This window comes from Euleptes europaea, chromosome 1 (genome assembly GCF_029931775.1).
Source record: "Euleptes europaea isolate rEulEur1 chromosome 1, rEulEur1.hap1, whole genome shotgun sequence".
NCBI lineage: Eukaryota > Metazoa > Chordata > Lepidosauria > Squamata > Sphaerodactylidae > Euleptes > Euleptes europaea.
In genome coordinates, this window is record NC_079312.1 from 27,308,059 (window position 1) to 27,422,950 (window position 114,892).

Genomic DNA, 114,892 nt, shown 5'->3' on the forward strand with positions numbered 1-114,892 from the left:
ATGGACATTAAAATGGCAAATAAGATTCAGTGTGAGCAATTGTAAAATGATGCATATTGTGGGGGAAAAAACCACTTCACATGTACACTGATGGGATCTGTGCTGGCAGCGACAAACCAAGAGAGGGATCTTGGGGTGGTGGGGAATTGCTTGATGAAGATGTCAACCGATTGTGCGATGGCTGTAAAAAAGGCAAATTCCATGCTGGCCATAATTAGAAGAGGAATAGAGAAGAAAACTGCTGCTATCATACTGCCCTTGTACAAATCTATGGTGAGACCACACTTGGAATACTGTGTACAGTTCTGGTCACCACACCTAAAAAAGGATATTACAGAGCTTGAGAAGGTGCAGAAAAGAGCAACCAAAATGATTAGGGGACTAGAGCAAGTGCCTTATGAGGAGCCTGGTATGGAGAGAGTGGACATGGAGAAGGTTGTCTCCCACTATCATAATACTAGAATGTGGGGTCATCTGCTGAAGCTGGAGGGTGAGAGACTCAAAACAAATAAAAAGAAGTATTTCTTCACACAACGCATGCTGAAATTGTGAAACTCCCTGCCCCAGGATGTGGTGATGGCTGCCAACTTGATGATGGCTGCCAATGTGGTGATGGCTGCCAAGCTTTAAGAGGGGAGTGGACATATTCAGGGAGGAGAGGGCTTTCAATGGCTACTAGTCAAAATGAATACTAGCCATGATGCATACTTATTCTCTCCAGCAGATGAGCATGCCTATTATATTAGATGCCATGGAACACAGGCAGGATAATGCTGCTGCAGTCATCTTGTTTGGGGGCTTCCTAGAGGCACCTGGTTGGCCGCTGTGTGAGCAGACTGCTGGACTTGGTAGGCCTTGGTCTGATCCAGCATAGATTTTCCTATGTTCTTCCCTTCTTCTTCAATTCTCCTCATCCCTCTGTCTCTCTCCTTCTCTCTCTTCCAGTCTATATATCTTTTCCCATCTGTGTGCTTCTCTTGACTGGATGCCTGCTTTCTGCCTCTTCCCTCTTTCTAGGGAGTGTCTCTCTTCATCGACCTCATCTTCTTCCCGCCACAGTAACACTCAAATCTTCACAGGTCAGATCTTCCCTCATCACAAGCAGCAGAATAGGCACTGCATCCTTGGACCCTCTCTGTGACTCTTCCTGGCATGGATGGATCCGAGCTGCCCTTCACCAGCCAATTAAGAGGAGACCTGGAGGAAGAAAAACGGCCCGCTTCTAAGAAAACCAGAGGTGAGGTTGGGGAGTGAAGCAACCAGAGAAAAGCAAAAGGCCTTGAACTCTAGAACAAATATAAGTGAAACGATGAGGACAGCAGCAATCTAGAATTTGACAGGCATTTTTCAAACAGTGTGAAGGAGCATTTGCATCGCTTCAGAAGTGTTTCCCCCACCCCCTTCGGTATTTTCCAGATTAAAGAGGAGTCCAGTAGCCCATTATAGATTAGCAAAATTTATTCCAGTGTTTAAGGTTTAGTGAACCAGAGTCCACTTCTCCAGATGTATGAGACCTCTCATAATTTTGAAATATTTGTTTAGAATCCAGAATATGGGGAAAGGGTTACTAATCCTCCTTCCACTGCTTCTACGCTCCCTTCTGAACCCCCCCCCCCCTTTAAAACACAAGCAAATAAAACCCCTCACCCTTAAACTTCTCACATTGGGAATGCTTTTACCTATGTTAGTGAATAACTTGTAGTTAGGTACTCAATTATCTGTGTTTCTAAATTTAAAATGCTCAGCCTTTTTAGACTTCCTTTGAAGGAAAGATGCTCCAGCCTCTCAAACATTTTATTTCTAGGCATCACCTTCTGTTGTTCTCTCAGATCTGCATCCTTCTTCAGATCTGGCATTCAGAATGCTACACAGTGTTCAAAATATGAGTGATCCACTGGCATAAGATACTTACCTCATTATTTTCAGTTCCCTCTTGCTAATTTATCGTTTATTTTTCAGTGCATCTTACTTCCAGATAGACTGTACTTACTTCCAGATGGACTGTACTTACTTACTTATTACTTACAGTCCATCTTTCTCACTGAGACCCAAAGTGGATTACACAATGTAAATCAATGCAATCCTACATCAAATCAGTATACCACCTGGTCTGTTCCGTTGGCACCAAACTACTCTGAATGCCTGCCGAACAGCTTTGCATTTTTTTATAAACAAAAACTGTGCATGTTGAAAGCCTGCCAGTGCAAACAGGTTTTTAGCCATTACCAAAGTTGTGAACACAAAAGGTTAGGATTTTTTTTAAAAGCACAATATTCATTATGACTGATTTAAATAATTGGGACTTTTAAAATTATCTAAGGCTGCCTCTACAGTGAGTCCTGGTTTTCCCCTGCATGATCCACCTGCCATGCCACCTGCAGGAGGTTTGATTGTTTTTTAACCATTAAGTACCATTTCACTATTGTGCACTAATGCACTGAAGCAACCCGATGACAAGCCATCAGCGGTAGATGAACAACATTGAAAAATCATCTCTGGTTTTCCACTGGCAAACAGGAAGTCAGCCCAGCCAGGAGGTCTTAGAGTATCCCTAATTAAAATGTAGAAAAAATCTATAAATACAGTTTTCGATAGGCTGCGCACTAGGTAGAGCATGGACCTGGATTTTACAGGCCTAGACTCAAATGACAATTCAGAATGAGAGTTACTGGCTGATCATAGAAAGTTCACTGTCTCTCATCCCCCATAGTATTGTTGCACCAGCTCCCTTTCCCTATTCATTCTGTCCCCTATTCCATTCCCTAGTAATTGTTCCTGACTTTTACAGGTGATGAACAGTAATGCATCATGGAAACGCTTAACCAAAGCTACCCAGGAGAATTTATCTTATTAGGAGTGGCTGACCGCCCTCTCTTGGAGATGTTGCTCTCTGCAGTCATCCTGATCTGCTACGTAATGACCTTGCTTGGAAACACAACCATCATTGCAGTGTCCCGGCTGGATCCCCGTCTCCACACCCCCATGTATTTCTTCCTCAATAACCTCCCCTTTTTTGACCTCTGTTGCACAACCAGTCTTGGTCCCTAGATGCTGGCGAATTTCTGGAAAAACGAAAGACCATCAACTATGTTGCCTGCGCAGTTCAGTTGTTCGTTTCTCTTAGTCTGGGCTCCACAGAGTGTGTTCTGTTGGCATCCATGGCTTATGACCGCTATGCAGCCGTCTGCCAACCTCTGCGCTACACTGCCATCATGAGCCATTCCGTATGTGTCAAGATGGCTGCTGTCTCCTGGGTGAGCGGCTTCAGCTACTCACTAGTGCAGACGGCAATGACTCTGAGGCTCCCGTTCTGTGGACACAACAGGGTAGACCATTTTTTCTGTGAAGTCCCAGCTCTGCTCAAGCTGTCATGTGTGGACACTTTAGTCAATGAGGCTGTTCTCTTGGTTTCTAGTGTGGCCATCCTCATTCTCCCTCTGAGCCTGATCATAGTATCTTATTGCTACATCACAAGAGCCGTACTGAGGATCCGCTCGGTCGAAGGGAGGCGCAAGGCTTTCAACACCTGTGCCTCTCACTTCACTGTGGTGTTTCTCTTCTTTGGCTCAGGCATTTTTAGTTATCTCCAGCCTCCTTCTAACTACTCCCGTGACCAAGGCAAGTTGATGTCCCTGTTCTATACCGTGGTTGCTCCAGTGTTTAACCCATTAATCTATACACTGAGGAACAAAGAGGTCCACCGAGCTTTAAAAAGAGTAATGGGCAGGGAATCAGCAGCTTAGTCAAGTGATTCCAAAATTCATTTCTAGATGATCAGTAGTATCTCTTAATAAATAATGCATAATAAATAAATTACAGTGATTATTTATAACTCACTCTCCCAAATTAACTGCTCAAAGCAGTTTTCATCAAACTAAATAACTTATGATTTACCTATGCCTTTATTAGTGTGGGGCTATCTGACATATAAACGAGCCCCGTGGCGCAGAGTGGTAAGCTGCAGTACTGCAGTCAAGGTTCTGCTCATGACCTGAGTTCGATCCTGACAGAAGTTGGGTTCAGGTAGCCGGCTCAAGGTTGACTCAGCCTTCCATCCTTCTGAGGTTGGTAAAATGAGTACCCAGCTTGGTGGGGGTAAAGGGAAGAGTACTGGGGTAGGCACTGGCAAACCAACCCGTAAACAAAGTCTGCCTAGAAAACGTCGGGCTGTGACGTCACCCCATGGGTCAGGAATGCTTGCACAGGAGTGCTTGCACAGGGGACCTTTTCCTTTACCTTTTTATCTGACATATAATGAAATTTTGACTTATTTTGCTGATTACTGAGTTTATATGAGGTCTTTCAAATAAATTCAGTAATCAGCAAAATAAGTCAAAATATCATTATATAAGTCAGATAGCCCCACACTAATAAAGGCTTAGGTAAATCATAACCATGGTAAAGAACCAGAACTAAAGGAACTTACCAGGAACAGCACAACCAGAAGAAGAAGAATTAAATATAAATATTAGGTTCTCCTAGTTCCTAAACACCAGAGCTCATGGTGCCAGGTAGAACTCTCAGGAAAGAGTGATTTGGTCATATGGTATCACCACAGGAAAGAGCATGAGACTAATAAAAGCACAGATGAATCATAGCCATAGCAAGGAACCCAAGTAAGCAAAACATGCTGGGACAAACTCAACCAGATGAAGAATGAAATAAAAAGTGCTTCTCAGTGACCTGAGGTGCTACCACTCCAGACACCTGGGGTGAAAACGCATGGTCGCTTTAGCCTCCTTTATTCCCTGTTTCAGCCAGGATTCAGCCAGGATTGAACGCACGTTCGGCAAACATGCATGCGTTCAATCCTGGCTGAAGCAGGGAATAAAGGAGGATAAAGCAACCACGCGTTTTCGCCCCTGCTCTTCTGTTTACCTTGCCTCCATTTGGGGGGGGGGGGGAGTAACCAGAGAATGGCCTCTGAAGTGTGTCGTAATCTTACTTTTGATACGACTTATTTGGCTACTAAAAGCATTCCCATTGCGTTGGATGGGTGAGCAGGTATTTGTACTTTGTTCTTCTGTCATCAGATCAGATGTGGTGGTCAGATATGCTCTTTCTTGTTGCACCAACTTGTAGAGCTCATTGGCTGATGTAATGCTTACGACAGTGGCGCTTACAATGCAATCTATTGGTCATTTTCCCATTGGGTGTGACTCTGGAGGCTGGGAGTGGGCTGGTGGTAAATCTGGAGCCAGAGTAAACCCTGGATACACACCCCTGATGGGGACATTGAAGGAGGGGAGGCATTTTTAATTTCCTCCTGTGTCCTTTTCCCAGCCTCAAACGACTCCTCAGAGTCACTATTTGCCCTGTTGGCAACAAACCAACCTGTATATTTCACAGAGGAAGGACTGTTTGTGGTTGGCAAATTGGCAAGAGTAGAAGTCATTGTTATCTATGCAGCTTAGCATATGCACTCGCTCAAATCCTATGGGATGGGACTTTTGAGCCTATTTGTACACATGCACAAACAGACTAATGTCAGTGGTTCTTGTAGGTTATCCGGGCTGTGTAACCGTGGTCTTGGAATTTTCTTTCCTGACGTTTCGCCAGCAACTGTGGCAGGCATCTTCAGAGGATTAACACTGAAGGACAGTGTCTCTCAGTGTCAAGGGTGTAGGAAGAGTAATATATAGTCAGAAAGGGGTTGGGTTTGAGCTGAGTATTGTCCTGCAAAAGTATTGTCCTGTAAGTATCAAGATAATGTGCTAATGAGGGTATGGTATGTTAATATGGAACCATTGTATCCTGAAGTGATCTGTTAATGTGTGTAATCCAAAGCTAATCTGTATGGCTATTGTTGAATGTTGTCTTTGTCTGGAGGTTTTTCAGGGCAGGAAGCCAAGCCTTATTCATTCTTAAACTCTCCTCTTTTCTGTTAAAGTTGTGCTGATGTTTATGAATTTATGTCAGATTGCACAGAGAAGCCATTGAAATTCATAAACATCAGCACAACTTTAACAGAAAAGAGGAGAGTTTAAGAATGAATAAGGCTTGGCTTCCTGCCCTGAAACACCTCCAGACAAAGACAACATTCAACAATAGCCATACAGATTAGTTTTGGATTACACACATTAACAGATCACTTCAGGATACAATGGTTCCATATTAACATACCATACCCTCATTAGCACATTATCTTGATACTTACAGGACAATACTTTTGCAGGACAATACTCAGCTCAAACCCAACCCCTTTCTGACTATATATTACTCTTTCTACACCCTTGACACTGAGAGACACTGTCCTTCAGTGTTACTACTCTGAAGATGCCTGCCACAGTTGCTGGCGAAACGTCAGGAAAGAAAATTCCAAGACCACGGTTACACAGCCCGGATAACCTACAAGAACCAATGAACTCTGACCGTGAAAGCCTTCGACAAGACTAATGTCAGGTTTGAATCATGAAGAAGACAGAAGGAGACAGTAATTGAGTTTTAACCTTTACTGAACATGTAAAATAAGGGAGAAAACGTCAGGAAGGGTAAGAAGGCTAAAAGGCAATGCAGCACACTTGATTTGGGGAATAGATTGTGCTCAAAATAACTAGCTAAATGTGGATAGTTTCAGAGGGCAGCAGTGAATAGCTAGATTCGAGCCCAGTAGCACTTTAGAGGCTGACAAGATTTTCTGGATATAAGCTTTCAAGAGTCAAAGCTTCCTTCATCAGATACAAGATCTCTGAGTCGTTTTATCCTAGGCACAAAACATTTGGGGAATAAAGCAATCAATAAACAAAGCAAATAATTCCTTGCGGAAGCTGTTCCTTTCCCCCCACAGTTAATTCTACCTCTTTTGTGTTTGCATGGGTGTATATTGTCCTGAGAGAGGGGGAAAGGGGGGGGGGCACAGGTTGTGAGAAAGAATGGGGTACAGAATTGAGGTTTTCTCTGAGTAAGACTTACCTGAAGCTAAGAGCGAGGAAGTTTGGGAAAAGAAGGAGCAGAGAAAAGAATTAAGGTAGAAAATTGCATGAACACACACAAACACACGAAGCTGCCTTATACTGAATCTATCAAAGCCAGTATTGTGTACTCAGACCGGCAGTGGCTCTTCAGGACCTCAGGCAGAGGTTTTCCACATCACCTGCTTGCCTAGTCCCTTTAACTAGAGATGCCAGGGACTGAACCTGGGATCTTCTGCATGCCAAGCAGATGCTCTACCACTGAACCACGACCCCTCCCATACATCATCTGATCCTGAAACTTAAATGTAGAGTTCCAGCACAACAAGGGGAGAACTCAGGTGGGAATTTCCTTATCCTGGCAAAGTGCTGGAGGAGCAATCCTGGGGTAGGACTGAGCCTTATACCACCAAGCCCTGTCTCATAGACTGAAGTGGTGGAGGACCAGTGTGGAGCTGAAACTGAACCTAACTTGCTAGCAAAAACAGGTGCTTGCATGGTTTTTACCTGGGTATTTGCTTTGGGAACCAAATATTATTGGCTGCAGTGTTGGTTCCATCTGCTGTGGGGCCAAACCTTAGGATCTGGGCTGTCATTGGGGAGTCTGGGGCTGCTTTGTGGTTGGAAGGGGAGAAGGAGAAGAAGACACATAGCCTAATCTTAAACTTCCTGACATGACCCTTTCCTGACACATAGACATCTTGGGGTATGAGAAGTTAGTGAAGTCAAAAATCAAGCTTCCAAACTTGGGGGGGGGGGGGTTTACTATGTGATATCATTACTCTTCTCACAGGTTCAACCCAAACTAGGGATGCCATCCTCCAGGTGGAGCCTGGGGATCCCTTGGAATTACAGCTCATCTCCAGACTACACAGATCAATTCCCTTGGAGAAAGTGGATGCTTTGGAGGGTGGACTCTATGGTATTGTACCTAGGGTTGCCAGCTCTGAATTGGGAAATACCTGGAGATTTTGGGGGTGGAGCCTGAAGAGAGTGGGGTTTGGGGAGGGGAGAGACTTCAATGGGGTATAATGCCATAGAGTTCACCTTTCAAAGCGGCCATTTTCTCCAGGTGAACTGATCTGCCTCCTGGGGATCAGTTGTAATAGCAGGAGATCTCCAGCCACCACCTAGAGGCCGACAACCATAACTGTACCTCATTGTGGTCCCTGTCTTCCCCAGGCTCCAGCCCCAAATCTCCAGTAGTTTCCCAAGCTGGATCTGGCAACCCTACCCCAATCCCCTACCAGTGGCCAGGGGGAGGTCCTTCTATGACTGCTATTTTGAAACGTTTTACAAATCTGGCTTGACCCTCTGTCTCAGCAACGTGGATTTATTCTGTCCTGCAATAACTTCTGGAATATGTGCTTAAAAGTCTGAATCATTCTTTTTGCCAGTCATTAGACTGCAGAATAGCCAGGACTTGATCGGGGTGGTACCCTATTATCTACTCCTTCTTCACTTGGCTGGTAAAGTGCATAGAATTGCTTACCAGTTCCTTGGGAGTGTCACAGCTTGCAAACACAAACCTTCAGCTTTGCAACTACAACACTGACATCCTTGTCAGTACGATTTCTTATGCATGGGAGTTTTACCTGAGGTTCGTTGCTCGATGGACCCATGCTTTCTTCTTGCGAAGCTATGCACCAGCAGTCTCCAAGATCAAAACAAGAAGCTTTTGAGTCCTCACCCTTTGAAATGCTGCTTTGTAATTGACTGTGAGAGAAAAGTCCCGCGGAAACCCAAGCGCCGAGTCAAAAAGCATTTTAAAAAACAAAGTTGAGGCCCCCAAAATGAATGGGGAAAAAAAGAAACCCAAAAAAGAAACCTAAATGCCTTTCTTCTGCAAAAAGAACTCCAAGGAAGCAGAAAGCATTTGAATCCCCACCTCTTGACAAGCTGTTTTGTAATTGGCTGTAGGGTTTTCTGTGTTCCGTGCTTTGCCTTATGCATGGTTATTTCACTCAGGCTGGTCTCAGGAGAGATTGAAGAATCAGATTAATAGAGGAGTGGTAAATCCTGGGATTTTTGAGGGCTGGCTGTGAGGTCATCTCTAATGGATGGAAAACTCATGCGTAACTCCAAGAAACAACCGAGACAGACCGGGGGTGAACATGAGTGAAAGTACCCATGCATAACTGCCCTAAGTAATTTGGAATAGTCTACAATAAATAAATGGGATGATGATGATGATGATGAAGAAGAGTTGGTTTTAATATGCCAGCTTTCTCTACAACTTAAGGAAGAATCAAACCGGTTTACAATCACCTTCCCTCCCCTCCCCATAACAGACACCCTGTGAGGTAGATGGGGCTGTGAGAGCTCAAAGACAGCTGTGACTAGCCCAAGGTCACCCAGCTGGCTTCATGTGTAGGAGTGGGGAAACCAACCTGGTTCACCAGATTAGAGTCCGCTGCTCATGCGGAGGAGTGGGGAATCAAACCCGGTTCTCCAGACCATAATCCACCACTCTAAATCATCAGTCTTAACCACTACACCACACTGGCTCTCTTGGAAGGAAGACCCAGTGTGGTGTAGTGGTTAGAGTGTCAGACTAAGAATTGGGAGACCCAGGTTTGAATCCCCACTGTACCGTGGAAATTTGCTGGGTGACCTGGGGGTACTCTCATGCTGTACTCTCACAGGGCATTTGTGATGATAAAATGGAGCAGAGAAGAGAATGTGGGGAAGAAAGTGGGTACTCATTGAGGTAAATGAAGTAAGAATAGTTTTTTTAAAAAAAATGTGTCTGTAACAGCTAGATTTGAGCCTAGTAACACCTTAGAGACCAACTAGATTGTTAGGATATAAGCTTTTGAGGGTCAATGTTTTCTTCGTCAGATACCTAATGACATCTGATGAAGGGAGCATTGAGTCTCAAAAACCTGAAACTCGAAAACTCATACCCTGAAAATCTTGTTGGTGTCTAAGAGACTATTAGACTCAAATCTAGGTGCTCTAGTGCCTCCGAAACTATGTCTGTGACATCTATTTGCACAAGTAGTTCTAGGATCTCTTATGGAATTCTGGGTTTCCTTTGGTTACTAGTAGGGATGTTGTGAATTTCATAGCAAACATGTTCAGCATTGTTTGACACTCACAATCGAACAGCTGCCAAACAAGTTTGCAGCTGCCTGTTGATCAGAAGCTGACACATCTGATGGAGGAAACAGCTAGAAGCTGGGTTCTGATCCACTTCCCTCCTCCTTCAGCAAAACAACTACACAGTGAAGTTGCAAAAGGGAAAGAAGAAAAAGCTAATTTCTCTGCTTTTCTCTGCAGCGCAAGTCAACAACTATATCTATATATATCTATATCTATATCTATATTTCTTGGACTTCCTTGTCTTACTACATACTTCATGTACACTTTGTGGACCTTCTGGCTGCCATTCTACAAGCATGGTTACCTGTCCCTCTAGTTACAGCCATAATGGGAACAAATAGGCTGTAACCAGAGGGACATGTAACCATGCTATTTAGCTCCATGGTATGAAAAGCATATTTCTGCATATTAAACCTCTACTAAAGGGAAATTATCTTTTTTGTTGTTTATTTCCTGGCCAGTTGCCAACCTAAATTGTAACTCTTATTGAAGGCTGTATGCTGAAAAGTGAGATGCAAACAAACAAACAAACAAATGGTTTTAGCAATCAGGATTGGGTAAGAATGGATGTAGCACAGGGTTGCCAATCTCCAGGTACCTATATAAACAAATTACAGTCACTGGCACTTTAAATCACAATATCCGCATGAAATGAATGCAAACTAGCAAGGTTGAATCTTCTATGTGCATTTGTATTAATTATTCAAAGAACCAAAATATTTTTCTTGCATGTCATTAATTACATTGATTCTGAAAAATTTCAGTAAGCGATTCAAAGTATAATGATTACAGCTCAAAATACATAACATAAAGTATAAAGTCTTTCATAAGAGTCTCCCGTTAGTCTTGTCCGGGTTCAATAGTAAATTTACCTTGTTACCTATTCCAGGTTCATGTGCTCTATGCTTTACACTTCATACTGAACTCTTACATTAGAGTTGCCAACCTCCAGGTACCAGCTGGAGATCTCCTGCTATTACAGCTGATCTCCAGCCGACAGAGTTCAGTTCCCCTGGAGAAAATGGCTGCTTTGGCAATTGGACTCTATGGCATTGAGATGACGCAGATTCGCCATCCACCTGACAAGTGAGCTAAGAGCTTGTTCAGCCAGAACATACGTTCTGTGGATAATGTTATAGTGGACTGCCAATGATGAAAAAGCGGTTTTGCGAAATAGGACTTTTACCGGAAACCTATTTTGGCATTCACCTACACAGCTGCAAGGACTCCTTTACAAGCTGCAAGGACCTTAAATTATACTGGCTGTTGAACTTTCTTCTTTGGAATTGATTTGTGTATAACACTGTTTTGCATTTTGTGTTTGTATGCACAATATAGTGATTGACTAATCAGCATATTTCTGTCTGTTTTGCCATAAGTGCTTGAGTATTCCAGTAGTAACCTCCAGGTACCAGCTGGAGATCTCCTGTTATTACAGCTGATCTCCAGCCGATAGAGTTCAGTTCCCCTGGAGAAAATGGCTGCTTTGGCAATTGGACTCTATGGCATTGAAGTCCCTCCTCTCCCCAAACCCCGCCCTCCCCAGGCTCTGACCCAAAAACCTCCCACCAGTGGCGAAGAGGGACCGGGCAACCCTATTATAGCACTAGCCCAGGGAGTGGAATTTTGAGTTTTTGAAGGAACACAAGCTTTGATTTGTCCTTGGACATCTTTGTCTGTAGAGGAGTTGGGAGTCTGAAGAGTCTAGAGCCCCACTGAAAGACATTGTTACATCCTATAATTCATTAATTGTTGCTCTGTGGCACACTGGGTCTTGTTAGAAATTTCCCAGCTGGGGAACTCTTTTAAAGAGAGCTTTGTGTCTTATTAAAGCTGCTGTTCTTTGCCACAGTTGAGCTATCAAAATTTCCTGAGACTTTCTAAGTATGAAAGTCCTTGATGAGTCCCAAAGAGAGATGCAGGGAACTTTTCTTCACGGTCATGGTGGCACGGCATGTTTGGGAAGTTTTAATGAGTCACGGGAGACCCAGGGGAGTCCCGAGGATTACTTCTTATTCCCCCCCTCTCCCAGAGGATTATTGTACCTTTAACAACTGCAGCACAGGGAAAAACTGAACTGAGAAGAAAGATACACTGAAAGCAGAGTCGCCAACAGGCCTGGAGAATAGAGGCATAATGTATATACATGGGCAGGTGACGTTCTCATGGCCTGAAGGCAAATGACATCACTTGGTGACATCCCATTAAGCATCTATTAAAGAGAGAGGAGCCCCGTGGAGCAGAGTGGTAAGCTGCAGTACTGCAGTCCAAGCTCTGCTCACGACCTGAGTTTGAAGTCGGTTTCAGGTAGTCGGATCAAGGTTGACTCAGCCTTCCATCCTTCCGAGGTTGGTCAAATGAGTACATAAGAACATAAGAAAGGCCCTGCTGGATCAGACCAAGGCCCATCAAGTCCAGCAGTCTGCTCACACAGTGGCCAACCAGGTGCCTCTAGGAAGCCCCCAAACAAGACGACTGGAGCAGCACCATCCTGCCTGTGTTCCACCGCACCCAAAATAATAGGCATGCTCCTCTGATACTAGAGAGAATAGGTATGCAGCATGACTAGTATCCATTCTAACTAATAGCCATGAATACCCCTCTCCTCCATGAATATGTCCACTCCCCTCTTAAAGCCGTCCAAGCTGGCAGCCATCACCACAATTTAACTATGCTTTGTGTGAAAAAATACTTCCTTTTATCTGTTTTGAATCTCTCACCCTCCAGCTTTAGCAGATGACCCCGTTTTCTAGAATTATGGGAGAGGGAGAAAAACGTCTCCCTGTCCACTCTCTCCAAACCATGCATAATTTTATAGACCTCTATCATGTCTCCCCTCAGCCGCCTTCTTTCCAAGCTAAACAGCCCTAAGCGTCTTAACCGCTCCCCATAGGACAGTAGCTCTAGTCCCCTAATCATTTTGGTTGCTCTTTTCTGCACCTGCTCAAGCTCTGTAATATCCTTTTTTAGGTATGGTGACCAGAACTGTACACAGTATTCCAAGTGTGTTCTCACCATAGATTTGTACAAGGGCAGTATGATATCAGCAGTTTTGTTCTCTGTTCCTCATCTAATTATGGCCAGCATGGCATTTGCCTTTTTTACAGCAGCCGCACACTGGGTTGACATCTTCATTGAGCTATCCACTACCACTCCAAGATCCCTTTCTTGGTCTGTTGCTGCCAGCACAGATCCCATCAGTGTATATGTGAAGTTGGGATTTTTTGCCCCAATATGCATCACTTTACACTTACATTGATTCTCATTTGCCATTTTTATGCCCATTCTTCCAGTATGCAGAGATCCTTCTGGAGCTCTTCACAGTCCGATTTTGTTTTAACCACCCTAAATAATTTGGTATCATCTGCAAACTTGGCTACTTCACTGTTTAACCTCAACTCCAGGTCATTGATGAACAGGCTGAAAAGCACCGGTCCCAACACAGATCCCTGAGGCACCCCACTGCTCACATCCCGCCATTGTGAGAACTGACCATTGATTCCTACTCTCTGCTTCCCATTTTTCAGCCAGCTCTCAATCCATAAGAGGAGGACTTGTCCTCTTATCGCATGACTATGAAGTTTGCTTAGCAGTCTTTGGTGGGGGAGTTTGTCAAAAGCTTTTTGGAAATCCAAATACACAATATCCACAGGCTCATTCCTGTCCACATTCTTATTGACGCTTTCAAAAACTCTAACAGGTTAGTGAGACAGGACCTACCCTTACAGAAGCCATGTTGGGTTTTGCCCAGCAGACCTTGCCCTTCTATATGCTTGACAATTCTATCTTTAATAATGCTTTCCATTAACAAACGTTAAGCTAACTGGCCTGTAATTTCCTGGGTCCCCCCTGGAACCTTTTTTTATAAATGGGTGTTACATTGGCCATTCTCCAGTCCTCTGGTACAGAGGCTGATCGAAGGGACATATTACATATCTTTGTTAGAAGTTCAGCAATTTCCCATTTGAGTTCTTGAAGAACTCTAGGATGAATACCGTCTGGTCCCTGTGACTTGTTAGTTTGCAGTTTGTCTAGACGTTCTAGGACTTCCTGCCTTGTTACCACTATGTGCCTCAGTTCCTCATTTTCCCCTCTCCAAAATCTCTGTTCAGGAGTACCCAGCTTGCTGGGGGTAAAGGGAAGATGACTGGGGAAGGCACTGGCAAACCACCCCGTAAACAAAGTCTGCCTAGGAAACGTCGGGATGTGACGTCCCCCCATGGGTCAGGAATGACCCGGTGCTTGCACAGGGGACCTTTACCTTTACTTTTTTAAAGAGAGAGGACATATTTCTCCAGGCCAGTTGGCAATCCTGAATGAAAGGGAAAGCTTAATTTGATGAAATGATGCCAGTCGTGTATATTTATTATTTTTTTTACAACATTTATTAGCCACTTTTCTCTCTTGCGGAACTCAAGAACAATAGAAATAAAACATTATAAAAACAAAATAAAACCATCCATCATAACCCCCCTCCTAAAAGTCACAATTTCAAAACTCCGATTAGGCATGCCAATAACAAAAGCTAAAGCAATTAAATGCAGTCCTAAATAAAATGGTCTTCAGTTGCCTTCTAAAGATCAACAATGAGGGCCCAGCCGTAACTCCCTGGGTATTCTTGACAGTGGATTTGTAGCTGACAGGTATTGTTGACACCGGATTTGTAGCTGTTCTGGGCTGGTCCATCAATCTGCAGAGAGCTGAAGCATGCTTTTTTTTGTTTCTGCTTTGCCCTGGATTATAATTTCCCCTCAGGGCTATGCTTTAATACTCCTGAACCACCCTCTGAGCACATACACCCATACAAGACTGTGTCAGTCTTGAAGGGAAGCTTCTTCCTGCCTGAAGGAACCACCTGAAAAAGGAAGAGGTGACCCCAACAGAAGGTAAAAAAAAAACAAAAACCTGACCTACTGTCTATCCCAGAGAACTAAGAAGGGGCTATTGTTCTTTAAAAGGGGTATTCACAGCCTGGGACCTCTGAAGCCGTGACTGCATACTGCACTGAAGAAGCAGAGGTTCTGAAATAGGGTTACCAGGGGATGAGGTGGGGTGGGGTAGGGTTACCATATCCAGGTTGGGAAACTCCTGGAGATTTGGGGATGGAGCCTGGGGAGGATATGGGCCTCATCGGGGTGCAGTGCCACAGAATCCACCCTCCAAGACATCAATTTTCTCCAGGGGAACTGATCTCTGTAGTCTGGAGATGAGCTGTAATTCTGGGGGATTTACTGAATGATGTCAGTGCCGCTGAGGAGAGGAGCCTTTGCAGGAGAAGCCCAGCAGCAGCTAATGGTAGGGGAATCGTGACTCTGCCTCTGCCAACTGCTTTCCCTCCACAATCCCCCTCTCCTGGCCAGTTCTTTTCCAGCAATTTATTTCTGAGACCAGAAACATGCCTGTATAAAGGTAGGGGAAAGAATGTCCTGAGGAAAGGGCTGCAGTAGAAAAGGAACGGGACACAGGAAGCATAAGCATTTCCTGATTCTCGGCACAGCTAGTGGGGATAAAAGGGAGGGCTCTTAACCATGTCTATTCAGAAGTAAATCTTAAACAGACAAGACAAAGTTTATATTTTTAGTTCAGTTCATAAGATGCAAATATCAGGCTTGTGCCACCTCAATTTGCCCCAGGTCTGTGAAGCAAAAGAAGTTTTAATTTTTCAATCTGTCTGATTTTTCTATTCAAAAGCTGGCTCCCTGATTTGATATTAGCTAAGGTTTTATGAGTCTGCAGTCTTCAACTTTATGGATAGAGTTGATCTTCCTTCGAAATCAAACCTCTGGAGTGGCAGCTTATAAATTTTAAATGTGGACACATCTCATATATTTTTGAGCCCTAATTATGTATACTTTTAAGATAGCTGCCAGATGGAGGATTACCGCCTCTAAATGTGGAGGTTCCTTTTAGTCACCATGGCTAGTAGCCACTGATACACCTCTCCTCCATGAATCTGTCTAATCCCCCTTATAAAGCCATCTATACTTGTGGCCATCACTACATGCAGTGGTGGCAATACATTCCTCATTTTAATCACTAGTCGGATAAAGAAGTATTTCCTTTTGTCCACCCTGAATCTATTGTTCTTTAAATTCATTGTGTGCTTCCAGCATGGTTAAGAGTGGTGGTTTGGAGCGGTGGACTCTAATCTGGAGAACCGGGTTTGATTCCCCGCTCCTACACATGAGCGGCGGAGGCTAATCTGGTGAATCGGATTGGTTTCCCCACTCCTCCACATGAAACCAGCTTGGGGACCTTGGGCTGGTCACAGCTCTCTTAGAGCTCCCTCAGTCCCACCTACCTCACAGGGTGTCTGTTGTGGGGAGGCAAAGGGAAGGTGATTATAAGCCAGTTTGATTCTTCCTTAAGTGGTAGAGAAAGCTGACCTATAAAAACCAACTCTTCTTCTTCTTATATTGTGCAAGATGGAGAGAAAAAAACTCTCTCCCCTCCACTTGCATACCTTTATAAACCTCTATCACATCCCCCCTTAGTCATCTCTTTTAGAAACTTAAAAGTCCCAGACACTTCAGCCTTTCCTCATAGGTGAGGTGCTCAAGCCCCTAATCATCTTGGTTGCCCTGTAGTTTTTCCAGCTCTACAATGCCTTTTTTGAGATATGGTGACTAGAATTGCACACAGTGTTCCAAATGAGGCTGGACCATAGATCTATACAGGGGTGTTATAATATTGGCTTTTTTGTTTAGCTAGCAGTCCCCAGGATGGAGTGTGCCTTTTTCACCATTGCCACACAACAGACCAGCTTTTTCATTGAGCTATCCACTTTGACTCCAAGGTCTCTTTGGGCGAAAACGCATGGTAGCTTTAGCCTCCTTTATTCCCTGTTTCAGCCAGGGTTCAGCCAGGATCGAACGCACGTTCGGCGAAAGGCATGCGTTCGATCCTGGCTGAATCCTGGCTGAAACAGGGAATAAAGGAGGCTAAAGTGACCATGTGTTTTCTCCCTTTCTCTATCAGTCCCAGTAAGTTCAGATCCCATTATCATATACTCAAAGCTGGGATTTTTGTTGTTGTTGTTCTGATGTGTATCACAATACACTTACCTACATTGAATTTCATTCATGTATTTATTTTAATTTATTTATGCTATGTGTAGTCCTCTTTTCTCATTGGGGCTCAAGGTGGATTACACAGAATAAGTCAACACAGTCAACGGAATGGGACATCCAATAAACAATGCAAGAGGATTTGGATTGTAGAAATCTGGAACCAACCAGAAATCTAAAACAGAACTGAAGCAAAACATAAGTATTAACACGATATGTTAAACGATGCAAAATTTACAATGTAGGATTCTACTTACATCTACAGACAGTACAAATAATATACAGTAGTATAGACCACAGCCCCTAAACCTTTACCCAAGTATCTTTTTGAACTGTTTTGTTACTGTACAGCCCTATAATCTATTCCCACATTGTTGTCCACTCACCCAATTTGTGGAGATCTTCCTGGTGCTCTTCACAGTCAGCCTTGGTTTTCACCTTCCTGAATAATTTTGTGTCACCTGCAAACCTGGTCAGCACGCTGTTCATCCCCAGGCCCAGATCATTTATGAACAAATCAAATACCACCATCCTCATAACCTATCTGTGTGGGACCCCACTGTTTACTTCCCTCCATTGAGAGAACTGTCCACTGATTTCTGCTCTCTGCTTCCTGTCATGTAACTAAGTGTTAATCTATAACAATGATGGCGAACCTTTTACAAACCAAGTGCCCAAACTGCAACCCAAAACCCACTTATTTATTGCAAAGTGCCAACACTTTGTGCAGGGAAGGGGGCGGGAGCTTTGAACTGCTCAGCGCAGCAGCGCGGCGCAGTTCAAAGCCCCAGCCGCCCAGCTGGGCGGCGGGGAGTGCAGCAAAGGGGGCGGGAGCTTTGAACCACTCCGCGCAGCAGCACAGTGCAGTTCGGCGCTGTTCAAAGTCCCAGCTGGGCGGCGGAGAGTGCAGCGAAGGGGGAGGGAGCTTTGAACCGCTCCACGCAGCAGCGCAGTGCAGTTCAGCGTGGGTCAAAGCCCCAGCCGCCCAGCTGGGTGGCGGGGAGTACAGGGAAGGGGGCGGGAGCTGCGTGTGCCAGCAGAGAGGGCTACGTGTGCCGGAGTCGGCACACGTGCCATAGGTTCGCCAACACTGATCTATGAGAAGACCTGTCCTCTTATTTTCTGAGTCCTCATGGCTCAACTCCACATAATGTTTTATGGTGAGTAGGGTCGGGGTCCCTCAGACCTGATATGCTTTCGCAGCAATCACACAGCAGCTTCAGGGAAAGGCATTTTTAAAGTCCCCAGAAGCCCGATTCTGCTCAGAACTCCAGTGTCAAGGAAGGAGAAGTTCCTCCCTCCCCCCCCGGGTAGTTTTCTGGGACAAAAGGTCCCCAAAAGGAAAATATTTGCATAATTTTGGAGCTGCAAATGGAGTATTCTGAGCATTGTTTAGGCTCTGGAAAGCACCCTGGAGGGGAAGGCAGGAGTCTCCCAGGCTCCTGCGATCTTTAAAAAATACCTTTCCTCGCAGTTGTCTAACTGCAGGGAAAGTGTTTCAGGTCTGGGGAACCCCAATCCAATTTGTCAAAAATAAATAAAAATGAAGCATGTAGTTTAGCCCTAAGTTTACTCAGGCGTTCTTGGTGAGGTAACTTATCAAAAGCCTTTTGACAGTCCAAGTATACAATGTCTACTGTCTACTGTGGACAACGTATACAATGTCTACGGACTCACCATTATCTGCTTGTGTACTTCCTCAAAGAACTCCAAAAGGTTGGTGAGGCAGGACTTCCCTTTGCAGAAGCCATGCTGATTTCCCCTCAGCAGGCTTTTTCTTTCTTTAGATCCATCTTTGATTCTGTCTTTGATTACAGCTTCTACTAATTTGCCTGGGACAGACATTAGGCTAACTGGTCCGTAATTTCCTGGTTCCCCTCTGGTCCCCTTTTAAAAACTGGTGTAACGTTTACCACTGTCCTGTCCTTTGGCAAAGAGGCTGATTTTAGTGACAACTTACAAATACTGGTTGGTCAACAATTTCACATTTAATTGCCTTAAGAACCCTGGGGTCATCTAACCTGGAGGCTTGTTGGTTTTAAATTTGCCCAACAGTCCTAGGACTTCAGCAATGCTGATTCTGCGACCTTAGGCAGATGATGAGAGGGAGGGCATCTTGGCCATCTTCTGGTCACTGGGGGTGGGGGTTGGAAGGTATATGTGAATTTCCTGTATTGTGCAGGGGGTTGGACTAGATGACCCTGGTGGTCCCTTCCAACTCTATGATTCTGTCTCTTATCACCTCAGTTTGACTTAGTTCTTTGGACCACCTTCCTGAAAAGAGTGACTCTGGTGTGGGTATTTCCACATTGCACACAGATGCAATGTATGTATTGTTGTATTACTTTTAAAGTGCAAAAGGCTCTGGAGACGATGCATTGGAACCCTTTCTGCCCTTGCCTTTCTCCATGTACAGCTGCCAGCAAGCCTTGAAAAAAATGTCTTGTCCCTTTAACAATAACTAAGTGCCATCAAGTCATAGATGACTCATGGCAACCCGTCATGGGGTTTTCAAGACAAGAGATGAACAGAAGTGGTTTGCCATTGCCTTCCTCTGCATAACAATACCAGACTTCCTTGGGGGTCTCTCATCCAAGTATTAACCATAGCCAACCCTACTTAGCTTCTGAGCTCGAACAAGTTTGGGCTAGTTTTGGCTATTCAGGCTGCTCTTGTCCCTTTAATAGAGGCTTAATTTGTGGGAATGGGTGGCTGAAGCTTTTCATGGTATGGAGATAAGTAACATCACCTGGTTGAAGGAGCTGGGTATGTTTAGCCTGGAGAGGAGAAGGCTGAGAGGGGATATGATAACCATCTTCAAGTACTTGAAGGGCTGTCATGTATAGGAGGGTGCAGAGTTGTTTTCTGTTTCCCCTGAAGGTCGGACCAGAACCAATGGGTTGAAATTAAATCAAAAGAATTTCCATCTAGACATTAGGAAGAATTATCTAACAGTTAGAGCGGTTCCTCAGTGGAACAGGCTTCCACGGCAGGTGGTGAGCGCTCCTTCTCTGGAGGTTTTTAAGCAGAGGCTAGATGGCCATCTGTTAGCAATGCTGATTCTATGACCTTAGGCAGTTCATGAGAGGGAGGGCATCTTGGCCATCTTCTGGGCATGGAATGGGGGTCACTGGGGGTGTGGGGGGTAAGTAGTTGTGAGTTTCCTGAGTTGTACACAAGGTTGGACTAGATGACTCTGGTGGTCCCTTCCAACTTTGTGGTTCTGTGATCCCATTTAAAGGGACAGGGCTTTTTTTTTTCTCCAGGCAGTTGGCAAGCGTATCTCCAAACCATGCGTGCAGGTAAAGCTCCCCATAGCCTGGGGGAGCTTGGAGAAAAGACTCTTCCCTTCATCTGATTTTTTTTTTTGCCTTTTCTGCCAACTGCACACTTAAAGGCTTAGCTCTTCTTCATGACAGAACAATACATGGGCAAAGAGACATTGCAGGGATGGGCACATAGTATGTTTAATCTGGCTTTCACTCAAGGGATAAGGGAAACCCCTTCCTTAACCACTGTTTGCGAAGGGTGGTGGTGTGCCACAGATCTAAACATAAAGCATTAATCCCCCCTCACCCATGTTCCTGATGCAAAGTTCCCTGGTACTGTTAGCAGAGTTGCCAACTCCAGGCTGAGAAATTCCTGGGGATTTGGGGATGGAGCCTGGGGTATCACTGTGATAATATGTAATGATGACTACTACTTCAGATGGCTTTAAGGATTAGACTAATGAACAGAAGATAGGTCTGTCAATGGGTATTAGGATGCTGGAATAGATGGACATTCGTTCGATTCAGCATGGTCTTTATCCGCACACACACTCACCCCGCTTCCAAGCATTTACAAAAATTAGGACCAGAGCATCAAGCATAATAAAGTTTTGTTGGTATGAATTATAATATTCATAGGAATTAAAATGACACATATTTCCCAGAATTCATAAACTGCAATTTCCCAAGCAATCTGTGAAGGCGGTTAGATGATTTTCATGCTCATCTGGTAAATGCTCCCATCCCGTGGTGGTAGACAGAACTGCAACTTCTTTAGAACATAAGAAAGGCCCTGCTGGATCAGACCAAGGCCCATCATGTCCAGCTGTTGTATCCAGTTGTATTAGGGATGCCAGGTCCCTCTTCCCAACCAGCGGGAGATTTTGGGGGCGGAGCCTGAAGAGGGCGGGGTTTGGGGAGGGGAGGGACTTCAATGCCATAGAGCCCAATTGCCAAAGCAGCCATTTTTCTCCAGGTGTATCTGATCTCTATCGGCTGGAGATCAGTTGAATTAGCAGGAGATCTCCTGCTACTGTTGGCAACCCTAAGTTGTATCCAGAAGTCACAATATGTTTCAACCACAGTTTGTTGCATAAACCCTGGCTAGTCTAGCAGATGTACAAAAAGGACCAGATTTTCTTCTCCACATTGTTGGCAAACCTATTCAGGACTGACAAAGGCAGTGCTTCTTTATTCAACAGGGTAATTATATTGTAGAATTTGCTGCCAGTGAATGTAGCAATGACCTCTAGCACAAGTGGCTTTCAAAGTGAATTTGACCAATTAATAGAGGAGAGGTCCGTTAATGGCCACTAGCAGTGCTGACTACACATCGTAGACATAAGAACATAAGAAAGGCCCTGCTGGATCAGACCAAGGCCCATCAGGTCCAGCAGTCTGTTCACACAGTGGCCAACCAGGTGCCTCTAGGAAGCCCACAAACAAGACGACTGCAGCAGCACCATCCTACCTGTGTTCCACAGCACCTAATATATTCGGCATGCTCCTCTGATCCTGGACAGAATAGGTATGCATCATGACTAGTATCCATTTGTACTAGTAGCCATGAATACCCCTTTCCTCCATGAACATGTCCACTCCCCTCTTAAAGCCTTCCAAGTTGGCAGCCATCACCACACCCTGGGGCAGGGAGTTCCACAATTTAACTATACGTTGGGTGAAGAAATGCTTCCTTTTATCTGTTTTGAATCTCACCCTCCAGCTTCAGCAGATGACCCCACATTCTAGTATTATGAGAGAGGGAGAAAAGCTTCTCCCGGTCCACTCTCTCCATACCATGCATAATTTTATAGATATATGATATCAGCAGTTTTATTCTCTATTCCTCGTCTAATTATGGCCAGCATGAAATTTGCCTTTTTTACAGCAGCGGCACACTGGGTTGACATCTTCATCGAAAACAATCCACTACCACCCCAAGATCCCTTTCTTGGTCTGTCACTGCCAGCACAGATCCCATCAGTGTATATGTGAAGTAGGGATTTTTTGCCCCATTATGCATCACTTTTCACTTGCTCACATTGAATCTCATTTGCCATTTTAATGCCCACTCCTCCAATTTGTAGAGATCTTTTTGGAGCTCTTCACAGTCCATTTTTGTTTTTACTACCCTGAATAATTTGGTGTCATCTGCAAACTTTGCCACTTCGCTGTTCAAACCCAACTCCAGGTCACTGATGAACTGGTCTCTATCGGCTGTAGATCAGTTGTAATAGAGGGAGGTCTCCAGCCACCACCTGGAGACCAATTGCAGACCCCTTTTGGCTCTGACAAGGACAACATATCATTTTTTCTGGTTGCTCTCTACTGCAAGGCAGTATATGTTCAATCCTACTTCAATGGAGAGGCTGGTTTAAGGGTAATTTTTCATTAACCCCATAATTTGTTCTTCCAGTACCCTGAGACTGCTGTTGCAAGGGTTTCTCTCCAAGTTGCACCGACAGGCTATACACTTCCCAAAGAATTTTTACTCCTAAGCATGCATCTATATCCTGATAAACCTTTCCAAATCTTCCAGTTATAAAAACCCTCTCTGTACCCACCCCTGCCCATTTCCTGACCTACATTTTCAAGATGTACGCCACCTTGAGTTCTCAGAGAAAGGCAGGGTACAGATGCTTTTTAATACATAAAACATAAATACTTAAATGCACACTGGTGACTTTAAACGAACTGAGCAAAATGTTACACTTCATTTAAGGGAGGGACTGTGATACAGTGACAGAGCCCCTGCTAGGCATGCGGTAGGCCCCAGGTTCAATTCCAGACATCTCTTGTTAAAAAGAATTAGATACAAGGGTCTCTACCTGTGACTCTGGAAAGGCACTGCCAGTCAGAACAGACAGTACGTACTGTGACTGATAAATGGCCTGGCTAAGTATAAATAAGGCAGCTTTGTGAGTTTTCAAAGTGTATTCTGCTTCTGAAACATCTTAAAAACTTTTCCTCCCTGTTTTTCAATTTCTTTCATTAGGGGATTGCCTTGAACTAAAAGGGCAAGACTTTGCAGACACAACAGTCTCCTCCCCTGTCTTGCAGCGTCTGCTTTCCTCCACTCCCATCTTCTCCTTTGAGATTACTGAGCTCGCTGGTCCTACAGAGTGTGAACTCACTGCCCAGCTTCTATCAGCGCTTCTTTTAACTGACACCCGACGTGACGGGACTGTCTGGTGAGCTCTCAGTGCTGACATCTTTACTCTGCACCAGTGGCTCCAAAAAAACCCGCAAGGCTTCATTCTGTCAGGCTGGCGAAATGTTCTTTTTCCTTCTGCGGCTGCTTTCAACGTCAACATCACGCTTCCCTTCCCCCAAGCAGCCGAACTCCTGCCGTCAGTTCCTGCCAAGTCTCAGCTGGGCCTTGTGCCTATTCGTAAAAACTCCCATGGCAAGTGACCCAATAAGCAATAAAGTCGGTAAACTACTTACAGAGGTTTTTCACAGGGCTTTTTCTGAAGGGATTCCCCAAGGTGACCACCAGTTCTGGAGGGATCCCTGTTTCTAGGGTTGCCAACCTCCAGGTGGTTGAGGTACATACCAGAACTCAGCTCCGAATTCAAACAAGTTTATATATAGACCAAACAATAAACAATGTGAACATGGTGAATACACAAAATCAACAGTGCAAAAGGATGTGCAAAAATACATACAAAATGTACAATGATATCTATGCATCAAATATAGGAAAAGTCCATCAACTTCATAGTCACAAAGACTTTCCTGAATGTAGCCACAAGTCCATAGGAAGCTGTGAGTCCACAATCGTCACACACAGAGCTCGAATCAGGGCGGAACAAGTGTTCCTGTATCAGAGGCGAGCAGATGAACACAGAAAACAGGAACGTCTTCCGGATTAATGACGTTTTCACCACTAGGTGGCTTCTTCAGCAGAACATGCCTCCATTTTCCTTGAATTGACACTCAGCATCACATGCCTCCTTGAAGCTGCTCAGTCCCCTGTACAGCATAGATGATTTTTTCTGTTAGAACCTCCAGGTGGTGGCTGAAGATCTCCCACTATTACAACTGATTTCCAGATGACAGAGATCAGTTCACCTGGAGAAAATGGCCCCTTTGGAAGGTGTATTCTATGGCATTATACCCCACTGAAGTCCTGCCCCTCCCCAAACTGCGCCCTCCTCAGGCTCCACCCTAAAATCTTCGGGTATATCCCAACCTGGACCTGGCAACCCTACCTGTTCCTGACTTCTCCCGTTGCTCTTGCATATATACCTGCGAATTGTGTTTACTTCCAAGAGATCCCAGCAGAATGCAACTCCCAATTGTCAGGAAAAGCCCCTTAGCCTTGCTTCCACATGGGACAACTCCCTATTTTACTCCTATGAACATAAGAAAGACCATGCTGTATCAGACCAAGGTCCATCAAGTCCAGCAGTTTGTTCACACAATAGCCTCTAGGAAGCCCACAAGCAAGACAACTGCAGCAGCATTATCCTGCCTGTGTTCCACAGCACCTAATATAATGGGCATGCTCCCCTGATCCTGGAGACAATAGGTATACATCATGACTAGTAGCCATTTTGACTAGTAGCCATGAATACCCCTCTTCTCCATGAACATGTCCATTCCCCTCTTAAAGCCTTCCAAGTTGGCTGCCATCACCACATCCTGGGGCAGGGAGTTCCACAATTTAACTATATGTTGTATGAAGAAATAGTTCCTCTTTATCTGTTTTGAATCTCTCACCCTCCAGCTTCAGCAGATGACCCCGCATTCTAGTATTATGAGAGAGGGAGAAAAGCTTATCCCGATCCACTCTCCATACCATGCATAATTTTATAGACCTCTGTCATATCTCCCCTTAACTGCCTTCTTTCCAAGCTCCAGTTGCTGCACAGGGTTCCCCCTCCCCCCATTCTCCCTTCGAACTGCGTTCGATCCTAGCTGAATCCTGGCTGAAACAGGGAATAAAGGAGGTTAAAGCAACCATGCGTTTTCGTCTTTTTGTCATTTCGCCATTTCGTCTTTTTGTCATAGTAGGTATATCATGCTATTGTTTAATAAAAGGCAGCTCCCCCCACTGGTGGCACAGGGTGGGGGTGGCAGGTGCGGGGGGTGAGTGGGAATGGGGTGGAAATCAACACCTTCCTTTCTACAAAAATCCACGGTTGGTGACGATCTTCCTGGAAAGGTTGTACCAAAGCAGCTTTTGGCAATTACATGGCAAAGCTGGAGAAACCCCGGGTGATGAATGGCCAACACAGCCTTTAGCTCAATGAGGTCTGTTCTCACTTGAGTCTCAGCTGAAAAAAGAGCTTCCCCAGTATTTCCTACCAGACATGCTAGAGTTGCCAAGTACTGAACCTGGGAACTTCTACATGCAAAACGTGTGTTTTATCACAATGCTATAGAACACTGGTTCCCAACCAGGAGTCAGTGGACCGCCAGGGGTCCGCGAGAACTAAATTAAGGTCGTGAAACAAAGTTATAAACCCATACTAAATTAATATTTTCAATTAAAAGTTCTCTATTATAAAAATATATATTCAAATATTATTCTAAGTTTAATGTTTAACTAACAGTTATGATTAAAGTTTATTTTCAAATTCTCTGAATTTTTATTTTGAACCTTGGGATCCCTGCACCGAACAAAAAAGTCCTAGTGGTCCCTGGTCAAAAAAAGTTTGGGAACCACTATAGAAGAACATGTCCATAGTATCCTACATGTCTAACCATACCCAGAGGAATGGTGCTGCTGCAGTGGTCTTGTTTGTGGGCTTCCTAGAGGCACCTGGTTGGCCACTGTGTGAACAGACCTATGGGATAAGGGCTGTAATAATGAGGAGAATTGAGTGGGGGAAAATCCCGGCTGGATCCAGCCCAACAGTAGCTCTGAACAGAACCGCACTGCCATGACTCAGCGGCAGAGCCTCTGCTTGGCATGCAGAAGGTCCCAGGTTCAATCCCCGGCATCTCCAGTTAAAGGGACAAGGCAAGTAGGTGATGTGAAAGACCTCTGCCTGAGACCCTGGAGAGCTGCGGCTGGTCTGAGTAGACAATACTGACTTTGATGGACCGAGGGTCTGATTCAGTATAGGGCAGCTTCATGTGTTCATGTGACTGCTGGACTTGATGGTCCTTGGTCCGATCCAGCAGGGCCTTTCTTATGTTCTTATGAACGTGTTTCTGATTCTTGTTCTGTCTCCTGTAGGCTCCTCTTCAGCCTAGAAAGATGCTTATTAGAGTCAACACTTGCCACATTCTCATCGCCTCAGCGTTTGTCCTGCTCTTCATATTCTCGTCTTGGAGAAGACATGAGTGGCACCAGGGAGCCTGTGCCTCCAACAGGACTCACGTGCTGATTCTCTCTACCTGGCGCTCTGGATCCACTCTGGCAGGCCAACTTTTCAGCCAAAACCCAGAGGTCTTCTACTTGATGGAGCCTGCAAAGCACGTGTGGGTCAGCATGCCTTGGGGCAGCCCTGAGCTCCTTCAGGGGCCGCTGCGGGACTTGCTGCGCTCCGTATTCCTGTGCGACATGACAGCCCTGTGCTCTTACATCAAGCAGCCCAGCAAGGTCTACCAGGTCTTCATGTGGTTCATGAGCCGGGCCTTGTGTTCTCCTCCAGCCTGTGAAGCCTTCAGCCGCTCTGACATCATAGATATGGCGGACTGCAAAGCTCGTTGTGGTCACTCCCCTATAGAGATGGTTTCAGAGGTCTGCACCACTTACAGCCACGTTGTGGTCAAGACTGTACGCTTTTTCCAACTGGAAGCACTTTATCCGCTCCTGACAGATCCTTCCCTCAATCTCCACGTTATACACTTGGTCAGGGACCCCCGGGCTGTGTACGCTTCCCGTCAGATCGTCTCCCTTTACTTTGACGATCTGCTCATCAACAATGCTGTCAATGCCACCCCCAGCACCCCTGTGGTCATGCGCAAGATCTGCCACAGCCAGGCCGGGATGTACCTCACGGCCTTGAACCAACTGCCTCCAGCTCTGAGGAGGCGGTATCTCCTAACACGGTATGAAGATCTAGTGAGGGACCCCGTCAGGCAGTTGGTAGAGTGGTACCGTTTCACTGGCTTGACTTCCTCCCGTAAGCTTGAGGCTTGGGTGTACAACATAACACACCGGCCTGCCATCAATGCCGACCAAGCCAAAATCGATCCCCTGGGGATACAGAAAAATGCCCACATGGTATCACAGGCTTGGAGGAAGCGCCTCAACTTCCAGGAAGTGAAAGAAGTGCAAAACAGCTGCCAACTAGCGATGAAAGTCTTTGGCTATAGACAGGTGGAGTCAGAGCAGGAGCAGAGAGATTTGATGTTGGACCTTGTCCTTCCCAAAAAGAAGCCTTAAATCCCAGGCAACAGAACTGTCGCTACCATGAGAGGGAGAGTGGAGCGGGTGAACAAGCCTTGTCCACCCCGCCATACTCCCTACAGAGGTGTTGTGCTGTACAAAAGGGTGACTGTTGGGTGTCAATTTCCTGGTTTTGTCCAGACAATCTCTAGACCAGCCTCATTATGTCCCTTTTCTTTTTTGGATAAGGACTTGTCCCTGGATTTCTAAGGAATATATATATGTCTGTGTACACTCTTTGTGCTATCTTCAGGATCGGTCCACACATATGTAGGTGTCATAGCGTTTCCAGGTCCCTCTTCACCACCGGCGGGAGGTTTTTGGGCTGGAGCCTGAGGAAGGCAGGGTTTGGGGAGGGGAGGGACTTCAATGCTGTAGAGACTAATTGCCAAAGCGCCCATAATCTCCTGCTGATAGAGATCAGTTCACCTGGAGAAAATGGCCGCCTTTGGCAATTGGAATCTATGGCATTGAGGTCCCTCCCCTCCCCAAACCCGGCCTTCCTCAAGCTCCACCCCCAAAACCTCCCACTGGTAGTGAAGAGGGACCTGGCAACCCTATTGTGGAACTCCCTGCCCCAGGATGTGGCGATGGCTGCCAACTTGGAAGGCTTTAAGAGGGGAGCAGACATGTTCATGGAGGAAAGGGCTATCCATGGCTTGACTGAGCATGTACGGGTATGTATTGATGGACCATGAAAATAAAAAGCATTTGCTGCTCTGCACTGGACAGGAGCAGCCTTTTGCTCTGGAGGAACTGGAGTTGAAATTCTGGGAGCTCTCCAGGCCCCACCTGGAGGCTAAGGCAACTCTGAGGCTGCGCATGAATGATTCCTACATATGTAGACTCCATGCTCACAAGTAGGGTTGCCAGCCTCCAGGTACTAGTTGGAGATCTCCTGCTATTACAACTGATCTCCAGCTGACAGCGATCATTTCACCTTTGGCAATGGGACTCTATGGCATTGAAGTCCCTCCCCTCCCCAAACCTCGCCCTCCTCAGGCTCCACCCCAAAAACCTTCCACCTGTGGCAAAGAGGGACCTGGCAACCTTACAAGTCAGCAATCACAAGCACATAGTACAAAAGTACATAGTTGACAACTGCCTGGAGAAAACAATATGCTGTGACCAACTTCTGTCGAAGGGTAGGAGACTACAGGACTCAAATGCAGAGGAGCTCCAAAGGCAGTGCTTGCAGAGCATAGAGTAAACATCCTCTTCCTTTGTTTTGGAACTGTTGTGACTGAGTAATCACGTTCAGACATACACGCAAGCCACGCGAAGAAACTGCTGAGAAATAGAACTCACAGAGGCCGCTGCCCAGTGCCCCCCCTTCTCTCTAGCACCAAGCAGGCACACTCACATTTCAATGTGTGATAAGACGCTCCAACAGTCTCCCTCCCACCTATTCCTCCCCTTCAGTAAGTTTCGGTTCCCCCTGAAAGGGAGCAATAGAGTCCCATTGTCTATTGTAGCAATGCTCCCACCCGCGCTGCAGAAAATATGACGTTGCAGTGACAAGCTACATCGGATGTTGATTGGAATGTCAATTGTCTATATAACCTCTTGCATTGCCCCCCCTTGGGTGTGGCCGGAGTGCAGAGCGATTCGTCTGTCATTCTGGCTCACACGGCTCTTATTGATCAATAAATCAGCTGTAAGCTCAATCAACTTCCTTCCTTTATTGCCTTATTGAATATTAAGGTAATTAGGGAGTCCAAAAACCTTCCACCTGTGGCAAAGAGGGACCTGGCAACCTTACAAGTCAGCAATCACAAGCGCATAGTGTTGACAACTGCCTGGAGAAAACAATATGCTGTGACCAACTTCTGTCGAAGGGTAGGAGACTACAGGACTCAAATGCAGAGGAGCTTCCAGTGGGAATTAGACCTCCAAAGTATACTTCAGGCAGTGCTTGCAGAGCATAGAGTAAACATCCTCTTCCTTTGTTTTGCAACTCACCCCATTCTGATGTGACTGAAGCAACAGGATTTTCTGGAAACCAAATAACGTCCTGCTGGCTATAAGATGTTGGGGCCAGATAGTGTAGAAAACCTGGCATTTTTAGAACCTTTTCTGCTTTTAACCTTACCAGTATCACATAAAATCTGATTTCTTTCACAATAAATTTAGTTTTAATTATTTATTGCAGTTCTGTGCCTGGAACCATTTGGATTGTACCTACTAAGCTTTACACTGTTATGTTCAGGCTTTAGGGTTGCCAAACTCCAGGTACTAGCGGGAGATCTCCTGCTATTACAACGGATCTCCAGCCGATTCCCCGGGAGAAAATGGCCGTTTTGGCAATTGGACTCTATGGCATTGAAGTCCCTCCCCTCCCCAAACCCCGTTCTCCTCAAGCTCCACCCCAAAAACCGCTCACTGGTGGCAAAGAGGGACCTGGCAATCCTATCAGGCTTAAACCTTATCAGGCTTAAATATAGGGTAGAGTTTCTTTTTTTTTTTTTAGTAAGGCATGTTTGAGTCTTCTCCAGGGCTATTCACGACCATCTGAAGTGGTGGCATGTCTAATAACGTGTAAGAGGTTTTAGTGCTTTGCGGGGGTGGGGGGGTCGATGAGATGTAATTGGTGTTACGTATGCAGTGGAAAGCAGCATCTATTCACAGCTTGGAGTTTCTCCAGGCTCCTGAGCTGCGTATTCGTATTGGCTGGAAGACTGTATCTGTCCAATCACAGACTCGAGGGCTTGTGTGTTCTCATAGGCTACAACGGCTGTAGCCGCCCAATGGGATACTGGGGGTGGGGTGGCCTGCGAGTTTGAATGAGCATATAAGCTCGGTGCACACTGAGTTAGCTAGCTGTAGTCACAATAAAGCAATGTTGTATTATCTCCGCTTCCTGCCTCATGTATCGCCCACGCTACATAATAATGGGTATTGGGAAAGTTGACAGAAATAATTGCAGAACCACCAGCAGGGCTGCTTTGCTTATGCGGGGAGGAGGGAGGCTCTCAGGATAATATTCCAGAGACCCAGATCAGCCAGGAGAGCTGGGTAAGGTGCTGCTGAGGAATAGTAGTCCTATTCCTGTTCTAATTAAGCATCTTTGTGCATGTTTTTCTGAATCTGGTGGGCTTTTCCCGTCAGACCGGGCTGGGGAGGAAGGGGTGGTAGATTTGCATCAGAAGAATGGTTTTGGGAGGAAAGGGTTAACTCCTCTTCCCCAGCATGGTGTCCGCAATCCAAGTTGCCCTCCCCCTTGGCTGCTTTTAGCCCTTAAAAAGGCCGGAGATCCTAATCAGGAGTCTCCCGGGTCACATCTCCTGTGGGTACAATTAATGGATACCTTTTCTTCTTTGGAAAGTAGCCACCATTCCTTTTCCAGCACAGATGGCCCATTTGGCTGGCTGCTGAATCCAAGGCAGTTCAAAGAAGTTGTAACCAGGCCTGCCCCATTGGGAGAAGTTAACAATATCAACCTGGCCAGACCCCAGACTAGAAGGAGCCAGAACACAAGCTGGAAGCTGATATATTTGGAGACAAAGAGAGAGAAAAAGGCAAAATTCCCAAATGATTAAGTGTGACTAAGGACAATTTCATTATCTGGCAGGAACCGAATTAACCAAGCCTTTTCATATGGACAAGTTGTGACTTTGTATTACAATTATGCTTGACAGCACTATGTACTAGGAACCCTGCATATTATACAAGCTTGACTGTTCCAATTGTGTCTCTCGCTTTATACTTTAATTAAGTGGTAGTGCTCAGACTACTCTGGCTCAGGCTAGCCCAATCTCGTCAGATCTCAGCTAGTCTAGGGTTGCTACAGAGTGGCAGGCAATTGCAAACCACCTCTGTTTGCCCCTTGCCTTGAAAATCCTACGGAGTTGCCGGCGTGGTGTAGCAGTTAAGAGCAATGGTTTGGAGTGGAGGCCTCTAATCTGGAGAACCGGGTTTGATTCCCCATTCCTCCACAGGAGTGGCGAATGCTAATCTGGTGAACTGGGTTGGTTTCCCCACTCCTCCGCATGAAGCCAGCTGGGAGACCTTGGGCTAGTCACAGCTCTCTTCGAGCTCTGTTGTGGGGAGGGGAAGGGAAGCTGATTGCAAGCCGGTTTGATTCTTACTTAAGTGGTAGAGAAATCGGCATATAAAAACCAACTCTTCTTCTTCTTGCCATAAATTGGCTGCAATTTGATGGCACTTTCCACCAGATCTCAAACTATGGTTTGGACCCCCAAAGCAGGTCATGACTCTCTAATAGGTGTAGTGTAAAGGCCAGAAAGGAGAAGGTGGGACAGGGTAAGCTGGATGGGAGAGGGTTAGGAGGGCTTGAAGGCAAGTTTGCTCTGCACAATGCGCAAAATGGTCATGAAATATAGCCTATTGCTCAAGAGTGCTGTATATTCGTAAATACTAAAAACGAAAAATAAAATTCACTCATTGTCAACCTGACATAACTTTCTTGCATTTTATGTTGCATGGAGTTTTTTTCTTTTCTTTTCCTGGAAGGCAACAGAGAGGACCTGTGGTACTTGCAGCCACATGGTGCTGAAGATGATTGATTTCTTTCGCTGTCTCTCCACACTCTCTCGACAACTGCCCCATCCCTCAACCTTGTTTAGTACTAGGGTTACCAGCTCCAGATTGGGAAATACCTGGAGATTTTGGGGGTGGAGCCTGAAGAGGAGAGGGGAAGGACTTCAATGCCATAGAGTCCAACTGCTAAAGCGGCCATTTTCTCCAAGGGAACTGATCTCTGTCACCTGGAGATCAGTTGTAATAGTGGGAGATCTCCAGCCACCACCTGGAGGTTGGCAACCCTATATAGTACTTATGGACCGGGTTGCCAGTCTCCATGTGGTGGCTGGCGATCTCCCACTATTACAACTGGTCTCCAGCCGATAGAGATCAGTTCACCTGGAGAAAATGGCCGCTTTGGCAATTGGACTCTATGGCATTGAAGTCCCTCTCCAAACCCCGCCCTCCTCAGGCTCCAACCCCCAAAATCTCCAGGTATTTCCAAACCCGGAGGTGGCCACCCTACTCATGGACCATTGATGCCTCCTACCCAATTGTTTCCCTGGTGATGGAGGACTCGATTGTCAGACAGACTGAAAGCTTGCTGCCTGGCGATGTCCGGGTCATTCATTTGATTTGCAGTCATCAGGCTGGTGTCCTCCAGGCTTCTCAGCATCACTCCATTCTAAGTGGGTGCAGTTTTTTTGTTTATATTCTACCATCCTTCTACCTTACATGGGGCTCCTAGGAGACCTAATGATCCTGGTACTGACCAGACCCAGGCTGGCTGAGCTTCGGAAGGGTGCCCTGGTATACCCTGGTGTAATGACTAGAGTGGCAAACTGGGAAGACCTGGATTCAAATCCCTACACACCTATAAAAGCTTATTGAACTAATCTCTCTCTCTCAGCCTAACTACCTCACAGGGTGGTCCTGAGCACCTTGAAGGAAGGGCGGTATAAAAATGTGATAGAGCGCTTTTCTTACGATTGACCCAAAAGGAAACAGCAGACCCTTGTGAATTCTGCCAGCGTGGTGTAATGGTTAAGAGCAGTGGACTCTGGTCTGGAGAACAGGGTTTGATTCCCCACTCCTACACATGAGCTGCGGACTAGCGTTTGTTTCCCCACTCCTACACACGAAGCCAGCTGGGTGACCTTGGGCTATTCACACTTTCTCAGCCCCACCTACCTCACAGGGTGTCTGTTGTGGGGAGGGGAAGGTGATGGTAAACTGGTTTGATTCTTCCTTAAGTGGTAGAGAAAGTCAACATATAAAAACCAACTCTTCCTCTTCTTCTAATATGTGCATGACGATTTGAGTTTCCGTAGGTCAAAAGCTTGCTTTGCTCAGATGCAATTTACATAGAAAAGTCTGAGCTCCTGAGTACGGTATTGGCCCCTTGTCATAGGTACTTTCTCTGTTTGTTTGAATAACCCGAAGGCTGGAAAAGAATTTGAAAGCCTGCCAGGGAAAGCGCTCAGTCATCACTGGCTGCTCACTTCACAGTGAATTGTTTACAAAGCTCTCAGGGCTGAAGCTGAAGGGCTCTCAGAGATGTTGATAGGCTTTATTCAAACAGAGTGGCTGGAGAACAAAAGCAGCAGTTAGGGTGCCTTCTGGAAAAGCCTCACCCATGGGCTCCCTTTGCAGTAACAACGGAGCCGGAAGTCCCAGTGAAGTTCTGGCAGCACAGAGTTACCATCTCCTTTCTGTTTCACTCCTGTAGAAATGAAGCAGGCAAAGCTTTTCCCGGCCTGGCGATGCGAGGGAAGATTTCCCCTGCTAAACGTCTGTGCGTCTGGCTACTGTGAAAGGTACAGTTGAGAGGCCTGTCAAAATGTCTCAAGCCCGCCACAGCAGCCTGATTGCCTGTTTCCATAGCTTTAACCTGCACTGCTCAGATAACTTTGGGATGACCGACAGCATACTCCTATGCCCATTCACTCAATAGTTCAGCCTCATTGTGCTCAACAGTATTTACTCATAGAAACATAGAGCTGGAGGTGACCTCAAGGGTCATCTAGTCCAACCCCCCTGCATAAGGTTGACAGCCTCCAGGTGGTGGCTGGAGATCTCCCTCTATTACAACTGATCTCCAGGTGATAGAGATCAGTTCCCCTGGGGAAAATGGCCGCTGTGGCAATTGGAATCTATGGCATTGAAGTCCCTCCCCTCTCCAAACCCCACCCTTCTCAGGCTCCACCCCCAAAAATCTCCAGGTATTTTCCAACCCGGAGCTGGCAACCCTACCCCTGCATAATGCAGGAAATGCTGCTGCTACTAATTGAATGTGGTTTAGGTTGTGCATGCCATCACCAGATGTGCTGTGGTGAACCATTGTATTGTTTGTTCATTGCCAGAATTTTTGTGCAGTGTTTTTGTTTGTTTTTATTTTTACTAAATTTAAAATCACGCGAGCTACCCAAGCATTTCAACCTAACACTACTCATGCATTAGCTTCGACGCTATACGGAGGCGAGGAAGGAGAAAAAGCAAACGCTGGAAGGAAGATCTCCCTTTGCCAGGCTTCAGTTTGGTTTCTTCCCTCTTCTTCCTTCCCAGGCATGGTGTGACCCACTTCCTAAGGTTGCCAACCTCCAGGTTGTAGCTGGAGATCTCCTGCTATTACAACTGGTCTCCAGCCGATCCAGACCCGTCCCCCTGGAGAAAATGGACACTTTGGCAACTGGACTCCATGGCATTGAAGTCCCTCCCCAAACCCCGCCCTCCTCAGGCTCCGCCCCTAAAATCTCCAGGTATTTCCCAACCCAGAGCTGGCAACCCTACCACTTCCTAATATAAGGAAAGTCGGGGGGGGGGGGGAATAAACTTAATTCTTCCTCATCTTGCCAAGACTGAGATGCAAAACATAATAAAACAAACATCTGAAGCGCGTGGTTGGGCGATGTGCTAGTCAATTTCATCTTTCTGCAAGTTAATTTCACCTTTCCGCTGTGAGAGAACTATCTCCCCGTTTAAAATATTGTCGAAGGCTTTCACGGTCAGAGTTCATTGGTTCTTGTAGGTTATCCGGGCTGTGTAACCGTGGTCTTGGACCACGGTTACACAGCCCGGATAACCTACAAGAACCAATATCTCCCCGTTTATCCGCGAATTCTAAATGCCCTTAGGTAAGCGATTCGATTTTATTTCATGCACAGAGGGAGCTGGCCATGTAATTAAGTCATACACAAAGGAGCCAATTTATAGGTTCTCCCTGTTAACTGAATAGCTCGTACATTGGTAATTATAATTACAAACGGACATTCTGAGCCATTAGGGGGCGTGAGAGGCACGTGGGCGAGTGAAAGTTCGAGCCCCGCCGTGATTGACACGAGTCGGGGCAGCGTGGGCGTGGCCTAGGCTAACTGCGGGCGGGGACTACAAGGCGGCATGACACGTTCGGGCCACGTTCTGCGGCGTCTGCGTCGCCTCGGAGCGTGCACGCGCAAGGAGAGGCGAGAGCTGACCGATCCCGAGGAGGCGGTGCTTTTGACGCGTCAGGCCTGGGATAGGGAGAGGCGTTGGATATAGTCTCCACCTGGTTGAGATGGGCTCCCTTCATTAGAGGAAGTAAGGGGCGTGGCTCCTATTGAGATGAGCAGCTGCCATGGAAACCCCTCAGAAGCTGCGTCTGTGGCTCTATTTATAGGAGGCGGGGAGGTGGGCGTGGCCTAATGGGAAGCTGAGAGCCCGGTGGGTGGGACAGCTGGTTGCCATGGGTTCGCTTCCGGCGCTGCGAGGCGGAAGTCGCTGGAATTCTGGTGCTGGCAGGCGTTTGCCGCCGTTGCTCTTGGTCAGTGTGAGGAGGGGGAAAGGGGAGCATAAGAGGGGAGAGACGGGGGAGGCAGGCGGAGGGCAACGGAGGCGCGCGAGGGACACGGGGCCGGGGAAAGCGCAATTCTCTGTCCGTGTGATCTGACATACTTTATTTAACACGGTTTGCGGGAGAGAAGGGGGAAGGTGAGTGCGAGGAGGATTTGAGGCAGGGAAGGGTTAAGGAAAAGCCCTGGAACGGGTCTCAAAAACGACCCTGTGAGAAGAGCATCGGTGTACGTGTGTGGCTATCTATATCGCGTAATATGTTATAAACTGGTTCTGCCTATGTGTCCACCTAGCCACTGGCTGTCAATTTTGGCTGTTTCCCCATCTATACGTTCAGTGTGTTTATGTATAAAGTGATATAGGTAACTGCATGGGTCCAAAGCAAAATCTAAAGGCCTGTAATGCCTTTTGTCATTTTGGTTGCTTTTAATAAAAGGTGTTACGTGCCTTTTGTTTACATGTATATATAGGAAAGCCGAAGAGTGTCAAGAAGCCTATTCAGGCAACGATTACATTTTTAAAAAGAGAAACTTGATTGCTTCGGTTTTACAAGCGGACGCTCATGTAGTAGGGAAAATCGAACGTTTTACAGGCAGGTGGAGGGGAAAGTTTTGATGCAGCGTTAGGACTCATTATAGGTATGGCAGATGATTTTTTTAGTTGAGCAGAGGGAGTGTGAAGCAGTAGATCTGGGTCTAGAGAAAGTTCTCAGGCTAGGTCATAATCCAGGTTGTATTAGCAGCAGCAGTCAACTGCACATGGGTCTGGAGATCAGAAGGTGTTTTCTAATCCAGATTTATCTGCTACGCAGGAGCACGGCGGCTGAGGTTGATGCGACAGGAAGTGCTGTGTTGGGCCTCCTTCTGGGAGATCACGCTTGGACAGCTTAAATCCAGCAGGCACTGCTTTCTTGAGACTGCGTTTGGGGAAAAAACCTGCTATACTGAAATATCATACAGAACTCCGTGTGAGAACACTGGCTGTGCAGAGCAAGTGGATAATGATGGCGAAGAGGTATTGGGGCATTATTAATGATCATTGGTAAAACAGGACACCCACTCTGCGCAATGGGCAATTCTGCAAGAGCTGTACATTATTTTGGCATCAGAAGACCAGACAGCCACTTCTTGGGTCAGTAGCGGGAACTACAAAAACAACTATCTTTTTTCTTCAGTCGAACATAGGGAAGTTACATAATCATTTGAAGAAGCAACAAGACCTCTTCTGACATCCTCCTGCACTGATTCTTCAAGGTGGCGTTTTTGAAGGGGGAGGGGGGTGCCAAGAGACCCCCCCTCCCCCAGGAGAGAAGAACTTTAGGGTGGCTACCCTGCATCTGTGTGAAGATGCCACCTGCCAGGTGAGAATCATGATCTTGGAGGGCTAGCTACAGTGCATGGATACCTTCCATTTGTTATACACTGGAGCCGAATCTCTCCTAGCTTGCTTGTTACTTATATTTAGGCATTATGCACTTTTTTTCAGGATAGTGCTCAAGCATGAAATAAATGGATTAAGCTCTAAGCTCCCAACCCTCACATTAGAGTCTGCTGTGAGGGTGGCTGGGTAGAACCTGTGAGTGGGATTTAAGCTTCTCTTCATGGTTTCTAGTACTCTTTCCCTTTCTTTCTACTAGTGTCACACTTCTGCCCTAGTAAATTAAATGAATTAAGTAGATTCGTGCAAATATTTCTTTTCGTGGATATGTTCTAGGCTTAGAATTGCCATTGACTTGGTGCAGAGTAATGCAGTCTTGCTCTAAATATATTAGTCCTTTTGCAGAGAAAAGAATGAGAGAGATTTCTGAACGATCTCTCACTGTATTGGTGTACTTCTCTGTACCAACTGAGTACAATTATTTGGAAGTTGGTACTTATATTTTTCATGTGGAGGATGAGCATGTGGAAGATGTGTTAGGCATGCTGATTTCTTTGCTTCCTTCCTAGATCAGTATAAGGTGTTTCCAGTTTGGTCCCTTGTAAGAATGTGGGTTGGTTATTTATAAAAAGTGAAAGTTCTTAAAAACAGCAAGATAACAAACACTCACAATTAGAAGCTGTATAAAATAGAATAAACTAGAGGCATTTGGTTCGTAGCATATTAGCAGCAGTGTAGAATCAATTCAAATCCAATTAGATCAGCAGTATAGAATCGATTTGAAGCAGTTCAAAAGATCTCCCGTCAACCCCATCCCACAGGAACTGTTAAATATCAAAGGCCTTTCAGAAAAGAGGTGTTTAAAAGATGTCACTGGATTGCCAGCAAAGAGCAGTCAGTGTGGTGTAGTGGTTAGAGTGTCGGACTAGAATTTGGGACACTCGGGTTTGAATCCCCACTTTGCCATGAAAGCTTGTTGGGTGACCTTGAGTATTTAGCTTAACCTACCTTAGAGGGTTGTTGTGAGGATAAAATGGAGGAGAGAATGATGTAAGCCGCTTTGGGTCCCCGTTGGGGGAAATAAATGAAAGGGGACAGCCATGCCTTGATGAGGAAAAGGTTCCACAGGTTGGTAGCTGTAGAAGCCTGCTTAGTGCTGGCTCCTGCAACAGGGTATCCCTGAATGAACTTGGCACCAGTCAGACTGATATCAGCAAAAATGCTCTTTCTGGGGCTAGATCTTTTAGAGAATATAAAGGTCTCATGCTTCCTTCCTCATACCACTTACTGTTGCTGTCTGCAGTGTTTGATACCGGTGTAGCTGGAGCAGGATGGGAGAGATAACAGCGGATATTTTGATGATTCAGGAGAGCTGACGTTAAGGGACTTAAAAATAGTAGTGGGATCTGACAGGGAACAGCAAGGGCTAGTCATGGGGCCAGAATTGTAAAGAGTAATAGGGCACAAAGGGAGGAGATGGGGGAGGGATATAGGATAAAGTATTGTGGTGCCTTCATTGTAAAGGCTAAGATCCTGAAATCAGTGCACAGCCCAGGGCTTAACAAATTGCAGGTTCCCTGGCACCTAGGAATTTCATTGTGGATAGTATTTTCAGTAGTCATTTACTGTAAGTGCCTCTTGGGGAGGGGCTCAGCGGCAGAGCATCTGCTTGGCATGCAGAAGATCTCAGTTTCAATCCCTGGCATCTCCAGTTAAACAATCTGGCAGTAGGTGATATGAAAGACCTCTGCCTGAGACCCTGGAGAGCCGCTGCCAGTCTGAGTAGATGATACAGACTCTGATGGACCAATGGTCTGATTCAGTATAAGGAAGCTTCATGTGTCCGTGTGGTTCTCAGTCGAAGTACAAAGCATATTTAGGTGAGGAAGAGAAGTTAACTTTTTGTTAACCAGTTACCCTGTATTTATTGGTATGGTACAACCCTTTTGTTATAGCTAAAAAATCTTGATAAATTTTTTTTAAAAATCATAAGAACATGTGAGCAGTTTAAGATTAGATTTTGTGGTAGCGATAATTAGAAAAGTATGGTTGAAAAATAAGTCTGGCCAGGGGGCTTGAAAACCCGAAGAAAATTTGTGAAGGCCTGGCATAACCTTTGCTTATAAGAAGCAGAAGAGTTGGTTTTTATATGCCGACTTTCTCTACCACTTAAGGGAGACTCAAACTGGTTTATAATCTGATGGGAGGGCTGCGCCTCTTAACATGCCTGTCCCCTTTGCTCCCATTACTTGGCAAGTGGGACATGTTGCAAGAGTTCTGTTTAGAAATGCAGGCAACTGAGAGCCAGCGTGGTGTAGTGGTTTGGAGTGGTGGAGTCTGATCTGGAGAACTGGGTTTGATTCCCCTCTCCTCCACATGAGCTGTGGAGGCTAATCTGGTGAACTGGATTTGTTTCCCCACTCCTACACATGAAGCCAGCTGGGTGACCTTGGGCTAGTCACAGCTCTGTCAGCCCCACCTACCTCACAGGGTGTCTGTTGTGGGGAGGGGAAGGGAAGATGATTGTAAGCCGGTTTGAGTCTCCCTTAAGTGATAGAGAAAGTCGGCATATAAAAACCAACTCTTCTTCTCCTTTTCCCAAGATGGGTCACAGTGGGCTGTGAAAGCAGAGCGACCTTTGACCCAATTTGTGGCATCAAGTAACAGAGACCGATTGCTGAGTTGCTTGGCCATGTGCTGTAGATGCAAGAGAAACTCTACCAAGGATTTAGCTTCACAGCCAATATCCAAATTGTTTCCATATTTCAGAGTAGGAATGATTTTTTTTCCTAGACATATTAGTGCACAGCTCTGAGTGGCTTTGTTTTGCTACTTGTGTGGGTTGGCTCGCTCACGTGAGTCTTGTCGATTGATCTACCGCTCCCAGAACCAAGCAGGTACTTCTGGCACCAGGTCTCTTGTTTGTGTCTGCCTTCTTTATTTTCCACATACATTAAAACTTAAATTAAGATCACTCCTGCCCAGCCCACAGCTTTTAGATGTGGGTGGCGGTAATAATGGTAGTATTTACATAGTTGCTGGAACTTTCTAATGGTTTCACGTCATTCTCTGTAACCCTTAGGGCAGATTGGTCTTGTCATCCCTGCATTGTAGCTTGTGCTGCTGAGAGATGGTTGCTTGCCTAAGGACACCTACTGAATTCATTCCCGGGTGTGGTCCGAACTGGAAAGTTCCTAGTCAAAAGCGCAGTCACCATTGCTGCTGCTGGTGGGGACACCTTGCTTATGTCTGAGGAACTTGAACCCCAGTCCCGTGGTGTCTGAGATGGGCGTCTGCTGTGACTCTTACTTGTTCTGGTACAAATTTGAACATAATTTGGGCTATTTGGTACTCATGATTTTGAGTTAGTATTAAAGATTTGCTGTCATAGTTCTGTGTCGGAGCCAAGAGTAAATAGTGGTGCAATTGATTCAGAGAGAATTGTGCTCAGTACTGTCTCTGCCAAGCTCTGGTCTGTGTTGACAACTGGCTCGGGCAGCTGCACCATGCAGGGCCTTACCTTGATGCAGTTTGCTGACTTTACCATATATGGCCTTCAAGGCAATTTATGAAATACATCTAAAATACCAGTTAGCGACAGAAGCGTGGTAGTAGACAGCAATTGGGTATGTTTAGCCTGAAGAGGAGCAGAATGAGAAGGGATAATGAGAGGATGATGCCAAGTTGTTTTCTGTTGCCCCAGAAGGTCGGACCAGAACCAATGGGTTGAAATTAAATCAAAAGAGTTTCCGTCTAGACATTAGGAGGAATTTCCTAAGGGTTCGAGCAGTTCCTCAGTGGAACAGGCTTTCTCGGGAGGTGAGCTCTCCTTTTCTGGAGGTTTTTAAGCAGAGGCTAGATGGCCATCTGTCAGCAATGTTGATTATATGACCTTAGGCATGTCGTGAGAGGGAGGGCATCTTGGCCATCTTCTGAGCATGGAGTAGGGGTCACTGGGTGTGTGTGTGGGAGGTAGTTGTGAATTTCCTGCATTGTGCAGGGGGGTGGACTAGATGTCCCTGGTGGTCCCTTCCAACTCTTATGATTCGAATTTGCATTCCCATTCAAGGTCTTGTGCTACTTCTGCTAAGAGCAGATAAAAGCACTTTTCATCAATGGTGCTGGGTCCAGATACTATGAAGGGGGTGTCTGGCTGCTTTCTTCTCTCACTCTGAAGGTCCTATCAGTGGCATTTGGAAGCTGGAGTACTCATGAACTGATGGAACGCCACAACCCATCATGCTACAGTGGAACCAGAGCACTAGAGGCAGTTTGTATTTTCACTTCTATAGCAGACCACAGGATGAGGCTGTCAGTCTGAGCTGGGTGAACCTGGCAACGAATGGTGGAGTAAGGTGCATTTGTAGTATCTATTCATGTGCTGTGCGTGTTGTTTTCTGAAACCTTGGTTACTGTTCCATCATGTTTGCCTTTAGTGTGCCCACAATTCTCATTCTCCCTTCCCCGCCTCTGATCCTTGGTAAAATAGTTCATTTCTCAAAACCCTGATTCTAGTCAGAGGCTAATATGCATATTAAATCTCTGTGTACTTTAGCATGATTTATTCTGAGTACAGCAAATCCACAAAGGGACAGTTTATTCCAAAAGCTGGATTTGGGTTTCCACGGTAGACAGCAAGAGCAAGCGTTTAGCTTAGCTCTGGGTTTTATAAATTGACCAGTTGTTTTGAAGTGGCTGGTGAGAAGGAAATGTTAGGATATACTAAACAAATAGAACAGGGTGCAAATCTACGTTCTTCTGCTCTTCTGATATAATGGAGCAAAACAGTGCTGATTCTCCACTTCCCCTTGTCTGATTAGTAGACACTAGAATGTTGACATCCTCCATATTTTCATGTGCCATCGATGCTCTTAAATGGGCTCAACTTGGGTTCACCATAGGGTTGAATCAGCCACATATATTCAGTAAACTATGCAGCATAATTTAAGTTGTCATTTAGGTGTTAGCTAAATGATCAGTGATACTGAACTGGTTTCAGTGGTAGATCATTAGACGTCTTGTATGGGTGTGGTGGTTCAGCTACACCCTGTCGCCAGATGTTTGCTGCCGATTCTGACATCCACCCATTTCTGATTAGCTGAAATACTTATCTAGCATTTACATAGTTACACAGTCATTAATTCTGACATGGAGCAAGAGTTCCTGATTACGTCTGTAGCTTTCAGATCTCAGGATGAAGAAAATGAACCCAGCTTGGCAGATAGCTGTGGGCATTGGCTCCATAGTTTAACTCTTATATTGACCGTGAGGGAAGCCAAACTTTCATAGTGTTACCCTAAATCCGGGGTAGTTGAAACACCTCTACAACTGATGGCTTGGCTGAATTTATGACACTCTTATCTCCTTTCTTCAATCACGGTAGCATAATTGCTTGGAGTCAGTTGCAGTTGAGAGACAGCGTGGTGTAGTGGTTAAGAGTGGAGGACTGTAATCTGGAGAACCGGGTTTGATTCCCCACTCCTCCACATAAACGGTGGACTCTAATCTGGAGAATTGGTTTGTTTCCCCAGTCCTAAGTATGCAGCCTCCTGGGTGACCTTGGGCTAGTCACAGTCCTTTCCCGCTCTGAACGAAGGTCATGTTGCAGTGTTGGGTGTTTCTCGTCCCATTTGCTAGGACCACACAAGGTGCCTGTTGGGGGTGGGGGAAGGAAGGTGATTGTAAGCCGGTTTATGACTCCTTAAAGTAGAGAAAATCGGGGTATAAAAACCAACTTCTTCTACATAGAGGTCCTGTTCATCTATCGTGAATCTTTGTTGCTGTTCTAAAAAGCAGTATAAATACTGACCCTCACTACTTTGTCATTATCACATATTCTAGATTTGAGTCCAGTAGCACCTTAGAGTCCGACAACATTTTCATGCTATGACTTTAAGTTTTGACTCTCGAAAGCTCATACCCTGGAAAAACTTGTTGGTCGCTAAGGTGCTGCTGGTCTCGAATCTAGCTGTTCTACTGCAGACTAACATGGCTACCCTCTGAAACAATCACCCATTCTGTGAAGCTGTCAGGTGCAGAGGCCAACTGAGACTAAGAACATAAGAAAAACCCTGCTGAATCAGACCAAGGCCCATCAAGTCCAGCAGTCTGTTCACACAGTGGCCAACCAGGTGCCTCTAGGAAGCCCCCAAACAAGACGACTGGAGCAGCACCATCCTGCCTGTGTTCCACAGCACCTAATATAATAGGCATGCTCCTCTGATCCTGGAGATAATAGGTATACATCATGATTAGTATCCATTTGTACTAGTAGCCATGAATACCCCTTTCCTCCATTAACATGTCCACTCCCCTCTTAAAGCCTTCCAAGTTGGCAGCCATCACATTTTGTGGCAGGGAGTTCCACAATTTAACTATGCGTTGTGTGAAGAAATACTTCCTTTTTATCTGTTTTGATTCTGTGACCCTCCAGCTTCAGCAGATGACCCCACATTCTAGTATTATGGGAGAGGGAGAAAAACTTCTCCCTGTCCACTTTCCCCAAACCCTGCATAATTTTTTAGACCTCTATCATGTCTCCCCTCAGCCGCCTTCTTTCCAAGCTAAACAGCCCTGTTTTAACCGCTCCTCATAGGGCAGTTGCTTTAGTCCCCTAATCATTTTGGTTGCTCTTTTCTGCACCTTCTCAAGCTCTGCAATATCCTTTTTTAGGTGTGGTGACCAGAACTGTACACAGTATTCCAAGTGTGGTCTCACCATAGATTTGTACAAGGGCAGTATGATATCAGCAGTTTTGTTCTCAATTCCTCGTCTGATTATGGCCAGCATGGACTAGTCTGAAATCATATATGTTTGGAGGTTTGTGATTGCTCTGGTGTTGCATGTAAATGATTTTTCCCATTGGTGTTAAATGTTAATGAACATAATTTAAAATGAAGTTGTTTCATGACAAAATGGGCAATGTTTCTCAAACGCATGGTCAGGTTAGTCTCTTTCTGCTTGTTATGCCAGGGGGTCTATCAACCTGACCAGTTATGCTGAAGTTTATAGTTTGCTTGGTGTTGTGTCCCCACCCCCAATAAAGAAAAACCTCTTGTAAAATATTAGTAAAATATGATGGCGTTAATTTTTTTGAATAGCAACAACAGAGAAAGTTCTGTAGATTTGCAGAGACTTCTAGAATCCAATAAACTGCAGGCTTCAATGCCTCTCGAGCATCAAGAGCAGGTAACCTGAAGACTTGGCACAACAAATTTAGAATCCTGGCTCCTAGAGAAACTACACAGAGCAGTACAGTGTGCAGATGTTTGCTCAGTACTGTGTGTGTGTACTTCACTGACAGTCGAAATCTAAACCTTGGGTGCATGTATGTTGCTGGCACCCCTAACAAGTGTTCTAGGTTCACTCAGAGGAGAAATGCATTCAAATACACTCGATGGCTCTGGAGCCTGTAGCAGCCCTGCTACAACCCTCCAATCACTAGTGACCTACTGATGACTCCCTAATAACAACTGTGGATAGAAGCGGCCAACCCAGGTGTACTGATGTTGGCCCGCCTTCCGGACATTGCACCGCTCCCCCCCCCCCCAGGCTCAGACCACATCCTTGGGGAGAGGGAGCAAAGGAAACACAGCGCCTCCCCACTTCAAGGTGGACTGTAGCAATGTCAGAGCCTTAGTCAGTATCCTGAGATATTCTGCTGGGAAAGTTCTGTCACTCCCTCCATACATATGAATAGCAAAAACTGCTTTGGTGGAATTCCTTTCAGCTTTGTGACCTCTCATGGTGACAACTGGCTGAACTGGTATACTTCTGATCAAGCCAGTCAATTCTGGTTAGCTGGCAATCTGTCTGGGTGCTTGCTACCTGCTTCTTTCCTGCCCTAACTGCTCTGTCTCTGTTCCGAAGTTAAACAGCAACAACAACAAAAAAGCCAGTGGGAAAAGTTAAGCCATGCAGCTTAATTGGGGGAGAAGGCAGACACATATTTCCCCTTCCTGCCCTCCTGCTTCTCGAGTTGCAGGGGATGGGGTGCATATGTGCCAGTATAATCGTGTCTGCTGCAGGCCTAAGGAACAAGAAGCCTTCGCTCCTCCGATCAGATGACACCAGAAGGCAATAAAAAAGGAAGGCGCCCACTGACACAAGCTTGTGCTTGACTGTGGTATATTTAACAGCATTTGAACAGTGTCAAATAGTAGGCTGTCAATTGATAATATTTAAGCTGTCGGTTGACTGGCATGCTGAACCCAATAACTTCAACAGGCTGCTATTAACATGATGTATCATGCCATAACCCTTTACTGGAAGTCTTTCCGTTTTCTCATGCTCCATACTGCCTCTCAATTAGTTTGTTGTTTACCCAACCTTATTGCGCTTCTGTAACTGTAGGTGATAATGAGGAATCCATGATTGGATTCTAACGTTGAATGTAGCAGCAAAAAGCAGCAGGAGAGCCCCCAAGTATGGACTAGGACCACAATGCTGGGGAAAGGGAGGTTATGTGGTGCCATGTGGGCCCCTCTCCCTGTTTTTCCTCTCCTAAAGGTAAAGGTCCCCTGTGCAAGCACCAGGTCATTCCTGACCCATGGGGTGACAACACATCCCGATGTTTTCTAGGCAGACTTTGTTTACATGGTGGTTTGCCGGTGCCTTCCCCAGTCATCTTCCCTTTACCCCCAGCAAGCTGGGTACTCATTTGACCAACCTTGAAAGGAAGGAAGGTTGAATCAACATTGAGCCGGCTACCTGAAACCGGCTTCTGTCGGGATCGAACTCAGGTCGTGAGCAGAGCTTCGACTGCAGTACTGCAGCTTACCACGGGGCTCATCTTTTCCTCTCTTAATAAGGCTTAAAGTAGGTGGGTGGTGCCATTGCCCCATTCCATCTTTTCCCTTCTGGGATCCGCTTGCAGATTTCCAAAACCACAAACCCCTCAGTAGTCAAAGTTCAACATTGAGATCATGGTGACACCTCAGTGTACAGGCTAACATAACACCATTTTCACCTTACTCTGTTGTTAAAAAGATAATGGAAACTGTGGAGTTCTCAGTGCTTTTGGGAACAGGATATAGCCTGAGCTATATAGTGGGAATAGTGGGAATTGCCTCACAAGTAATGCCTGAGCATTTTGTCTGTTTCTGAGAAAAGCGTAGCTGCTGTTAGATCCCTGGATTCCCAATAGGCACAGGTCTTTCTAGGATGTGAGCTACCTGGAGCCTGCTTTGGCAGGGAAAGGGGGGATATAAATCTAATAAAATAAAATAGGAACAGAAAATACAAACCTGCCCCTGTTATGTGTTTATGCTTAAGAAATGCTTGCAGTGATGCTTATTTTGATTTAAACTTGTTTGACTTGACTAGTAGCTTCAGAAGGGGTCTCTATAATTGATCTAAAGCGCTTATTTGGGTGTCAAGCAGTGGGTCTGTCGCTTGTTCAAAAGTAAACTCTGTGCTTGAGTTCATCTGCCGTCTCTCAATGAAAAGCTCATGATGTATTTATAGTAGTTTTTGAGGAATTATTGTGGGGGGGTATGTGGGGGACTGTGTTGTTCGACCCTAGGCAACATACAGCCTGTGAAGAAGGCCTTTTCCCTGGAAGGGGTTCCCCTTTTCCACAGCATGACTGTTCTTTGGGTCAGTCGTTGCATGTCAGTAGCTCAAGTTTTCTTAGGCTGTGGTGGGTTTGGATGTGGATGTACGTTGATCGTCTCTGGCATAAAGTATCTTAAGTGCAAAGTCAGCTACAGCACCGGAAATGCTCTAGCTTGTGTACTGTTACTTAAATCTATACTGAGCAAAACCCGGGTTTCTGTTTCTAAGAGGGGACGTACAGTAACAATTCTCGCCTCTTTGACTTATGTGATAAGGATGGGAAAGCAGGTGTCGTGGCTTCTTAAAGGCCAAGAATCCCAAATCCAACACTGTGACAAATATATCTCTTTAGATTCCTTAGTTCTTAAACCACACAAGCTATTGAATGGTTTTATTTCTGGCTTGTTAAAAAAAAAAGTTGTAGTCCTAACCATCCTGTCCCATATATGCAGTTTGATCTTCTGTGTCCGTTTATTTCTTGCGCAGCAACATGATGGTGTCCTGTCCTCTCTGTCAGAGTTGGGCACGATGTCTCCTTTTTGCTTTTGATCATTCTCTGTGGAGGTTTCAGATCATCTTCAAACATCTTTTGATTCAATGTATTGCTTAGAATAGAAGCGGCTGCTAAAGGGAGATAGAATAGAGCACCGAAGGAAGTAAATGCATGGCTGGTGATGGGGTAAAAAAAAAAAAAAAGATTGTGTTAACTGTCAGGTTTGAGGGAACGCTCTGAGTGTTATAAACGAGCAGAATATTATAACTATAACTTCCTTGAAATCGAAACTTGCTAATGGGCCTCTGACATGGGTCATGCAAAATGCTTCTGCTGTCTCTCTGAATGCCTTTGAAGTTGTCCAACTCTGTCCAAGATGAATACTGTGGAGGTACGATTCCTTTAAAAAGAGATCTTTTAACAGGCGTAAAAAAAGCAAGTGCAGCGCTAGGGGGCTGACAGTAGAAACATGGCCCCACAATTGAAGGATGGCAAAGTACTCTGCATACTTAGACTGTTGTGACATACGAAGAATGATCAATCCCTGTCTCACTGGTTGATTCCTTCTGCCACCCCCAGGTGTTGTTTGCTCTATTATCCCTACGTGGGCCTACCAAACTTCCTATTTTTATTACTTTCCCCCTCAGATTTCTAAAACTGTTTCTCTGATGAGGCTTCCAAGGTGGTTGGCAGTTCATTTAATCACAAAATGCAGTAAAACAGTGGTAGAAAACGACAATGGTAAAATAATCTAACAGCAAGGAAATAGCCAGGCAAGACAAATATAAAGGAGTGTGTAAATAACAGCTTCTAAAGGAGTTCCGGGAGGGAAAATGCTCTCTGGAACAAGACCTGTTCCACCTGTCTTCTAACATGTATAAGGAATTAGCCAGGTGAGCAAGGAATTCTTAAAGTGGGGCACTGTGACTGAGAAGCCCTAGATCTCACAACCACCTGCAGCACCTCAGATAGCAGAGCCTTTTGGTAAACCCGCCCCCCCCACAAGACATCCTCTGACTTGGGAGATGTTAAAATCATGAAAGCAACCCGGAAAGCATGAGATCTTAAAAAAAATGTTTTGACTGTATTTTTTTAAATGTATGCTGGGGAAGTGTTTCGGCTTCTCAACCTCTTGCACTCAACCTGCAGCCATCTGCCTCGCTGCCAGCTAGGTCAGTATGTCCCAAGCAAGGCAGATTAGTTTCACTTGCCATTATGCCCAGGGAAAGGTATCTGTCACTGGTTTGTTTGGCTAGGAGACAAACTGTAAAGCCAGACAATGGGTGATAAAAACAGCTTGCAGATCAGATTTTCAGAATAAGCAGAGGTTTCTGCCTTTTGCTATAAAGTCAAAAACCCTGTACAAAGTTTTCATTTTCCTCTTATCATTATAGAGTTGCAGGTTGGTATCCAACAGCTCAGGTGCCACATCTGAGGACTCTACTCCTGGCCCCAGACTTTCTTGGACAGGTAGAATTTGAAGAAGACTTCCCTACGGATCCGAATGGGTGAAGGATCCTGTGTTAGAGAAGATGGAACATGCAAGAATATGTAGGGAGCTCTTAAGGGAATCTGGGCCCAGACGTTAGTGGGGTCTTGACAATTTGTCACCTGTAAGGACCAGTTGGAGGTTTTCCATCAGCGGTGGTTTCCAGTGTTCAAGGGCAGTCCCATATAAACACTGACTTCCATAATACATTTCAACTTTACAAAACTGAATGACAGTTGCCAGATCCTGGTTCTCGAAGGATCATCGGAAGTAAATGGCCACTGCAGCTCTAGTCCACAAAACATTTCGGAGACTTCCATTCCCCTTGCACTGAGGTTCAGTGTAGTACACTGCAAGTAATTGTAAAGTGATGCAGACTGAGGCGAACAAACAATCCTGTTACACTTGCACATTGATGGGGTGGAGTCTGAACTGATGGCTTACCAGGAAAGAGAGATGGGGACCTAATGGATAACTTCCTTATAACAATTTGGTGTGCATTAGCAGTGGAAAATGTCAATCGTTGGGAATGATTAGGAAAGGGATTGAAAATAAGACAGCTAGTATCAAAGGCCTTGTGTAGATTTATGGCACAGCTACATTTAGAATATTGTACACCGGTCTGGTCACCCTATTTTTTAAAATAAAATTGTAAAGCTGGAGAAAATGCAAAAAAAAGGCTACCAAAAGTATCAAATTAGAGCACCTTTGCTGTGAGGAAAAGCAAGAGTTTTCAGTATTGATGTCTAAGAAGGGACATGGGAGGTTTCCAAAATTATGCATGGCTAGCCTGCTCTCGTCAGATCTCAGAAGCAAAGCAGTGCTGGTCCTGGTTAGTACTTGAATGGGAGACTACCAAGAAATACCAGGGTTGCTATCCAGAGGAAGGCAATGGTAAACCATCTCTGTTAGTCTCTTGCCTTGAAAGCCCTACTGGGTGGCCATAAGTCGGCTGTGACTTGGCTGCACTTTACACACACATAAAGGAGGGATAAAACTTTCCCTTCTATAATAATACAGGGACACCCAGTGAAGGTGATGGATAGTATATTCCCACCTGGTGAAAGGAAGTATTACTTAATAGAACACATACTTAGCTTATGAAACTTAATGAAACTTACCGCCACCAGATTTAGTGATGTCTGCCAGTGCGGTGTAGTGGTTAAGGTGTCAAACTAGGAACTGAGAAACCCAGATTTGAGTCCCCACTCTGCCTTGGAAACTTGCTGGGTCACCTTGGGCCAGTCATACACTCTCAGCCTCAACCCTGGCAAGTATTTGAATGGGAGACCTCCAAGAAATACCAGGGTTGCTATGCAGAGGGAAGCAACGGCAAACCACCTCTGAACGTCTCTTGCCTTGAAAACCCTACAGGTTCCCTGTAAGTGAGCTGTGACTTGACGGCGAAAAAAAGCAACTACTTATACAGTATAGGTTTAGACACAAGTACATGGGTGACAGGTCCATCAATCGCTATTATATAAGTGGAGCCTCCCTGTTATGAGGCAGTGGAATTCTGAATGCCAGTTGCTGGTGGAGGCAACAAAGAAGAGTGACTGTCCTCCATGCCCTTCCAGACTATGCTGGGAACAGGATGCTTAACTACCTGGACTTTAGTCTGACCCAACTAAGGCTTCTTCCCCCTTTTTGTTTTCCCAGTGAAGCGACAGGGAAGTGTGTGTTAGAACTTGCAGTATACAGAGAGGCCCCTTCTCTTGGGGGCTTCGAGACAGTCTCCCCCACCCCAACTTCAGTCTGAAGCTTCCTTGAAATCTATACTGGGAATGAAATTTCTGGGCTTATTTCTCTCATTCCTGTCCTGTAAAGAGGTCTGAGCTGTGAGTCATGGCTGCATCACACCACATCCTATTGACTCCAGTGTGTTTAAGGGTAGGCATATCCTTTGTAATATGATGTTGTACTTTCCCCAGAACCAGACATTTGGCTGCTTTAGAATCACATTTTCTGGCTTCCTAAAGGAGTTGCATAGCCCCTAGCTAGCCTGATCTCGTCAGATCTCAGAAGCTAAGCAGAGTCAGCCCTGGCTAGTAGTTGGATGGGAGACCACCAAGGAATACCAGGGTCATGACGTGGAGGTAAGCTATGGTAAACCACCTCTGAACGTCTCTTGCCTTGAAAACCCTACGGGGTCACCATAAATCAGCTGTGACTTGACGGCAAAAAAAGAGCCATATGTCTAGTCCCCATCAGCTCAACGCTGAACAGAGAGAGTGATATGAAGACATAGAAACTTAAGGGGTCTTTATGCAAGGCATCCTTGCCTGTATAGCTTTTGCATTTCTTATCTGTGGTGGTGCCATCCATTTTCTTTCTTGCCAGTTCTCGTAAATGATGCTTAATCCCAGCCTGTTCCTTTTTTTTAATTTCACATCTTGAACCTGGACACCCTTGATAACTGATTGCTGTATTTGATTCCATACATCAAGCATGCCAAATGTTAGAATTTTATTCTCCAAGTTCTCTTCGTAATGCTTACATCTCCACTTTAAGATTTTCATATATCTTTTAGATGGGGAATAGTCTAGACTACAGGTTAGATCCAGCAGTAAATTTTTGCTAACAGAAGCTGGGGTGGGTGGGGGGTTGCCAATTCCTCCCCTGTTTTGTCCTCAGTTTATAAGTGTGAACTGGAAATGCTCCCTCCACTTTTCTGGATGGTGGTCTGCCTACATTTTGGAGATCAGAGTCTAGAACTCCAGGTGTCGAACAAAGGATTCCTGATGAAGGCTGAAGAAGATTGAAATCCTTCAGGTCCTGGTCAGTGACTGACTACAAACAGGTACCATAATGTGAATTCATCAAGGGTTGAAGATTCCATTGTAAGTCAAAGGGCTCTTTCACATGTTCTCCCCTATTATGTATCTTGGTTGTTCAATCCCTTGCCAGCAATCAAGAAACCAGAGCAGCTGAGGTGTATGGGAACTGCCAGATTTTAATGCATGGAGAGGTAGTGGATTAAAGAACAGTTTACCGGTGCTTGAGCACATAAGGGAAATGATCATAATAAGATGGGGCGTTGTGCGAGACCAGATGGAAAACACTTTGGGGTTGTATTGAGATCCCTGGCCACTGGTTGCCTTCCAAGGCCTTTTAAGAAGCTATCCCTGAATAAGAGGGTCCAAGTCTCTCATCTCTAGGCTATAGCAGCTGTCTGTTTCGGGGACCACTTCTAGTCCTCCTTTCTTTCTGCTGTAATCACCACTGTAATGAACGGGTGTTGATATTGGTAGGAAGTGTAACCTAGGAATTTAGTTATTTCCCCTCTTGCTCTAGACATCTCTTGGGATCCAAGCTGTTTCCATGTACAAATAACATACCGCTCCCTTCTATCCACTATTTGAATCTTGCCTCGTTTGGTCCCTTCCATATTTCTAAATGGTTCACTGGAAATTTGACTCATCTCTAGGACTCGGTGATCTTGGCTTCCTGTTCTGGTTTTGTTTTTTGTTTGAGTGTATCCATTCTGTCCCTCTCCCCCCCCCCCCCCCCACTAGCATAATTATTCAGGGGACCTGGCGGTCTGGAACGGAACTCTGTTTCCCATTAGTGAACAGACAGCTGTGGTAGGCATGGAGTTGGACCGTCTGTTCCACATTTGTCTGGCTCTCCCTGTTTTCAGTTGTGGCCTTGATGTTCTGAAACACTGTATCCAAATGAGCCAATAAATGCTTTCATTTATTTTATATATATAGCACTTTTAAGTGCACCCCAGTCCGATTTGTTCTCTCAAACTTGTGAAATCATTGAGGCCAAGAGAGGTGGGAGGGGGAGTTGAAGAATCTGAGCAGATGTAAACCCCTGGTCTCTCCCTTCCCTCTTAAGCATACTGGCCCCCAATGCAACAGGTTTTCCTTCACCACCACTGTCTCTTTGACAAGTACTTAAACTGCATAAGCTTATCTGTTGGAGAGCCCCAAGAGGCATGTCTTCATTGTCTCTCCGATTCCTTCCTCTCCCAACAGTCACTTCCCTTTTCTCACCGCCCTGCTGTGCTGGTGTGGGAAGGGAAGCCGTGTTTCCAGCCGCAGGTGATTCGGTGGCGGCTGTGTCTTTGAACAGCGCGGGACCCTGCAGGTCACTTTTGTTATTCCCTCAGTCCCCATCCCGGGATATGCGTGTTGCTCCCCTAATGCACAAGAGCCCTGGTGTCCCTCACTAGTTTCCATACAGTTTTGCTCTTCCTGTTCTGTGTATCCTGATTACCTCTGAGCTGGCTCACGCTGCCTTCCCCGAGAGAAGCAGGCTACCAGCTGGCTTGGAAAAGAACAGTTAATAGTTAACAGCGCTCCCTCCGTAGGGAAATGTGGTGGCAGAAATTAGCTCTCTGTGGTTGTTGCTCCCTTTGACTAGCTAATCATCTCCAGGAAAGCTGCTTTTCTCCTAGAGCATGATCTCAGCCTTTTAGAAACCTCCTCTTACCCAAAACCTATGACTTGCTAAAATTTTCCTCTTCGGCTCCCCCCCCAATCACTTTTCCTAACAGCAAGCTCGGACCTTGTTTTATCCGTTCTTGTAGCAGAGATCAAATCTGACCCCAGTTTTGACTCCAGCGGAATCACTGCGGCAGGAGTAGTCATGCCAGTAACTGAAGAACTCGAGATCAGAATCCAGCCCTGACGCTTCAACTTTTTGCTCATATTGGCGGGTGGATTGGTTTCAAGTTCACATTGGCCTGGCTGAAAACACCGCCAGAGGCAAACTCAGGTATGTGGACTTCAGTCAGGCAACAGGCTGGATTTCTGATAAAGGGGAAACAGCCCTCTTCGGTCCCCTTCTTAGTGTTTTGCCTTTGAACTGTCCGTCCTTTCGTGTGTTTCTGGCTGTGTGAGGGTTAAGGCTTCCTTACTCAGGTTGGGGAAGAGAAGGACTGTGGCTTCCAGATAGAGAGGGCCGCCCTGTGGCAATCTCTCTGACCCTGCCCTAGTTCCTCCTACAAGGGAGGGGCCGTGGTTTCCTGAATTCCCTAGAGAAGCGCAACCGGCATTCAGGGCTCCAAACTTCCTCAGGGCAGCATGCACCACTGTTCTCTCAGCCCGTGTCCCAAACGAAGCTGACAGGGCGCAAAACCCCGCTGCCGTCTTGGAGCTGGAAATTGGAAACCAGCAGAAAGATTCCCCCCACCCCCAAGCAATTAACGCTTCCAAAGACTTGAAAGCAAGTTCATAACTTGGAGCTTGGGTGGTTGATCGGGGAGTAATGCAGAGAGAGGGAGTCGGAGAAAATAAAGGCAGGACTTCACAGCAACAAGGTGTCCTCAGGCGGGATTTCTCGGCGGCGTCGTAGAACAGCAAGCGTCTCCAAGGCTGGACTTTGTAACCCAGGAGCGACGGTGTGTGCTGAGCCCACGGACCTTCTGGTAGAAGCGGAAACCCTGGCGCCCCACGGCAGTAGCAAGCGAATGGGGATTGTGGCACTTTCTGAACCTTGAAGCCATGTGTTGAAAAGGGAGCTAAGCAAAAACCCTGCTTTGAAGCGGTGAGATCCTTTGAATGTATTAAGCTGAATGAATTTGAGGATTTTCCTGTGATTAACTGTGTCCATGTGGAGGCGTTCGTGCGTCAAGAGTATACATACAGTTGTGCGATCGATGATGCTAGGGCATATGACTAACATGCGCACTTCTTGTACGTCTATGCAGTCACGCTGGCGTTACATACATGTATTCAAAGCTTTCACATCTGACCGTACGGGCTCATACCACTTTAGCTTCATGGTTGACTATGCGCGTATGTGCTACACCAGACACCTACAGCTTCCCCCCCAGATTACATATACTCTAACAGCCCTTTTGTGAACTCTAGGCCTCTTTGCCCTGTCTCTGGTTCATCTTAACATATAGCAAAAGGACCCTGTCGGAAGGCACTTGCAATGTGAATGTAGGTAATGGGACTATTAATTTGGGGGGGGGGGTTTACACAATTTAAACTTGAAATCGCTTCCCAGTAAAGTGACCGTGACACAAGGGCCTTGTTCCCTTCTCTGTCATTGCTGTTAGTTTCCTAAAAAATTTCGGCTTCTTCCCCCTTTGTAGGCTGTCCACTATCCAACTGTGGCATATATCTAACGCTGGCATATGCTGACGTGTGGCTGAGCTGCCAGGTTTACAAACTTGCTGAGCCTGCTGTGCTCTGCACTGAACAGAAACTAGGTTGAAGTCCAAGGCTGAAGGATGGGGCCGTCCCGATGTGCTGTTGGTGCGCCTCACCATTTATCAAGCAGCTGAGATCCTAGAACTGCGTGTGTATTCTCTATTTTGGGGGTTGCTTTGCTTCCTTTCTTGGTGTCTCGACACCTTACAAGTTCTAATATGTTTTGTTTCCTTGTCTGTGTAGAATCAGCTACGCTGTTATGGACAACTTAGTAGGCCTCTTCTCCAGGACTGTAAAAGTGATGGGGAGGTCAAGATCTGGTGCTTGTGAATGTGAAATGGTGGTATCTTAAGTAGGATCCTCTGTTCACTGATACAAATAGCCATAGATCTGCAGCTGTTTTGAAAGGCCTGCACCTGTGCATTTAGCTTCAGTAAAATGTGAGCACAGAATTTAACTTCCTCTGGGCAGGCTGCCTTATCTAAGCTGATCTCTGACATGATGAACTGGTTTAGAATTTGCCTTGAGGCCCCCTTCCTAGCATATCCCAAACACACCTAGCTAAATCTCTTCCAAGATATGACTGTAGGCAAATATTTAGGGAGGCGATTTTGCGGTCTTCTAGAGCTATGTACACTAAGCTTTGGCAGACCTGGGTGACTGGACTCATTCTGACTGATGGTTGGTGTTTTCACGGAACTTTATTTATGATTTCGCTCTGGGGTTGGTTTCTCGCTCTCTAGACGAGAGTTACACTGGGCTTTCGCACAATTAACATGGAGGTGTTAACCCTGGTTTAAAATGCATGCTCGTTCACACATTATAAAGTTACTGCCTCCAATCTTGAGACGATAGCGCTGGATCCCTAAAGCCCAGTTCTGTCTCTGTACAGGAGATCCTGTTGTGTAAGGTTTTGGTTGATAGGCTTTAGACCATGGGTGTCAAACATATGGCCCGCTGGTCAGATCTGGCCACATGAGAGCTCTTATCGGGGCCACAAGCCAGCTGAGGCAGCCAGACACACCCTTTCTGATCTGGGCTGGCAAGCCAGCCCGGCCAAGTGACATTTATGTCATATCTGGCCCTTGTAACAAAGGAGTTTGACACCCCTGCTTTAGCCGGCGTTCCTTTGCCCTGACACTTCATGGAGACTGTCAACGCAGACTCTCACAGAGTAGGAAAGGCTGCTTATCTAAGACATCTCTTGTTCCATCTTGCAACTTGCTTAGTCATCCCACTGACCTGTTGATGATGTTTATCGTAGCCAAGGCAGGGTTTTGCCTTGCACTGACTGAAGGTGGAAGCAAGCCCAGAGAGTGTGAACCCTTTTGCTTCAATGCTCTTTCAAGGGTTTGTTTGCTTTTTGGCTGTGTCTAAGAAATTCTGTTTCCCTCATCTGGCCTTGAGGTCACAGTCTCTTCTGCAAAGTGGTAGTAATGTGAATATGTAAACAGTCTGCTGTTAGGAATTTAGAAAAGCTCCCTCTTAACCCTCCCGGAACTGGTATTATAATACATGAGAGAAGGCTGTTTACCTGAACTCCCTTGTAGATTCCTAATGTTTAAGGCTTTGGAGCCACTCACTTACAGCTGCTTTATTAACCGGGCGGGGGGGGGTGTTCATCAGTATGTTGCTGGGAACAGACTACTACACGTTGCTTCCCGACAGTGTGAGGAAATGGGGCTAGTCATAGAATTGGATTGTCTCTTTGCCTTGCCAAGAATCACTTGGTTTCTTTCCTCTTTCCTGTGCTAGTCCTGTGTTACCTAGTGAACTTTGCGTGCATCACCTTATTGGGGGAAGGGACTGTTTCTCCACTACCCTACTGATTAAGAAGAAGAGTCGGTTTTTATATGCCAACTTTCTCTACCACTTAAGGAAGAAGCAAGCCGGCTTACAAATCACCTTCCCTTCCTCTCCCCACAACAGACACCCTGTGAGGTAGGTGCAGCTTAGGGAGCTCTAGGAGAGCTGTGACTAGCCCAAGATCACCCAGCTGGCTTCATGTGGAACATTGGGGAAACCAAGCCAGTTCTCCAGATTAGAGTCCACTGCTCTTAACCACTACACCACGCTGGTAAAGGTAGTCCCCTGTATATGCAGTGGGACATTACTGACCCATGGGGTGACATCACATCACAACGTTTACTAGACAGACTATGTTTCCGGGGTGGTTTGCCATTGCCTTGCCCAGTCGTCCTTACCCCCAGCAAGCCGGGTGCTCATTTGACCGACCTCAAAAGGGTGGAAGGATGAGTCAACCTTGAGCCGGCTACCTGAAACCAACTTCTGTCAGGATCGAACTCAGGTCATGAGCAGGGATTTGACTGCTACCACTCTGCGCCACGGGGCTCCTGGGCAGGCAGTGATTTCCACTCAAGACTAGATATGGCACAGCTTCAGTAATAGCCGGAGTTGGGCGAGATGACTATTATAGTGTGTTCCTCCTTTTCAGGAAGCTGGGGTGCCAGTATCTGGGGGCAGGGGGGCTGATGAGAGCTGTCCCTCCCCATGTGCAAGTCGCACACCATCAATCAATCATTGTAATCATTACCTTGTACTTGAGTATGGATTACATTAAGAACCAAAATGCCTTTACAGCCAGGGTGTATTTGTGTTTGCGTGCCCGCCTGTCAACCACCAGGGCAAGGGCATTTTTCCTGGCGGCCCCCTCTCTCTGGAACCAGCTCCCCCTCCCCGGGGAAGTTTGTGCCCTGCGGGGCCTTTCAGCATCCTGTAGGGCATGCAAGGCTGGTTTGTCTTGGGCCGCCTTTGGTTAGTGCAGGGGTCGCAAAAGCGCGGCTCCCGAGCCGCAAGTGGCTCTTTGGGCCCCTGAGTGCGGCTCTTCCCACGTGTGGAAGCAGCGCCCTAGGCAGGCTGAAGCAGCGGGAGGGTCTCCGAGAGAGGAAGGAGTGGCCCTTCCTCCTTCTCGCCCCAGCGCCATCCCACCATTGCGGCAGCGGCCGGAGAACGACAAGACCCCCTCAGCTGCCACCCCCCCGTCTTTTCTTGCCACCCGGCTGCGCGCCTTGGTTTGGCAGAGAGGGGGCTCCTCCCTCCCTCCTCCCTTCTTTCTCTCCACCGTGAGGAGTGAGGCGTGGCTGTCCGGTTCTCGTTTCGGCCGCCGTCGCCTTCCCTCTTCTGTCTCTATGGGCGACCGGAGCTGGGCGACCTCTCACCCCCCCCACCTCCTCCGCCTCCTTCAGTTGGCTCCGCCTGGCCTCGGGCGGGGAAGGCGACGATGCTTCCTGGGCCAGGACCGAGCTCGCTTCGCCCTCCCCGCGCCTCAGACTGAGAGTTTGGAGTCGGTCTGGCGCATCGCCTTCCCGCCCCCCGCCCCCGTGCAGGCTGTGTCTTGCCCGGCCGGGATCTTGCGGGGGAACCTCCAGGGCGGGGGGCGGATTTCGCGCCTTAATCACCGGCCAACTTGGAAGGGGTAAACTCTCCTCCTCGCCGCCTTCCTCCTCCTCGTCCCCCTCAGGTGGCTCCCAAAAGTCCAGCTTCAGGCTGCCTTTCTTCCCCAGTTCCTTCCTTCGCTTTCCTTTCCCAGTTCCTTCCTTTCTTTCTGTCCCTCCCCTACTCTTCCTTCCTTCCATCCTTCCTCCCTTTCATCCTTTCTTCCCCAGTTCCTTCCTTCTCTTTCCTTTCCCAGTTCCTTCCTTTCTTTTTCTTTCTCCATCCCTCCCCCTTTCTTTCTTTCTTCTTTCCTTTCCCAGTTCCTTCCTTCCTCCATTCCTCCCCCTCCCTTCCTCTACTAGCGTTTGCTGTTCTTTCCCTTTTCGGTTCTACATATTCATGCAAACAATCTTTTTCAAGCATGAACCTTATCAAGAGTAAATTGAGAAGTCCCCTTATTGATGAGAACCTGGAATCATGCCTAACATTAAAAACAACATACAAACCTGATTTACCCAAACTTTCCAAGGAGATGCAAGGCCATTGTTCACATTAAGTGTTTGTCAGTCATTGTCATGATTTAATTTTATAGACACCTTACTTACAATTTATTTTTTATCAATAAATAAGATCATTATTAAGTATGATATCAAGTTTTATTCAGTGTACCTATAGTTTAATTAAGACTTAAAACTTTAATTAAAGTTTATTAAGTTAATAAACAGTGTACCTACCTATATAGTTTAAGTTGAAGAAATTTGGCTCTCAAAAGAAATCTCAATCGTTGTACTGTTGATATTTGGCTCTCTTGACTAATGAGTTTGCTGACCGACCACTGGGTTAGTGTTATGAACCAGGGAGTTGGCCAGTTGTTTTAACCCTTCAGATACTTATTGTATTTATACTTATTGTATTGTGAATGTTATAAGCTGCCCCAAGTCCCCTGTGGGGAGAGGGTGCCGAGTACAAATTAAATAAATATAAAAGCAAAATAATGCTTCCAAGTTCCAATTGTAGTATTGACAGAGAAATCTTATTCACTGTTACTGCACTGAAGCATTGCAAAAAACAAATATTTAGTTGCAAGCGTAGAACTGCAGGAACACAACGCGCTGAGAAATTTGCCTGGGATTAGTGTGTCCTGGTAGGTTGAATTTGGGGCCGGGTTTTTGTCGTATGGCTACAGTTGGGGCCAGAATAAAGCAGAAAGAGTGTTCTTTATACAAACCAGGTCAGGAATTCAGCTTTGGGCAGCAGAACTAGTTTGGCTGCAGTCTTTCCACTGAGGAATGGTATGGAATTAGGTAGGCAGATGTCTTTATTCACTTGTTGGCTTAAGGAAATTTTGGAAAGTCTTGCTTGTTTATTACCATTCAAGCCATTTCACAAACAAATTCAAGCCATTTCACAAACAGGCTGACAGTTTCTGGCCAACTCTTGATTTGGAGCTGTTCTCACCAAAATGTAGAAGGTAGAATGTGTAGAAAGCACTTGCTATTTTTTCAAGCAAACAGCCAAAATCCACTTGAGCAATAAGTTTGGTGGCTGATATTTAGAAAATTAGAGCTATGTATGTGGGAATGATGTCATGCATCGGAATTTGGATAACCATATCCCCTTCTGGTTACAAAACTAGCATTTCAGTTTGGAATTCCAGAAAAAGGAAAACATGATGTACAAATTAAATACATCTAATACAAATGGACAGCTGCTACCCAGGGCTATAGTGTATATTTCGGTGAACCTAGGGTAATCCCCAGGTTTGCAGAAATGCAAACAATTGTAAAAAATAATAATAATAAAAGGAGTTAAAACCTTCAAGGAAGTTTGCTTGCAAAATGTTTGCCACTGTGCAAAATCTATATAAATAAAAATGTAAATGTTCGTTTGTTCAAAATCTTAAATCTCTGAAAGTCCTTCACCGATTGCTTTGAAATTTTGACACAACGTTGCATTCAAATACGCGCGTGTTTTTATATACCTATATCATATAGATGTCACACCTGTGACAGGTAAAAACATGTTTTTTTTCAAAAACAGCGCCATCTGTTGGCCGTTAAAGCAACACACACTATACTAAATAGCCTCCCCTTTTGGTGTACTCATCTTCCTTTACCATAACATTCCTGGCTACAGGCCTGCATTTCCATAATATAATTAAGTAGCCGAAATATATTGGAAGAATTCTATGTTGTTTCATCCATCATACACAGGATCAAGGCTGCAGATGGGCAAGCTCCCTGTCTCTCCTTGGATTCAAGTCAGCCTCATGCAGATCATGAATCTAAGAGCCACATTATGAATGACCTTTCCTCCCAGTTCAATGGTGCTCACTCTTTCAAGTACATTCACTGGTTTTGCACTTTCGCTTACTTTCATATTTAGGAGAAGCTAAGGCAGATCAAGGAAAGGGAAACATTTGGGTTTCCTATCAAAGTCAAGCCTTGATTATCTTTTCCTCCATATTCCTCCCTTGCCCATATTCCAGCAGGATCTCTCTAATATTCATGCATTAAAGGGCAAGCAAAGGAAAGGGAGGCTATCAGATTTCTTGCCAGAAAGAAAAGCTCCCATCTCCTGTGCATAATGTGCACACATGAAAAGGACTGCTTTACAGTTATTTATCAGAAAAGCTCTTAAGTAAGTGTTAGCTGTCCTTGTAATACTCGAGTGTGGCACAGCTGAGTTTCAAGCTAGAATGTCATATGATCAGCGGCATCTCTATTTGTTGGACCTGCATATAAAATTAGCTGCCATGAACCTGTATTTAATTATTTGATTCTAATACACTCCATCTCACCATGAGCTTTCATGGACTTCAGAAAAACAGTTTGCAGAATCACAGAGTTGGAGGGTACCACCAGGGTCATTGTCCAACCCCCTGCACAATGCAGGAAATTCACAACTACCTCCCCCCCCACATCCCCAGTGACCCCTACTCCAAGCCCACAAGATGGCAACAAATAGAAATCAGCTTTTTAACTTTTCATATCAGTTCTTAGTGCTATTACTTTTCTTCAATTTATGTAGAAGACGGAGAAATCTGAGGCAAGCAAAAGGAGTGGTTCAAAAGAGGTTGTGTACAAAGGTCTTGCCATCTTCTTGCGGGGGCAAATGTGGTTGGGATGCTCTCAGACTGGACCAAAAATCCACAAACATTATGCTTGACATCAAGTCCTAACTAGCTAGCTAGATTTTGTTCCTCGGTTTACTTGCATGAGACCAGAGAAGTGGCAAACTGCAACTAGGAAATCTTGACAGGACCTTTCAAAGGTGAAGATGTCCTCATTCCTCGCATTCCTATGATTGACCAAAAATCCACAAACATTATGCTTGACGTCAAGTCCTAGCTAGCTAGCTAGATTTTGTTCCTCGGTTTACTTGATTGGCAAACTGCAGCTAGGAAATCTGGACAGGACCTTTCAGAGGTGAAGATGTCCTCATTCCTCGCATTCCTATGATTCCAACGGATATGCCATTTCAATTTAAGAGATTGCAATTCCCAATTCGATTGGCGTTTGCAATCACCATCAACAAAGCTCAGAGCCAATCTTTAGAATTGTGCGGTTTAGATCTAGACACGGATTGCTTCTCTCTTGGACAATTATATGTTGCGTGTTCTACAGTCGGCAAACCAGACAATCTCTATATCTGCACAGACAATGGAACCACAAAAAATATTGTATACCCACAAGTAGGGATGTTGGAAAAAAAAATTCGGTATAGTTCGGCTTCGGCAAAATTTGGCCCATTTTTATTCGGGCCGTGCCGAAGTCCGAACTCCCCCGCTTCAGATCCCCGGAAATTCGGGGGGATCCGGAGTTCGGGGGAAAATTCGGCCCCCCCGCGCCTTCAGGGGGATTCCCTGAAGGCGCGCGGGGACCCTTTAAACAAGCCCCTCTGCGCTGTCTGCGCAGGCAGCGCAGAGAGGTTTAAAGACCCCCCTCCCGGGACTCCCGGGAAGGCAGGCAGGGGGCTGTCAAGCGCCTCTGCGCTGTCTGCGCAGGCAGCGCAGAGGGTTTCCAGACCCCCCCCAGCCCTGCCTGGAGACCCCCCCCAGCCCTGCCAGGACTCCCTGGGAGGCACAGATCTGTTTAAAGGGCACCCCGTGCGTCTCCAGGGAAGCTGCCTGAAGGCGTGTGGGGTGGGGGAAAGGGCCCGAATCGGCCAAATTTATTTGGGAACACCCCGAACTCGGCCAGTTCGGCTCCCCGGTTCCCCCCCCCTTTTTGAGTTCGGTTCGTCCGAACTGAAAAACTGCCGAATTGAGAGAAATTCGGCTGTTTTTCGGTTCGGGCCGAACCGAATCAACAGCCCTACCTACAAGCATTGTGAAATTAAACATATTAGAAACGTGCACTTTCTCTTTTCTTTCTTTTCCATTTAACCAGACTGGGCCACAGCAACGCGTGGCCGGGTACAGCTAGTATGAAATAAAAAAAGAGGTTGGGATCATGAGGGGGGTGGGGGGAATGGACACTTGGAAGGGTGGGGGGGTAATCGAGGAACCTTGCAACTAGGCGGATGAGGTGGGGGCCAGCATGGAAGGTGAGATTTCCCTTCCCCTGTGCATCCCCCCCTCTTGGGCATTTATATATATTGTACTTTGTTAATACATTTGCCTACTTTTCACATGAGAGCTGGGGTGGTGTAGTGGTTAGAGTGTCGGACAAGGCTCTGGGGCCACCCAGGTTTGGATCCTCGTTCTACCGTGGAAGGTGGCAGGCTGGTCTTGGGCCTGTCACAGTCTGTCAGTCTAACCTACCTACCTCACCAGGAGGCTGTTGTGAGGGTGAACTAGAGGCGGGTACAACAATGTGAAGCTGTTTGAGTACCAAGTAGGGAAACCATCAGTGCAGGACATAAATGTTTAAAAATTGATTTTTCTCTTCTCTCCTCCCCACCCTATGTCAGGGGAATAGTGTGTTGTGTGGAGGAGGAAGAAGAAGAGTTGATTTTTTATATGCCAACTTTCTCTACCTTTTAAGGAGAATCAAACCGGCTTACAATCTCCTTCCCTTCTTCTCCCCACAACAGACATCTTGTGTGGTAGGTGGGGCTGAGAGAGCTCTAAGAGAACTGTGACTGGCCCGAGGTCACCCAGCTGGCTTCATGTGGAGGAATGGGAAACCAACCCGGTTCACCAGATTAGCCTCCGCCGCTCATGTGGAGCAGGGGGGAATCAAACCCGATTCTCCAGATTAGAGTCCACAGCTTTTAACCACTACACCATGCTGGCACTACACACACACACACCCCTGTCCTTGTCCGGGACAAGATGCAACAGGCTTCTTGCTGTATGAGGAAGGCAGCACAGGGCTGTGAGCGAGGTAGGTGGCAGGCTGCTCCCTTATTTTTCTCTTTCTCAGCTTGGAGTTTTACCCTTTTAAAGTGGCAGCCGTACTTGGCACTAACAGACATACTTTGCCAAATGTACTTATCATATCAGCCGTCCCACCCCCTTTGGGGGGAGCATGAAAAGCCCCAGCCTGCCTATTTGAAAGAAGCTGGAGAGGGGATGGTGCCGCAGTCACAGGGCATGTGGGAGGTGCTCGGAACAATTCAGGAGCAGCGCTGCACATCTGAGGGGGTGACCCCCCCAACCCCTTCACATACTTCAGGCTTGGGAGGGGGGGATTAGGGTTCATCTCTGGCACGCTTCCCCGGGCACTTGGAACACCTCTGAAATGTGATACAACTACAGGGTTTCTCCCATTCACCCCCCCTCCTCCCTGCTTCCAAACTTCAAAGGAGGCGTGGGACTCATTCACTGTGCTTAGGAGGCACTCTCACGTAAGGTGACTCAGACGGACTTTTGCTGGAGCTCAGAACCGGAGAGGTGGACCGTCAGAGCCGCCCTGAGCCCAGCTTGCCAGGGAAAAGGCGGGGTATAAATTAAATAAATAAATGAAATCTTTGCTTTGGAGGCACTCAGAGCACCTCGCGGCCACAACGTGTGGGTCCTTTTGTATACAGGCCAGGTTTATCTCACTTGTGTTCCCTTGCTGTGCTGCTCCGGTTAACGGAGGATGTGTGGGCCTCCATTGAGGCGACAGACTCTGACACTGTCCAGACCGGTGTCATTTTTGACGGACGTGTCCTTCCACTCTGCCTCATGCAGTCCACCTTATCGGTTGTCATTGTTTAAAAAGTTCTGAAGCACACACAAATCAGCAGTTCATGCTCAGAGTTCAGCCCCTGAAGGGCCCCCACTTCCTGTAGCTGGTTTTTGCAACGCTTCCTGTCTGCCCTGATAACAACTTTGCTTCTGTGGGGTAACGCCCTCTTGAGCCTCCTTCCTGTACCCTTTTGGATCTTTTTGTGTGTGCAAAATCTGCAAGTATAATAAATGATGCCCTTTTGCTTTTCCTAAGGGGCATGTTTTGAGTGTGCTGTGCCCTTGGATCATGTTTATCTTCATGCCATGTGGCACAATTAGGGAGCACAGGTAGCGCCAAAATGGTTTCTGCTGGTGGGTGTATTTCCATAACTGTTAAAATAAAGATGGGGGCATAGAACGCCATTAAGTGATGGCAGTGAAGTTTTTTTCTGCTTAAGGGGAACTAACCGACAGGGCAGAGTTTCAGGAAAGATCTGTCTCCGAAGAGAGCTGAAGTAATGTATATCTTGCGGTTGGAATTTGCATGCCTTGCATCTGGTCTTCTCCATTCCTGATGGTTGTTTCACGCAGCACCACAGAAAAAGTGTGAGTTGGCTTCTTGGCTGTAGCAAGCTCCTGTCGTTGATCTCAAGTATGGCCATTTATGCACGAGAGGTTTTGCCTTGGGTTTGCCGCTCTCTAGCTGCACATTTTCCCCATCCGAATTCTCAAAACTCTGCACGGGGGCTTATTTTTGAGTTTTGAGAATTCGGATGGGAAAAATGTGCATCTAGATAGCGGCAAACCCTAGGCAAAACCTCCCGTGCATAATTGGCCTATGTTGCTCTGAGGCTTTTCGTGGGTTGTCGTAGCTGTCGATCGGCCTGTCCTTCCTGAATTGGTCTAATGCTGTTTTTAAAAGCCTTCACTAAATAGTGGCCAGCGCTGTATCTAGGGGTAATGACTCTCTTAAGATAATTAGGCTTGATTCAAAGTACTTCCTTTTGCCTGTCCTTAATCTGCCATCGCTCAGTATCATTGGATGACTCCGGTTTCCACTCAGCGTGGGAGGGTGTGTGAGGGAGAGAGAACTTTCTGCCTAGCTGCTGCGCCCGTGCAGCTCATAATTTGGTGCATCTTCATACCCCGTAAGCATGTGACCTCGTCCTAGGCTTAAAGTCCCTGGCGGAGAAGGCACTTCAGTTTTAGTTTGTGTTCTGTACACTGTTATCAGTTCTAAGGTACCTTTTTTGAAACCTTAATCTGCCCTCACTCAGTTATGACGGTTGGGTGCTCGATTAAAGGAAGCGGTCATATCAAGCCTGCCCGTTTTTGAGTCGACCATATGTGGACAGAAGTATTACGGGATTGGCTTGGGAGGGGGTACCAGGAAGGGGGGAGGTATAAAGGGACTAAGGTATAAAGGGACTAGTGCATTTATGCACTAAAGGGGTGTTAAGCTGACCAAGGCACTTGAGGTCACTTGGGAATCTGGATAACTTGGAGACTGTGACATCAGAGTCATCTCTGGATCTTGTCTACTTAACCACAACACAGCGCTTCCCCTTGGCTTGGCTTTTGGCCTAAAACAATCTTTGCGACTTGGTTCTTTTCAGCTGAGTTTTTCTCCCTGTTGCCAAGTTTCCACCATGATTTTTTTTTGTCTCTACACTTGAAACATGCAAAGCACTTGAAACATGCAAAGCAATTAAATCCAGCTCATGTCTTCATCTGGCAGGTGACTGCTCCTATCCCCTGGGGCATTGGGTCAATTTCACAGATTCAGTGGGATTCTGTATATGCGAGCATGTATGTGCATTAGTGTTTGATCTCCTTTTCAAGGGAGTGTTAAAAGAGTTGTGCTTTTTTTCTCATCGAAACTTCTGCTTACTTCATTTTCGTGTTGTTGGAGTGGAGAGCTCTGTGGGTTTCCATTGGCTGAGAGAAGTCATGGCACACATTTGAGTTTGGGGAAGAGAATTCAGGGTCATAAGTAAAGCCCTTCTGGATGAAACCAGCGGTCTATCTAGTCCAGCATCTTGTCTGACACAGTGGCCAACCAGTTCCTCTGGAGGTCCATCAACGGGGCTTCAGGGTCATAAGTAAAGCCCTGCTGGATGAAACCAGCGGTCCATCTAGTCCAGCATCTTGTCTGACACAGTGGCCAACCAGTTCCTAATCCAACAACGGCATCGAGGCCAAGGCCTTCCCCTAATGTTGCCTCCTGGCACTGGGATTCAGAAGTTTGGTGCCTCTGAATGTGAAGATTCCCTTTAGTCACCATGGTTAGTAGCTGCTGCTAGAGCTGTCCTCCGTGAATCTTTCTAATCTTTTAAAGCCATCTTTGTCTGTGGTCATCTGTACATCCTCTGGCAACAAATTCTACATTTTAATCGCTCACTGTGTAAGGAAGTATGCCCTTTTGTCCGGCCTGAATCTACTGCCCATCCACTTCAGTGGATGCCCCTGAATTCTAGTATTTTGGGAGAAGGAAAAAATTCTCTGTCCACTCTCTACCCCATGCATAATTTTATAAATCTCGATCATGCCCCCTCCCCCAAGCATCTTTTCTAAACTGAAAAGTCCCAGACTCTTCAGCCTTTCCTCATAGGAAAGCTGCTTCAACCCCTTAATCATCTTGTTTGCCTTCTTCTGTGCTTTTCCGGCTCGGCAATGCTCAGTGATAGGAGCACACAGTATTCCCAATGAGGCCACTTCATAGATCTATACAAGGGCACTGTAACTGTCTGTCTTATTTTCAGTCCCTTTCCCAATAATCCCCAACATTTTCATTGAGCTACGATCCCAAGGTCTCTTTCCCTCTCAGTCACAGCAAGTTCAGACTCCGTTAGCAGATACTTGAAGCTGGGATTTTGTTTGTTTGTTCCAGTGGACACCACCTTACACTTACCTACATTGAACTTTGTTTGCCAGCGTTGTTGCCCACTTAACCCAGTTTGTGGGGGATCCTCCTGGAGCTTTTCACAGTTGGTTTTGGCTTTCACCAAGTTGGTTAAGTAATCGTCACAGGAAGGGGTATAGGAGATTTAGGGAGAGTAACCTGGATGGCCCAGGCTAGCCTGATTTTGTCAGATCTCAGAAGCTAAGCAGGGTCAGCCCTGGTTAGTATTCGGATGGGAGACCACCAAGGAATACCGGGGTTGCTGTGCAGGGGAAGGCACTGGCAAACCACCTCTGTTAGTCTCTTGCCATGAAAATCCTCCTAAAAGGGGTCACCATAAGTCGGCTGCGACTTGACGGCACTTCACACACACACAAGGTGGGGGAAGGTGAATCAGATAAATAGTTTTGCATTGAGAGCCAGCATGGTGTAGTGGTTACGAGTGGTGGTTTGGAGTGGAGGACTCTGATCTGGAGAACCGGCTTTGATTCCCCCCTCCTCCACAGGAGTGGAGGACACTAAGCCGGTTTGAGTCTTCCTGAAGTGGTAGAGAAAATCAGTATATAAAAACCAACTCTTCTTCGTCATTGTTCGTATGTAGAATGAAAGATGCAAGAATGTGTAAAAGTGTGCATGTATGTTTTTTAAAATATATATGAGGGTTCTGAAGGTTTGGGACAGTCTTGGGTGAGGGGATTTAATGTGCTGATAGCTGCCCTGCTCTGCGGCAGAATGGCAGAATAGAAGTCTAAATAAACTGGCCAGAGGGCTACAACCATAAATGTGTTTGCTTGCCATAGTCACGCTAGCATGTAAATTGTGCATGCATGAGTGGAAGTGTGCAATGCTGTGAGTCTCTATTCCTTCCTTCCCCCTCTGCCCCCACTAGCTTTGAGCAGAAGCTTTCAGAAAACAACTAAAGCTATTATTCAGGAGGGACCAGTTGGAAGGGCGTCCAGTTCTTGCTTCCAGTGTTGCTTCTGCCTCTTCCCTCCAAAGCTGGTCCTTGCCTGAGGAATCTAGTTGGCTGATGTGGTCGCAGGAGCCTGTTCATAAGGGCCACTCTTGTGGTCGGTGTGATGGGGTGTTATTTCTCCTGTAAATCTGAGGTTTTCCATCCAAAAATGTTAAAGGGTGACTTAGTCACTGAAGTCACATGCTGCTTTCAAAACAGCCCCCCCCCATAATCTGCCCCCTCCCATGCTTTGTGTTCTTCCTGAACCTGTGGCATTAGGCATGCTCCAGTGTTTTCCTGTTGCCCAGAATTTAGAAGAAGAGTTGGTTTTTATATGCCGACTTTCTCTACCACTTAAGGCAGAATCAAACCGGCTTACAGTCTCCTTCCCCTCCCTACAACAAACACCCTGTGAGGTAGGTGGGGCTGAGAGCTCGAAGACTAGCCCAAGGTCACTCAGCTGGCTTCATGTGTAGGGGTGGGGAAACCAACCTGGTTCACCAGATTAGTGTCTGCAGCTCACTTGGAGGAGTGGGGAATCGAACCCAGTTCTCCAAATCAGAGTCCACCGCTCCAAGCCACCACTCTTAACCACTACACCACGCTGGCTGGGATTTAATGGACAGAGAATTTGGTTTGTATCTTGAGCCATCGCAGTCACAAGAGCAGCACTTCTCAGACTCTACAATTAGGATATGTCTCCCCCCCTCCCTTACCAGAATCGCTTGTTCTGTTCCACAGCAGGGCAGACAGAGGCCTGCCCATATAGTCAATAAAGATCTGTGAGTCAAGGTACTAATCCAACACTGGCCTTTGACCACTTTGACCACTCCTTGAAATAGCATTAAAACAAAGGTAGGATGGGGCAGGTGGGGGAACAGCACCCCCCACCCACGCACACGTGCACACACACACACACACACACGCACACGCACTGCTGCCTGCAACTGCAACATCCCATTATTTTGAGTATCAGATCTTGGTTGTCTTGCTACAGCATTTGTACGTGGTACTCTTATCTTTCCCAGCTTGCTTATGGGCTCTTCTGATGTTCTTAAGGACTCAAGGAACACTATCGAACTGTCTCTTGGCTTAAATCTGGCGGCTCAGTGAATTTGGCTTGTGGTTCCAGTGTGTTACTAAGATAGCCTTGGCTCCCTTGTGGGGGAACGTGGCCGTAATGAGCAACTGTGGCAAATGATAATTAAGTCCATTCAGCTGGCGTGCCCCTCGACCAGAGTCCTTTTGTGTGTTGCATGTTGTCAAGCAGCTGAATTGTTTCTGTAAGGCAGGCTCCTGCTTCCAAATGGCTTCTTCTGGCATCCAGGGATGGAATATGGACTGTACACTTGGTTCCAGAACTAAAAACTGTAGAAGCGCCAAGCAGGAATCTCTCTTGTTCTTTTATTTCTTCGCTGGCCTTCAGGGAAATAAAGCCTGTTGCTGTCTTTAATCTCGGCTCATCCGTCCCATGTTTTCGTAGCACGACTACCCTTGCAGGAGCCTCATGTTTCTCATTGTTTTCAGGCCAACAATTGGACTCTCACGCTGTGTTTGCAGCCCTTTGGTTCGTTGCAAAGCATTTTGGGGAATCATCCTTCAAAAAAAAAAAAGTCTTGAGTGGTAGAGGAAAGTTAGGGAAAACAAGCACTAATGTTAAAAGAAAGTTTTATGTCATCAACTCTTCCCTTGCCTAATCCTTTCTAAGGCAGAAACAATGAAACATCCTGTTTTGAGAGGAACTGTACTGGCTTTAGCAGGGAAGAAAAATAGTTGCTCTGTAAAAGTTGGAAAGCAAACTTGTTTTATTGCGTTAGGCTTGCCTGGGCTGGCATGCTTCCTCTTGACTGTTCTGTCAAGTTCATGAAGTGTTCTAGCCAGAGATCTTCACCTTATGCAATGTATACCTATGCAGAAACAGTGCTGTGGCAAAGAGTTTACGTGCTACAGTTAGTAATCATAATTATGCTGACATGCACCTTTTTTTGCCCTCTAGTCACAGCTGACTTAGGGCAACCTTGTGAGTTTTCAAGGCAAGAGACGTTCACAGGTGGTTTGCCATTGCCTGCCTCTGCATTGCAGCCCTGGACTTCTTGGTGGTCTCCCATCCATATACAAACCAGGGCCAACCCTGCTTAGCTTCCGAGATGTGACAAGATCGGCAGGTCAGGGCGACATGCTGTGTGTGTGTGTAAAGTGCCTTCAAGTCACAGCCGACTTATGGCAACCCCTTTTGGGGTTTTCATGGCAAGAGACTAACAGAGGTGGTTTGCTAGTGCCTTCCTCTGCACAGCAACCCTGGTATTCCTTGGCGGTCTCCCACCCAAATACTAACCAGGGCTGACCCTGCTTAACTTCTGAGATCTGACGAGATCAGGCTAATCTGGGCCATCCAGGTCAGGGCATGCTCCATAGGTGTAGGGTATCATCCACCCACACTCTTCCAAATCCCGTTCCCAAGAAGAAGAGATAAGAGTTGGTTTTTTATATGCCAACTTCCAGTTCACCAGATTAGTGTCCACCGCTCATGTGGAAGAGTAGGGAATCAAACCCGCTTCTCCAGATCAGAGTCCACCACTCCAAACCATTGCTCTTGACCACTACACCCCGCCTCTCTGAGTCTGTCACTTACTAGGCACATTGGCCCAGGTTCTGTTTTGAACCCCAAACTCACATGTTGGAGTGTGTAGTCCCCTGGCTCATCAGGGCTGTTTCTATGACTCTTCCTCACAAATGGGCCAAAACCCCTCCTGGGAGGAAGCTATCAAAGCTCCCCCAACTGCGAAAACTTTGACCGGTCCCCTCCTGAAGCATGTTTACTTTGAAGAAGGTGAGCATTTTGCACATTTGCTGGTTTGACTCGACCTGCGGTGGTTTGGGTGGGTTCTCTTAAGCTGAGAGGCGAAACAGCGGCTGCCGAACATGTTCAGCTATAAAAACTTTGGCAGAAAAAAACAAACATTGGTATTGATGTTTAGGTTCTGGAGATAAAGCAGCTTTTCCCTAGCTGGCAGTGGGTGGCAGGTCGTTCTTTTGTTATGCTGTTAACTCAAAATGTCAGCTGTTATTTACTGACTAGGTGCTGCTTGATAGGGGATTTCCTTTGCTAAGGCACCCTTTAAGGTGGAGCTTTAAAATAACAATGATAGGCAGAGGGAAGTGAGTTTTACACTGCAGTCCTAAACAGTGTTATACCCTTCCTAAGCCCATTGAAGTCCATGGAAGTCTGATTCCATTGAGCTAAGGGCCATTCAGCAAGGGGAAAGGAGTAGAGGCTCCCGCCGCCTTCTGCTGAATCCACATATCTGGTTTGAGTCTGAATATCTGCACTTCTTTGGACACATCAGCAAGTAGCCACTTCCCCCCTCCCCGTTGTTCTTTCAAGTTCCTTGTTGTTCAGATGTCTTTTCGAATGAAAAAGAAAGTGCAATTTTGCTAGCCACTGGAGGCATGACAAGTGGGAATCTCAGAGCTCTTTAATTCAAAAACTATCCTGGATCCGAGAAAGCAGCTCAGCAAATCTCTTCAAGGAGTTTCCACTGACACTGCTATCTGATTGCATTAAAATACGCTAAATCTCCCTACTCCACCTTCTTCCAAATATCCCATCCACTGGCAATGGTTCAGGGCAGAAGCGAGAAGAAAATTTGCAGTTTTGATCACTTCTTCCATCGCATCGTGCAGTGAACCTGACCTGCAAAGTTCACAGCCCAAACTTGCCTGAGGAGTGATGCCGTGGAAGCAGGGCACCCCTGCCTTCTCTTCTGCCTTGAGCAAACCGTCAGGACCTCCCGGTTTTCCTTTCATTGTGGGTGCCCCATCTGTGGCAACTGAACTCCACTTTTCCACGGTTAATCCAAACTTCTCGCATTCCTTCCTGGCAAATTCCAGTCTAGCAGGGCCTCACGGCAGTCTCTAAGTGAGGACAAAGCTAGTAATTCTTCCTGCCCGTCAGAGTTTTCAGTGACCAGTCTAATCCAGATGCAGAGCTGTGCCACGTCTCTCGTACCCGTGGGTTCATTAGACGCAAAACTGCATGCCAGGTGGGAGTTCGGTTCCTCTCTCAGTTGTTCTTCAGTGTTCTCAGCCAAAGATCTCCTGTTTTCTTTTCTCAGAACTGAGTGGAAATCTCTTCTCAGTTGCCCTGTGCTTCGAGACATAAAGGCCTTTAATGTTGTGTATTTCGCAGAAACAGCTTGAATCTTGTGGCAGAGCAGGCAATGTTGTTTAGTCTGCTTTTCGGTAACCAAAAAGCTCCATTTCCCACTCGGGATTGATCGTGTGATTTTCAGCATCCGAACTCTGAGTCTTCTTCAGTGGTTCGTGCCCGCTGTTGGCGTGTCGCTGCGTCATGTGATTGAGTAAGGCGGGAGCTGGCAGCCTGCAAGTCCTGCACCTGCCGTAAGTTCAGGAAGGCCTTTATTTTGCTTTTACTGTAAAGGAGGCAAGGAGCTAAGCTCGGTGGGTCTCTTTTGACCTGACAGACCGAACATCAGAGCCGAAAGGGCCCATGCTTGGTATGTGAGTGTTTTGCGTGGCTCAACCATGAGCTCAGGGCACTGCAGGCTTTGTTCATACTCGGTTTCCTTTTGTCACAACAGTAGGGCTGGGCAGGTGGCAGTGCACCACCTGGGTGACTCGTTCATGCGTGCTGGCTAATTAGGTTAAAGAATTGCAAAAACTGAGGCAGGCTGCATTTTGTCTGTGGGGTGCATGTCAGGCACCCTAGATTTTAAAGAATCAAACTGGTTTAGTAGGAGTTCTCTGCTGAGCAGGACAGATGGACACCATACAGATACCCAAGCAGACCCTTTCTCTTCCTCAACCCCATAGATCCTACCTTCAGTCACTGGCTTTTTCTTCCTTTTCCATGCTAGCATTGACAGAGGTATTTGAATGGCTGCCTGCTCCCATATATTCCTGTTCATTTGCCATGCTTTCATCACATGACCTCCTTTGGGTCACTAAGGGTAAGGCCTTTTTCAGTACTGGCACCCTAGCTTTTAATCTGACACCTTAACCACTACACCATGCTGTTATATAATTATTATTATTGCATATTTTCCCTGATGCACATAGTATTGGGAGTCAGCATTTTGGAAAGTTGGGAGAACATCAGGTGTAGAACTGACTGGTTTTCTGGATGCCACAAGACCCATTCTTAAGTCTGTTGCAGCAAACTCGCACATAGAAGAAGAGCTGGTTTTTATATGCCGACTTTCTCTACCACTTAAGGGAGACTAAAACCGGCTTACAATCACCGTCCCTTCCCCTCCCCACAACAGACACCCTGTGGGGCTGAGAGAGCTCTAACAGAGCTGTACCTTGCCCAAGGTCAACCAGCTGGCTTCGTGTGTAGGACCGGGAAACAAATCCAGTTCACCAGATTAGCCTCCGCCGCTCATGTGGAGGAGTGGGGAATCAAACCCGGTTCTCCGGATCAGACTCCACCGCTCCAAACCGCCGCTCTTAATCACTACACCACGCTGGCCCCTCTGCAGTTTTGGTCCAACCTGAAGATGGGCTGTGTTGAACCCTGTACAGTAACTGATATGTTACTGTATGTGGCTATAATTGGAACTGTCCCAAACTAGGGTCAGCTGCATGTATGGCTTCACTGCAGTTCTCAACTGCAGCTGTCTGCTGCTTGCATACACCCTGTGTGGGGCACCAAGGCCTTGAAATGACCAGCTTTGCACTAATAACTGGCTGTAAAGTCCACAGAGAACTGCACTGTTAAATATATGGCCGAGATCCTCACTGTGAATGAGAAGATTAGGGAAGTCTACTGATACAGATGCTAAGCAGCAAGGGCATGAGGGCAGCCAAGGAGGTAAGAGGATTGAGGATTAACATCTAAGGAAGAAGCAGGGTCTGCAGCGAGGGATCAGTGGTGAAGCTGGGTGATGTGCGGGAAGATTTTCAGGCTATCCAAGCTGTACTCCATGGCATGAAGAATGAACAATTGGCTCAAAATTGGGGTTTTGTTGAACTGTAACTTCCCTTGTCCCCTGACCTGGATGGCCCAGGCTAGCCTGATCTCGTCAGATCTCAGAAGCTAAGCAGGGTCAGTCCTGGTTAGTATTTGGATGGGAGACCACTGGCAAACCACCTCTGTGAGTCTCTTGCCATGAAAACCCCAAAAGGGGTCGCCATAAGTCAGCTGTGACTTACACACACACACACCTTCCCTCGTATACACTCACCTTGAAACCATTGTGTAGAGAGATTGTGGTGCTTTGAGTCTTATTCGAGAAGTAAAATTTCTGGAAATTTTGAAGCCATGAGAAAAGACACCCCCCCACACACACACACACACACTGAAAAATGGACATTTGGGGGGGGGGATTTAAATATATGAAAATAGTTTCCTATCAAACCTAAACTGCTTTCACCAGTTTCGCAATATAAAATGCACCACTTATACAATTTGGTATATTTATGGCATTTAGAAGTATAAATATCTTTGTTTGCTGTAAGAAAAATTGTAAGTATATTCAGTACTCAAGAGAGTTGCGGATTGCTGCACCTTATTCTAACTTTTAAAATAAATAAAGAAAACACGTATTTAATTTTTGCTGAGAGGTTGGAGACATTTGAAGAGAGAACAAATTCTACTGTAAGGAAAAGAAAGTGTATTTGGACAGAAACTCATAGTAACAATAGGTAGGATTACCGGCGTGTTTTGATATTAAGCCAAACCTTATAACACTGAAAACACTGAATAGGTATGATGCTAAAATATGTTCAATGATAATACATTGCCACTGTTGCCAAAATTATTTAAACAAAAGAATACCTTGAAAAGGTATGTCTACAGTATAAGAGCTTTTCCTGGAAAAAATTGAGGAAGTCCTCAGACTTTTTCATTGTATGCATCTTGAGTGTTAAAACTCATGCCTGAAGAAGCATTTCACTTATTCGACAAAAGAAAAAGAAAAGATTTCATCGGAGCTTTTTAGTTCTTCTCCAAATTTTTCCTTTGAAAAAACTGAAAAATTTCCTTGGGAATTTTTTTTTTAAAAAATAGGAAAAACGTTTTTCTGTATTTTTCTTCTCCCCCCCCCCACACCTTCACAGTTTGACTCTCCATAGCTCCACATCACATGACCTAGAAGTAACGTCACTTCCTGAGTCAGAAATAATTGAAAGACCTCGTGACTATTGCCGCTGCGGATTTTGTAAAGTGATGCCTCAGGAAATTAGCTGCCACGCTTTGCGCACGAACATAACTGAATGCTTTTATTGCAACCAGTCTGAAAGTGGCTCCTGCCTGCCCTTGACTTCAGTCCTTTGCTGGCCTTCCCCAGCCCTGCTACCTTTCATGCACCGGTAGCTTCAGACAGGAACAAGCGTGCCCTGAACTCGCAACCCTACCAATTAAAACTGCGGGCCTAGAGATTAAAACGCCCCTGCCTGTTAGTCAAGGGATGCTTCAACTCGTCTAGTAACTTAAACTGCTTAAAACAGTCCTAAATATAAGCAATGAGCACATCGAAGTGGCTCTTTTTAGACAGTTTGCTGCATTCAGCTTTTCTTGGCACGGAGCTTGAGTTGCTTGTGTGTGTGTGGAAAATAAGTCATAGAGTAAACAAAGCGGGAATTGGAGGGGCGTGCTTCAGAGTGGTTGTAAAAATAGAGTTTAGCTCATCTTCAGTCTTGTCATGGCGGCTTTCCAACCCCCAGACCAACAACGGCTTCCGTCAAGTATCATCCCATACCATTTCAGTGCACGTGTCGGTCAGTGTTGGGAGAATTAGCTTAGCAGAGGGCAAGGATGACACACGCCAGGGTTAACGCGAGTCTTGGCTTTGGCCCATCTTGGTCTTTAGCAGCTGCCCTGTTGCCAGAGCCCGGCATTGTTGGGTTAGGCTTGGGGCCAGCCGATGCCAGGCTCTTGTTAGGCTTTTGTGATTCCCTCAGGATGTTAGTTGTGCCCTTTCTTGCTCTGAAAGGGGAGTTGTTAATATTTTGTCCATCAGATTAATTATGGAAATGACAGTGGCGTGATTTGGCTTCCCTGGGGTTGCTCGAGTTGCTCCCTTTGTTCTTGAGGTGGAGGTTTTCTGGACGGACGGCAGAGACCTTCATAGAGCTCAAAGGCGGTGGTTGGAAATGAAGAGCAGTGTAGGGACGAGGGGGTGACGGGCGGACAAGTTTTTGAGGGGAAAGGGCACATTACACCTTGGGTCCACTTGCATTGGCCCAAACAACACAGCAGCCATTTGGCCAGTGCTCATTCTGCATTGTTCAGCTGGGAATGCTCCTTGAAGAAGAGTTGGTTTTTATATGCCGACTTTCTCTACCACTTAGAATCATAGAGTTGGAAGGGACCACCAGGGTCATCTAGTCCAACCCCCTGCACACTGCAGGAAATTCACAACTACCTCCCACCACACACACACTTAAGGAAGAATCGAACCGGTTTACAATCACCTTCCCCTCCCCACAACAGACACCCTGTGAGGTAGGTGGGGCTGAGAGAGTTCAAAGAGAGCTGTGACTAGCCCAAGCTGGCTTCATGTTGTAGGCATGGGAAAACCAACCCGGTTCACCCGATTAGCCTCTGCCGCTCATGTGGAGGAGTGGGGAATCAAACCCGGTTCTCCAGATCAGAGTCTGCCGCTCCAAACCACCGCTCTTAACCACTACACCACGTCGAAGCCTGAAGGAGGTGGTATTCCCGCCCGCCAATCCTTACTGTGGGTAAAAAAAGGCAAACTTCTCCCTGTCCTACCTCCTTTCTCACCCCCCCCCCCCAAAGAAAGCTGTGTGAATCAGAACAGTGCCCTTGAAGTACCAACGGGAGCTTGAGTGGGGCCTTGCCGGTGCCTTTTCTACAAGCTACAATTTCCCCCTCCTGGGCGCCTCCTCAGAAAATTTCTGGAAGTGTTATTTTCATTCTCACACGGGATAGTGGGACTGCCTGGACTTCAAGGCAGAGTCATCCTCTTCAGAACCTCTTCTGGACGAGGTCTACATAAGATCGGGCAAGGTGCACAACTCCCCACCCTTGGATGGCAGCTGCTAAGATTATCTGCCAATACAGGTTCTTTAAACTAAGAGGCCGGTTTTCTTTCTTCAGTTTCATAAGCATTATTAGTTCAGAAGAGCATACAACTTCGAGGTATTGCTGCATCTTGTATTGCGTTGCTGTGGACATAAATTTTTTTTTTTTTTTTTTTTTTACAAAATGTATATACCACTTTAGGGCAGCTCACAAGTAAAAACGGTACAATAAAATCTTGAAACGGCAGCATGAGGACAAGCCAGGGGCACCCAGACGGTATTCAGCGGCTTAAAGTGACAGTCCTAAAGTAGCCCTCAGCAGACCATAAAGAGGGCTTAAAGATGGAAAAGCCTCAGTTAAAAGTCTGGGTGAGAAGAAATACTTTGGCCTGGTGCCTAAAGGAGACTCAGGTGGGCATTCCCGGGGTGGGGTGTGTGTGTGTGGAGGGCATTCCAGAGTGCCTCTGTTGAGGTAGCCTGGTCTCTGGTTGCCACTTGCCCACCTTCTGCCAGTTTCGATCTGTTCTGACTTCTGCAGATTTTCACTTCCCAGTTGAGGACAGTAATGTTTCGAAAACTAAATGTAGGCCTGCTTAGTACTGTTTTGCATGCCTGTGTTTGCGTTTTCCACTGCTAAATTCAGATATTTTTCCTATTTTAGACGTGGTTTCTTTCATAATGTGTTGGCTATACACTGTTTTTGTATCTCAGGTATGCAAATAGCCACTTGTCTGTTCACCTTCTGCAGGGAAGTCCAAGCAAAGAGATCTTACGGAAGTTAGTCCCTGTTTTTTTTTTTGGAAGGCCGCAAAGAATTACGGTAGGCAGGGCGGTAGACATCATTGTGGACTTCCCCGCATGGCTGCTATTTTATGCGATGTGAAAAAAACGGACAAGTCTTTTCTGCGCAGTTGACATGTCCTATAAAGCACAGGTTGGTCACAGCCATCCAGTGGCTGCTTCCAGTGCTGCAGGCTGTTCCCTTTGGTCACAGTCAAGGGAACACGAAAGTACATCCCTCCAACTTGATCCTGCTGGTTGCCATGTTGATTTTAGCGCCAACTTTTCTTGCTTCTGGCACAGTTTTGCATTTGGTTGTCGAGGACACCTGGATGCACCTTCATTTTTGCTTCTGTGGTCTGTTGACATTTTTTAAAGAGGTGCTGTGGTTATAGAGGGCTGAAGGTCTCCTAGGTCTCTCCTACCCAAGGAAGAATTGTATTGACTCTTGGAGCTGTGGGTGTATTCTGTGGTGAAACCCAGCTGCAGCTCAGTGGTAGAGCATCTGCTTGGCATGCAGAAGGTCCCAGGTTCCATCCCTGGCATCTCCAGTTAAAGGGTCTAGGCAAGTAGGTGATGTGAAAGCCCTCTGCCTGAGACCCTGGAGAGCCGCTGCCGGTCTGAGTAGACAAATACTGACTTTGATGGACCAAGAGTCTGATTCAGTATAGGGCAGCTTCATGTGTTCATGTGTGTTTCAGCACTTCAGACAAACCATGGAAGACGAGGGGTTTTTTTGTGTAATTTCTTTACAGACTGGGATGATGGAAAGCAAGGGACGGAAGGGAGGAAAGCAGATGAGGGTGTTTATCGGTGGGATTTCCGCTAACACGCTCTTATTTTACTTCTGCAGGTCCATGGTGGCAGTGTGACACCCATAAGAGGGGAGAGCACGAGAAGGCAGCGTGGAGGCCCGTGCCCGTGAAGGATGCTGAAGAAAAGCAGCCTGGTCCTCTGGGGCGTGGTGCTTTTTGTGGCCTGGAATGCCCTTATCCTTTTCTTTTTGTGGACCCGGCCTCAGTCTCTCTCAGACCACAGCCACCTCACCGAGGAGGTGATCCGTCTGGCTGACGATGCCGAAGTGGAGCTAGAGCGCCAGAAGGACCTCCTGCAGCAAATCTACCACTACAGTGTCCTCTGGGGCAGGAGGCAGGCCAAGCCTCGCCTGCCGGCCGCTGTCTCAGCCCAGCCTTCCACGGCCGCTCCTCTGTCCCGCCACTCTCAGATCTCTCCGGATGCTGTGTTGCCAGTGCTGGTGATTGCCTGTGACCGCAGCACCGTCCGCCGCTGCCTAGACAAGCTGCTGCATTACCGCCCTTCCAAGGAGCGGTTCCCCATCATCGTGAGCCAGGACTGCGGGCACGACGAGACAGCCAAAGTCATCGCCTCCTATGGAGACGCCGTCATGCACATCAAGCAGCCCAACCTGAGCGACATCCCCGTGCCCACCGATCACCGCAAGTTTCAGGGCTACTACAAGATCGCCCGGCACTACCACTGGGCCCTGAGCCAGGTCTTTCAGACCTTCCAGTACCAAGCGGCCATCGTCGTGGAAGACGACCTGGAAGTGGCTCCGGACTTCTTTGAATACTTCCAGGCCGCCTTTCCTCTCCTGCTGGCCGATCCGACCCTTTGGTGCGTCTCTGCCTGGAACGATAACGGCAAGGAGCAGATGGTGGACGCCGCCCACCCAGAGCTTCTCTACCGCACGGACTTCTTCCCTGGCTTGGGCTGGCTTCTGCTGTCGGACCTGTGGAACGAGCTGGAGCCCAAGTGGCCCAAGGCCTTCTGGGACGACTGGATGCGGCAGCCTGAGCAGCGGCAGGGCCGTTCGTGCATCAGGCCCGAGGTGTCGCGCACCATGACCTTCGGCCGCAAGGGGGTGAGCCATGGTCAGTTCTTCGACCAGCACCTAAAGTTCATCAAGCTCAATGACCGCTTCGTGCCTTTCGCTCAGAGGGACCTCTCTTACCTCAAGAAGGATGAGTACGACCGCTCATTCCTGGACCAAGTCTACGGCGTCCCCGAGCTGCGGGTGGAAGAGCTGCAGGGTAACCAGCGCCGGGAGTTGGGCACCGTCAGGGTGCAGTACACCACCCGGGACTCTTTCAAGGCCTTTGCGAAGGCGTTGGGCGTCATGGACGACCTCAAGTCAGGAGTGCCTCGCGCCGGCTACCGGGGCATTGTCAGCTTCCTTTACCGAGGCCGGCGTGTTTACTTAGCGCCCCCTTCTGACTGGACAGGCTACGACCCCAGCTGGAGTTAGCAGCCAATGACCCTTAAGCATGTTGGACTCTAGAGGGGAAGGGATGCTTGAGTCGGGGAGGGGCGGGAGGGAGGGAAACGCTGTATTTTTTTCCCCGTGTGGCATTCGAGTGCATTCCAGAGATGAGGCTTGTTTTTTGTGCACTTAAAATACTGAATAGGGTGCGGGTGGGTGGTTAGAGATATTCTGATGCCCCAGCCTAGGTGGTGAGGTGGAGCATTCTGAGTGTTCTCGGGTTTTTTCTCTCCAGTGCCTATCCTCCTTTCTTTTCTTTTCTTTGACGTGGCGGTCTGTTTACTTGTTGGATCTTTGGTGACTTCTCCGAGTTGATGATTTGAGGTCGAAGCCAATGCTGAACCCAAAGCAGCAACCCACTGAAGTCCCCCCCCCCCCAGCTTCATTAGAGCTGTTGCAGACCTGAGCAACTTGTGGCTTGGCAGACCGAATGCAGCCCCCGTCAGCTTTGTATGGTGGTCTGCTGAGGTTGTCTCCTGCTTTTGCATTTTCCAGGCAAGGCTGATTGGTTGTCTGCCGTACTTGGCTGATAACGCTGCTCGATGGGTTGCAGGTTGTGCGGGCCTGAACTATAGGAAGGAGACAAGGGCCTCTTCTCACCTCTTGGCTACCCAAGTTAGTTCTCATCTGAAACGCAGGAAGTCAGGAAGCTCCCTCTGACAATCGTGAGCTCCTTTGAAAGACCCGTCTTTTTTTACCATATTGGCCTCTTTTGCTTGGGCATCCTGGGTAATGGAATTACTACTTTAATCACCTTGGATGGGACGGTGGGGAAGAGGAGTGCACTGATAAATGCCAAGTGACCACCATTCAGTAAAATTAGGAGAGGCGATCCATTTTGACTGCTGTCACCTGGACGTTAGGGTAGACTGGGGCTGGAGGAGAGCACAGAAGAGCTCCACGTTGAGGCTGTTCACTGTAGTCTTAAGTAGTCTTCAAAAGAGGTGGCCCCGTTTCCTTACAACCATCTTCCTTCTCTCATCTGGTTCTGAGACGTGCATGGGCATCTTTTTGCCCAGGGCTTTTCAAGGGAACATCCAGCCAGCTGGCCGGACAAACAGAACCTTTGCGGGTTTGTAGCATTTCATTCAGCAGGTCTGGGAATTAAATGTTTGAAAGCATCTTGAATGTGAATACGTGTGCAGAACCAGCATGTTGGTGAGAGGGTTGTGGGTTAGTTTCCCCACCCCCCCCCCCTCTGGCATGCCAAGGTCATGTGTGTGTGTACATTTGTGTGAAATATTTTATGTGGAAGAGTATTCAAATTCAGGCTCCCCCATCTGCAGTCTGAAATGCTACAGTGGAAGACGGGATGTGTCCTGCAGGGATTCTTTTTTTTTTTTTTTTTTTTGTGAGCTCAGAGTATCTTCTGTAGCTGCATTAGAGCAAAGGTGCCTCACGTTCAAGGGGAGACTGACCCACGATTGTGTGATGGGTGGTAGTGAGGAGATTTGGCCCCCAAGGCTGCCTTAACTCTGCTCGGTGGGGGGGCGGGGCGGGTGGTGCTCTTTCCTAAATAAATCTGATTGCATTGCTTGCCCCTCGGTGGCGTTTCCTTGAAACTAGTTTCTTGGGCTACCCCGTTAGAACTGGTCACCGCCACATCAGCGGGAGGAATGTGTGTGTGGCAGGGAGAGAATTCCTGGGGCATCAGAAGGGGCTCCCCTAGTAAAGGAGCCCGGCCTTAGTCAGCGGTGCAGAACCCCCTTCCCCTTCATAGCCTCTAGGAGGCGCTGTTAAGCTGCTCCAGAGCCACTTGGAGAGGCAGGTGTGGGGACGGGGGCTTCGGACCTCGTTTGGCCAAAATTCAGACCACACCAAAGGGTAATATTTTGTTTGGATGCTGTATTACTTTTTGTCTCTGTTCTTTTTCTTAAAAAAAAAACAAAACTGTCCCCATGGTGAGTGGAGGACAAAAGATGCTGTCTCTGCTTTGGAACTGGATTTCAGTCAGGAACTTCCTGCGAATCAGGTTCAGTGAAGTGGGTGTGTTTGTGGTGGTGGTGGGGAGAGGGTCTTCCTTCCACTCTTTCTTCTACTAACTGATGGTGGGAAGACAGGATATGGTGCCTTGGGGGCGTGGACTACAATGAATGACGTGATTGATCTCTTTTGTTTTTTTTATTTACAATCTGGGAAGCGCCAGCATTGCTGCCGAGCTTTGCGATCTCTAGGGAAGGAGGGTCGTGGGTCCTGAGAGTGGTCACTGTCCGAAGGGTGATTCATTTTAGAGGGTGGACCTCGATGAAGAGGTATTTACGGATGGGGGGTCGTTGGAAAGGATTCTGTTCGAAAAGGAATAATGTAAGAAAGGAATTCATCTTGATATGCATGGGTGGCTATCTTTTCATGGCAAAGGAAGAGCTTCAAGGAGGCGGTTCCTTGTGTCCTCCATGCATTTTTACTTGGGTGTGCAGGAATAGAAATGATCTCCTGGAGCGAGGAGGAGGAGTGTGTGTGCCGGATCTTCCACCTGGCGTTCCCACCAGGTCTTCCGCCCAGCTTCTGGAATCTTCCATCAGGGTCCTGCAACATCAAAACTAGAAGTGATTCCAAGGCTGCTTGCGCTTGCGGCTGTACATCCTGATCGCAAAGGAGCATCGACAACAAATGAGCCCCGTCGTCGGCGAGAGACCGCCAGGGGGTTTGTTCTGCTGGGTTGGGTGTGGCAGAACGGGGATTATTTTCTGCTCCCATCCTGAGTGGTCGCAGGCACAAAGAGAGAGTTCCTGAGCAGAGGAGACAGGAGGAGGCCAGTGAAGCTGCCCGTCTTCTGCCACATCCGCTCATCTTGCCTGCACCTCTGCCCTCTTTCCAGGGAGGAGTCAGTCTAACCCTCTGTAAGGACTCTGAAGGGTTTCTCTGTCGCGTGCCCTTTTCCCGCTGTTGCCACCAAAGGTTGGCGGATGGACAGTGTTTTAAGAAACCAACTCGGCCCTTCATTCCTGTATAAAAAGAGCCTGATCCATGAGGACTTCTCTCTCTCTCCCTCCCCCTCTCCTTTTTGGTGGCATAATCCCATGTGTAAATTCTTCATTCATACCATCTGTCACCCATCCTTTCTCCTGTGACGTTCTAGCTCATGGTGCTATTTTCCTCCCTTTCCATTTCAGGCAGTAGGCTTAGGTGAAGCGCATTGGGGAGAGGTCAGTGGAGACCCCCAGGAGTGAGAACCAGATTCTGAGTCCAATGGGAAGAACTGACCTAGTGGCCCTCGAGATGTCCGTTTACCCCCCCCCCCCCCAGCCTCCTTCCACTTATGGAACTGTCTGTCTGGAAATGTGATTACCAGCTTGAAAATAAAATCGTGCAAATTTTGGGGGCAGGCGAGCAGCGCTGTTTGCTGGAGAGATTCTCTTTTAATGTCCAGATTTCAACCTGTGAAAGAAGAGTTCGAAAATGCAAAAATTTATTTTCCAGAGTAAATTAATGATAATAAAAAAAAACTGGTTTTTTTCCAAGAAACCGTGTCTCTGGTTGCTGTTGGATCATTTAGTCTGTGCCTAGATCAGCCCAGGCAGTGTTAAGCAAACAGGCCTTTACAAACATAATTGTGGACCCGTTGGTTCAGACCAGTGATCCATCTGGCCACTCTTTTGTTGCTAACAAAACTCCAGGGGCTGCTCGTGGGAAGCTCACATTGTGCGCCCAGAAGTGTGCAGCTGGATTAAAGTCCTACAGCCTTTCGAGTGTGGAGTTTGATTTTTAGCCATGGCTTTGGGCTGTGCAAACATCAGCAGTTCTTGATATCAGTGAAGCCTTGACCTTTGCGCTCTGATTTGGCTTGAGATTGTTCTGTCCCTCCTACTGGAGGCATTCTGTGCCACTGCAGAATTGGCACCGAAGGATGAAATTGGATGTAGAAACTTTGCCGATTCTGGGAAATGGTAGGCTTTGAAGGAAACCACGAGGATAAGGAAAGCCACAAGTATAAGCTTAAAGATTTCCTGTGTGGTGAAATCGCCGAAGCCATTGAGCTGCACAACTTGGAGGCCTTTTGAGTGCGATTTCAGTACATTAAACATGTTTGTCCTTCATGAGTGTGGTTTCCATACCCCCATCCCACCTGTCCCCATTTACCTTCTGCTGTTTCTCTTATTCTTTGCCGCTGGAAAGTGCCGTCAAGTCACAGCTGACTTGCGGCGACCCTGTAGGGTTTTCAGGGCAAGAGGCACTTGGAGGTGGTTTGCCATTGCCTGCCTCCGCGTGGGCTGGGAGAGTTCCTAGTGTCCCAGGGTGGCCCAGCAGGCTTCATGTGGAGGAGTGGGGAATCAAACATTGTTCTCCAGATTAGACTCTGCCGCTCTCAACCACCACACACGCACACATCCCCATTCAAATGTTTTGCAATCTGAAGTTTATGCAAAATGACTGTTTCCAGGTTCACATAATTTAGTCCAGTTGCCAAATGTGTTGCAATCTGAAGCTCATGCAAAATAACTGCAGGTTTGCATAATTTAGTCCAGCTGCCAAACAACACCTCCCTTAACAAGCCTGTGTTAAAATCGCCATATATGAATAAGGCAGGCTTTTAATGCTTCAGGAGTGCAACCGACAGTCTGGTGTTGTGAATCCCCTTACTCTTCCCTTCAAACTTCGCCAAGGGGACCCAGTTTTCATACACGACGTTTGGATTTGGCAGGATGCCGTTTGAAACTGGAGAATGTTACTAATTCTAAATTAAATTTTCTCTGCTTCCAACTCAAGGAGCTTCTCGTCCTCTGTGAGGTTGGCTCTGGCGTGAGTTGGATCCTGCTGGGTTCCCCTGTTCTCGTTCGTTACGAGGATCTGTGTAGAAGCTACAATAAAATAAGATGTGAGCAACCGTTTCAATACAATTGTTGCCACAAGGGCAGAGCCTGTCAGACAGGGATTTTCTGAAATCTGCCTTCGAGTAGCGCAGATGGCAAAACATTAAATCTTGCCAGAGAAATGGCTCTACCCTGAGAAGGAGCACACAGGTGAGATAAGTATGGGGAGGGCTGATAAAGGTCAAAAGATACCCCTAAATTTGATGGGGAGCCAGCATGATACAACCCCGCTCAGTTATAGTCACGAACATTAGGGAAGCATCTGGACGCAGAGGGTTAAACCTCTGTTCCCACCATACTTGTAGCTCTTTTTTTGGATGGTTTTATTTTTCAAAGTGTACTTTCCCTAAGGAAACGGCAGCTGGTGAAGCGTATTCAGCAGTTCCTGGCTCCTGAGCCTGGCAGGTGAAGAAGGGCTGGGCTAGTCCATCTTCCCCTCCAATAGACAATCTGAATTAATCGCCTGTGCCCGTCACTCCACTGAGCAAAGTTGGAAGCCTTCCTCCAACTTACCTGGCTCTTCCTCCAGCATAAAGTAGGGTACATGCCAATCTATGGGATGCTCAAAAGCAATATATAAAGGCTAAGTGCTTCACACGCCTTATCTTGCGATCCATATGACAACCATGTAAGCAAGGTCAGTGTTCCTGAAAGCAGTGTCAGCACACCTGCAGCATTCTCAGCAAGTCTTTCAGTAAGTGCAAATGTACTCCTTTGACATTAAGTCAGTTGGCAGGGGAGGAACTTCCGCCTCTGCCCTTCTTTGTGAAAACTCTTGGAAAAGAAATAAAGCAAGAAAGGAAAGGCCTCAAATCGCCTCTATGGTTCTATTATTGTCTTGCATGGCCCAAGCTTCCAGGCAGCTTAAAACACACTGGCAATAAAAAGGAAAGGATGGCTTTAAAAAAGGAGAAAAGAGACATTTCCCAACCAAAGCTGGCTCAAGGACATACAGCTAGCGCCTGCTCCAATAAAAAGGTTGTGGTTGTGCTTCTCTATAACAGTTCTATGTCAAGGTTTTGTTCTGGGTAAGGGGGGTTCCTTCTCAACAATTTGAAATGTTCTCCTGTACATTGGAGGAGCTTCCTGAATGGGATGCACTTTCAGGTTCAGGATCTTCCATGCCGTGGGACCAAATGGCACAAAATGTTATATAAAGTGTATCACTTTTGAACTTGAGGCTGGCAACAGGGCACCCTTTCTCTACACAGTGAACATAAATAAGATAAGCCATGCCGGACCAGACCAAGGTCCATCGAGTCCAGCAGTCTGTTTACATGGGCCAACAAGGTGCCTCCTTATGAAAGAGACGGCATTTCAATACCTGGCATAGATCAGCTCGTGTTGGTGTGGTACGTTGATCATCTCTACGGGCTCTTGATTCGCCAATTTCATACGCCGGAGAATTAGAAAGGATGGGCCCCAACATCTAGGCTACAGTCTTCCTTCCCGCCCTGAAGACACAACTGTCCATCACACAGTGTTCGGTGTCTCGTGGTCTTGAACACATGCATCGAAACACATGCTGACCCAAATGGTTCCAGATGTTTCCTGCCAAATGGCCAACTTCACTGCATGGAGCAGGGACAAGGGAAACCACCAGCCCATATGATCTGAGTGGGAAAAAATTTCCATCCTGACTCAGTCTTGAATCAATCAACTACTGATCAACTCGTAAAAAGCAGTGACCTTGTCATCTTTCTTTTATGAAAGGGATTCAACTTGTTCCATAGAATTAAGAAGGCTAGAGGTAGGGCCTGAGGGACAGAAAGGTATCTGCCACAGTGGCTAAATGTGTTTTTACACCCAGAAGGCCTCTAGTCTAGCCTTTGGCAGATAACAGTTAAACAGTTTTGGGTAGCAATTTATAGGAAGCCCTTTCTCTACCTCAAGCTCTAATCAAGACCATTTTGAGTCAGGCTCAAGGTAGGTGTCAACTTTTTTCTGCATTCTTACTTAGTAGGGTGAGACCAGGATGAGTATACAGATTTTCTGGCTCTGATTTAAGAGGGAGGGGAGAGTTGCCAACCTCCAGGTACTATTGAAAAATAAACATAAAATGCCCCTTAGGGTTATAACATCACCCAAGTCCGGATAGTACGTCTTGCAGCGGGTTAAGTCACCCTTCACTTCCTTGTGGGTTACTGCACCCTTAGCGTCCTTGTGGGTCTCTTCACCCTTCTGGCAAGTCCAATTATAATCCAAATGAAAGTGGCAAGCAATCCAAATAATAGGTTCCCTTGTATATCAAAGGTAAGCAACCACCGTCCAGTTCAAGGTAAACAAAATGGCGAACGGAACAAAAGACGACCCCTCTAGATACTTGGCCGTTTCGCAGCTTGTGGCTTCTTCAGTTAAATTTCTTGAGTTACAAGTGGGCAAATTGCCTCTAGAAATATATATACAGTAAATTTATAATATTTGATAATTACAATACGATATTAACATCATGCCAAAAATAATAAACTTACCACATTAGAAAGGAACATGACCCCTGTGGGTTCTCTATGCCTCTGGGAGGTTAGTTAATGGTCAAAACAATTCCTAATTTATTGCTAGCATGAGCAGGTACCAGGTGTAATGAATTGTCTAGTCTTAAAGTTACAGATAGCATGAGAGATCCAGCTCATTATTTAGTCCTAATGGCGCCAAAGTTTTGAATAAAAAGATCAGTTTTGTTTCCTGTCTGTGAAGTATTTTTGTAATGTCCTGAATTTTATGGGGTTGCGGTTTGAATTTCCATAAGGCAAAGAATCTTATATCATCGGCTGAATGGCCCTTTTCAAGAAAGTGCCCTGTGAGGGGAGCCTCCAGGACCTTCGCGCGGACGCGTGCCCTGTGCTCCCCTATTCTTAATTTTAATTGTCTCGTTGTGGACCCTATGTAAATTAGAGAGCACGGGCAGGTAATTCCGTACACAATATTTTCAGATGAGCAATTACTAAAAAAATCCAGCTGGTATTTGAAATTAAAACGTGTGGAACTAATTTCCTTAACTGGAAGACTTAGGGCGCAGACAGAACATGTTCCACATTTGTAATGTCCCCGGGGTTTATTGCTAAGTTTTTTAGAATAGAAATCTGTTTTAATTAGATAATTACCCAAGGATGCAGTTCTTCTTAAACCAAAAAGTGGCAACTGCTGACACCCCGGTATATCTTGTAAAATGTGCCAGTGACGACCACTTAACATTTACAGGAAATCACGACCCAATGGAAATGTCTTTCTTAGACATAACGGTCTTTAGGACCCAGAGGAACACAATTGCAGTTAAGCCTTATAGTAAACCCACGGATGTGGGGGCTGGATTACATTTTAATTCACATCACCCAATGCATCTTAAGTTTAATCTTCCGTTTAGTCAATTTTTGAGAATTAAGAGGAACTCATCATTTGAAAATGACTATCTTTCTACAATTCATGAAATGGAAGAAAAATTACTTTCCAGAGGTTTCACTAGGACTACTCTTGAAAAAGCTAAAATACGAGCAGCTGGGAGAGAGAGGAAAGATCTTCTCAAGGGAAGTGTGCATCACACTGACCATTCAAGAATTTTCTCCTCACTACAATATACCCATTTAACTGAAGACATAAAGAAAATCATTAAAAGACACTGGCACATTTTACAAGATATACCGGGGTGTCAGCAGTTGCCACTTTTTGGTTTAAGAAGAACTGCATCCTTGGGTAATTATCTAATTAAAACAGATTTCTATTCTAAAAAACTTAGCAATAAACCCCGGGGACATTACAAATGTGGAACATGTTCTGTCTGCGCCCTAAGTCTTCCAGTTAAGGAAATTAGTTCCACACGTTTTAATTTCAAATACCAGCTGGATTTTTTTAGTAATTGCTCATCTGAAAATATTGTGTACGGAATTACCTGCCCGTGCTCTCTAATTTACATAGGGTCCACAACGAGACAATTAAAATTAAGAATAGGGGAGCACAGGGCACGCGTCCGCGCGAAGGTCCTGGAGGCTCCCCTCACAGGGCACTTTCTTGAAAAGGGCCATTCAGCCGATGATATAAGATTCTTTGCCTTATGGAAATTCAAACCGCAACCCCATAAAATTCAGGACATTACAAAAATACTTCACAGACAGGAAACAAAACTGATCTTTTTATTCAAAACTTTGGCGCCATTAGGACTAAATAATGAGCTGGATCTCTCATGCTATCTGTAACTTTAAGACTAGACAATTCATTACACCTGGTACCTGCTCATGCTAGCAATAAATTAGGAATTGTTTTGACCATTAACTAACCTCCCAGAGGCATAGAGAACCCACAGGGGTCATGTTCCTTTCTAATGTGGTAAGTTTATTATTTTTGGCATGATGTTAATATTGTATTGTAATTATCAAATATTATAAATTTACTGTATATATATATTTCTAGAGGCAATTTGCCCACTTGTAACTCAAGAAATTTAACTGAAGAAGCCACAAGCTGCGAAACGGCCAAGTATCTAGAGGGGTCGTCTTTTGTTCCGTTCGCCATTTTGTTTACCTTGAACTGGACGGTGGTTGCTTACCTTTGATATACAAGGGAACCTATTATTTGGATTGCTTGCCACTTTCATTTGGATTATAATTGGACTTGCCAGAAGGGTGAAGAGACCCACAAGGACGCTAAGGGTGCAGTAACCCACAAGGAAGTGAAGGGTGACTTAACCCGCTGCAAGACGTACTATCCGGACTTGGGTGATGTTATAACCCTAAGGGGCATTTTATGTTTATTTTTCAATAATATGCATATAGTTTATTAATTGTTTTCTATACTGTGAGATTATCTAGTTAAGTAAATTTGTTTCCTCAAGAGCCTCGTGCTGTTGTTTATATAGTAACCATACTTATTCAGCATAGGTAATTAGTTTTATTAGAACCTCCAGGTACTAGCTGGAGATCTCCTGCTATTACAACTGATCTCCAGCAGATAGAGATCAGTTCCCCTGGAGAAAATGGCTGCCTTGGACTCTATGGCATTGAAGTCCCTCCTCTCGCCAAACCCTGCCCACCTCAAGCTCTGCCCCAAAAAACCTCCCACTGGTGGTTTAGTGGGACCAGCTAGTACATGGAAGTTGGCAACCCTAATTACTCAAGAAGCGCCTCTCACAAGTTTCAAAATATTTATAGGTCGGGTTACCAACCTCCAGGTACTAGCTGGAGACCTGCTATTACAACTGATCTCCAGCCGATAGAGATCAGTTAACCTGGAGAAAATGGCCGCTTTGGCAATTGGACTCTATGGCATTGAAGTCCCTCCCCTCTCCAACCCCCACCCTCCTCAGGCTCCAACCCCCAAAATCTCCAGGTATTTCCCAGCCCTGATAGGCCAAGGCGGGGGCCTGGCTTTGCGGAGCCTTCATGGCAATGAGTAGGCATGCAGATGTCCCATAGGTGAATCAGTCTTCCACCCACCCTTTTGGCTGCTCATTAGCATAGCCTGAGGAGGAAAGTCTTGAATTTGCCTTCTCCAAAGCAAGGCATCGCTCACTCCTAATGTGACTGGCCAGGCAAATTTAGCCTGGCAAATTTACTCCCCCACACTCCTAGCTAAAGATAAAATGGAGATGGGACCATTTCATTCTCTAAGGCAGGGCCCACTAGGACAGAGTAATGCAATTCTTAGTATCCCATCTGTGGAGGCAAACCATGATTTTCTTGATCCATTACTTACATCCACTGTTGGCCTGCGGTGGAATAGCTTGATTTGAGTCCAGTTGCACCCTTAGAGACCAACAAGATTTTAGAGGTATAAGATTTTGAGACTCTTGAAAGCTTATACCCTAAAAATCTTGTTGGTCTCTAAGGTGCTACTGGAGTTGAATCTGGCTGTACTTACATCAGAGTTTGTGCTACAGGAAATACTGTCTTCGCCCAGCCTAGGGTTGCCAACCTCCAGGTGGTGGCTGGAGATTTCCTGGGATTACAACTGATCTCCAGGTGACAGATCAGTTCACCTGGAGAAAATGGCCGCTTTGGCAATTGGACTCTATGGCATTGAAGTCCCTCCCCTCTCTTCCTTAGGCTTCACCCCAGAATCTCCAGGTATTTCCCATCCTGGAGCTGGCAACCCTACATTATACCCTGCTGAAGTCCCTCCCCTCCCCAAACCCCACCCTCCTCAGGCTTCCCCCAAAATCTCCAGGTGTTTCCCAACCCAGGGCTGGCAACCCTAGTCCAGCCACTGAGGCCTCCTTATTGCTAGATGGATCAGTCTTTCCCTTCCCCCTTTTGATGCCCTTTCTATTTCCTCACACACTGTATTATGCAGGGAAGGTCCCCTCCTCCTCCTCTTATCTCCACAAAAATAAGCAAACACAACCAGCCCTGGGCCTCCCAGGAGCTAACAAGTTGCTACAAAGACAAACAGGACTGAATGAACTTGAGAACCTGACAGCCTGAGCAGCTTCCTGAGGCTACCTGGCAGCTGGGTGGGGGCATTGCCCCTTCTGCTAAATCCCAAAGGGCATGACTGCCCAGAGAGGGCATTGCCCTGCCAGGAAATCCGGGGAGGGCTGGAGCCCCGTTGCTCCCCCATAGTTTACGCCCCTGCTGCAAAGTAATGGGTGAATCATTGTCCTGTAAGTATCCAGATAATGTGCTAATGAGGGTGTGGTATGTTCATGTGGAACCATTGTGTCCTGGAGTGATCTGTTAACGTGTGGAAACAGATCACTCCAGGATACAATGGTTCCACATGAACATACCACACCCTCATTAGCACATTATCTGGATACTTACAGGACAATGGTTAGCCCATTACCTTTGATACTTTTGCAGGACAATGACTCAGCTCAAACCCAACCCCTTTCTGACTACATATATTACTCTTCCTACACAGTTGACACAGAGATCCTGTCCTTCAGTGTTACTCCTCTGAAGATGCCTGCCACAGCTGCTGGCGAAAGGTCAGGAAAGAAAATACCAAGACCACGGTCACACAGCCCGGATAACCTACAAGAACCGATGAACTCTGACCGCGAAAGCCTTCGACAATATTCTGCCTTACTCTTCTTACCCTGAGTAACCACAATTAGCTGCCCCCACTCCTAATCCGGAAGGGAGGCTTCCATGCCGGAGGGTGGGCCTTCTAGGGAACCCGAGCACTTAAAAATAATTTAAAAATTGAACAGCCTGCCCAATCTTCAGAGGGCGTTATAAACTAATTCCCCATATTTGTGAATTTGCAATTGGTTGGAGGGGGGGAATAGGGGTTTCAGCCATTCAAAATTTAAGCGTTAAGCCCATTTGCCAGAACGAGGAGATGTAATTCCAGAAAGCAAAACGCTCAGCATTTGTGCTACCTCTGTGTTCTAAAGATTTAAAAGGGTATAAATAGGTGTACTAGAAAGGTGTTCATGTTCTAACCCCTCAATGGAAAGTCCTTTGTACAAGTTTGGCCTCCAGTCCTTCATTTGTGGTTCCCAACCATTTTTTGACCAGGGACCACTAGGACTTTTTTGTTCTGTGCAGGGACCCCAAGGTTCAAAATAAAAATTCTGAGAATTTGAAAATAAACTTGAATCATAACTGTTAGTTAAACATTAAACTTAGAATAATATTTGAATATATATTTTTATAACAGAGAACTTTTAATTGAAAATATTAATTTATTATGGGTTTATAACTTTGTTTCGCGGACCTTAATTTAGTTCTCGCGGACCCCTGGGAGTCCACGGACCCCTCCCCCCGCCCCCCATAAAGGCACTCCGCACGTGCTCAGAAGCTCATCACAATATCCCAGCAAGAGAGTGGCAATTCCGGTCGCAGCGATGGAACCAGAGCTCATCGCTATTAAGGCCGTTTAAATGCTGCCATCGTGTGGCTGAATCGTAGAATCGCAGCCAGCTGTTACAGTTCAATAGCAATTTTTAAAAGGGGGAGCATTTCTCTTGGGCAGCATCCAAGGATCTGAAATTGGTATTGTTAACGTTTCCAGTTTTAAAGTATTTGGCAGATGGCAGAGAAAGGGTTGTTTTTTTCTTCCAAGGAGACACCTAAAGGGAAAGCCACGCCTGTTTATATATATATATATATTTTCTCATTCTGCCCCTGGCCACTGCCATGTGGGGTGGTCTCTTAGCAAAAGGTCCCTTTAAGGCTGCGATCCTGGCACTCTTCCTGCGGTGCTTCAAAATAAATAAATCTAAATATGGACGACAAAACATTTTCAGTTTGTAAAGGACGAGGTTAAATGCGTCAGATCGTCGTTGGGACGGCTTCCCTTAGCACTGGGAACAAATAAAATAAATCAAAGAGTTTCCAACATAGATAATGAAACGGCTTTACTTTCCCAAAATACACAATCATGAAAAGAATGGAAGACTGCGGCAGAAGTACTTATACACTATCATGGAAGACTTCTGACGTGTTCCTTCGATAGCTCAGCTGGTAGAGCGGAGGACTGTAGAATGTATCTAATTAGTCATCCTTAGGTCGCTGGTTCGATTCCGGCTCGAAGGACGTTGTTTTTTACCCTACCTTTAACTTTAGTTTGCATTGTCTGGTCGAGGTGACTACCGTCATCGGTTTTTTTGTTTGTTTCTTTGTCTACTTTACGCTGGAGCTGCAATGGTCAGGTTCAAAAACCCAGCAACTACACACCGCGTGCGTCTCGAGCTCACTTAAAGACAGCAGCTGAGCTCAGATCCGATTTCTCTCGTACTCACGTGTAGTTGACGCTAGGCTAGGGCGCGTAGCGTTTGATCGCTTCGCTTTAGAGGGCATCTTGGCCATCTTCTGGGCATGGAGCAGGGGTCACTGGGGGTGTTATGTGGTGGGGGGGGAGGTAGTTGTGAATTTCCTGCATTGTGCAGAGGGTTGGACTAGATGACCCTGGTGGTCCCTTCCAACTCTATGATTCTAACCCACAGCATCCTTGGGCAACCGATTCCACCAGTGAACTGCCCTTGTGCTTAAAAAGTTTTGCCTACTATCACGCCAATATTTCAATATGACAATTAAGATATGGAGGGTCTGAGGACGAAATAGTCTGGGGGTCCCCATCTGGGAAGAAGGTTTGGGGAGTAAACGGAAACTGATTATTCTCTGCCTTTCACAGTAACTCTCACTTTGCCCGAGGTTTGACCAGAAATACACACCCTTCATAAACCATAAGGAATTAGCCATTTACTTTCCTTAAGGTTATGCTGCCACCTTGTGGAGATTCCAAGGCAATCTTCTAATCAGACGTAACTTAATTGGCAACACCATGAAGTTATGCAGTGTGGCCAAAAATAGATCATACCTCTGCCAGACTAGAAGGGAGAACCAAACATTTGCCTGGCTCCCATGTGATCACTGCTCTGAATCCAGTGTTCATTGTCCACCTATGATTTAGGTGGCCACTGCTGGCCACGTCAACTTTGTGTCTGTGGCAAAAAGCATGGGGAGAGGCCCAAAATCTGGAAGTAAATCTGAATTTTGAGGGGCCAAGAATCCAGCATGGCTGCATATCATGTCCTCTGGCTAGAGCACCCTTAATTGACACGTGAAGGACTGCTGGTGGATGTAGCCAGTCTGGGGAGATTGTACTCTGTACTGGCCCAGAGGCACGGTCTTCTTCATTAGCACTGTGTGTGTCACTTGATTGAAACCTGATGTTGAAGACATGCTCCAGCTCTAGAGAACTGGAACTCATTAAAGCTGTTGGAACTTATGGGCTTGGCAGGTTCTCCAGAACCATTCTGATAGTACTTCTCGATCCCTCGAAGTATTCCATTTGCCTTTTCTGATGTGCAGATACATTTGAAGGGAAGCAGGGCACCCTTCTTCCAGAAACTCAGGATGCACCACAAGGAAGAGGAATTTCCTAGAAGGGGATCTGAAGTAACAAGGGACGGTCAGATGAGTTACTCTCACGGTGCTGCCTGCGCAGAGGTTGTTAAATGGGTCTTGCCAGCGCTGATGCTAAATATCTGCACCAGCTGCCAGTTTACTTCCAAGCACAACCTGCAGACTTTGGCTGCATCCACACAACACTAGCACTTTTCATTGGTTGAGTTTTGGAGCTAAGGTGGCCAACTGGCCTAGGGGGAAAAAAGGCCTGCCCCTTTAATAGAGGCTTAATGGTTTGTTTTTTTTAAAAAAAACAGGTAACGTTACTTACCTCCAGCTGCCCCTTTCCACACATTAAGCATCTATTAAAGGGATGGGACAGCCTTCTACAACACTCAAGACTTTGTAATAGAAGCATGTGTTATGCACCATCTCTAGGGTTGCCAGGTCCCTCTTTGCCACCGGTGGGAAGTTTCTGGGGGGGAAGCCTGAGGAAGGTGGGGTTGGGACTTCAATGGCATAGAGTCCAATTGCCAAAGCAGCCATTTTCTCCAGGTGAACTGATCTCTATCGCCCGGAGGTCACTTGTAATAGCAGGAGATCTCCAGCTACTACCTGGAAGCTGGCCACCCTAACCATCTCCCAGTGTGTGTGTGGTTGCCATTTTGTGTGAGCGGGAGCAACACTAGCTTTTTTCAAGAAGCTGTTTTTTCACATGCGGATAACACAGTGGGGAAAACTTCTCTTGCTAAATTTCTCTGTGTTGAGCTGCTATTAAATACAAAAGCTCGTGTAGAAATAAATAAATATGTTCTTTAGAGAGCAATCGTAAGCATGTCTACTCAGAAGTAATGTAATTCAATGGAGCTTACTCCCAGAAAAGCATCTTTAGGATTGCATCCTTAGTCTTTAAGTTGCCACTGGACATTTATTTATTTTGCTACAACAGTAACATGGCTATTTCTTTTATCATAAGAAGACATTGGCAGGGCACTGCTGTGGGTGCGGGGAGGGAAATCTCAACATTTCGTTTTGTTTCAAAATACCCCTTTCATACGCACCTTCCAAGGTCCATAAATCCCCTTAAAACACATATTCAGTTCTTACAGATGCTCCCTTCCCCACCCAAAATTGGAAAACCTAAATCAGGCATTAGAAAGAGAGACTGCTGAATTACAACTAATAATGAAGCTCAAAACAAGGCATTGTCCTGGATTGCATAGAGATCTGGGATTCCTGTCTTATTACTAATGCTGATTTCTCCATGCCTACTATCCCTCTGCATATCACATCTAATCCAATCACATCTGCTATTGTCATTTTCCTGATGTTGACATTTACATGCTACTGCCCTTGGGTGTCTGAATTCACTCTTCTCTACTTAAGGACAGATCACGTTGGGTAGCCAAGTTAGTCCGACACTAGCAGTAGAAAAGAGTAGGAGTCCAGTAGCACCTTAAAGACTAACAAAATTTCTGGCAGTGTATGAGCTTTTGTGAGCCATAGCTCAAGAACAGTATCTGAAGAAGTGAGCTGTGGCTCACGAAAGCTCATACCTTGCTGGAAATTTTGTTAGTCTTTAAGGTGCTACTGGACTCTTGCGCTTTTCTACTACTGCAGGACTGCCAAAAACAACAACAAAACAAACAAATCAGTGGGTTATCAAATCAAGCCTGAACTGACCCTAGAAGCTAAAATGACTAAACTGAGGCTATCGTATTTTGGTCACGTCATGAGATGACAAGAGTCACCGGAAAAGACAGACATGCTAGGAAAAAGTTGAGAGCAGCAGGAAAAGAGGAAGACCCAACAAGAGATGGATTGACTCAATAAAGGAAGCCACAGCCCTCAATTTGTAAGACCTGAGCAAGGCTGTTAAAGATAGGACGTTTTGGAAGACACACACAAACACAGCTACCCATTGTGATCTAAGTCAAATATAACAGCCATGCCATACTTTTTATTAAGCACAACCAAGACACAACATAGGTTAATGTTTCAGGTTCTCCAGAACTCTTCAATGGGCTAGATGTTAAACAAAATATAAGAAGCGCTCTGCTGGATCAGACCAGTGGTCCATCTAGTCCAGCATCCTTTCTCACACAGCAGCCAACCAGTTACTATGGAGAGTCAACAACTGGACATCGAGGCTGAGGCCTTTCCCTGATGCCACTCCTGGCACCGGTGTTCAGAGGTTTACTTCAAGAAAGATAGGAGGAAAACCCTCCCTTTTTAAATATCTGGCCTGATGAAGAATTTTGGAGAACTCAAAACTTGGCAGACCGTGTTGTGTTAAGAACATAAGAAAGGCCCTGCTGGATCAGACCAAGGCCCATCAAGTCCAGCAGTCTGTTTTTGTTTTTAAAAAATATATATTTATTATTTTTCAATAATTACGATACATCTCATTTGACAATACATCCTATATACTAATCTTTGATTCGATAAAAAATTAAAAAATTATTAGGTGCTTGTCTTCAATATTAAATATAATTAATAATAATTTACTTCCCCACCGACTTCCTCCCTCCCTACAAATATCTGGTATCTCCTTTGTATTAATATTTTCCAGTCCTTATAAGTCATTATTTTAATGTTATACTTTCCCCTTGTTTAATACATTTCGATAAGCAATAATAATATAATATTAATAATAAAGAGAGCAAATAAAAGAAAAAAAATCATTTAAAAAATAAAAACAGAGACATAGCAAAGCACACGAACATAATTTTCTCCAGTCACTCATCTCTGTCATATACAATGGATTAGATCTTGAAAAACTTTATATACCCCCAAGTAAAAAAAAAATTAAGTTGATATCATTTTTTTCCTACCCCCCCCCCCTTTCCCATATTAAGAGTCAAATTGGTATTCTTCCGGCTTTCTAAACCCTTCTTTTTAAACTTTGTTTCTTCTGCCTGGAGTTTCTGTTGCCATCTGCATGCTTTCTTGAAGCGGTCACCTGCTTGCGACAGTCTTTACCCGTTGCTCCTTGGGCCCACCAAGCCCAGCCGTCGGTTCCCACAGTGGCCAACCAGGGGCCTCCGGGAAGCCCCCAAACCAGATTTCATGTTGTTATCTTGGTTGGTCTCCATAAAAGGTATTGCAGGGATGTTGTCTGCAGCTTCATCCCCAAACTTCCTCCTCCTCCTTCAAGCGTGTCCCGCCCTGGCCTAGTGGCCTTCCCCCCAGGCCGAGGCGTTGGTCCCCCGATGGTTCCTCTCGACGTCTACACTGCGAACGCGAACTGGTTCCGAAACGGGCTTCACGAGTCCGAGCGTCTCCCGAGGAACCCTGGGAATTGTAGTTCCGGGAGGCGATCCGGGAGGCCTCCCTAAGCGAGCCAGGCCGCCCGCCGAAACTACAACCTCCAAGGTTCCTTGCAAGGGAAGCCACGACAGCTAAAACTAGAGGTTTCTTGCTTTTCTTTTCTTTTTTTCCTTTTTAACGTGTGTGTGTGGACGTGCTCGCGAGTCTCCTCGGGAGCAGCCGCAGCCATCGCCGGAGCCTCCAAGGCTTCCTCCCGAGCGGAGCGCGGGGTCGATCGGGGACCCTGGAGGTCCGCCCCGGGTTGCAAACCCAGGCGGGAAGGCAAGGTGAGCCGCTCGGACCTCGGAGGGACTGGGCGGCGGGTCATCGGGCTGGCCCGACAGGAAGCGCCGCCGAGTTCGGTGGCCCAAAGCGCGCGCCTGCAGCTGGGTCCTCCCCCCCCCTTCCCTCTTTTGGTGCCTGTCTCCGGCTTGCACGTTCTCACGTGCGCTGCAAACCCGCGCGTCGGGCGGTCGGGGGTCCCCGTGGTCCTCTTTCCGCCCTCGCCCCCTGCTGCGACCCCCCCCGCAGATGGGGATTGCAGGAGGCGACAATAGCCCGCCTGGTTGGCTTGATGATAATAATTCACAGCGGGTCGCCGGGTCAGTCTGTCTGCTGCAGCAGGAAAGGGCCAGAGGCCAGCAGCCCCTTCAAGACCAGCCACAATATTTCCTGGCAGGGTGGGAGCTTTCGAGAGCCACAGCTCGCTTCTTCGGATAATAACAGTCCCACTGAGGCCATTTATTCATGGAAGGTTTTGCCTCTCCATAGATGCCCATTTCCCCCGTCTGAAGTCTCAAAACTCTGCATGGCAACTTGTTGTTGAGTTTTGAGAATATGAATGGGGGAAAAGTGCATCTAGAGAGTGGCAAAACCAATGCAAAACCTTCCATGAATAAATGGCCAGTGACTCAGTCCTGGGTTCCCCGGAAACCCAGCCTCTTTGAAGGGCGAAAGGAAGCCCGATCTGCACCCCCACCCGCTCCCTGCCCCGCACAAGCCTTGCACCGGACCCCGAGAAAAGACGGGTTGGAGGCGGGGGCCCTTTCCGACGAAGAGCTACTAAGCTGGAGAGGGAGGTGTGGGAAGGTAAGTTGGGGTGTGCTAGGAGGAAGTTTCCTTCGCCTTGATAGTTTCTGCTGGGGATCTTAAAAAAATAACACTGTATCTTTCCAGGATCTTTGGCCACATGGGTTGTCTTCCGCTGGAGGAGGAGAGGAAATGTGTGCTCCTTCCTCTTTCATACAAAGCCCCTAAAGGGGGGGGGGATTAGATGCATACCCCTTTTCCTGGCTGAGGCTTTGGCGTCTTCCTCCGTTCAGCATGTGCTCCCTTTTCTGTCACCCCACCTTCCTCCCCATTTCTGTGTTTTGATTCCCACCCCAGCATATGGGGCTATAGACAAGCTCTATATTCGTTTATTCATTCTCGCATTTAGCGGAAAGCGGTACAATAGAGTCCGCTTTGCCTGTTTGGTCTGGCTCAACAGGGCTGTGGTTTGGTTTTGAAGCGCTAACAAGGCTGTGTGATCAGAGATGTATAGGGGGATGAATCGACACAAGGGAGCTTTGCCATGCTGGCTTGGCCTCTCTAAAAAAAATTACGTGTCTCCAGATTTGATTCCCTGCTCCCTCAAGGGCTGGGTTTTAAGTTTGTTGATCATGGGGGGGGGGGGATTTGAAATTGTATTGTTGTTGTTCAAGTTAGATGCACACACACACCAGTCCAATATACTTCCCTCCGCAGACGTCTCTGTCCTTGCAACCACGCGGTCCATGCAGTGGGTTCTCAGTCTGGAGAACCGGCCAGGTTTTTGTTCTGTAGGGTAGCCGGTTCTGGTGTCTGCAAGGGACAGGAATGGTGTTCAGATGCCCACTTTTCTGGAGACTCGGAGGTAGGGTTGCCGGCTCCGGGTTGGGAAATACTTGGAGATTTTGAGGTTGGAGCCTGAGGAAGGTGGGGCATGGGGAAGGAGGGACTTGAATGGGGTATAATGCCATGGAGTCCACCTTCCAAAGTGACCATTTTCTCCAGGGGAACTGATCCCTGTCGCCTGGAGATCAGATGTCATAGCGGGAGATCTTCAGCCACCACCTGGGGGTTGGCAACCCTACTCGGAGGTGATGTCTCCAACTGCTGTTGCTCAATATGCACTATACTCTCTGGTTGTTTATCCTATGGTCTCTGCTCAAACTGGTTTTACAGGCTTTTGTAGCCCTTCAAGGCAGCCACCTGGGGAAAACGCAGCCCTGAAATTGCTGGGGTTGGGAAGCTCGGCTGTTTTCTGCTCTTGGCGTGATGGTCCGGATTGAGGGAGGTGGTGTGGGGGGGATGGGGACTGGCTGTCACACAGGTGACTGTACCTTTCGGCTAACTCTCAGTTCTTCAACTCTTCCACCCCTCCCCGTGGTTTTAAGATGTCCAAAATAACCCTGGGGTTGTTTCAGGTTGTGGGGTCGCATTTCCCCTGCTCCCCCAGAATTTGGTTGGCTGGCTGTTCGTTTCCAGGTTCAATTTAGAGGGCGGGTGCTTCCCTTTTAGAGGACTTCATTGTCTGCCCCCAGGGTCTGTAAACGACTGCCCGTTCTTATATTAACCTCCTCAAGTTTTAGGATTATCATCCGAGGCTCTGATTTGTGTGCCTCCTACCTTCAGACCTGCCCTGACCTGGATGGCCCAGGCTAGCCTGATCTCGTCAGATCTCAGAAGCTAAGCAAGGTCAGCCCTGGTTAGTATTTGGATGGCCGACCGCCAAGGAAGCCCAGGGCAATCTCTACATAGAGGCAATCTCTGGCTCCTCTCTTGCCTTGAGAGATCTATGGGGACACCGTAACTTGACTTGTGTGACTTGACAGCACTTTCTTCCACCTCCACCACCCTCAGAGGTGGCCATGAATTGCTGGGGTTGGGAAGCTTGGCTTCCACTACCTTTGCTGTAGTGGAACACTCTGTTCTTGGGGTGGGGATCTCCTGTTCTTCTGTAGCAATGTTTCAGGGGCATTTGGGGCTGCGGGGGGAGGGACACAAGGAAGATCCGCTCCCCTGACTGAAATCCTTTCCATCTGCAGAAGTGTTCCCCGGGATTGAAGCCATTATTTGTGAAGCGAGTGTTGTTGACGTTATGTGTTTTATTGAAAACCACCTTGGAGAAACCTGTCAGTGATATACAAATGTTTTAAATTCGTATAAACATAACATTCTCATTTTTTCCCCTTTTTGGACACAGATAAAAGGAAGTATTTTTTCACACAACACATAGTTAAATTGTGGAACTCCCTGCCCCAGGATGTGGTGATGGCTGCCAGCTTGGAGAGCTTTAAGAGGGGAGTGGACAAATTCATGGAGGAGAGGGGTATTCATGGCTGTTAGTTAGAATGGATACTAGTCATGCTGCATACTCTTCTCTCTAGTATCAGAGGAGCATGCCTATTATTTTGGGTGCTGTGGAACACAGGCAGGATGGTGCTGCTGCACTCGTCTTGTTTGTGGCTTCCTGGAGGCACCTGGTTGGCCACTGTGTGAACAGACTGCTGGACTTGATGGGCCTTGGTCTGATCCAGCAGGGCCGTTCTTATGTTCACTTTGAGCAGCTTGCATGAGCTCCTTCCTATCCCGACGTTGATCGGCTCCACACCTAAAAGTGGGATAAAATATAATGTGCATCAGCCTGACCATTTATTCTTTCTCTCTCCCCCCCACCCCCCAATTTGCTTAATTCTACCACTACAGTTCCCAGGACCAAACTGGGAGAGCAGACTTTGAGCGCCACGCATCAGTCTGCATGGTGGTGGCCCCTGAGGCAGTGGCGGTGGGCTTCCCAAGAGAGCCTTGCTGGGCCTAAACCAGAGAACTCTACACCATGCAGAATAACTTTGCGCCTGTGGCCTTGATGGGTAAGAATCCCTCTCCACGCTTGCCGAGGCAAAACATCTTCGTCTTTCAAGCTTCCATTGAGGCAGTGGAGGGCAAAATCTTCTAGCCGAGCCTGGAATGGGTTGCAGCAATCTTGTCAGTTTTGTGTTCACTCTTGTGCAGGGTTATCTGTTGATGAACCGGAGCTGATCTGCAAGATCGAGCCAGGGGAAGAGCCATGGATCCCAAGCGACCAGGCCTTGAGAGAGAGGCGAATCCTGCCTGGAAACAAGTCTGGTGAGGAGCACCTTTTCCCCTGGAAGGAACTGAGGCTGGATAAGGCATACCTTTCAGACAAGAGATCCTTCAGAGTATACAGGAGCTGGTTGTGGTTGTCTAGCTGTGTGGAAAATGCATTCTTCACATGTTCAGAGGTGCCTTAGGCTTCAAAGGTCTTTCCAAGTCCAGGATAACTTGTGCATGTCACACAGTGGCCAACCAGTTATTCTGGAGGGCTAACTACAGGGCATAGAGACCGAGGCCTTCTGATGTTGCCTCCTTACTGCGGTTTCAGAGGTTTCCTTTCTCTGAATGTGGAGGTCCCCTTTGGTAATCTTAGCTAGTAGTGACTGATGCACCTGTCTTAATGAATGCTGAACGTTTATCGTTTAGCAATGTCTGACAAAGACAAAACGATGAATGGTGCAAGTGAATAAAATGTAATAAATACAGTACCCCTACGCATTTCGCACAAGCTTCTTCAGGGGGATCTTTCTCTGGTCGAGCGTCCCATGCAAGCCATAAAACAATTATGAAGAAGCTCATGTGAAACATGTAGGGGCACTTTATTTATTAACTTTTATTCCCTTGCACCATTCATTGCTTTTTGTCTTTGTTTTGGTGCGGTCTGACTCCGTGCCGGGCAGCTTCACGTAAAGATATGCAAGATCCAGCAGGAGGGGTTGGTGGTTCTGGATCTTTCTTGTTCTCCCTTCTCAGCAGACCCTGGGGAAGTTTGTTCCTGCGGTGGTGGGACCCATGTAGAATAGTAGCCAAGTGGGTTAATGGACTGCAGAGGGGAGGGGACGAAATCTCCCTCCCTCCCTCTTGTGTCAGCAGAGCTCTGCAGGTGGAAGGGGGATAAGGGAGCAGTTTCTCCCCCTTCACCTTCCTCACCATAGGCCACCAACCCGCTGTTAGTTCATGCAGGTATCCTGATCCAAGAAATAAACTTCCCTGGAGTCATGAATTGGAGGAGGGGGAAGAAGGGGAGTGTGGGAAAGATCCATGGTTCTTGCTCTAGTTCCAGCACAATGTCTGGGGATGGGGCTCAGTGGTAGAGCATCTGCTTGGCATGGAGTAGGTCCCAGGTTCAGTTCCATGGCATCTCCAGTTAAAGGGACTAGGCAAGAAGGTGATGTGAAAGACCGCTGCCTGAGACCCTGGAGAGCCGCTGCCGGTCTGAGTAGACAATACTGACGTGGATGGACCAAGGGCCTGATTCAGTAGAAGGCGGCTTCATGAGTTTATGTGTCTAGGCTTCAAATCTCTACTTGGCATGGAGCTCAACAGGTGAGTCTTGGTCAGTCAACATTTCCCATCCTGATGTATTTCACAGGGTTCAGTGAGGAATGTCATCTATGATGTCTTGAGCTCCCTGCATGTAAGCCAGGATAAAAAACCATGATGAACTGAAAGATGGTCCTTCCCCTTGTTCCCTTGCATGCCCCTAATAGTTTAAAAAGATAAGGAACATAGCTGAGTGAGCTTTAATATGGCCTTAAAAATCCCCCCCACCAAGTTATTTGCCTGCAAAAATTCTTAACTTACCTTCCAGCACATCATAATTGCTTGCTTGGCTAAAGGAAAGTGAAGCATTTAAGTGTTTCCTGCCTGAGAACCAGCGTGGTGTAGTGGATAAGAGTGGTGGTTTTGAGCAGTGGACTCTAATCTGGAAAACCGGGTTTGATTACCCATATGAGCGGCGGACGCTAATCTGGTGAACTGGATTTGTTTTCCCACTTCTCCACATGGAGCCAGCGGGGTGACCTTGGGCTAGTCTCTCTCAGCCCCACCTACCTCCCAGGGTGTCTGTTGTGGGGAGGGGAGGGGAAGGGAAGGTGATTGTAGGCGGGTTTGATTCTTCCTTAAGTGGCAGAGAAAGTCAGCATATAGAAACCAACTCTTCTTCTTCTGATGGTATTCGCTACATGTGACCAGATGAGGAAATATTTACCAGCTTGGCTTTAACCCTTTTCTCCTTGTCCTTTCTGCCCATAGGTGGTATAACTCCAGAACCTGCAATCGCTCCCTACAGGCAGTATCGAGGCACCACATGGACCTACCCAGAGGTCATTGACCTCCTGGTAATTTGGAGGGAACGGGAGATCCAGCAGGAGCTTCAGAGGAGCCACAGGAACATTGAAACGTTTCAGGTGGTTGCCGGCAAGATGGCCAAGAGAGGCCACAAACGTTCCGCCTTGGAGTGCCGGTCCAAAATCAAAACCTTAAAGAGGGACTATAGGATCGCCAAGGCAAACAACTCCCCCGGCAAAGGGCATTTGGCTTGGCTTTTCTATGACCAACTGGACCACCTCTTGGATAATGACACAGACATCCCGACTCCAGATGCACTGCCCAGTTTCGCTCACCGTGGGACATCCCTGGCGGACACAATTTCTCAGTGCTCCACGGAGGAGGAGGCCACCCCAGAGGGGCCCAAGGGATGTAGCCCGGCCAGTCGGGAGCTCTTTGCTCTGAGAACTCAGTCGCCCGCCGAGATCGCCAATACAGCAGACTGCTTCCCTGTCTTGCATATCAAGGAAGAAGCCCCCGATGAAACCCCAGTCATGCCTCCGATGGGTGAGTGTGTGTGTGTAGGGCTCTCAGTGACCTGTGGCACAAAGTTTCCAAAATGGCCTTTTGGCATCAATTCTGGAAGGTTTACCTGTGTTGACTTGTGGTAGCAGCGATGCCCGTGGTTGCTGTGGGCACTTAAAGTCAATTCTGCTAGCGTGGATTTTTTTTGTAAGTTAAAAGCATGGATGTCGTTAACCAGCCTGGAGCTTGAACACATAAACACGTGAAGCTACATTGTACTGAACCCCAGACCCTTGGTCCATCAAAAGAGAGTTAGTCTGTCACTATTAGTAGAAAAGAGCAAGAGTCCAGTAGCACCTTAAAGACTAACAATTTCTGGCAGGGTATGAGCTTTCGTGAGCCACAGCTCACTTCAGATACAGCTATAATGTGAGTCCATCTATCCTTAAGCAGAGGAGAGTAAATTAGACACAGAATGGCAATGTAAATGAAATTAACAGGCGTGATTGGATTAGGTGTGATATGCAGAGGGGTAGTAGGTGTGGAGAAGTCAGCATTGGTAATGATACAGGAATCCTAGATCTCTATTAAGTCCCAGAGAATGCATAGTCTTGAGCTTCATTATTAGTTGTAATCCAGCAGTCAGTATTGTCTTCTCAGACCAGCAGCAGCTCTCCAGGGTCTCAGGCAGAAATCTTTCACATCACCTCCTTGCCTGGTCCCTTTAACTGGAGATGCTGGGGATTGAATCTGGGACCTTGTGCGTGCCAAGCAGAGGCTCTGCCACTGAGCCACGGCCCCTCCCCGAGCTTATTCTGCATTGATGGCCATAGAGCTCTCCTCCCGCTCTGCCACTGTAAATATTCAGATGGGAGAATCTGTGATTTCATATTATCGTGGGCTCCTCTCCTTTTCTTGATGCATATGTGGCCGGTGGGTGGTTGACATACTTTGGGCTTGTAATTCAAGCTGGGACATGCAGACTGTCCTATGGCATGGAGGCTATACTGCGAATGCCCCTCATGCAGGCATCTCCACCTGATGACTCATGGAGCAGGAGAAGCCAAGAGTCAAAAACAGATGTGCAGAAGCCCAATGTGTGACAGCTGACACTGGGCTGCACCATTTCCATGTGCAGGTGTCTGAATGTTTTTTTAAATAATTTTTTTTAAATTGAATTTTCAATTTCATTAAATACAAACAAAAACAAACCTTAACAAATAATACAAAACAAACAACACAACTCAGACATCTAACACAAAACAATTCTAAGACAGGAATACTATAACATACTGATACCTACTAGATTAATCCCCAGATTTACTTTCTTTGACTACCCTAAATATAAAATAAGTCGCAGCTGATCTAAGCTGATATCGTATTAAAATATATATGCATTATATTTGCAATACAACTATTAGCTATATGTACCTTTAAGTATTCCATCCCCTTATATATATTCAAAAGGGTTATATATATATATTTTAATTGCAAACTCTGGTCAAAGTATAATAATTCAAAATAATAATTCTATTCCCTAATACATACTGTCTCACATGTATTAAAACAAAAATAACATTTCCAACGGGTGTCTGAATGTTGATTCCCCACGTATGTGTCAGGGTGAAGGCATGTAGTCTAGCCTTTTTCCTTATAAGGGTTTTTGTAATTGTGGGGAATATTTTATATGCAGGAGTACTAAAAAGTAATTCATTCCCCTCCCCAGGTTAAATGGTAAAGCCCATTAATACATGGGGGCTTGGGAGTCATTGATTGGTGTCTGCTCTGAAGTGGGAGAGGAGGAATTCTGGGGGGGGGAGTCAAGTGAATGGGCCTGCGGTGGAGCCCTTGAAGGCTATCCATGAGGGAAGACTCTTGGGACATTGGCATGAAAAGCATGAGCCTGTTTCCTATGAGTCACAAAGAGGCTTGGGAAAGACCACTCAACTGGGCCTACCTCACAGGGTGGTTGTAAAACGGAAGAGGGGAGAACCTTGTGTGCTGCCCTGAGCTCCTTGGATAAAGGGCAGGATAAAAATGTGATGGAAGGGAATGCATTCCAATGGATTATGTTATGAGAACATAAGAAGAGCCTTCCTGGATCAGGCCAGTGGTCCATCTAGTCCAGCATCCTGTCTCAGCCAGTGCAATGTACTGGTTAAGAGCGGGGGATTCTAATCTGGAGAACCAGGTTGGTTCCCCCACTCCTCCACATGAAGCCAGCTGGTGACCTTGGGCTAGTCACGCTCTCTCAGTCCCACCTACCTCACAGGGTGTTGTGGGGAGAGGAAGGGAAGGAGGTTGTAAGCCAGTTTGATTCTCCTTAAAAGGTAGAGAAAGTCTGCATAGAAAAACCAACTCTCCTTCTTTAGTCACCATGGCTAGTAGCCACTGATGGACCTATACTCTAGGAATCTGTCTAATCCCCTTTTAAGGCTGTCTGTGCCTGGGGCCATAACTCCATCCTCTGGCAGTGAATGCCACATTTTAATCGCTCATTGAGTAAAGAACTATTTCCTTTTGGCCATCCTGAGGATCAGCTTCATTGGATGCCCTTGAGTTCTAGTATTTTGGGAGAGGGAGAAAAAGTTCTCACTATCCTGTGCATATCTTGTTATAATGGAGGATGAGCCACACTAACAAAGGATGAACCGAAGAGATCATTGAGGAGGGGCCGTGGCTCAGTTGTAGAGCATCTGCTTGGCATGCAGAAGGTCCCAGGTTCAACCCCTGGCATCTCCTGTTTAAAGGATGAGGTTGTAGGTGATATGAACGACTTCTAGCAGAGACCCTGGAGAACTGCTGCCAATTTGAGTAGACAACTGACTTTGGTGAACTAATGGTCTGATTCAATATATGTGTCCAACGGGTTGTAGGAAAGTTGACAGAGTCCTCCAGACATTTGAAAGCTTCAGAGCAATCTTAAATAACAGAAGCAGAGAGGTGGCCACAGAGCTGGAATGTATTAAAGGTTTGATCAAGAAGCATGTGATGTTTTCCTGCTCCAGGAAAATTATTTCTCTATCTTTTTTTGGCTTCTGTGTTGCGTTCAGGAAGATCTTTGTCAGTAGTCAGGTTGTATTCTCTACTTTTCACTTCTTTTGTTCTCTGCTGCTACTGGCCACGGATATATTTCCTGCCATTGCTCCATGCATCTGATGAAACGTTGTTGCCCGCATGGGGTTTATTCTGCAATAAACACAGACATTTTCATGATGCTGTAACGCTGGGCTTCTCACCGCTGCAGATGAACACAACTGTCCTTTGGGAACTGATTGTTGTGTCTCTTTTCAGGCATAGCGGAAGATGGCAGTCCGGCTTCCCTCCTGGCCTCAGCTCCGTGTGATAAACCAGGCAGCTCTGCTTCAACAGTGGGTAAGAACTGGCAGGTCTGATGTTGGTGCTAACACTGACTGCAGTCACCTAGGCTTATAAGTAGACAACTGCCTGGTTGCCTGAGGCATGTGCAAATTGCCTCTAGGTGCCCAGAATGCTAACAATCTGCACCTATGGCTATTGATTGGTAGGGAAATCTCACTCATAGTACTTAAGGTAAAGGTCCCCTGTGCAAGCACTGGGTCATTCCTGACCCATGGGGTGGCATCACATCCCGACGTTTCCTAGGCTGACATTGTTTATGGGGTGGTTTGCCAGTGCCTTCCCCAGTCATCTTCCCTTTACCCCCAGCAAGCTGGGTACTCATTTTACCGACCTCGGAAGGATGGAAGGCTGAGTCAGCCTTGAGCCGGCTACCTGAAACCAACGTCCGTCGGGATCGAACTCAGGTCTCGAGCAGAGCTTTTGACTGCAGTACTGCAGGTTACCACTCTGTGCCACGGGGCTCACTCGTAGTACTTAGCCCCAGATAAATGTACATAGGATTGCAGCTTGAGAGAGTTATATATGATAGTCAGGGCCCTGCCCTGGCTGGGAGGGAACAGAAGCAGGGAAAGGGATAGATCACGGTGAGACTACCAACTGAGTCAGGCTACTGTCTACTATCAGTGGTAGTGGCTCTCCGAGGTCTTAGGCACAGCTCTTCCATAGCACCCTGGTTCTTTTAACTGGAGATGCTTGGAAATGAACCTGGGACCTTCTGCATGCCAAGCAGATGCTTTGCCACTGAGCCACGACAGAAGCAAGAGTAATAAGCAGCCTTGCAAATAAGTCCCAGAAGTTACTAGTCCGCAAATGTCTTTATGGGCTCACTTTATGTTAGTCACGTGTTGCCTACAAGATGGAAATGTTTGCAAATCCTTCCCTGCCTGGTCTCCTGAGGCAATTCCAACTTGCTGCAAGTGACCTGGAGGGTGGCACTTAAAGGTCCATAACAAAGTATGAATGTGAGCAAATGCTGTTCAGTGTACCTGTGGCTCATCTCAGACATTAGACCGAGCTATGGCTAAGGAAGCTTCACTGTGACCTGGCGGGATGTCTGAACTGACAAAATATAGTTTGTGACCAGAATGGGAGACTGTGATTTTGTAAAGGTCTGTTTGAAAGCCAACTATGGTTTGGCGAAGGATCTGAATGGGAATGGGTCATGGATATTGCTTCGCCTTCCAGAGGCCCCTGTATCGTACGAGTATTGAGGAGGTAGATGATAAAAGCAAGCGGAATGGCTAAACCATACCTTGGATCCAGTGGCAATTCCTGTCACAACACAGTGTGTGTGTGTGTTAAGTGCTGTCAAGTTGCTTCTGACTCATGGCGACCCTATGAATCAATGTCCTCCCAAACGTCCTCTCATGAACAGCCTTGCTCAGGTCTCGCAAGTTGAGGGCTGTGTCTTCCTTTATTGAGTCAATCCATCTCCTGTTGGGTCTTCCTCTTTTCCTGCTGCCTTCAACTTTTCCTAGCATGATTGTCTTTTCCCAGAATGTCCCCAAAATGCTAGTCCTGGGGGACCCTAAGGAGTGGCATGAGAGGTGAGTTATGGGTCTGCAACGGAAAGGGGAGAAAGCAGTAAAACTTTCCTCCCTCATCCATTAGTGGAAATCTACCATTGGATCCAATGATATATATTTGGAAACCCAAATTATTTGAATTTGAGCCTCTATTGCTGATGTTTCTGCTGCATGTCTCAACTGGGGTGCCTCAGAGACTCAAATGGTGCTGTGGCTCGAGCTGTTAAATCTCGCGTTGTGTCTTTCAGATGGGGCCGTGACACCCTCCCAGAGTCCCTCACCTGGCCCCGCCATGTCTTACGCCGCCGAACGACTCGCCAACATCCGAAAACGGAAGCGGAAAAACCGGCAAGACCTGGCCTTGGAGATCACGCAGGCGGCAGACAAACGGGTCCAAGCGGCCACCGACCGGATCCTGGCTGCTCTCGGGGAATACGCCAGGGCGGACCTGGAGGACCGCGAGAGAGACCGGGTGGACACTGAACAGATCATTGCCCTCATGAACCGGCAGACGGAACTGCTGGAGTCGCTGGTGCGGAAGCAGGCGGAGGCCCAGGCCCCGGCCGCCCCCGTGCTCACCCGGCATGCCCGGCTGCCGCGGATTGGGCAGCCCAGTCATGCGGTCGAGCCTCCTCCCGTGCGGTTGGCCGTTCCCAGGCGGCCAGTTTCCAGGGCGAGGTACAGACGGTGACTCCGGAGCTAGGCGACTTTCACGGAGGGATTTTGCGTTAGTTTCTTGGCATGCAGGACCTTGGGGCGGGTACCTTTGTAACGGGTTGTGGTTTTACTTTTCAGGAATTTAAAATCTTTTTATGATAGCGGTTCATTTGCTGATTGTGTTAAAAAAAAAGCAGAGAGAGAAAATTAAAGTAGCAGTGTGTATTTTTGTGCATGTGTTATGAGTGTGGTAAATAACGAGGGAGGGAGGACCAATGTGGCATTTTCATTGGTGTAGAATCTTTGTTACAGTTATTGTCAGTGCCTTACTTTACCCAACTAGATTATTTCCTAGATAAACAGAAAACTGGATTATTTCCTAGTTAGACAGAACTGGATTATTTCCTAGTAAAAGGTAAGGTAAAGGTCCCCTGTGCAAGCACCAGGTCATTCCTGACCCATGGGGCGACGTCACATCCCGACGTTTTCTAGGCAGACTTTGTTTTGTGGGGTGGTTTGCCAGTGCCTTCCCCAGTCATCTTCCCTTTACCCCCAGCAAGCTGGGTACTCATTTTACCGACCTTGGAAGGATGGAAGGCTGAGTCAACCTTGAGCCGGCTACCTGAAACCAACTTCCGCTGGGATTGAACTCAGGTCGTGAGCAGAGCTTCGACTGCAGTACTGCAGCTTTACCACTCTGCGCCACGGGGCTCCTAGTAGAGTCTTGCAAATCAGGCTGTCCAGGGCCTCCCCATGAACTCTGTGGCTAAGCAGTCATTTCCGTATGCAAGAGGCATTTATACCAATCAAAAGGATGTGGGAGCAGGTATAGAATCATAGAGTTGGAAGGTACCACCAGGGTCATCTAGTCCAACCCCCTGCACAATGCAGGAAATTCACAACTACCTCTCCCCCCACACCCCCAGGGACCCCTACTCCATGCCCAGAAGATGGCCAAGATGCCCTCCCTCTCATGAACTGCCCAAGGTTATAGAATCAGCATTGCTGACAGATGGCCATCTAGCCCCTGCTTAAAAACCTCCAGGGAAGGAAAGCTTACCACCTCCCGAGGAAGCCTGTTCCACTGAGGAACCGCTCTAACTGTTGGAAAATTCTTCCTAATGTCTAGACAGAAACTCTTTTGATTTAATTTCAACCTGTTGGTTCTGGTCTGACCTTCTGGGGCAACAGAAAACAACTCAGCACCCTCCCCTATATGACAGCCCTTCAAGTACTTGAAGATGGTTGTCACATCCCCTCTCAGTCTTCTCCTCTTCAAGATAAACATACCCGGCTCCTTTAACCTTTCCTGATAGGACTTGGTCTCCAGACCCCTCACCATCTTTGTTGCCCTCCTCTGGACACGTTCCAGCTTGTCTACATCTTTCTTAAATTGTGGTGCCCAAAACTGCACACAGTACTCAATAGGGTATAGGGAAAGGCCCTTTGCCAGAGATCTTGGACAGCCTCTGCCAGTCCAAATGAACCAATGCTGGAATTAGGAGGTTTCTAGCTTTGTACATTGCTGATTGACAGCTGCAAAGAGTAGGGTTGGGGGAAAGGAAAAATCTCACATGCTCAGAAAGAGAGGTAGGTGTTGGGCTGGCCAAGGGCCCAGGAGACACAGATAAAGCCAGGGTGGCTGAAGGTGGAGGAATCTGAGAGAATTTGATGGGGAGAGATTGACGGATGTTGGTGGGGCGGGGGAGGAGGGTGGATGAGCCAGGGATGTGGTAGCCAAAAGAAGAGGGGGGGACCAGAAGGAGAACTTCAGACAGAGCCTAAAGTCAGGATAGCACACATGATGCTTCTTGGAGAGAGGGCTCTGAGGCCACGTCTGAAGCAGCTGGTTCCTTGTTTCCATCAAGTCAGTTTGGGGACAATGGGGGTGCTTTCACACATCCTGAATAATCCACTTTCAATGCACTTTAACGATCGTTTGTAAGTGGATTTTGCCATTTCACACAGTAAAATCCATCTGCAAAGTGCATTGAAAGTGGATTGAAAGTGCATTGTCCTGCATGTTTGAATGCACCCTGGGTGTTGGAAAGAAGAAACCTTGTCAGACTGGTCTGCCTAGCTGTATCTGCTGCTTGAAGAGGCAGTCATGCCCGGGACAACTGACACTCCTGCCTTTCTTCGCAAATGGAAGGGAAATAAGCTACTTTCCAGGGAGATGCAAGAACTGTTTGTTCCTAGCTGTGGCGGATTATATACTTACGTTATTTATAGTAAATAAAATTTACAACATTTTCAAACTCTTAATACATTGCTGGGAATACAAAGTGCGGTAAACCCCCCCCCCCCAGTGATGTATTAAGAGTTTGAAAATGTTGTAAAAAAAAAAACATCGCATTAAAAGGGTTTTTGGATACCACGGCTTATAAATGGTTGGAAGACGTCTTCACAGCTAAAGGGGCCAAACAAAGTGTGAACGGTATTTTTTGTATAACAGTTTCAAACTCTTAATACATCTGTGACCTATAAAAAAAGATCCAAATATTGTCGAAGGCTTTCACGGTCAGAATTCATTGGTTCTCGTAGGTTATCCGGGCTGTGTGACCGTGGTCTTGGTATTTTCTTTCCTGACGTTTCGCCAGCAGCTGTGGCCGGCATCTTCAGAGGAGTCACACTGAAGGACAGCGTCTCTCCGTGTCAAGTGTGTAGGAAGAGTAATATATAGTCAGAAAGGGGGTTGGGTTTGAGCTGAATCACTTTTGATACTTTTTGCAGGGCAATGACTCAGCTCAAACCCAACCCCCTTTCTGACTATATATTACTCTTCCTACATACTTGACACTGAGAGACCCTGTCCTTCAGTGTCACTCCTCTGAAGATGACTGTCCTTCAGCGTCACTCCTCTGAAGATGCCTGCCACACTGTGGGCGAAACGTCAGGAAAGACAAGACCAAGACCACGGTCACACAGCCCGGATAACCTACGAGCCCCAAAGAGCCAAATGTTTGCTGTCCTGACTGCCAGCAGTCTCTAGGACCCAGGGGGAGCCGGCGCGTCTCCGCCGCGCAAGGAAGAGACTCCGCTGCCGCGGCTCGGGTCTTGCGGGCTGCGGGTCCGGGTGTCTTTGGCCCGCCTCCCCCGCCACGTCCTTAGGATCCCGGCAGGATCGCCCCGCTCAGAGTAAGCAGAAGAGATTCCCCCTCGGGTGCTGGAGGACAGGTTTCTCCCGCAGCTGCAGGGGCCAGGGAGGCAGCCGCGTTCAGAGGGAAGGGGGGGCGGGCTTTGCCGGCCTCGGCGGAGGTGGCCCCGGCGATTTCTGTTACGGTGGTACCCGAGGACTCTAGGGTTGCCAACCTCCAGGGACTAGCGGGAGATCTCCCGCTATTGCAACTGGTCTCCAGCCGATAGAGATCAGTTCCCCTGGAGAAAGTGTCTGCTTTGGCCATTGGGCTCTATGGCACTGAAGTCCCTCCCCTCCCCAGGCTCCACCCCAAAAACCTCCCCCCGGGAGCGAAGAGGGATCTGGCAATCCTAGAGGACTCCCTCTGGGGGGGGGGCAAGTCGGAATTGACCCTCTCTTCAATTTCCACGCTTCCTTCTTTTGGTTGCTGGGAGGTTTTGCCTTGGATTTGCCGCTCCCCAGGTGCACCTTTCCCCCATCTGAATTCTCAGACCTTGAGTTTTGAGCATTCAGATGGGGTCAAAGGTGCCTTTCGAGAGCGGCAAATCCAAGGCAAAACCTTCCATGCATAATCTTCCCGCAGAATTGCTGTTTCCTCTCCAGGTGAAGCTGCAGCCGCTGTGTATTTAAACATACAAGGGTGAGTATCCCTTATCTGGGCTGCTTGGGACCAGAAGTGGTCCTTATTTCGGATCTTTCCATCTTGTGGAATATTTTGGAATTTTTGGATATACAGAATGAGATATCTTTGGGGATGGGACCCGAGTCTAAACACGAAATCCATTTCTGTTTTATATATGCTTTGTAAATACTTTATGTGTGTGTGTGTGTGTGTGTAAAGTGCCTTCAAGTCGCAGCCGACTTATGGTGACCCCTTATGGGGTTTTCAAGGCAAGAGACTAATAGAGGTGGTTTGCCAGTGCTTTCCTCTGCACAGCAACCCTGGGATTCCTTGGTGGTCTCCCATCCAAATACTAACCAGGGCTGACCCTGCTTAGCTTCTGAGATCTGACCAGATCAGGGTAACCTGGGCCATCCAGGTCATAGCCTAAATGCATTTTTGAACAATATTTTTAATAATTTTGTGTACATTGAACCATCGGCGGCACCGCTGAGGGCCTGCTAGTAATGCCGGCTCAAAAGTTCTGGTTTTTA

General features: G+C 46.7%; 2 protein-coding genes, 1 non-coding gene and 1 pseudogene across 3 annotated transcripts; all 4 read left to right on the top strand.

The window, feature by feature from the left end:
- Positions 1-2,808: 2,808 nt before the first annotated feature.
- Positions 2,809-3,743, top strand: LOC130483287 (olfactory receptor 15-like; annotated as a pseudogene).
- Positions 3,744-14,808: 11,065 nt separating this feature from the next.
- On the top strand, positions 14,809-28,127 carry LOC130493272 (carbohydrate sulfotransferase 5-like; the record flags this gene model as incomplete). The annotated part of the gene is made up of 3 exons (XM_056866971.1): positions 14,809-14,902; positions 26,555-27,690; positions 28,118-28,127. Coding segments are annotated over exons 2-3 (1,137 nt in total), but the record flags the coding sequence as incomplete, so codon positions are not given.
- A 9,156-nt stretch (positions 28,128-37,283) lies between these two features.
- On the top strand, positions 37,284-80,479 carry MGAT1 (alpha-1,3-mannosyl-glycoprotein 2-beta-N-acetylglucosaminyltransferase). Its single transcript, XM_056858437.1, has 2 exons — positions 37,284-37,370; positions 79,030-80,479. Exon 2 carries the CDS (start codon positions 79,105-79,107, stop codon positions 80,440-80,442), a length of 1,338 nt encoding a protein of 445 aa, XP_056714415.1. The 5' UTR covers positions 37,284-37,370; positions 79,030-79,104; the 3' UTR covers positions 80,443-80,479.
- A 13,170-nt stretch (positions 80,480-93,649) lies between these two features.
- Positions 93,650-93,739, top strand: TRNAY-GUA (transfer RNA tyrosine (anticodon GUA)). Its single transcript is given in 2 exon segments — positions 93,650-93,686; positions 93,704-93,739. It is a non-coding gene; the product is annotated as a tRNA-Tyr (tRNA).
- The last annotated feature ends 21,153 nt before the right edge of the window (positions 93,740-114,892 follow it).

Coding starts and splice junctions, on each gene's coding strand:
- MGAT1 (XM_056858437.1), top strand. CDS start 79,105: ATGCTGAAGAAAAGCAGCCTGGTCCTCTGGGGCGTGGTGCTTTTTGTG.